We start from the raw sequence: 135,000 nt of genomic DNA on the forward strand, positions 1-135,000 counted from the left end.
ACGAGATGATGAATTTGACCTTGCACTAAATGGCAAGGAAAAGAGGCATGGAAAGCCTTCCAGTTAGTGGCAACAACTTTTCTCGGAAACAACAAAGCAGACAACTACAGAGAGTTGGTGGAAAACCTACTCAAAGCATACAAAGGCCTTGGTTGCAACATGTTACTAAAGATACATTTTTTTTTCACTCTCATCTAGATTTGTTGCCAACGAACAACAGTGAGCGATGAGCTCGGCGAACGATTTCACCAGGACATTGCAATCATGGAAAAAAGCTATTAGGGCAAATGGAGCCCATCAATGCTTGCAGACATTTCCTAGACAGTGACAAGAGATGCTCCATTTAATGAATACAATAAACAAGACAGGAACCGCCGAGTGAACACTGAATAAGGAATAAACTATATATACAGGACAGGTGAAATATTATCATGTAAAGCAACCATAAACACATGAAAAGACCTAGGGTCACAATCTATGATTAAAACTTTATTATCTACACAATATACATAGACATAAAATGTAAAAACTTGGAAACTGTAGCCAATCAGTTGTTTAATTGTCATATTTCAATTTAGCACATCAAAATCCATAGTAAATAACACATTTTTTCTCTGAAGCAGACGACCTTTAAAAAGTTGTAGACCAGTGTTATTCCTCCACTGGATATACTGCTCGTCTTTTGTAGCCTATCATGTGATGAACAATCGCGTTAAGCCCACAAAAGTATTTTTGAAAACATTCCATTGGAAAGAACTATCGGGCTGACCCGGGATCTTTCACTAAGGTGGATGTACTTCAAAAAGGTACTTTATTTTGCATACACTGGCCAATGTCTTTTTTATTTTTATATTGAATAGTTTACTTATTAGAAAAAAACATGTTTTCCGGTCGAATTACACGAGAAACCTCTAAATCCACCCTTAATTGTAGCCAGTGCAAATTGAGGTGCCTGCTAGTCAGATTCCATGTATGTTTAACAGAAAAATCGATCTCTTGGTATGTAATATGTAATTTAAATTAATGCAGATTATTGCTTCATATGCTGTTTGCCTCAGCAACCGTCATAGAAGACCGATTTCGTGTAATGCCGAATTAGTTTCACAGAGCCATTAAATCTTGAAAAATTCAATTTCTTACAATAATATAATATACAATATATATGAGCAACAAGGCTTGCAAATCCACACGCGGCACATAAAAGAAAATATTTCCTCTGATTACAGACATGTAATTTCCAGCTATTCGATGAAATTACTCCTTAGAGATGACAAAAAAAGAGGACTGGCTAAACTGTATTCTATGGTTCATGCCTATCAATGCTAACGAAATGTCTACCAGACCAAACTCTTTTGTAAGGTGATGATCTCAACAAAACACAAATGAAGAAAGTTCCAATCATAGTCCACTCTTGGAAACAGTTTTAAATTGATGACTTAGTATCGTAGGTATAACAAGTTCATTTTCGTTGACATAAAAGGATCCCTGTATCAGTTCGGATGAGAAAAAAAAATGCAAATATGCAAAAGAAGATCATTCCTGATTTCCTGCTGTTTGTTGTTACTTGTTTTCACTACAAGCTTTTATACTGAGAAATGCTTTGCCTATCATCAGTACTGTCCCACTTTCCTGTCTCAGATCAGAGCTTTGACGTACGATTCCAGAATGATAACGACATCAAATGATAATTAACCCGAGTCACAAAACAATTCGGTAACTGTGCTGAGGCTGTGATAATGCGATCGTGGAAGAGCTGACATTGTACAATAGTGAAAAGTCATACCCCTGTATTTGCGATACTTTTTAACGCTAAATTTGATTTATTCTCAAAAGTCTCCACGGTGTAAATTAGTAAATTAGTAAAAATATTATTTCTCATTTTGGATAATGGGGATCTCCGCTGTTTTCTGTTTGTTTCCGTCTCAAATATTTCCAAAATGCATGTCTTAGGCCCTATTAACACATCCTGTCATAAAATACAATGTGTAACCTAAACATGCATCATGTGCGTGATGAAGTTTAGTAATGACGCATGCCATATCGCCAAGGTACTTTATGCATAGATACACCAATATGTCATAATGCGAATTGGCTTAAGACAATAACTCACTTATTTCCACATTGATGCCAGCTTTACATACATGTGTTTCATACGCTTCATTTTATCATCCGCAACACTTCGTGATCAGAAGAATTTCAATTGAAACTCTAGTTACACAGCTCTAAACAGATATAAACTTCGTGAATAGCAAACGTTGGTGCTTTACGCGTGTCTTTTTCAAATCTTGTCTATTTTGTTCATGGAAGTTTAATATTTACAGAATGGAACACTATGAGCAAACTAAAATTATTAATTGATAAATGAATGACAATTAAAGGAACTTCTACCTTTTGTGATTAATTATGACCAGACTTATTTTTGTACAAAAAAAAAACATATATACAAAGTTAATATTATTGGTTCATAATGTCTATATGTAAACATGATTTCTGATGTCTACGTATGAAAAGAAAACTCCTGACATTGACAAAACTGATGCTAGCGAAATAGTTTATATGATTATGCTTGTTCACAAACTGCCATCACAATGATCATCCACCTTATATATTTCAACCTTCTTCAAGATACCTTTCAGAAACTACAGCAGCATCACAAGGAACTGTGCAGCGCCTTTTGGGTTCATTAAACAAAAGAACAAAGAAAAGTTTACGATTGAACGATACTGACATGTATGTCAGACAAAATATGTTTTGTACATGTACAAGATCTTTCTTGTTTATAAAATGTGCAAATGTTCATACAATGTCTATTTCAAAATTCATTTTTACACAACGTTTTTCTGTTATTTAATTTTATTTGCCAGAGTTAGAAACACTAAGGTGTGTATATTTTATTCATATAAATGCATATACAATTACTAATATTACCTGGACAAGAAGTGGTTTGAAACGGGTTACTTAAATTCAAGGAACGTTTGTTCTTCTGATTTAAGATATTGTATCCACGATACAGAAATGTTCAAGAGCTTTAGAGTTCCGCTGATGGCCCCAAAAATAAATTCTTCGGATTTGAAACATTTTATCCACCACATATAAATGTCCAAGAATATTATTTTGGTATCTAAAGAAATCAGTCACAGTGTTATTATTCATTTATATCTACTTAAAAAAGAATATATATATATATATATATATATATATATATATATATATATATATATATATATATATATATTAACAACTGAATATGGTTAGTTTTTAACTATCTGTAGTTTATATATCCGAGTAGTCACAATGTTAGACTGTAATACTGTGTCTACTTTAGGTTTGGTAAGCAAACTTAAACATAATGTAATTGCAGGGAAATGGTTAAAAGCGTATGAAATTCGTTAGGCAGTTTTGAACTAAAAACCCCTTTCAAAAATTAAATCAGTCTCTTCTAATTAGCAGTTACAGATCGTACGGTCATTACGAATACAATCAGCATTCTTATTCAGTGATAAAGAATCACAGTTTCAGAGATCATGTATTTAATCTGCTATTCTTTTTTTGTATCTAAACCGATATTTGTTGTGGTTACACACTTTACTATTATTCTTCAAATACCTACCCCTATCTCATGAATGTTAGTAATAGAATCCTACTACCTCCAGAATCCAGCCTTACTAAAAATACGAAAGTAGCCTTTTTCGTCTATTTCATATAGACAAAGAGCAATAACTCTTGCCCATTTTCTCCACATGCCACCGCCAGTTGTCGCTAGATTTTAATGTTTGCTCCCGTAGAGCAACATCGTACTTGGCACCTGTTGTGAAACCAAATGCAAGTATATGTTAAATTCGAACGATTCATACAGGATTTAAGATTTATTTGGATTAATATTAATTCTTAAGCAGGTGATACATATTACTTTCTGTGTTTCGTGAAAATTTAGCACATTTTCAGACTTTGCAAATTTTAGATAGCATAATACAACATGCTCTCGTTTATGCATGTTGTTATTTACGGGTTCACGAACACTGCCTATTGCTCGCTCAGCCAAGTAACAGGTGTTGCTTTGGCGTCTTATTAACAATCTTCGTTGTTAATTTATATATTTTGTTATGTCTAGTTTTATGTCGTCATTTCAGTAAAACATGTCTATGAAGTGTAATAAATGCAGCAAATTATTGGCTAAAGAGGCCATGCAGTGTATTTGGTATTTGTTAATTTATGGAACTTTCTAATGTTTTGTTTTATCACTTCGTTTCTGTGAAACCTGTAGACGAAGGGTAATAAATGCAACAATTGCAAGGCTAAGGAAGACACTCACGTATCGTTCTTTGATTGAACAAATATGTATTTCGCCAGTACCATGGAGTGTGTACATTATATGGTATTTGTTTGTTGACATATTTTGTGGTGTTTTGTTTTACCTTGTTTCAGTCAACTTGTCAATAAGTGTAAATAATTCAGCAAGTTCAAGGCGGAGGAGGACAAGCAAGAATACCATGCAATAGGTGCGCTTTATGATATTACATAATTATATATTTGTTTTGTGTTTTGTTTTGTCTTGTCGTTTCAATGAAACATGTCGACGAACTTTAATTATGCAACAAGTTCAAGACAAAGAAAGAGAGTGACGACGACGCAACTTTAACAATTCCTACAAGTAATTATGTTACAATGAGGAAGTGAAAGCCCCATTCTTTTGGCAATCTACGTGGCGTAAGTTCCCAACCGTGACCGAGTATGGTCTTAGAGCTTGTAAGTCAGGACGCATGAGGTTTTTACCGGATCGATCAGATCCTATACCGGATATGTCTTCGCCGACCAGCCGTCCAGATCAGACCAACCATCTGTCATCTACGGGGATCTTAGTGATGGATCCGTCCTTCTTGCCGCCCTTTTTATAACATATTCTTCTTTTGTAATGGACATTTCAGTGGAAAATACATCTGTCGTTCCAAGCACTTAGCGATGCCGGTAACATTTAATACAGGGCCGGATTTTATATAGCCGCTATCATACCAACTTTACGCACGGCAAACCAGCCGTCCCTATATGCGAGACACATAACAGACGGACTGAGGCGAATAAGGCAATAAGACCCATTTCGAAAGGATTGCAATGACTATTCGGTGAAAAGATAGAGGAATTAAGTTGATTTCAATGAGCCGAGCCGTCTAGCCACACCTCAGCTTAGATACGTCTCGGCTGCCTACCATACCGTCCAGCCATCCCGATCTCGATCCATACCGTCTAGCCGCACTTCAGATTTGATTCCCTATGAGCTACCAGCCGGATGGTCCAGCAGTTCTTTTCTTGATCCATACTATTCACTATTGTTTACAATGGATCAGTCTCTTTTATCCAAGCGAGTGGGAAGACTTAGACGACGCGAAAACGTTCTCAGACTAGCAAGATAAAACTGATTAATGGCCGTCCGTCGGGTCGCCTTAGTGATCCGGATAAAGCGTATGATTTCTTTATAGAGAGCAGAGTACAAGTGACAATTTTCATGCCATTGGTTCAAGACACAAACGTTATGGCACTATAAGAGTCGACGGTACACGTGTCCCTACCAAAGTTATATAAAGTGGATTAAAATATGCTTGCTATTACTACCAAGCTTGTTAGGAATGCCGTTGCCACTTAATCTATGCTTAAATTAGCATCATAAGCCATTTTTCGATTGGGAGAAAAATCAGGCAATGGCCACCGCTGAGAGGCGAAAGCCAGAATTGCTTGGGTAATCGATATAGAACCCATCGCTCTATGGCAAATGCATTGACGGCTTCCGCCAATATGGGCTTGATCAGACTTGACACGTGTCCACTTTATACGTCTCTTACTCCACACTGTTGTTTACCGTTTGGATCACCTTCACTCTTTGGTGGGCATATTGAAGAAGTTCGGACGCAGGCAGCTCAGGAACTTCCCCTCCAACTTTCCGCCCAAACAGAGCCGACATTTCGGAGCACTCCGTCACAGACACAAAAGAAAGATAATAGACGGTAAAGGAAACAGGGATGTTTACAGTCAAGTTAAGTCAAAATTCCAGCCCAATATCATGAGATAACAGTCTAATCAGACTAGGAGATATAATTACCGTCAAGGCGACAATCCAAGTTTATCTGCCTTCAAGGCTCATAATGACCTCCATTGACATGTTAGAGCTTCGTGTTGACACTAATAATGTAACCCCTTGATAGGGATTTCATTATCCCGGTGTAAACACTAACATTGATTCTATTAGTCTCACAAACCTTAGTCTGGTACGGCTTTTACGCGATCGCTTTAAACGGATCCTAGAACTGGTCGAGTTTGTTTCTGTCAAGACTTGAATTTCTGCACGAGAATTCAGGCAACTCTCCGGATTATTCAATGTGGCAGCGAACTTGATTCATCCAGGCCTTCTTTGTATGTGCCTCTTACAGATGATATTGCTATCTCATTGGCTCCTATTCTACGGTACCTCCGATCAACAAGTCATGACCACACTCGCTGTACTATCATTCCTGGGTCAACTGCGTGGCCAGACTTGGCTTATGGCGGGGGTCTTTCTGGATAAGCTCCAAGCAGAAATGACTGTATTTAGCACAAACAGTTGGGGTACCCACCTGATGCCGGACTTCCCTACTGTCTGCAAAAATAGAGAGGCAGTTGATAGACCCCTCCACATTAACCTCCTAGAAACGAAAGCTACCATCAACGTCTTCCAATTTTGGAAGGATCGTCTCAAGAAAGACGGCCCTCATTATGTCGAATAACTGTATAGTTCTGAACTATCTCCTCAAACAAGGGGGTACCAAATCACTTGACCCATGTATTCTGATCTAGCAATTTCTTCGTTTTAGCTACGAACTGGGCATCAATGTACGTATCCTACATATTCATGTCAGACTTAATATCCTGTCAAACACTGTATCCAGGAGGGGCGAAGTCGTTCACACAGAATGGTCTCTCCACCAATCAGACTTACTTCGGACATTGCACTTTGAGGGCGCCCGATGACAGATTAGTTTGCGACAAGTCCTCTTTCAAAAACCTATTTTATCTGGCGGTAGATCTACCAAGGAAGATTCAGGCCAGGCCAAATCTTATTAAGCAACCACGGTAGCAAGTGTTCTACCCCTAATAGGAACACTTTATTCTTCACTTTTATTATGATAGCGTTGTGGAAGAAACAATTTAAACCCTCCATTGTGGAGAGAATCTCAGGAGCAAAAAGACCCTCCTCTCTGAAAGCTAATGAGAGAAAATGGCGGGTTTTAAGGAATGGTGACAAATCAATATACCTTTTCCATTTATGTGTCACAGTAGCTTAACCGGCCAACATTGCTCGCAGGCGATTAGAAGTAGTAGGCATATATCCATAGCGTTAATATGATCTCATAAATATTCTCGAAGAAACATAGTTTATTTAAAGGTCATTCATTGTTCATTTCAGTATATTGTTTAATACAAAACGCAGTTCATAATGTGCTTGACTGTTTGAAGTGCAACTTTAATTGTATCGTCAAATGTTGCAGGAGAAAGTCGAAGAAAGGTACAAAGAGATTTTCAGTAAGTGGAAACAGAACCATGGAGAAACAAAGTGCGGGGTAAGTTTATTACTAAAGAATAACAAGGTGAAAATGGTTTTATCTAAGAAGTATAAATATTATGTACTTTTGATGAGTATTCAAATAAAAATGATTGATGATATAATGCGTTCAATGTAGTCTGGTTATATGCAACAGTTTTTCCATTCCCCATCTAGAGTATACTTTCTCCAAAAAACAATGTCAACTGTTTATTGTACCCCAGATGCAAGTCTCCACAGGGAAATGTTAGATTATTGACCATTCCAATTATTGATCTTTGATGATTTTCCTTTTCAAATAATCCATACACTCGGGTAAACATAGGTACATCATATAGATCCCTATGTATTTGGATTGTGTGTGGATACCAGTCCTCTTCATCTCCACTACTGATAATACTTTCAACCTTGAAAAACAAATTCTGTTATCGGGTAAATGCATACATCGTTGATACTGTAGAGTTATTTGGAAAACCTCTTGGGTGGTTCTTGGTCAATCACTGTGTATATTTTGCATGTCAACATATGGTTGCTATAAAGGTTTTATCATTGGCTCTAATATCATATACTAGAAAAAAAATGTTATGCTTTGAAACCTTTTGAGAGAAACGGTTTGAGAGGTTGTCAAATATGACATCACATTGCAGAGCAAAGACCAATATCTATCCATATGTCTTTATGTCCATATATATATATATATATATATATATATATATATATATATATATATATATATATATATATATATATATATATACAGAAAGAAAGAGAGATAGAGAGAGAGAGAGAGGGAGAGCGAGATCATATACCAACATCGCACACGAGGAAGGTCTCACATCCTACGAGAAATCAGGTAATATTTGACCTAATTCATCCCCTCCAAAATTATATTTTCCCAAACTTTTAACACATGTTCTCAAGTTTAACAATTTTGTATTCAACATCAAACATTTCATATGCATTGATGGGACTGCAACGGGCACTATAATTGCACCTTTGCATACCATTATTATCATCGGAAGACAAGGGCAAAAGCTTCTTAACGAAGCACCATGTCGATTACTAAGCTTGTGTAGATTCCTTAGAGACACAGAATTGAAATGGGTCGCAACAGGAGAAATCTCAAGATATGTTTTAATTCGCAAGTAACTTTCACCTTACGATTCAATTTACGTCGGAGTCGTCGAACAGGTCCATTATCTTTTTGGATACTGAATGTACTCTTTGTACGGGAACTTAGAAACTGACCTATACTCTAAACATACTGACTTTCACTTCACCAGTATAAATTCCCTACCAGCTGCCGTCCCTAGCACGTAATAAAAAGAAATCTCTTCACGATATGTGCGTTTCAACCACAGGCATAATTTCTAATCCTGCAACCTTTGAAAAGAGATTTGGAGAGCAAAAGGGGCACCTTAAAAAGAGGATACAGAAAGAGCTCCTGAAGTCTTATCAAATTTACAGCCAGTCATCACTTTTGTACTAATATCTACCCAAGTAATCACATTATTTATGATTTTATTGCCTTTATTATTATTATTATTCCTATTATTATTATTAGTAGTAGTAGTAGTAATAGTAGTGGTTCGCCTTGTTATAGAAACATGAACCCACTCGTTAGTCCAAGTTTCCTCTGCCTCTTGCCAACCCATTTATGATATTTGGACATTTATGTTTGGGTGCAGAGTCCACTGCCTATCGAAAAGTTGGTATTCGTCGATACCATTTGGTGTCGGCATAGGGTAGCCGCTTACTAGCCGGCCTACCAAACTTGAATGACTTTTCATCAAGATATACCTGCATGAAATCGATAGGTATATGATTTATTTTCTCAAAATTCGCGAGCAAAGCATTCTTCGTGTCATTAATCCACTGAGAGACGAGACGAAATTTGACCTGGAAAATAAATAAATAAATAGATGAAGAACGTTCCTCTCACCCGCCACAGAACGATAGTACTACGTTATTAAACGGCTGCGAAACCTGGGCAGTGTTCCAGCGCCATCCTAAGAGGTTGAACCACTTCCACTCAACTTGCCTCAGAAAACTCCTTAACATCAAATGACAAGACAAGATCCTGGATACTGGGGTCATTGTCCAAGCAAGCCTGCCCAGTATCTACTCCATCCTGATGCAGTCACAGTTGCGATGGGCAGGCCATGTCGTTCTCATTTTAGAACATCGGCTTCAAAACATTATTTAATGGCAAGCTTGACCAAGGAATACGAGAGAAAGGAGGACAGAGAAAACGACACAAGAACACTCTGAAGAGACCATTGAAGAATTGTGGCATTAGCTATAACACCTGGGGATAGACTGTATAGGACAGTGTGTATGTGTGTGTGTGTGTATGTGTGTGTGTGTGTGTGTGTGTGTGTGTGTGATTTGGATTTTTAACGTGGCTTTAACAATTTTTCAGTCATATCGCTATGCTGTTTTCAGTGTGGCAGTTTATAGTGATGTCTAGCACTGGGACATCATGCCGCAGACATGTAGCATGATGTCCCACCCACTCACATTATTCTGACACCAGGCCGACCAGTACTAACACTACCCTCTTAATGTGGAGCGCAAAGCGAGGCAGCTGTTAGCACCATTTTTATAAGTCTATGGTATGACTCGCTGGGGATCGAACCCATGACCTCCCGCATCCAAGGCGGTTACTCTAACCACTAGGCCACCGGAGCGGCTGACTGCCCAGGACAGAGGCATGTGGCGCTCCTTCATCGGTAAAAGTGGTGACGCTTGTGAGGCCAAGAGGACAGCCACATCAGAACAATGGAGATGGGCCAGGACGTTCCGAGCCAGTAACCCCACGATCTGCGCTGTTGCCATACTCTGTCCACACTGCCACATAATGTTTAGGGTGAACATCGGCCTCTCTAACCACCTTCGCACCCACAGACATATCGTTCCCGCTATAACACTGTTTGACTAAAGTGGTCCTTGTCGAACATCTTGGTTTTCTCTAGCTTTTGTAGTACTCAAGTTATCCAGCGCCAGAGGATTACATGCGATACATTTCTTTTACATTTTAAGTACAGCGAATTTTCAATAATGTATGATTTGTCTAATTTGACATACTTTCCCTCTTTTTAAAAATCGCACTCAGTTTGAATGTTACAGTGCCGCACACCGACATGATGTACACAGAACTTGAGTCACAGCTAAATAAACCTTCCACGTTTCATTTGAGAAACTGTAACTGCCAGATTATTTTCATTGTCTTCAGGATCAGGATACTTGTTCATCTTAAAAATTGTTTCCCATGACATTAGAAGGTTTATTCTTTCTATACAAAAGGATTTCATTAATTAGTGATTGTATGATAAATGAAGGTCCATATCGGTAATATAATGGTGTATTAAATTCATATATTTCATTCATTTTTAAATTATTTTTTAATAATTATTTAATGATATGAAATATTTAATGCAAATATCTATATTCCAAAACTCTATTCAATCATACCCAAAACATCAAAACAACATCGATGGTGTAATTGCAGCCCTCAATGCCGTTCATGATTCAGAGGAGGGGAGACTGTTCACTGATTCATCCAAGATGAGTCTTAAATCTGTTTTGATGCAGTAAGGCAATGTTTGGTCATCTATGCCACTTGGTCATAGAGTCTATATGAAGAAAATTTATGAAAACATGAAACAACTGTTGAGGTGCATAAACTATGACCAACATCAGTGGCAGCTATTTGGCGATTTGAAGATTCTTGATCTCTTGCTTCATCTGCAGACTAGATACACAACTGCTATTTTCTCTGCGAAAGGGATAGTAAAGCGAGAGATTCCCACTATATCAAGAGAGACTGGCCACTCTGACAGTCATTGGAGCCTTGGAGGAAAACTATTTAGCATCCACCACTTGTTGAATCAAGGAAGATTTTGTTACCATTCCTGCACATCAAGCTGGGTCTGATAAAGAACTTTGTCAAGGCCATGGGCAAAACACAAGCAGCTTTCAAGTACTTCCGTGGATCATTTCCAAGGTTAAGTGAAGCTAAGATAAAGGAAAGTGTCTTTCTTGTTCCTCACATGCATGAACGTCTTCGAAATGATGCATTTGAACATGCACTGCGTAGCAGTGAAAATACCGAATGGAAAGCCTTCTAGTTAGTGACAACATATTTTCTCGGAAACATCAAGGCAGACAACTAGAAGGAGTTGCTGGAAAACCTCCTCAATGCATACCAATGCCTTGTTGCAACGTGTTATTAAAGATACATTTTTTGCACTCTCGTCTAGATTTTGTCCACTGTGGAACAGTATGCGACGAAAACGGAGATCAATTTCACCAGGACATTGCAACAATGGAAAAACGCCATCAGAGCAAGTGGAGCCCATCAATGCTTGTAGACTATTACTGGACAGTGTCAGGAGATGCTCCATTTAATGAATACAAGATACAAGCTAAGAAGCGCCGAGTAGACACTGAATAAGGACTAAATTATGTACTTGTATACATAATAGTTTCTTGCCTTTTGTTTTATCATAAACTTAATTTATGTAACCCTTTTGCTGTTTTTTTAAAGTGTTACATAAACAGGACAGGTGAAATATTGTCTACTCAATATACATAGTCTCAAAATGTAAAAACTTACATATCTTGGAAACAGTAGCCAGTCAGTTGTTTTAATTGTCACATTTGAGTTCGGAACATCAAAATGTATAATAAAAAGTACATTTTATATCTGAAGCAGACGATTTCTACTAAATTCTAGACCAGTGTAATGGGAATTACTTAAGATTGCTGATTAGAAAAGAGTTATGCATGCTTTACTTACTATATTACTTTATTATAAGAGAAATACTTAATTTCGATACCTGGTGCACAGAGTCATGTGATATACAATTCTTGACAAGTAATGTACATGTTAAAGCTAGGCCAGCAAACTAGACCTGCATGCGTTTCTACTCCAATGGAATATGATTTGTTTTAGAATGGAGGGCCGGAAAAGGACACAAAACAGTTACTGGCTGAATCCGAGAATTTACAACTGCATAAAAGCAAAATGAAAGACAAAGTTTTAGAAGAGAAAAAGAACAGTATTAAAGAAAAAGAAAGAAGGCTTCAGCAAATAGAAATAGAAAACCACAGACTATGTGACAAAAACATGACTCTACTCGAACAGCAAGAAGTACTAAAGAAAGAAATAGATAAAATGAAAACTGAAATAAAAATGATACAAGAGGTAACTCTCTCTCTCTTTCCCTCACGGTTTGCTCTTTTTTATATAACTCAGAGGATCATAGCTTCCTCAAAATAATGCACGGTTTGGTTATAGAATGAATGTTAAGATTAAGCTGTGCCAGCATTCTGTATGACTTTACGTAGGCCAGCAGCAAGTCAAAGTTCGTTGTACCTTTCGTTTCTTAAGATGGTTTTGATTGTAGTCATGTAACTGCAATTTTCATTGATAAGGTTTTGCTTAAGAATACCCTATTAAGAATTGCATATGCGCATCACTTAGATAGATTAAAAATCCTTTTCATTTATATTAGCTTTATATAGTCTATTAAACATTAATTAGGAAAGCATGCAAGTGAAAATGTAATACAGGAAATAATGAAATTTGTTTATTCAAGAATGGTGGTGTATTTGATATAATACATATAAAGATATGGCAGGCTGCGGATCATTTCTTACGGGGAAAATTAGAGAAATAATATAAGGCATTTAGATATGGTTAGTGGAAGTACCTATTTACAACTGTATTTTGTTACATTCGTTACACTAAATGTATGTGCTTACGCTGTTATTTTCTGTTTTGGCTTTATATTTTTGACTGTCCAGTTCGTGGAATATGTTTCTATAATTTGATGGAGCAACACTTGACCGACCTATATTGAGAATTTATCTGTACCAATTGTTTCAGTTCTGCCATAATGATATTTTCGTGCATCTAATGGACGGATGATAGATATGAGTTGACATCTGATATGTGATGCAAATACATGGTAGAACATCTCATTCGTTTACACCAACTTTGTTAAAAATGTGCCTTGTTCATATGACAAACGCGTTTTCTGATAACTTGTCTTTGAAATAGCAAGATAAGAACAGGATATAGAAACAATAAGGAACGAAAGAAACTAAACTAAATATTCATGAAATATGCCTAGAATTATATTTTTGGCAATTTGTTGTTTGTGAGATACATAATAAATACATAAGTAAAGTTCTAATAAGACACAAATCATAAAGTCACTGAATGCAGGATAAACTATATGAACAAAATATCCACTATAACTAAATATTTAAATGTATCATTAATCCATTCTTTTGAAATAAATATTTGTCTTCAATAACACTATCCAATGGGAACTGTTTTATTTTCTATTCACAGTCAGAACTATTTTATGTGCTCATATGCAAATTATTTCGTATATGTATGTAACGTATATGCGTTATTGCATCATCTTTCCTGATTCAAACTGTTCGCTTTCGTAAATTTTACAGGGAGGCTCCTCGTTCGAGAAGTACCTAAGAGACGGAGGAAGCGCACTTCTCAAAATTATTCAGAGAGGTTTGTAATTTTGGAAGCTTGAATCGTCATCTACACATCAGTCAGTTGTGGCAGTTGTGAATATTATGGATTGTGGGACGGGGCTTGTTTATTCTTTTCTGAACAAGTTTATCTCTCTGCAAAATTATGAGGAATAGCATAATACAATGTTTCCTCTTTGGATTTTTCATATTATCTCAGACAATAAAATAAAATTCTTACAAGGGACTTAAAGAACCCCAAATCTCCAAATTCAGCCTTAATTCTGATTAAAATGTGTGTGTGTGTATGTGATTTGGATTTTTTAACGTAGCTTTATCAATTTTTCAGTCATATCGCTACAATGTCTGCAGTGTGGCAGTATATAGTGATGTCTAGCACTGGGACATCATGCTGCAGACATGTATCATCGTGTCCCACCCCGTCATATTATCCTGACACCTGGCCGACCAGTCCTAACACTAACGTCTTAATGCAGAGCACCTAGCGAGGCAGCTGTTAGTACTATTTTTATGTCTGTGATATGACTCGGCCGGGGTTCGATCCCCTAGGCGGACGCTCTAACCACTAGACCACCAGAGCGGTCTGAGATTCAAACGTCGATAAAAGATTATTTTTTTACCGAAGTCTTAAAATAAAAAAATTCTGTTCTGTCATATGACATTTGACTTGTAGTATTACCCAGTCATTTTCCTGATGAATACCTCTCTGTAATCTATAATAAAAAATATACATTCTTGTGTTCTTCATCCAGTGTTGTGTGATCATTAATGTGTGATCATTAATTATTTCACACTCATGTGCAGTTAATTTGCATACGTTTAAGTTAAGTTAAATTTTAGACACGTAATTCAAACAACGTATTAGAATTTTTCTTTTGCTTTAAAAACTAACCTCTTTATCAAGCCTTCCTAGCATGACTTCAGTCTGGTAAAAATCACATCATGTGACGCAGAAAATTATAAGATAATTACATCAAAACAACTGTAATGAGATACTCTCACTGTTTTTTTTTTCTCGGTTTCTATATTGAGCCAAATAATCACATAACGGTACATATACATTCCTGTTAACGTATAGACTTATATTCATCTCATTCTTTGATTTCGTTTTTATAATTTATACAATATTGTACAGGACTCATTAAGTAACAAAGTTTTCACATCGATTCAACATTGACTCTATTATGAGCTTCACAGAAATTTAATATATTTATATCATATTATTTGTTCACTTCCTTTAACTTAGTTGCAATATATGGATTATCATAACTGTCACTCGCAATGTGTGAATATTATCATGTATAATGATTTATTTGTCTGTATCAGTGTTGTTTGTTGTGATGTTGACTTGCTGTACTGAATTATTATGTTTCTTTGAACAGTTATTCTGCTTATTGAATTAATATCCTCAGTACAGGTAACGTTGCCTGGGGCGGCATTTCGTTCATCCTTGGAAAACATAGCTTGGATGAATTTAAATTAATGACATTGTTTAAATGACCTTTTTTCTGATCTTAAATTGTCTTCACTTTTTAAACTGTCCAATCTATATAGCACTAGTGCAGATAAATTTTCTAGATTGATTTAAATATTTTAAACAATTCAAATGGCGATGTCTTTTCAAAATGTTATCATAAGGTTAATATCAATAATATTGATCAATAATTTGTTGTTGTTATTGTTGTTATTGTAGGGTTTAACGCCATTTTTCAGCCCAAGATAGGCTATACATGGCGGCCAGTATTAATGGTGGAGGAAGAACCCGGGAAATGCCCGGAAAGAACCACCGACACTCGAGAAGCTACTGGCAAGCTTTCTCACATACCCATATTGGCCAAATCCGAGACTCGAACCTACGCTTTAGACCACTCGGCCACTCGGGGCCCCTCAATAATTTGTTGCGGACGATCTATCATCATGTTTAAACATGTGAGCTAATCCCTGATTAGTTAGGAGGATTACCGTATCAGTACTTGTTTTGATCGAACTAGGAGAGGCAACTACTTGAATGGATATTTTGAGTATTTTGGGGGAAAATTTCATCAACGCCTTTTGCTTTGGTGATATCACGTTTATCTAAAATAACAATAACAGTTGTAACACAAACTAACACTGATAATGTGGAACAATTTCTCTGCATAATGAAACATATGTTGCCTCTTTCAGTACTTTATTTATTTACTTCCCTATACAGATATTAATATCATATATCATGGGGTTTGCACCGAGACAATGAAATCCCAAGGGTTACATTATTTGTCTCTCCACGAGGTGAACCTGTTTGTGACATACTGGTGTTGTAATTAATATTGATTGTACAATTACCCCCGTGTATGAAAGACCCTCCAAATACAGCAGCCATCTTGATAATCTTGCTATCAATACTCCTCCTGGTTTTCATGGAATTAGTTTTTCTGATTGGCCAAAAATGAAAACGTCGTTAATTTGATATACAATATATGATAAACATTAATCTTCAAAATGTTATTATTTCTACTCCTCATGAACAAAATAGTCATACTGATATGGGGTTTTCACCAGAAGTCTTTTTATTCATAGTTAGTATAAATTAACATCATACGATTCGCATATCCAATATGACTGCAACTGATGCAAACTTGAGAATATCTTTATTCCTCCTCTTCGTGAATGGATTACCATATTGCCATTGAGAGTGTCAACCATCTTATAATGTTCAGTAAGTCCTAAATGAGCATGGTGCCACTCAGAAGTTCACTATGGATAAAACAAACAGATCACTGCTTTTGCTAAATGAATGGTCATATCAGCGAGGAGTTTTCACTAAAATAATCTTATGAAACCTAGTTGGTTCTTGTGAAAATGGTGCTAATCACACACTGTCTTAACAACTTTTCTGTCACTACTCCCTCTGAATGGGTGGTCATACTGACATGAGATTTTCAGCAAAAGATTTATATAGATGTCTAATTGGCTCTAAATGGAAATGGCACCAATCCGGAATCTAATGTCCACCAAAGAAGTCATTTTGAAACAAATAGTATCGAAAAAGAATATAGATGATGGGATGCTACCGACTGTGCATGCAAAATGTGTAGACATAATATCGGGGATGCTGCGATGTTCCAATTGTCTCTCAAAACTGTGAATCGTTGGCCGCAGAAATCCTTCTCTGGTTCAACAGCCTTTGTGATGAGCGTGCGCCATAAAGACCGATCGTTGTCCGAGGCTTCCAGTCCGATGGGTTTGGTTTCGCTCAATTTCAGGTTACACATAAGGTTTTTTTGTACCTTTTCCCGGTGCGATATTGTTTCTGCTTTCCCTGCTTGAGTTCACCATAGAAGAGCTGTCTCGGTATTCTGGTCTTCTCCATCCGAATGACATGGTCAGACCAACTGAGCTGGGATTTCAGCAGCACTGACTCATTGGTAGGAACACGTGTTCTTTTTGAAGACTTCTAAGTTGGTCACCCTTTATCGGCAAGATGTGCATGATTGACCGTTGTGAGCGCATATGGAATTGCACGAGCTGATTCACATGCCTGCAGTATAAGTCCAGGTTTCACAGATATAGACGAAGGGAGGTAAGGACGACAGCTTAATAAACCTTGATCTTGGTAGGCATCTGAATGTCGTTTTGCTGCTGGACTCTGACACGAACCTTCCTAGGGCTTGGTTTGCTTTCCGGATCCTGGCTGTAATGTTATTGTCCAGCAACCCAGCTGAAGACATTGTGTTTCCCAGGTATGTAAAGCTCTCCGCGTTCCTCGACTGTCTGCTTCGATCGTGATGGTGGGCTGTGGAAGGTTTGTGTCAGAAGCTGGCTGAAGGATTATCTCTGTTTTATCCAGGTTTATTGTCAGACCAAACAGCCTGGATGCCTCAGAGAATTTATTCACAATGGTCTATAGGTGGTTACCCCTGTATGTCACAAGCGCACCATCATCTGCAATCAGAGCTTCGAAACGTAGTATGTCCAGTGTCTTTGTTCTTTCAGAGAGCTATTAAACAGGAATCCTTTAAGGCGATACTTGATGCAGACTCAAATGTCTAGTTCCTTCACTGCATTAAGAATTACTCCGGTGAAGAAGAGGCTGTAAAGCAGAGAGAGCACACAGCCCTGCTTCACTCTAGTCGAAATGAAAACGTGTTCTGAGTATTCACTATTGACCAAGACCTCTCATGTCGTCGTCATGAAACAACTGTATATGTGTGGCCCACTTTTTCTGGCAGTCACGTTTTCCAAGGACGAGCCACAGCATAATTAATATAATATTGGAAACGTATACACCAGAGCCAAGAAAAAGAGTGGTTGGGGAATCCACAGAGTCCAGGACTTGTTCGATTGTTCAGATGACACGTCAATCAAGTACCGCAACTTATATTGCACTGTTTGCAACTCAAGTGTAAGCAGACTGTGACATAAATTTAAATAAAGCATTTTATGCGAATATTAGCAGACGTTGGTATCTCTACTTGATACATCGTTATGGGTACAATAAATTACAAGGGAGAATTACATTCTCGTGCTTGATCATTGCCTTCTAGATACAAAGTTTGAGATCACTGATGATATGGATCGAAAAGCATGGTACTGTATATCAAACATGAGTATCATTGGTAGATAAGACAAGATATGTTTATTTCAACATTGTCCGTTTCTGTCAACAGTGTCCCTAAGTGAATCAGATTTGCGGATTACAGAAGGTATTATGATAGGAGGGCTTTATTGATAACAGCATGTAGGCAGAACCTTTATAAAATGATGTTCAGTCCATTTTTGGAGGGTAACAATTGTGACCATATTGGATAATGATCGGACATCTATTGTATAAATGCAAAAGTTCCCTATTCATGAATATTTCCTTAAATCTGTTACTTGTGATTGTTTCACTAAGTATCACCGTTTCAAATCTTTAAATTTTTAGACAGTATATGTACAAAAAGTAAGTAATAACCAAAATTCAATATACAAGCTTCAATTATGGACAATGTTTCATGGCTGGAGGGACTGGTCTTGACAGCAAGTTGCACATATATTTCTGTTCTGACTTTGGACTCGTAAGCTAGTAAGCGTACGAAGCTGAAATGATATTCTCAGGAATAGGCTATTAAATAGGTTTATTAATGAATATCAAATATATTTTGTTTATTACAACAGTAAAGTCTGCTTTTGATACGATTTATTCGAGAGCGTGGGTCTAGTTTTCATTTTAATTTCGCTGTGGATATAGTTTTTGGAAACCATATATTTCTAATAAGAAGAAATTACTAAGAACGTCTACTTTGCGGAGAGTCAAGATTCAGAAAGGTAAATATATTTTTGCCTTGGCTAATACCATCTATAGATTACATATTTATATTCCCTGTTACTTACATACTCTTTGTTTGAGGGACCCAAGCTTTCCATAGGGTTGTCACCGTAGTTTTCGTTACTGAATAACTGAGTTTTGACCGTTCTGAAGCCAATTCAACCAGAGATCCCAGCTGATTAACTCCTTGTGTTCTAGCTTAAAACCGGAAATTATAAATAATTTATCTGATAAATAAAAAAAGTTTTTCATTTAAATTCGTTTATAGAGTATACTTTTAATTGCCAGATTTGCTTTGTCCTCTACTTTTTCATTTGTAAATTACTTTGCCTTCTTATACGTTTTAACTTTCATTGATTTATTTGATTCTGAAGAAATGTGCTGGTATGTGCAGGTACAAACATTTTTAACAGATTTCTAACGTTATTTTTTACATCCATATATCTTTATTTTCTTCAAATTCATTCAATGATTAATTTATCAAATTTTCCGAAATGTGTTTAAGTTTTCGTTTCTTGATTCATTTATTTATCTTATTTGAAATAGGTTCATTCTTTGAAAATGTATCGCCATCACATTATTGAGGCGGTTGTCATCCACCATTTTGTAAAGTCTCCAGATGCTGTTTCGGTAGAACCTGAACCGGCGGAAAATTGGCTACTTTGTCATATTTTGCTACCATATATCATCTTCTTCAGTCGTATTTGTTTCCAAATTTACTGCTTGCATTGATATTGCTTTTATGTAAATGATATGTAATAATATAGCGCATATTACATTCAGTAGCGCGCTTGGCTCAAAGTTGTTTTTGTGACGAAATGGATTCATTCACATCGTCAGTTCTATCATACATACTTTCAAACGACTCAGTCAGCTCTATTTCGTTGATCTACAAACAAATCTAGTAAATCAAAGGACCCGGCGTCCGCTAAATGAGAGTTCATTGCACGATTCTAAGAATGGAATGTTAATGGAAAACAATTAGTATATATTAAGTAATTTTAACACCTTTACAAGTGAATGGAAAATATTTTGGAAGTCATTATTATCAATATCATCATTAATATTTTATTATTAATATTATTAGCATCATTGAGAAGTAGTAATAGTATTTAACTGAATCGTGAACAACTTCACAATTTTCTCATCTTCGCTATAGAGTGCCCAAATAAAGATAGGCTCGCCTATAGTGTAAAGGGAGATGCAGATTCCACATTTTCTTAGAAAATACACCCATAAAAAACAAATATGGGTCCCAAAATTTTGAACAATAATAAACTCGTAATTGAAAGTAGTAAATGAAAGCTTGATGCATTGTTCGTTTTCCAGTCGAAAACGAAGGTTATTCCCTTGACATGAATGAGTTTCATAAACAATTCGCAACATTTTATAAAGGGTCATACAAGTTTCTAAAGTATGACTTTAGAACAATTCATAGCACATTTAGAACAACTAATAACACACTGTAAAGAACGATATACGAGAACACTTTGATACTGGTTAGTAATATCTTCTACTGGCAGCACGTTAAGATTCCGTTGCCAGGCATAACAATTTTATCAGGTGATATGCACGTTTCAGTCTACAATGAAAGTCGGTTTCTATGTATATATTATAAATTTTGTGTCCCTTCCTTTACTTGTATTCAAACATAAAGCGTGTCAATAGACCCTCATTGCGATGTCGGTGAGCGTTTCTCTCAGAATCAAATTAAGTAACGAGTTTCATTTGGTTGCATTGATACAATCGGGATAAAGAATACCCGCATTGTATTAATATTAATATTATTAATCTTTCATATCATATCAACGTATGTGTTTAAAATAGGTTACAAAGCATGCAGTTCCAGTCTAAATATCATTAGTTAGCAATGATGCTCGTTTGTTAATTCAGCTAATTCATTTGACTAATTGAGAACTGAGATCATTTTAAGTAGTGCATTATACACGCCCACAAATGTAATCAACAGCATAGGAACCAAACAAAATGCGCACTAGGTGCATGAAAAACTTAGCATAGCTGATAGAATTTGCTGTAGAAAAGCGGGCTCCAAAATTTGTAGTGAAATTTAAATTCCCGATTTAACACTCAGAGATATATTAAATGCTAAGCAAAAAATGTTCACATTATATTGCAAAGAAATAATAGCATTGGTATTTTTCTAAGACAGCAACAACATTACTTAATTGGTCTTTAAAAATGGTTTCGAGGTTGTTGTTTAAATAACGGACGCTCTTTTCTCAAATACAAGATCTTCATTAATCTGTATCTACATTAACACTTGAATGAATCTAAAGTTACATGCAAAATATATGATGGTATACACTTTGTTTTCGATTCTTCACAATGGTTGTGTTGAAACCGTCTGAAGTAACGGTTTGAACGATCTTTCACAAATTCGTTATTTTAAAGTAAATGTCATTTGTACAGAAAAATGAATAAGTTAATTAGAAAATGTTCTCTTAATGACCATTATTCCCAATGTTATTATTAAACGACTATTCAAACGCTTAGCCGCCTCCACACTTTCAATTTCCATCCCTTCCTTAACATTTTTCAGATCTTTTTCGGTAACACTCACCCTCGTTTATGAAATGGTAAATAGGTTTAGATCTCTTGTGCGAGCGAGTTATTATCGATGGAGAGGTGTACATGAACTTTTAAATCTGTTTATAGATTTCCATCAGATTATTTATTATCATCTTTCCAATACATTAAGTCAGGTTCAATTGTTTAGATATGATCATTTCGTAACACAATGTCATGTGAGCATTGGTTGGGCTGTTGATTTACTGTGCAAGTTTTCATCTCTAGGTACATACTTAATGCTTTTTACTTTATGTAATTGTTTGCATATATATATATATATATATATATATATATATATATATATATATATATATATATATATATACATCATATCATATCATTCTAATTCCTTGTCTTATTCTTGATTCAATCATATGGAGCAATCAGTTATTAGATTTCGTTTGACAACAGCTAGCTTTAAACTAGTGTAATGTGCTACCCCTATTGCACTGAAATGATGAACAGAGTGTGGTTTACTAATATGGATACAAACATACCGTAATTCCTTAATCGTAACGTATTGCACAATAGGAGTGAATATTTCCATACAAATCGAGTGAATCATTTAAGTACTTATGTTAAAATGTTTGCATCATCATATCTTTAACGTATCGGGAGGTCGGTTCGCTGATTCGAGATCTGAAAGATTTCAAACATTTTTCAATTATATATATATATATATATATATATATATATATATATATATATATATATATATATATATATATATATATATATATATATATATATATATATATGTGTGTGTGTGTGTGTGTGTGTGTGTGTGTGTGCGCGCGCGCTCTCATAATTTAAAAAACTGATCGAAATCTTTCAGATCTGGAATTAGGTTCACAACATATCACTTTAAATACTTTTAGGGTTCTATGAAGTTATCGTCATTAAAACTTCTATCAAGTTTCACTACAGAAATACCGCGAAAGGAAACCTATAGAAACATATTATTGATCTCCTACATGAATCTCATTTACATCTTTTTTAAATTGCCTGCTATATATTATGTCCTAAAGAAATAAACATTTCATCATTGTTGGGTACTACGGTGGACGTCACGATAGGGACCGTTCCTGACTAGCATCTTTTTGAATAGAAATGAATCATACCCAGAACGATTACGGTTAATCAATTAATTTAAGAGATTTACAGTCCCATATATAAACATCCAAAGCCTTTTATCGATTATATTTGTTATAGATGGTGTAATACCATCACAGTATAAACACATATTCAAAGCTGTCTTCATAAACTTTATATTCGTTAAAAACATATTCTGATGGAACCTAAGTGGTGTTCCTTTTCAGTCTTGAAGATAGCAAGCATTAAAAAATGGTTATACTAATTTCCATTTTGTTTTTATTTTGAAATTGTACAGTGTAATAACGTGACCATTTATTCAAGCCATTTCTCTCTTTAATCCTGCTTTTTCCAGAATCATTTCTCAGACTTAATGCCATTTTACAGAATTTATCTTGAACTGATGGTTTTGAAATCGTATTGTCTACATTGTTTGCAACGTTTTAAGTTATTTTCTTTTCTAGACATTACTTTTCAACTACTTTGTCAATGTTGTAATTAGATTTTTTGTGCGTGTAGTGTTATTTCTTCCCAATCTGTTACTGAATTACGTTTATTGAAAATTTTAGGTAAGTTTGTTTCCAAACGTTATGTAATAGATAGGCTATTCATTTCACAACTTTTCAAACATAGATGTCTTAAATTTTCAGTGTTACGTTTTAATGAAATTTATATTTTCTGGTGGCTCCCATATGTCAAAACAATGAATGTCTTTTTCATTTTACCAAAATATATTTTTCACCTTTAAGCTTATTAATTTTCAAACTTGTCACAATATTCACAAATAATATTTCTGTCGTATAAAGATAACGTCTCCTCGGTATTCTCTCCCTTTAAGTATTACAATGTATACCCTACAGGGTGCCCAAATATTAGTTATCCTAGTGCAAGAATCTCTTTCATGAAATTAATATCATAGCCATTGATAAAAATATATTAGTTCTTTAGATCGTAACTATCCTTCTTATTGAATATTTAGACATATCATATTAATCGATTATTAGATAATCCATTACTCAGAACTTCTCTTGAGGTCAATACATTTGATTATTGACATGCATCTTGATTTATGACGTGAATTAATACTGTGATTGGGAAAATTGTAATCGAATACCATTCGCATCAATAAGACTAGGTAATATATCTTTTACCTAGTTTCACTTCCAATAAACTATTTCTAATGCAGATGCCTATTATCTGAGTTAGTGTAAAAGGATTAAGATTAAGAGTTGGCATTCTCTAGGAATAATTTAGTATGTCAAGTCGAATATGTTTCCTTAATCAGTCCGTATCATTTTATTTCTCTCTGTAACAATTTATATAAAGGTATCTAGTATGTCGTCCCCTTTTCTACTTTGTAAGAACAAGTGTTAGTGTCTCCAAATGTATATATTGTTATGTTTGTCATAAGCATGCTTGCCAGTGACACTTGCCTGCAATTTAATATTTACATGCTTTTCATAAACCATTCTATAAGGAAACCGTTTTCCAGCTTGCTTATGTAATGGGGCTGTAGACTGGACGCTTTTACAAGTTTTTACGTTTAGAACATTTGATTAACTTCTTGTAAGTTTAAGATTACTGATATATGATTGAGGACCATCGTAGGCTTTAGGAATAGTAGTAGTAGTAGTAAATGATTGATTGATTGTATTTATACGGCGCACCAACACTGTTAGGCTATTTAGCGCCATACAAAAGGTTATGTGTACGATCATTTAAAAATGATAAAAGGTTTCTTATTGACCAGCGATATTGAAACCAAAATAGTTGAAAGTGAAACAATCAGATAGTAAGGGAAATGTAAATTGTGTATGTTAATAAAGACAGATGAAAAGTTGTTGAAAATCAGGGACGGTATATACATTACCTAAAAATGTTCAATGTGATGGTATACACGTTATAGCTTAGAGTAAATGTTTACTTGTTTTCGGAATTCTATAATACAAGTGACGTTTATTGTATCAAAAGGTTCCTTCATGTCATGCACATTGTAATATTGATCGCGCGTAGGTTGCAGGTCGAAACACTATATCATAAAGTGCTTAACAGCGAATGGTTTATTGCAAGAAAAGCACTCTGGGGGGTCTTTGCCTTTTATTATGTGGAAGTGGGTTATATAAGTATGGCCAATTTTAATTCCTGCAGTTACTACCTCCTCCCTACGGATGGTTCTGTAGGAAAGAGTCCATTCTTCTAGGGTTGGCTTGATGGCGTGGAGGTTATTATTCACTGCATCATTCAACGATGCCTGCCACGTCTGACGTAAAGACTCTTCTTTACTTGGTTTAAAATCGGTATACGGTATTTGAAAATCAGTTGGTTCTTGGTATGGGGCCATTTTAGCAGCGCGATCTACTTTTTCATTACCTTTAATACCAATATGACTGGGTAACCAACAATATACTATATTGTGTGAGGTACTCAACTCAGTATGTTTGTCGAGAATATTAATCAATAATGGATTTTCCGGTTTTCTAGCGTGTAGTAACCGAAGTACTGATAGCGAGTCTGAGAAACGGACGTTGTCTGAATGTTAGAAAGGTTAATTTTGGTGCTGTCAAGGCTGGATGATATTCTAATGGCAAAGGAAGCTATGGCGTTTGGCTTTTTTGTATAAGGTTTTGTATTTGGGATAAAAACAGCAAAAAAGCAGGGTTCAGACGGTTTGATCTTAATTTAAGAGCATACTGTGCGGAAAGCATTTCTCTACAATGTGATAAAGGTGGTTCGTTCGCTTCAGCTAGAAGGCTTTCACATTATGAATATCTTAAATGCTCCCAGAGCGAGTCTTATTCCTTGATGATCAATTGGGTCAAGCATCTTCAAGTATAACTTCCTATCTGAACCATAAACAAGGCACCCATAGTCCAGTTTGGAGTGAATACACTTTCTATATATAACCTAAATATGACTTTTCAGCACCAATGTCAGTGTGCGCTAATACTTTAAGTAGATCTAGAGATTTCAAGTATTTACCTTTCAAGTTCTTTAGGTGTGGAATAAACGTAAATTTTCTGTCGAAGATAATATCTAAAAAAAATTGTTTCCTCAACAAGTGGAATAGGTATTTTGTCCAGCGTGAGTTTAGGTTTATGATGATGTCTTCGTAATTAAGACAAATGCATGCATACCGTTTTTTATTTTGAACCATTAGTACTGGCCCAATTTTTGAATCTTGTTGATATTTTGCTGTAGCTTTTCTTTCAATTGTATGCATATGCTTTGATCAATAGCATACTAGAAAGTCATCAACGTATAGTGAATTGATTTTGATGTTGAAAAACGTCTCAGATAAAATCTGCCCTGGGGCACACCCATCTCTAGCTCGTGCATATCGTAGAATGTGGAGCCCACTCTTACCTTGAATTATCTGTCTGGGAGAAAGTTTGATGTGAAAAAGGTAGGCGGCCTTTTAGACCCAGTTTGCGCTATTAATTTAGTATCTCGTACTTCCATGTCGTGTCATAGGCCTTTTCTATATCAAAGAAAACCGCTACTAAATGTTCCTCATTTATGATAAATGCGTATCGAATAAAGTTTTCCAGTCTAACCGGATGATCATTGATACAACGTCTAAAACGAAAGCCACATTGGAAATGAGATATTAAATTGTTAGTTTCCAAGTACCATTTAGTGCAATGAGGCGATAGTTGGTAGGATCAGTGCTATCATTACCTGGTTTGGGAACTAATATTACTGTTGCTTCTTTCCAAATTTTAAGCACATTACCAGTAATCCGTAAATCATTGAAGAATTTCAAAAAAGATAATGATGATTCTGGACGGTGTTTCAATAACAGGGCGTGTATTTCGTCAGGCCCAAGCGGATGTATCATGGGCTTTGTCTAAAGTCTCCATAAGCTCCAGTAATGAGGACAGTTGGTTATAACTTTCCGAATTGTTGGATGTGAATTTCAAACGTGACTTTTCTGTTTAAGATTTTAATCTTCGGAAGGCGTCTGAATAATTAGATGATGAGGAATTTTTCGAGAAATTGTCAGCAAGAATATTTGCTATGTCACGTTTTGAAGTAAAATTGTTATTGTTCAGTTTTAGATGTCGGAGAGAATCTTGTTTTCCCTTTCGATTTATTTTGCAGATAGTGTCCCAAACATTCTTACTACAAGAACGAGATTTTAAAGAAGAAACATATTTATTCCATGATGCTCGTTTGCTTTCTTTGATCATGCGGCGAGAATACGGTATTTACTTAAATTTTCTGGCGTCGGACGATTGTTAAATTTTCTGAATGCTTCTCGGCATTGTCTAATGACTTCTTTACATTCTTCATAGACCTAAGGTTTTGGGGTTCATTTATAGTTCGGTGAGGATTTGGGAATGGATTCTTCAACAATCACGGTGAAAATAGAAGTAGAATGCTGAATAGCGTCAATACCGTTGAAAAGGGTATCCTCATTCAGCCCAGTTTTACAGAGTGTTTCAAATTTAGCCCAGTCGGCCTTCTTAATATTCCATTGTGAAATTGTGTCATCAATTGTAGAGGCAATATTTTCAAGAGAAATTGGAAAGTGATGTCTGCTGTGAAGGTCAACAGTGACCTTCCAATCATAGTCCAAAACAGCTAAGGAGAACCAATTGTCAAATAGATTCACGTGTATCTACCCGTTCATGGGTGTAAGTAAGTCGGAGATTTGGTGCTATATTGACACAAATCGTGTCTAGAAATAAAGTCTTCTACTTTGTGGCCTCTGTCACTTATGTGATTTGATCCCTATAAAATGTTATGGGCATTACATTCCCCGAGTAAAACATATGGCGCGGGAAGTTGATGAACAAGATTGTCTAATTCGTTTGGTACTAGGTTGGGGTTCGGTGGTATGTAAATATAACAAAAGGTAATCAATCGATTTAGAGTGACGCTTGCAGCAGTGGCTTGCAAATTTGTGTTTAAAGGGATGGCGCTATGTGGGCTCTATTGTTAACAACAACAGAAACACCACATGATGCCCTGTCAAGATTTTGAAAGTAGGTGTTAAGCAGGGAGCAGTTTTTAAGTTTGATGTTATCCGATTCCTTCAAGAATGTTTCCTGAAGGCATAAAACCGCAGGATGATGTTTGCTTAAAAGCAGAAGAATATCACTGTAGTTGGCTTTAGGTCCTCGACAGCTCCTTTGCATGATAGTGTTCTTCTTTATAAGTCCAATGTGGAGATTGTGGAACTAGGTTAGACCTTTCCCGGGGGCAACCTGCGTGATTATTTCTCTGTAGGGAGTACGGGGGTGATTCATTTGGTGATAGGTCTGGAGTCACAACGAGCGCATGGAGCATTTTCTTATGTGTCCATGCTCTCAATGTCAATGTCTTATGTGTCCATGCTCTCAATGTCTCCAAACCTATTCTATAGTTTGATGAGGTCATCTGACCCCTTTTGATACCTATTCCTTGAGATTTGTTTTCATTCCTTGGTGATTTCGGTGGTGGGTTGTTTTTAAACATTGTTTGAATAGATACCGTGTTTTTATGTGCTTGGTAATGGGGGAGTGTTAGAGCTTGATGGTGGATTGGGTGGATCTGTCTGAGTTTGAGCGTCCTTCGTATTTTTGGTATTGTCTTTAGCTACAGTGGAGAAGGTTCAATCAGGGATCGATGTTTTTGCCTGTACACGTAGGGAATGTTAGAAGTGTTCTTTACCCTCTGTATTTCCGTCTCCTGTTTCCAGGTATCACAATTCTTGGAATTGGCGTGGTGCTCCTTTCCAAAGTTGACACAATGAGGAGTTGCTATATATCCAGATTTCTGATGAAAATAGTCTCCGCATCGGCTACATATTTGGCTTTTTGAGCATCGGTCTTCATGTTGGCCATATTTCTAACTCTTATAATATCGAAGGGGTTTCGGTATCTAAATCTCAACCTTGACTTGCAAGAAACAAACTTTGACCACTGTGGGTAATGTTAGCTTGTTCAAGGTTAGTACAATGGTGTTGGTGTCCTGAAGAATATTGTTACGTTTAATACGTATTCTACATACTGCAGTGACACCTTCGTTTTTCATCCCTTCAATCAAATATGTGTCGCGGACTCCAGCCAAATCACGACAGTGAATCACGCATTTGGACGTATTGATTGTTATATGAGCAAATGAGGTCACTGGAATATTGAAGAAAGTTTTCTTTTCTAGATATTTTCTGTTTGACCGCGTCGCTCACATTCAACAAGGAGGCAGCCCGAATTCAACTTTTTAACACTTTTTGGTGCACTGAACGATCCCGTAATTGTCTTTTCAGTCACAAGCGGAGACAGTGCGACATCTTTGAAGCATCTTTAGATTGTATAACCATGAAGCATGGAAATGATTCTACACTACATGGTTCGTCGTCTGACTCAGGTCCAGATTAATGCGTTTGTGTTGATTTTATTTTTCTTTTCCATGTTGGTTTGTTTACAATTCAGCATCCGTGCTCCCCGCCTACCATGGAGTGCATCAAGGGGACACCTTTCAAGTGCCATGGATACATATATGTTATACTCAGTCGGTCAAATTATCTCCAGATTGACCCTTTAAGCCACCGCCTTCTAGGAAGTCTTCTAAGACTTGTGAAAGGAAAAGATAGAGAGACTGTAGGGGCAACGCTGGTATCAAGAGAGACACAAGGAAAAAGACAAAGAAAGTGCGCGAGTAAATAAAGACTTCCCAGGGCTCGGCGTGACCAGCCGATTTGTCGAGACCGAGCCCATCCCGACCACCCGTGTAGAAGAAGCAGAGGCCAAAGCAGTGTATTGCATTGGAAGGCCTCTGCTAAACTACCAGGATCCTTTCCTCCCCCGACACAGGATGCAACCCACGGCAAGCACGTTGCCTCTACTTAGTCGCCTCTTACGACACGTAGTGAGGACAGGTCGGGCCAATTCTACAACCCCAGACCGGCAGAGGAAAATAGTAGTATTCGCAATACTACTACTACTACTACTAATAATAATAATAATAATAATAATCATAATAATAATAATTATTATTATTATAATAACCGTAATAATAATGAAATTATGTCCATATTAGTGAATGACACTGATCAAAGTTACAGGAAATATACTAGCGCATTTTTGTTGAAACATAAAACTGTTTTATTTTCCTTGAAGCTACATTCTTCGTGTATTGGCATCTGCAGTATAAAATATTGTCTGGCATAGATTAAATGGTTGAAGTATTTCGTCTTGACCTTTTTCTGATATTGTTCCAATGATTCTTCATTCTCATTCTGCATTCAACTGTTTCGCCATACTGGATGGCACAACTATATACTATTGTCATGATATCATCTAACACTAACAGACGGGCATAACTCTGAGATAGCTGCTCTAATACAACCGCATACATCGTAGCGGATCAAAAACTATTTCGAGTTTGCTGCTAAGGAATTTATAAACAAAACCTACTGCGTAATTAATTTCGTCATATTGAACACAAAACATTAGAAATAATACTAGTGTTAGTAGCATTAAAAAAAGAGTTCAGATTATTGACATATTTCCAAGTAATGTCCTTTCACTCATTTATGGATTGTTGAGATTATCTCTATTATGTTCGAATTCTGAACTGTAAATGCCGCCGAAGCAGAGATAGGTCAATGTTGTTTTGTTTTTTTAATTTCTTTTAATTACAGTGTGGGTTGAATCCTACCATCGAATTTGCCTATGTCGGTCACCATGGTCTCCTTGGGCAAGGATATTTGTTCCAGTTGCCTCGGAACAAAATGGCCTACATGTGTTTGTTTGCCGTAAAACAATAAACTTGACCAAGCCAAAACATTTTAAACCGATTAGGTCACAAGGAAACGTTACGTATAGAAACTATAAACAAAACACAAAAATGGAAAATACATTTACATTTATTTACATTATTGCAGATCCTGACTGGAGAAAGGAAATACATGAGATACTTTTGGATGGATTCTGTAAAGAAAAACTTGGGATGTTTTTGTCCGTAAAGAGAACTGATTCTGTCTTAACCAATATACTGCAAGTCATAATTGCGAAGAACAACAAGGAAGCATTGTGCATCATGATGGTCTACATAAGTAAGAAATGGAAGGAAGATTTCGGCGACAATACCATCTCTGTGTGGCTGGGTAATGATCACAGGGGTGATAAGACAGGAGAAATGGTATTAGTTTGCTTCCATTCGGTTGTGGCTTTGTCAAAGTTCTCTCATTACCTTGGTTTGCCGATGATTTACAGACGCCTTGATGAAACTCAGATGGAGCCTTTGGAAAATCGATTGCAAGAGAAATACCGAACAGTGCCATTTAAAAAGATAGATGCCTACAACATAAAACGTCTGATCAATGAACATGGAGAAGATCTTTTCAAATGCCATAGTAATCTTGAAGCAATTACAGCAAGCTCTGTTAAATCAACTAAAAATGGAATCGAGAAGAAAACGTCAATATTACTTTACTGTAGACTTAAAGGTGTCATTCCTTTTGGAGAGGAATTCTTTCCTAAGCAACTGAAAGTAGATGACAAAGAATATCTTACAGATATTCGCGAAGGTTTCTTCTCTCTAGGAATGAACCCTGCTCAAAGGCTACCATCCAACCCTCATCCTCATTTTTTAAACAAACCCCTCAGAATGGGTTGCAGCATAGGATCACGGGGGTCTCCTTTTTATGGAACCCTTGGACCATTCGTCAGAATTGGTGCCAATGAAATAGGTTTTCTGACTTGTGCTCATGTCTTAGGAATAAACTGTAGCAAAACCAAGACGCAAGTAGTACAACCCGCTGATAACGAATCCGATCTGCCGGATGGCACTAGGCTATGTGGAACATTTGTCAGAGAAAAATTTGATCCTTTGGCGATGATTGGTGTCGATGCAGCTCTGGTATGCATAGACCAGACAAAGCGAGAAGTTGACCTAGGTGGTTTTGTATGGATGGGCTCCCACCAGCCCAAAAAGTTAGGTATGATATTGTGTTTGAATATTGAGTGCACATTTTCCTCGTAGCAAATATATTGAAAATAAAATGAAAACATTTGCCCATATTGTCACGTTGACATGGATCATAACTGAATAAGTTTCCAATTAACATTTCTCTGAAATGACAATATCGACAAGGATTATTTGACATAATTCTTATCTACACTGTAAAGACTTCAAAGTAAAATTATATGCAATGCATCTGCTGTATTACACTCTTCGAGGAGAAAACGCCATATCTACCTCAACATTTCTTATGTATTCACATGTTTTGTCACGAAAAGATAAGTACGGAATAGAAACAATTTCCAAGGGTTAGGAGCATTGCTGTTTCATAATAATGCTTAAACAGTCATATCTCATACTCTTATAAATAATTGAAAACAAGAAGACGAAAAAGATTAAATTGCAATTTTTTTTTTTGACATTTACAAGTTCTATCGTTTTTACTTTTGCCTAATATAAAATTCCATATGATGCCAATTAAATGTCATCTTTGATCGCCAAACATGCATCAAACATTATCTTTGCAGGCATGTTTGAAGTGAATTCGCCGTCTTTTGAGGATGGATTAGTGATAGGAAACCCAGATCTTCAAAACCTTGGTGGAAGGAGAGACGTCTTTAAGTTCGGCAGGTCAACAGGACTGACACAAGGATTACTTGTACTTGAAAACACAATGTTAAAAGTTCACAGCGCTACTCTTGCACTTCCCGACGGAATGCCTCTTCCGCATGGCTACCCTAATAATACCTTTATAATGAAGGGACAGTTTTTAATACAAAACGTTGGAAATGATCCATTTTTTTCTCCTGGTGATTCAGGTGCAGGTGTTTACACTGTAAAGAGAAACCATTCAGGGGAATATAAATTGGCTTTAATTGGACTTGCCATAGGATCAATTACATCAGGAGAATGTGCTATGACACCTATTGGAAGAGTGCTGGGGGCTCTGGGCTTAAAGGAATCCGACGTAATTACAGAAGGAGCCATGGAAACTAATCCATAATCCCAAAAAGTAAAACGTAATGGCGTTGAATTCATCCAACTGTCGGGTACTACTATATGATTTTATGCTCTTATCATCGTTTGTTCAGAATTATGTTTGACAATTTTCACGTTCTTGTGTTTTCGTATAACTTTGTAATGATACAATTTACAATGCATAAAAATGGACAAGATATTCTATGTTAGCACCATTCGTTTTCCATGATATGCTTTCAGTCATACCTGTACCTGAACCATACATGTGCAAGTATTGCAACTTTGGTAATAACATATTAAGAAAAATAGGATTGTATAATAACCTCGATAACCGTTGATGATCGTTTCTTGCTGATAGTTGCGTTGCGGTCATATTGCACAGAGCAAGTCTAATTATAAAAATTACATATAGTCTTGTTTTTAAACACAGTGAATCGAACTTTTACAAATCTCAATTCGTTTTCAATTTCATTCATACTTTGCAGCTAAAACATTTTTTCAAAAATTATATTATTCTATACGTACAAAACATAATTCGTGTCTGTTCTGAGAAAGAGAAATAACTCGTTTGATATGCTTGATGAAAATCTTACCTCCAGATCATAACATCAAACGTACGTGGGTTTATATATGTAATGAATATGTTTATGAGCATATGAATTAGATGAATTGAATACAACCAGTATGCATTCTACGTGAGACTTCGTCTTTAATGCTGAATAAAGTAATTCTTGACGCATGAACAATATACTGCAGACGGTCACTCCAGGATTACTGAAAGCCTTTGACCTTCTCCAAGTAAGAGAGGTCTTTTGGGATGGACGACTATTAAAACCTTATAAGCAGGTTTTAGGAACAATGATCTTAAAACAATTTATTTTAATGCAAAATGCTACATTTATCTGTTTGTATCAAATTATTTCATCTATTTTGATAATGATGTAACCAAGGAAGGTTTCTCATTGTTTGTGTGCCCTGGCAGAGTATGTAGGTGGGTGGGTTGGTAGGGAGGTAGGTGGTATCCCAGAGTGTCAACATAATATTGGCTATGTAGTGACACTTATTAGTTAAAATTTCAAATTTTAAAATAATTAAAGTTCCAAATGTAAATACAAATTAATGCGCAATATCGTGGGTTACAAAAGCAATCAAGATCGCTGAATTTGTTTTCTGCATGTTTAAATGGCCACTGGAGACTAGAGGAAGTAGATTAAAGCTACGTAATCTCTGAATACATTATAATTACGCGGGTGCATATGTGTGAGTCTATTTAAGTCCTAAAGCAAAGAGTTTATATAAAAATATATTTTGTAGTCCCATCCACCCGACCCCCATCTGTGTTGCATATTGCTGTTTTCGTTCCTTCCAGAAACTGATAATTATATTTCGGAAAACAAATTTAAATTTGAGTTCATCTTTTGACTTTGAAATGAATGAACTAGTACAATCGTTCAATCCTTATGGACCAAACATATTTTATTATTTTTAATCTGAATTTGCGTTTGTAATACCGTCCAATTAAGCAATTAAACTCGAATTCACCACCTTGTGGCATGTATTTTTATATTATTAGTGAGTATCGCCAGAAGAGATTGTTACATTTCGCCCTTTTAATCTTAGTTTATTATATACGCTTACTTTGCTTTTTATATCCCTTACGTGTGTATTTGCAAAGGACTAGCTTTTTTTGTTACAAAGTAAAATAAAGTGACCATATAATCATTGGTAATCCATTGTGATTATGCATAATAGTTACGTTTGTACCTTCCATTGAGCTCCATATTTGTTTGGCATTATCGTACCCAATTGTGTTTGTAGTTATTAGCTCTAACTTTTATTTTTCTTATCTAGAAGGTATTCCTAATTTCTTTTGCTCTTTGCAGATAGCTAAATATCGTAGAGTAATTCCATTAAAGAAAGTTACATATAGTATTGTCGGATAGCTTAAGTTATAAATATATTTCACCCATATAAATGTCATTTTGTTCTAAGCCATTTCATTATTGCTTGTTTGTTTTGTATTATGCAAACTTATATTTGTCGATGCATGTATATTATATCTTATACTAATTAATAAATATAGTTTCATGAGTGCATTCCATATATTTGTATTCACTATTTTCCAACACAGTTGGTCATTTGTTAAAATCTGTATTATTCAGTTTCAGAACTGGAATTGTCTGTACTTAGATTATTTTAATTTGCCGGTTTATTCATATTTTTATCAAATGTACAGTTCCACAATAGTGATGACAATATGGTGAGCATTACAACTCAGTCTAACATTTCCTAAATTATTCCAATAAAATTTGAATTGAGTAAAGTATCTAAATCTTTGAAATTTAAAGAAAACAGTCAATTCCACTTATGTTATCTTGTGATCGTCAATTCCATGTCGTATATCATAAGCGTTAGATATTGATACATGTAAAACGATATAAGAGGTCAAAAGTTTGCGGTTTTGAAATGACTATTGTTTTTTTTTTAACACAAGCGTAATACAAGCCTGAAATAGTATTAATTATGAAATAATGACACAGAGGCGAATTGTGGGATTGGTGACGTAGTTCAATGAAACCTGACAGCTTCATTACATAAATCAAGGGAGATGAATTGAGCATACACTAAGGTAACCGGGAATGACAATGTCCCTTTGGTATTAACGTCAAATATTAGGTTCTACAGCTCACATGCCTTTATAACATGTCAATCATTCTTACATAAAATATAGTATCTAATATCATACGGCCAATAGAAGTGATATTATTATGGATTAGGAGTTATTAGCATCATATTGCATAATACATGTAGTCAACACTTGGGAGTCCAACCCAACCTGGTCTAATATATTTGAAATATATTGTAACACTGAGGAAAAATATGTTAGAAAAATAAAGATTTGATTTTGCTCAAATTTTGAAATTCTCTTTCTCATTTTGCTCTTAATAAGTATGCACATTTTTGTGTATTTGATGCAATAGGAAATATTTTATGAAATAAATGCACATATGTTTTTCTTAAACCAACTTTCCTAAAGGTCCATTAGCAATATAAGCTAATCTGCCTACATTCTAGGTTACTTCCCCTAGGCTGTAGTATGTGTATATAGGTAAATCTTTCCTGGGTACAAGAAGTATATTTGATGACAATAGTAAACTTTCATATATCTCCAATTCCCTTCATTAGATAGGGATGCTTGCAGACCTGAGGCAGCCGGCCCCACTATCCATAGTTGTTCTATTGGTTATATTGGATTTACCAAACTTAACTATCTGCCTTTCCCAAGAGCGTGAAAAATAATTTATGATTTATCATTATTATTATCAACTATGCATGCTATGATGATACATTTTCTAACTTAAAACAAATGTTACGAGTCTATGCTCTTTAAATAAGTAACAGATATGACTGAATACAACAAGCTTTGTATACTTTAAGAAATAATATATTTTCCTAAGCTGCAAAGTAAACAATTAATAAAAAGGAACTTACGGTATTGCGAATTAAATCCAAAGTGTAATCCAAGAATTAAAAAAACACAGGTCATATCAATGAATAGTTCTAAATGAATCACAGTTCTAATCTCGATGAACATCCAATACGATAGGCGGTGACGTATGCAATATTCAGCGCTGTTGGGTAATATGGTCAAATGAGTCATCTTATGGTATTACTGAGTGAACGTTACATTACAATCGTAGTCCGTCTCTCATTTTCCCTCAACCTCTGCCATATCTCTATATCTTTATCTCTTAAAAGAGAGTTAAAGATGAGCCTCACTTCTATTTATTTCAAAAGTCTCTCTCTCAGTTTCTCTCAACCCATGACTCTTTCACACTTTAAAGATAGTTAAAACTGAGCCTCACGTATGTTTATTTTAAAGCAAATATGGATGCATTGCCGATATAGATATATATTTCATATTCCTCATATCTGAATAATATTTGTCGGCAAATATAGAGACAAGGATCTAACAAGGAGATCTCATATTGTTTAATTAGAAGAAATGACAAGGAGAAGAAAATTTGTCATCTTTGACATGAATAAGACACAAATCACCAATTTAGAATTTTGTTGGTTCTGTCATTTTGTTAAGTAAGTTGGGCAAACGGGTCGGACCAACGTTGCCACAACGGTGATCATTATTAAGCCAACGTCGACCCCAACCAACGTAACAATAGCATTAATATCCGTCAAGACAACGCTAACCCAACAACTCGGCCAACAGAGGGTCTAGGAGCCAAATGACTTACGGTCAACGTCAGTAGCAGAGATAGACCGACGTTTGATAACAGTTGGTATAAAATGAGTGAAATTTGGCCAAACATAGGGCCCGGTAGTACAATGATGTTTGACAGTCATGTGCGATGTCACACGACATTTTGCATTAATCTACGGGTTAAATGTTCTAAACTATAAAAATTATTTTATAACAGCCGATTTAAACCTAAAGAGAAACAACAATTAATTTAAGAAAATGTTTGATATAATTACGGAAATATTTCATAGTCTGTCAAGCGTACCGATTCCGGGCATTCCACTTGAACAAAAACCAGACCATCTGGTTTTCACGAATCTGGTTGTAATGCATGTGACTAATAAATGTAAAAGTCATAAATCCACAAAAAGAAGAAGAAGAAGAAGAAGAAGAAGAATAAAGACAGTAAAATCACAGATATGTGATTACTTGGGTAGATATAAGCGCAGTATTTGCAAAACTGATAACTGGCTGTAATTGTGACAAGGGTGCATCGTGAATGTTGGTTTTTGTCATTAAGGGCAAATTCCCCATAGATTTTCAATTGTAGCATCCAGTATCGTTCCTTACTTGTGCGTTCCATGTGTATCCATCCCATATTGAATGGTGCAGATCTTGCATGTCAGAAGATAGATTGCATTATTGGCTCGACATCGTAACTTCTTCCTGATTGTCTACTTAACATGTATAATATAAATATATAATATTTGTTTAAACGCTTTTCGCAATGTAAAATATCTCTTACATAAACTGTTATTATTCCTGACCTGACCTGAAGGATGATTCTGTATTGTATTGAACTATTACATGATATCAAATGGTTAAGTACAGTTTCAATCCTGTTTTGTTCTGTATATCCTCTTGTCAATATTATTTACAAAATCTGAATTATGTAATTATTGATTAATTCCTCTTTGTTTCACACTTAATAGACTCATAAAATTAACATTTACGTGGATAAATAAATATATTGACGAATTAATGAAAGGTTAACAGAGGAATTGACGACCATCCACTATTAAAAAAAAGTATTACCGAATGACCATTCAAAATCGTACAGTTGAATGCCACTTTAAAACACCAACATTAAATGTTTACTTATAAGTACTAATCAAATAATCACACCATAACGGTGACCGCATTTGTAAATATAACATGCCAATGTTTGACCGGCTGCTTTTCTCCTGCAGGGCTTGGATGATACTAGCAAATATGGATTGTCAAATGAACCTCCACCCATGTGTCGTACGTAATGAATTGTTCTTATCCTAAAACAAAGACTACGAAGTCAGCATTTCTTTCTTCTTTCCCCTTTGCGCGTCATTTTTGTTAGGAGCAATCCCATTTCAGATCAGCATTATTTGTCATTTAAGTTTCAATACTCTGGAATTCAGCAGCTTGATAGAAGTAATTCTAGACTATTAGAAACAAAGATGGAATCCGAAAAACCTATGATGATAGGTAAAGAGGATGTGTAAGAGCCAGAACAAAACAAAAACACTACAGAAGAAAATGAGAAAGATACATTCTTGATGTCGAGTTGGCCAGACCAAGGACAACCTTTATTCTCCTGTTCTGCTACTGGCCCGAATGAATTACAGGTCCGTACCCTAAACACTGAGCTGAATGTCAAAACGATCATCCAGGTCAGATTCAATACGAGAAATGTACCCTGTTGAGACAAGAAGAAAATTTGGAATAGTATCTGGATGATGTCGGGGTCTCATCACCGAAGAGAATGTTCAGGAAAAGTGGTATAAAGATTTGCTAGATCAATATTTACCTCCATTGATTTCTCTCTAGACTTTCTAGCAACATAATATGGAAACGAGTCCTGCCGCATGGTCTTCTTGCCAGATATGTTCAAGGCCAAAGGCTGGTATTAAATGAGCACTTATCGTTACATGTGAAAAATGGTTACCTGGGAGCTTCGTTACATTCTGACGCACAGTTTGTACACCGGTTTTTGAAATCATGTGTTGTGTGCTAAGACTGAGCTTCCCCATCCCTAACATAAAGACATTTGAACCTATAATATTAACACAGATGACAATCATCGACCAGGAATCCACTGGGTAGCAATCTGCTTTCCCAACGACCAAAGTGTGCTCTATTTTGAATCATTTGGATGACCTGTGAAAGACGATATCATTGACTTTATGAGAAGGAATACCAAGTTGATTCACCTACGAATACATTACAGAGTTACTTGTCTACGTTCAAAGCAAATGATATACTCTTTAAACATAGCTTAAAATGTGACTTTTACATTTATCAGGTTTTAGGTTAAAACTGCTACCAAGACTGAGCAGCGTAAGCAGGTTACCTCTTTTGGAATTGAGATTGCTCTGTATGCATCAAGCCTAAAGTTTGAATTCCATTTTAGATACTGTTTACCTCTTTTACTACCTGAAAGAATTAATAATAGCAGTGTTACTTTTTAATCTAGATAAACAATCCACTCCTAGCTTTGCTGTATACTGCTTATCAATTGTTTCAAAAATATGCATACGAATGTGGTTGATGTATAGGAGCATTTTTGCATTGCCGTCTGATACTACAATATGTGGAGTTTTCTTTTAATACGTTCGCTGGTAATAGCTTGCCTAGGCAGCTGAGCTATAAAAAGTTAATATATTTTTCAATTTATGTCAGCATTCATGAAACGTGTTCTGCAATATCCCTTTTAAAATCATACGTTTTCTGCACAATATTAGAAACTGTAACTGGCAATATCTTCTTGCTGTCTTCATAATACTCGTTCAAATTAGGAATAGTTTTCCATGATGTGAGAATGTCCATACATTATATGTGAAAAGATGTCAAAATGAAGCGAACCATATTTGAAACGTTTAAGATATATGATCGTATATTAACTGAAGTTTAAAACGTGTTCATAACATGTTATATTCCATGAATATCGTTCATTCGTTATAAATAAACATTTGATGTAGGTGATCAATGATATCAAATATAATTGAAAATCCTTGGTTGTAACATTGTATTTAATAATACCAAACTGTTCATGGCAAACATGTCAAACTTTCACAATGAAAGAATTCCACTTTCTCTTTAAATTTCACAGAAAAAACATATCCCGTCCAAGTAAATATACGGTTTTGAATGTTGGAATGACAATAATTTTCCTTTATTACTTATATTTATACGATGAACTGAATAGGATTGTCTCCAGTATATGTTTCCACGACAAGTACTAGACTTTCCTAATGTCAATTTCTTCAGTTTATTGATATGAATTAAAACCGGGCATATACCTTTCTGATCATGACTAGCTGTATTAAGTGCATCATTGGATGCTCAATGAATCTTGGATGCTGAAAATTTCTGTTTTTGAGGAGAGGTTAACACTAGTCCTGAAGCAGAACGTGGACAGTATTATGCACATGAATCACTAATCTCCGCCTAAGATTGTCCACGTTCTCGTACTGAATTTCGGTGACCGCTGTAGAAAATATGCAATTAGCTTAACGGTCGCTTAAGAATGTGACTGATATAGTTGTAAGGGCGAAACTGCTCACTCTTGGACGCAAAAACTAATTTGTTCCAATAATTAAAGCGTATGACAGATTTCTATATCAACAACAACCTTCAACATAGTGCATTTGAAAATAGTATTACTTAGTATCGAAATGGCAGATACGATAGTATTTGTATTTAGGTACGTGAGCCTTAAAATTAAAAGTGTTTAAAACAATTTAATTCTTTTCAAACAGTTAGTAGTAATGATGTATTTTTTATTCAGTCAAATATAGGTAGGGGTAAAGCAAGGTTTTGATTAACACTAGAAGTTTTAATTATAACTAGAGGAAGATTTTGATGGAGATATATTTGTTTTTAGTTTGGACCTTCCTCGCCTTTCGCATAATGTCACATAGTTTGAATAAGCAATATCTGACACATATATGCCGAAACATTTGCTAATTGAATTTAAAAGTGATGTGTTTTTTATTCTACAAATGCACAAGTAATTATTCTTTACTTAATACAGCTACATTGATATTAGCCTGTTTTAGATGCAGGTGAACAGAACATCTTGGAAGGAAATCTTCACATCAAAGCCTTTTTTACGCTGCCTTATCGCCCATTTCTGCTTCAACTGGATGTTTTACTCTGTTATCACTATTCTTCCGACGTACGTGAAGAATGTACTTAAATATGTAAAACACGTAACTCATTTCTTCTTATACATTCAATTTTCGAATGTGTACGTTAAAGTAAATTGAATAATGCAATCCGTATTGCTCACATGTAAGGGTGATGCGTCTTTGAAACCAAAGAAACCCAAAAATCTGGTGAACATTTGCCATCATTGACCAGCGGTCGCTTTTCTATGCACACAGATAAATCTGAACTCGAACCAAGGAGTAGTAAACTCCAAAGCAAACGCATTACCACTGCACTATTGAGGACCAAATGGTGATATAGTGTCTGAGCGATTAATGTACTAAGATCATTAACAATGGCATGCAGGTCCCAATCACGACCAACTCGTGTCATTAAAGTCGTTGTGGTTCGTCTCTTGCAAACGTTTAACCCATTCCTTCCAATGTCAATCCACATCAGCTCGTGAGTTACCATTCAGTCCAGACCAGCTCAGTTATGCCCATTTTGTGTGTCTCTGTGGAAGACAGGCTACACATATTCCTCTCAAGATCTTCAAAACAGCAGTGTGTTCGCTCCAATTCTGTTCATCTCAGTCGGTAGAGGCCGTCGTGTACTGTCTATGACAAGTGTCTTTTTCAGCCATTCCTTTGCAGGTCAAAATACAGCAGCTTGCTTGTTCCCATCATGTATAAACAAACCCGAGTAGGCCAAGGTGTATATATTGGCAAGGCTGTTTGCTGCAATCCCTAGCCAAATCAGAATATAGCAGGACAGTTCTAATGCACCACCTCTGTTTGCTGTTGATAAATTGTTTATGTTCCGCTATATGACAAATCCTGGACAAGAATAGTATGTACGATCTTAAGTTTGTATCGTCTTATAATATTTGTATCGTTCTCAGCAAATCTACTGTAAAATGTCCACTAAAGAGTTGTTTAATTCTCAGTGAATTCCTGTTTTATTGCTAATACGCATAAAAGTTATGCCGTGATGCTACTCATTCGCAGCTAACGTTCCCACTAATTGCCTTTACTTTTCATTAGTACAGAGATATGTAACCATTTCTGATAGTCAGTTGCAAAACATTTCATCTTACAATCTGCTCAATGACGGTTTTATTACTGCTAAATGTTTCCATGGTTTGCACAATAGTCATTCGTCAATAGACGTAGCGTTAAACACCAACCAATCAACTGATCATTCAACCAAATAAATATTTGCAGTAGTATTTTCAGTCTTTACGACATTGTGATTGAATAGGGTATACATTGTCTTAATTGCACATAAAGTACATAATGTCATTACAATATGCAGTGGATGGGTTCTCCATAAATATAAAAATCTTAATCAATTTAGCATCTTCTGCATAAAACTGAGCTTAAAGGTCATCAGATGAGTTTTTTCTGAGCAATATGCAAAGTTATAAGAGCATGAATAGCATCGATGGATATTCAATGGAGACAGTAAATGGCTGCTAACAGCTTTTCGAGCCTTTATCTAAAATGTTTTTTGTAACAGCATTATGTTATGAACGTGGCTTAGGCTATTGCATACTTTTGAGATGCATAGTTGGAGGTAGGGAGTGTCCTATGTAACCGCTTCCAGCTGCGACCTCTGCGCGTTATGTATTCAAACATCGACTAATTGTCCAAGCAGAATGAAGCCTTAATTTAAAGCTATCCTCATGACGTATCCTTGGAAGTGAACAGTGTATCGTTTCTGAACGAACGGTACATTTGTTTTGTTACTGTTAAGAGCGCTGTTAACACATTATTGGCCATATCATAAATGGGAGCTAAATTCCTTTCCAAGAACATTCAGCTATCCCGGATGGTCATAAATTCGTAACCATCTCGATTGCGACGCTTAACCAACTGAGCTACGTTGGTTCCCATGAAGTATTTTAAGCTAATTCATGTTATTAACTCCTCAAAATATAATAACTCTATACGTATAAAACATTTTAATCGTTATATCAAATTGTTAATAGTTTGAGCCAGAACCCCTGATCTGTCCTTGTGGATATTATAGTATGCTATTTGGAAGGATTCGGATTATGATCAATAGTCCGACTATGTGGTCTTAAATACGTAATATAAAAGAGTGAGAAGCAGCAAAGGTTGTAAAATTCAACAGATAATTTAGTTTACTAGAATACAACGTGAAAATGAAAAAAGAACTTACGACATCGCGAACTGAATACCATCTAATTCTAGAATTACTAACACAATTTCTAATGAATAAAGCTCTGAACAAACTTTAGTGGTATTCCAAATAATTTCCAACGTTGAAGGTGTCGATATGCTGGTAGTGGCCTATAATTTCTAATGTACTAATTAATATACCGATTACCTGAATTAAATTGATGAACTAACAGTATTTTGTTGAATCACAGGAATCCTTGTCTGAGTTCATTATAATTCTGACTTAGTGTTTCTTTCCAAGACTATTATGGAGCATTATTTTTTCCAGAGAAGAATAATTTGAATTAAATAATTTCCAGCCCAAATCAAAAACTGAACACTACAAATGACTATTTAAAGCTCTTATAGTACGCATCAATAATGTTCTCAAGAAACAAGATTATAAAGCCCTCTAAATGACCTAGGTCACAGTTAACAATTTCCAACTGAAACTATTATTTAATGGAATCGTCCATTCAAAAAGGTCATGTTACTAAAATTCAATAAAACATGGTAAATACAATAACCTTGACTCAGGTCCGATAAATATGATTACTTCTATTGATAATGATCATAATATTAAACTCACACCAACCTACAAAATAGTATCTATGTATCAGCTCTTTTCAGAATAAAACAAATCAATCATTTTGGTCAGGTCGAGAATGAACTTAATTGTGGACAAGTTCAACTACAAGAAACAAGTTTGCATAACCCACAACATTTAATGAATAAAACAGCCTTAATTGACACCTCCAATGAAATATACATAACAACAGAATGTGCGTGTAAAAGTATTTTGATGAAATATTAGATGCTGCTACGTCAACACGTGCTGCTTATGAGGATGACATGCTTAAAAAATAAAATGGGCAAACATAATGCAGCTGTAATAACTCTATAATTTAAACGAATCAGATATTTTAGATTTTAACAAAATAAGGCAATATATAATTTCAACACGTGTTTATCCTCAAAATGGTGCATTTTCATTACTGCTCTTTATATCAATGGCTTTGTCGTTCAACAATCCTTGGCACTTGGCAGACTTCATGATTACCAAGATATGTTTTGTCATAACTCCTGTGCGACGTATTCTGCAAACTATTTGTAAGTCATATAGCATGAATAAATATACATTTACATGATGCTTCCGAAGAGCAAATAAGGAAATTGATCATCGAAAATAGCGAACAAAACTAGGTAAATTGTATCTTACTGCCTGGACCGCATTTGATTGCAAGTGATACATATTTATTTTGATTAAACCAACATATATGCCTTCGAGTATTTCAGGCAAAATCATGTGATTCAGTTTTCGGCGATATTAGATTTATTCTGTCAATGTAAGATGTTCGAATGTTCAGTATCACTAATTCATAAGAATTAATTAATTTATTAACGAGCATGAATCTTATTTTCAAGTTTGGAATTTTTCTTTCTCCTAGCAAAAGAAATGTATAATGCTGTTTATGTGTCACGTCTTGAAATGATCGCCAGACTCGATCATGGAAATTGCATTTGCTATTAAATATGTAATATGTTTGTTTCTACAAAGGATTCGGGAGTTTTTCTTTATCTAGAGTTGTTGCATTGCACTCGCCATTGTTATAAAATTTGCTGTTGCTACTGAGGTATTCTGATACTTTCCGTATGATCTTATCCTGTCGCCAGGGATGTATTTTCGGATAATTTTAATGGGATCTTGAATCGTTGATAATGAAGTATTCACTGATAGTCTCCATAGGATTTTACAGTTTTTAAGTATTCTTTTATATTTTCCATTTGACTTTATGTTGTTGTTCAACGATATGCTGGTACGTTTTATATGACTTTGCAGTATTGCTTTTTTAAGGTATTTTGGTAGCATAAGGTGCTGTTGTCATTGAGTATTTTCTGATACTTTCCATATGGCACCGCACTGTTCTTGAAAGATTCTCTGAAACGTTTTTGAAGTAATCAATGATATATTTTAAAGGACCTTGCGCACTTGTTATTGAAGTTTTTTCAGTTAATTTTGTTATTATTTTTGAATGTGCCTTACCTTTTACTCGTGTGAGGTATTCTATGATACTTTTCATTGGAGTTACGCTGTTGTTGAAGTATTATCTGTAATTCATTCTTTGATATTTGACATAGTACCACGCCCTATTGCTGATGTTGTAACCAACATCTTGTGCATTTTAATGTATCTCAGGTCAGAGAAATCATTATTATTAGTGTCATTGTGATCCTTCAAAGACTTTAGTTACATCAACATATGCAAGGCTATTGGTATATGAGCATATTCAAAATTGGAATTCATTTAGAATTCGTTATCGAGCATTTAGAATTATTTGCGATTTAATTCACAATAATGTAAGTTAATCATAAATTTTAACTTTGTAACTTAAATTATTTGTTAACGGTACATATTTTGTCGTTTTATCTTCTTGCTGTTGCCTAGTTTAAGACGTTGGAGTCGTAAAATATTTCAGAGATATTAAAAACTGTCTTTAAAATTTAAATTGAATCTTTCTTGGAATTGTCATTGTCCATGGTAAAGATTTTGAATCACACATTTAAAAGACTTCATTGAAACCAACAAGCTTTCACAATGTCATCTAAAGTGAAGAACTTTGTTTTCAATACTACCCAGGAAAAGGTTGGCTTCTTTGAAAAAGGATGAGTTGCCTGATCTTGCCAGACAGTATGATCTTACTGAAGCGAAATTATCTTTCACAGAAAAGGAAATAAAGAATATTTTGGTTCATTGTTTGGAGGCAGCGAAATTATGGACGAGAGTGTTTTGAGTTTCATCAATAAGTCTTTTTTGATATAAAAGTAAAGTACTTACAGTTTAAAATCGCCCAGATGGGATTGGAATTAACAATGCTTCATCTTCAGAAGAAAATGATGAAAATAAAAATTCCTGAAGAAAATGAGAGGCAACTACATGCGCAGAGAGACGAAAAGGATAAGAAGAGACAAAAGACGAGAATGAAATAAAAAGGCCGAGAGAAAAAGCAGAGAAATGCAGGTAAAAAGAAAAGAGATATAAATGCAGAAAGAGGGGGAAGGGGAGGGAGCGAGGGAGAGAGAAATACAAATTCAGAGAGAGGAATAGGAGAGGGCGATGCAGATACCGAGAGATAAATAACGAATAGAGAGATATGCAAAACAGATTACAAGAAGTAAAACTGTCGGGCGGAGCACTCCCCACCCCCTTTAGATACAAGTGCAGGTTTGGATATTACCAGAAATATTAGGTGAGTACCTTCTTTTAAATAACAGAAGCAGATGAATACTTTCCTAACTTTAACAAAATTGCTGAAAACTTGAAATGGACAAGAGAACACTGGATTTTGTTAATATGAAATGTACTTAATTCACAAAGCCTGTTAATATGAAGTGGACGTATTCACAAAGCCCGTGAAGTCTACAATTTACTGTCAGTACAACACAATGCTGATTATGATGTGGTTAAGGAATGTATCTTAAAAGTTTATGAGTTGGTACCTGATGCATATCGCAAATGTGTCGGAATTGTAAAAGAAAACTGGACAAATCCATGTCAAATTTACGAGGGAAAAAGAAGAACTATTTGATAGGAGGTGCTCAGCCAAGAAGGTTCATCAGTATTACTAAATCCTCAGACAGCTGATATCAGTGAGGAATTCAGAAATTTCGTCCATATTGATGGCAAGACATATCCTCATGAGCAAAATCTTGACATTTTTGAAAACTGGTGCCCGCACGTTTGATGATTATTCCTTTACTCACACATTTCAGTTTTCAATACGTCTTCCTCTCAGCAACATTTTGGTAAGATATCGTCTGTCTCATACGAGTTCATCCAAATCTCAATTTGGCACAAGAACTATTAGATCAACGTTTGATAAAACTGATCGGATATCCTTATCTCTTCCGATGTACGCTTATAGACACAAGGCACGTCATTTCGGATTCATACAGATTGATAACAACAACATAGTATACTCAAAATTATTTTATTTAGAATAGGTCAAGGTCACAGTTTTGTATTAAAGGTTATAGTTCTGTATTGAAAGCAATACATTGATTGGGTTAAAGGACCCCAAGCCTGATTATATTATGGATTGTTTTGAACCATTCATATCGGAAGATTCTATATCACTTATTGGTGCCAAGTCAATCTCTATTAAAATAATAAAGGACACAGAAGCTTCTCAGAGTCTTTTATCATATTGCATGTTCCCTTTGTCTGAAATGTATTCTTCCCGAGAAAACGTTCTTATTCAGCAAATAGAGTGCGGCTTTGTTAATGTTTCTCTCCGTTGTGACCATTTGTCATCATGCATAGTCTCAGAGCCAGTGACTGTCTGAGGAAAGACGATTTTACCAATCGAGGATATTCAGTTTATTACTAGGCAATACTGAACCTGGAGATAAGGTCATGGTTAATCAGCTTGTAAATGAAGGCCATTGTTTGGATCAGAACCTTGCTCCTCTTGATTTATATCCTGCTCGTGCAGTTACCAGAGCTATTGCAAAACGAGCTATTGAGAATGATGTTAATCTGAAACTTATTCTTTTAGCTGACACATATCGGTCACAAACGTTCTTAACACCATGTTGGTTATTTTATAAAATCACGTATTTAACGATATCCGACTTAAAATATAGTTAGCGCACTTTCTGGCACTTGCAGTAATGGTATAAACACGTGCTCTCTCTCTCTCTCTCTCTCTCTCTCTCTCTTGCATGCTCGCACACACACACACACAAACGATAATCGTGTCTAGTGCAATGCATACAGCTCTATCACGTCAAAATTCGGAACTGCCATTTACAAGTCACAATTAGAACTCCTTGTCTGATAAGATCGTATACATTCTGTGTCGGAACGATAGAGAAATTAATGGCTTATTTTATATATAAAAAGTACTAAAATTAGTACATGTATTAAATAAACTGGGCTATATCAACCGAGCACAATAAAATGCTAGCTCGAACTTTCCCAATTAAACATCAAACATAAGTGCAACATACTGAAACATCGTTCTTCTACGCTGCGAAAGGTTGTAACATGAACGATGCATACATTTCTAATGCACAGCTGTCTTTGATATTTACTAGTATCATCTTGTTCATATGCTTTATTTCATATAATAATACAGACAAAAGACTTGCAGGAAACTACGTACCTTCTAGAAATATTTTACCTACTTTACAACAGTTTTTTTAAAACAGAAAACTATTAGTCAAAGTTTCTTTTCCCTACTTTTATCATCAGAAGAACATGTATCATAGATTTAGGTGAAAATCAACCTTGTGTTCTTCTCGTACATGTATCATTTCATTTCCTGGTCATATCCTGTGCATACAATATATACATAGCTTTAGCCAGCTTTACTCGCATGCACGCACCATTGTACGTTGGACGATGGAATTCCATGTATTTTTCAAACGTGTTGACAAACTACCAAATGTAAAGATGTGGATTAGATTTTTTATGGCACAATCTTGTTTATAAAGTTTATAAAACTGCAATTAAGATCATACACAATAGCTCGTGATCAAAACATTTTCTTACTCAAGGTATTATTCTTTACACATTGATGTCTTCGAGTTCATAATGCATGCATATCCATCAATCAACCTAATGTAAAACACTGAACTAATTAATCCTGGCATTTAGAATAAAACCCATCCCATAAATCAATCTACAATCCCTACGTTGTTTCGACCGACTGGAAAACTAATTGATTAAATGCTTGGAACTGACATGAAAGAGTTAATATTCTATTTTTTTAAATAAAAAATGTGTTGTCCTGTTTCTTTCCTGAAGTTCTACACGCTACAAAAGTCTGTAATTCCCAACTGTTCTATTCAAAGTCACTGTTGTCCACTTTAACACTGTAGCACTGTAGGTAGCTCTGCTCAGAGTCACTTTTGTCCACTTTAACACCATAGGACCATAGCTCAATCCAAAGTCACTGTTGTCCACGTTAACACCATACGACTGTAGCTCTATTCAAAGTCACTGTTGTCCACTTTAATACCACAGGACTGTAGCTGTATTCAAAGTCACTGCTGTCCACTTTAATACCATAGGACTGTAGCTCTATTCAAAGTCACTGTTGTCCACTTTAACACCATAAGACTGTAGTTCTATTTTTAATTTGGAAATTTCTAGATTCAGCTTATTTTTTTCCATATGTAGTTTCTCTTTCTCAACTTCAAGCTTTTCCATTTCCAATTTTAATTTTTCTTTCTCCAATTGTAAAACCTCTCTTTTGAGAGATATAATAGACGGACCTGGCGTCCGTAAAAGTGCAGTTGGCCCTTCGGTCGTAGACGGGTTCAAATATCGCCTTTCTATAGTGTGCGGCCTACTGTAGGGATGAACACTTGTAACATTTTTTGATGCGATCAGCACCGGTGTCTGTTTTGGTGCAATCGGAATCAGTCTCTTCCTAGTCTGGAATGATCTAGAATGTTCAACGGTGGGACTAGTGCTCGATTCTTGCTTGTTTTCAGAGGTGCATGGGATTGGGTTATATGTTGCATTACTGTCTATAGATGCTATAGTCTGAGGATTTGAGTGAGGTTGCAGACTCTCCTTTTTAAACACTTGAAATTGTTGAAATTGTTCTGCAATTTGTCCTTTGATTAATGGACTCTTTCTCTCAAGGTACATATCGCCCTCTTTGTTTGTAACATGAACACTTTCCTCTTCGTCAGACGTATGTGAACGTTTTCCAGAATTACATACACTTATTGGATCTACGTCTACGTAAACGGAAGGCTGCCTATAATAATAATAATAATAATAATAATAATAACAATAATAATAATAATAATAATAATAATAATAATAATTTCCCCTAAGGTAGATGCTACGCAAAGCTAAAATTTTAATCTTGGAAAATACAGCTTGAAATTTCAATTGTCATTTCTAGGTTACAAACATTTCCCCAACTTGTACAAAATATAACAGCTCGGCCTTTTTAGTAAGGTAATCAACAATACGAAAGTTGACACGACCATGAGAGGACAAAAGTCGACGTTTAAGAGTACGAACGGGGATCGATCGGAGTAAATACGGTATCGGAAGATATAAAGCTAGCTGAAACGTCGCCAAAACTTGGAACCAAGGAATTATGAACTACGGCTTGGACAAGAAGTAGAACGTGTACAATGGAACTTTTAAATGTCAAGGAACACAACTCTCCAAATAGGTGAGATTAAAAGATAAGACCATCCATCGGCCATAAAGAAATATGTAAATGAGTTAAAATACCTACTGACATAAATTTGAATTTGCAGTGTTTAAAACTTACAAGTAATTTGCTGTCTGCAAGAAATCTTGGTTGTCCAATTACAAGGTTTGTGATCAAGGGGGCTTAACTCTAAAGATTAGTACAGTTAACTAACACACCTGAACGTTTATATGTCATTCATTAAAAGTTGTTGTGTTTTAACCATCAATCTAAATGTGCACTGAATACAAAGAGTTATAAATCTAACTCAGAAAAAACTCTGAACTTCTGGTTAAAAGATTTCTGTCTTTGCTTACCCTGGTGGATCTAAATCGATCACGTCCGGATGATTGGTATCTCTTGATTGGTCCAAACCGCTTAGCGAAGTTGGGTCCTCACACATTATGGTAAAGACTTTCATTGAGATATCCGAAAGGTGTAATGAGTTCTGTATCCCTTCACCTGAAAAAAAGGTACATGGTTACGTCTGAAGTGACAAATTTTGTTCTTTATCCCAAAACTTATTTCCACAACGTCTAAAGACAACGAAATATGCCATAACTGGTGATATTTTATTATAAACTCTGGTCTGGTCACTTGCTCCTTCTTCCAAAGTAACAAGCTGAAAACAAATTAATGAACTAATATACGCCCAAGTTTATGTGGAATTGAACGCCCCAGTTAAAGTGGCACTTTAACACCCAAAGTTATGGGGCACTGAACACCCAGATTTAACTGGCACTGAACGCACACGCGTATGTGGCATTGAACGCCCAAGTTTATGTGGCACTGGACGCTCGAGTTTATGAAGGGAATCTTACGGAACATAAAGTTCAGTATTTTATACCCTACCAGCAATGTGGACGGTGTATAAAAATGATCCGTCAGTTCGTCTTTCTGTCTATTCGTTTAGTTTTATGTATGCCAGTAGTTTTACTGCCTGGTATGTGCGATAAATCTCATGTAAAAAAAATGTAACTGTGACATACGTTTAGAACCCATAGCAAAAGGTGAGAAGTGTTTTGTGGAAATTGCATGTCGATACGACCATCCCTTCAAGAGAAGAAGTGATAAGAATATTTTTCAAGAAGACCACCATAACCATCGTGTTGGAGGAATGACCATCGCCATTTTTAGTTGGACCAACACGTTATCATAAGTAGTCGTTTAGTGACTATGTCTATATGACCTTCTGCTTAAAAAAATGGAGCTATACCAAGTTATTAAAAGGTGGTACCAAGGCAACAGTATTGTAGGTCCAATCCACACCACTTTAATCAGTTCAAATGCACTTTTTATAAGAAGCGTTTTAATGAAAAGATATGACTTTATGTTGAGAAAACGTTGCGATAAAAGGAATTTAAAGATGTTCACTATGACCGTCACACTGGAGGTCTGAGTCGCGTCATTTCCTGTCTGGGCTAGTCTCGTTCAACCAGATTCTCGCGGACCTCCGTAAGATCTCCGCGCTATGTGGGTCCTCTGTGTGTGTGTGTGTGTGTGTGTGTGTGATTGCAATTTTTAACGTAGGTTTAACAATTTTTCAGTAATATCGTTATGATATATGCAGTGTGGCAGTTTATAGTGATGTCTACCATTTGTGCATCGTGCCGCAGACATGATGCATGATGTCCCACCCAGTGACATTATCCTGTCACCAGCTCGACCAGCCCTAACACTAACCCCTTCATATTGAACGCTGTTAGTACCATACTGGTAAGTCTTTGATATGACTCGGCCGGAGTTCAAACCCGCGACCTTCCGCATCCGAGGACGCTCTAAACCACTAGGCCACCATTGGTCCGATAGCATGCCTAATTTATTGCTGTTACATGTAGAAGGCGCTTCGTTCAAAGTTTGTACAAGCGTTACTACAACGGCATTTCTCACAAATTCAGAATTTATATAAATATACTTTCTCCTATCATTCAAGCCAAAATTATATAGCAAACTTAAAGATATACCATTAAATATGCTGTTTTTATCAGACACCAATGCAAATGGCATGTTTCAATATGTCAAAGAAACTGCCGATATCATCTCATCATCATGGTAACATATTAAGTCAACTCACCTTTTCAGCCAAATAATTTAAAACGTTGGGGAAATCTCGTTCAGACGTTACAGAGAAAACTTTCAGTATATTATCAGACACTCTTTTGACGGAGTTCTCACGAAGCCACGCGAACGATCTGATTGAACGAGACTAACTTTGGACTAAATAGATATCACAAATATAAAAAATTTATTTGAAAGCCCTATGTTCATATGACTATCTGTAAAGGAGAAATAGCTATAAATAATATTCTAGGGGATACAAATTCGGCCTTATTGGAGGACTGACCAGCACCATTTTAACTACATCTCCTAAGATTTCTTTTAAAGAAAACATCATGTCGATACAACCATACTTATAAAATAATTGCTGATAGCAAGATTATCAAGCCAGATATTATGGCGGGTGTTATAAAACAATTGCTGATAGCTAGATTATCAACCCATATATTATGGTGGGTGTTTTAAAACAATTGCTGATAGCGAGATTATCAAGCCAGATATTATGGCGGGTGTTATAAAACAACTGCTAATAGCAAGATTATCAAGCCAGATATTATGGCGGGTGTTATAAAACAATTGCTGATAGCGAGATTATCAAGCCAGATATTATGGCGGGTGTTATAAAACAACTGCTGATAGCAAGATTATCAAGCCAGCTAATATGGCGGGTGTTCTGGATGCCTGATCCGGACGATTTTCATTAATGATGGCCAAAATGTCATGAGAATTCGTTCAGTTAATACTTCGTGTCATTGGAAACATCCCTTCAGACGAAGTAGCGATTTTCAAAATGGTCACCATAACGGCCATATTGGATGTCAGATCGCCACAGTGTTAATGTATGACCAAATCGACATGGTGGCCGTGCTGGATGTCTAATCAGAATCATTTTCATCAATGATCAGTCACATATGAAAATAAGTATTTCCGTTCAAACCTATTGGTTTTTACGGCCTTCTGTTCTTGATAACAAGATATCAAAGATGGCTGACATGTCAGCCATATTGTATGTCCGGTGGGCATCATTCTCATTAAAAAACAACACAGTAAAAATTCTTCCAGCGAATAAACCGTGTTGATATGTGTATCCGTTCAGGATAAGTAGCGATATATTGTCAAGATGACGACCATGTGGCTGGTTGATTTGCAATGTGCTTTTCAGTTAAAACCAACCGGACATAAAAAGAAATCTTTCAGTGAAAATGACATGTCGATGCAACTATCAATTTAAGACAAGGTTTCAGGCTGGCTGATTTTGCTGCCATATTAGACGCCATCTCGGACGCATTCTCACTTAGGACCAATCAGACATTATAAGAATTCTTTTTTAATTTTGTTTTCTTTTGTGTGAAAACCTTTTGTCGATATGACCGTCTTGTAAGTAACTACTATTTCGTAATGGCTTGAAATGAATACTCCGTCTCTACGGTTATGGTTACCGGAACAGCTTGCTGATTTGCTCTGGAGCGTATAGTAAAAACTCGGATTGAAGAAAAGCAAATGAAATCCGTTATCATAGAAAGGCAAAAGGAACCCTAGGTGGGTCAGATATTGCTCACATGGGCAGCTGACATACGTCACCTTGTGATTGCAAATTCACTCGCAATGAAACTGCAGAGGAGAAATAAAGGTTTGGTTTGGTTTGGTGGGTTTATCGCCATTTTTCAGTACATGATAGGTTATACATTGTGGCCATTATATGTATTGGAGAAAGAGCCCGGGAAACCCCAGAAATAACCATTGACCCACGAAAAGCTATTGATGGGCTTCCTCGCGTACCCATGCTGGCATAGCCAAGACTCGAACCAACGTCGAGAGAGGTGAGCTGTCTGATCTGTAAAGGTGAGCGCGTCAGAATGTTTTGGCCATCCATGGAAAATCAAGCCTTGAAGCACATAGTTAAATTTTCTATTAATGTTGGTGAAATGTATCTTCTATTCGACTATATAATTACTTTCTCACTAAAACAATGACAAGTATGTATAAATCCAGCGTTGTCCCCTGGATATCTACACGTCCGCAAAGAAAAGTCCCTGACGCAAATCTTAGAATCTGTTCATAATCCCAATCTTAAACTATATACGCTTATAACTACCAGGAGAGTTAATCTGTGTACTCCGCATAGATTCCTGGCTATGTCCTTAACCACATATGACCTCATTAATGACGTGTTAATTTTTTGAAAGCACTGCTATTCCCACGCTTATAAAGCAAATGTGCTCAAAATCTGTTCAGAAATATGATCTCTCACGAGTGTTCAAAGGTTCAACGAAACTAATACAAGACCACCTCGTTAATATATGTGGCTGTAGTTCATAATGGAACACATTCGTATCTTGCTGATGCAATCTTATATGCCAAGAATGGTTCAAAATCGACCAGAAATATGACCTGAAGACATTTTACAAGCTCAACCAATCAGATGCAACATAACCTAATTTAAAAAGGCAGAAGTCACTCATATCCGAACTTGTGTGAAATCGTACGTACCAAATGTGATCACAATCTGATTAGAAATATGGGCCAAGAGTATCCACACGTTTAGCCAATCAGATGCAAAATAACCTTTATTGATATGTATCGATGTAGTTCTTAAACTAAATTGTCCGAGTCTTGATCCGGCAGAAATTAAGGCTATAGTGTATTCAAAACAAATTTGATAGACAGCCTGACGACGGACGAATGACGATGGTCGACGCACAACAAACGTAAGGCCAAATCATGGTCTTCGAAATGTAAGCTAAAAAGACACACGCACGAGCACACAAGCAGAATTTAAAACATAATTATCAGTGTTATAGATAAAAGCCTGGGTATTTACTTCCGTGTTTAATGGTGAGGAAAATGAGGATAAAAAGTTTCATATTAGTCAATGGATACAGTTGCAACGTAGTGAAACTTGTACTTCACCGTTACGTTTACGTGCTTCGAAGATTTAAGAATTTGCAAAAGCCGCCATATATGTATACATATATATGAAATATAATTTGTTGTATCCCCCTCCCATATTTATTGCAGCCGGTTGTCTTTTGCTTGCCATCAAATGTTTTATCTAATCCTGGCTGGCGTACAGGGAATGTATCTAATTCTAATTTTTGAATATTACTTGTACTTTATGCCTGAAGCCTCGTCAGTTCCAACGCTACAATGGCTTCTGAAAGCATCTCCAATCGGTGCGTGTTTGTGTGCATGTTTGTGTGTTTCTTTTAACAAAGTAACAAACTAACCGACTGACACAATTCAAATGTTCTGTAAGAATCCTGCAGACGACACAGTTTTCGCACTTATCTGTCTGCAACTCTTGGAAAACTGCCATAACGAATATTACTACGCATGTCGCTTCAGACACCGAATATGCCTCGACTTCCGTCGATATCCGATCGTCAAATAGTCTCGGTCAACGTGTCTTTCACGTTCTTCCCAATGACCTGTGTCGGGCGAGCGTCTGGCAAAAGGCTGTGAATCTATTACCGACAGATTTCTCAAGTATTTAGAACATTTGCAACATTTTGGTACCGAAGTGAAATTAATATCTTCTATCTGTTGGGCATACTCTGTAACAGATAATAAAAAGTGCGAGTGTGTAATTGTACATATTTCTATTCAACGTACCAAGGATAACCATTTATTATGTTGTGCGAAAATTGAACATAAGACTTGCAAATGAATTATCTCGGTTGCGTAAAAAGGAAGTCGCATGAAGAGTCTGATACTCCACTGTCCGAAAATAATTTACAGGAATCCAAATAAGACCAATTCTTCCGTTTAACTGCTCATTGTTGAAGTCATCTTTGATATTCTTGAGCCATAATATTTTAAAATTAGCCACTGTAGCAGCCATATTGGATGTATTATCGGCACCATTTTCATTTAGGACAAACTAGACACCTTTCACTGCTATTTTGATGAAAATGACTTGTTGATATGACCATCTTTTCTGGAAAATTAGTGGCAATAGCATTTTTACTGCAACTATCATATTGGAGGTCAGAACGACACCGTTTTTACTCAGGATTAACCAGATATCATAGTCAGTCTTCTGGTGAAACCCCCATGTCATTACTACTTTCTATCAATAATAAAAAGGTTTTCAAAATGGCTGCTGTAGTTGCCAAACTGGACTTCAGATCGGCGTTATTTTCGTTAGTCTTAACTAAACGATCGTAAGAAGTCATCTGGTGAAAACCCAAAGTTGATAGAACTTTCCATTTTAGGAGGAGTTGCTAGTTTTCAAGATGGCCGCTGTGACGGATATATTGGAAAAGAGATCAGCACAATTTTTATTTAACACCAATACGACACCATAACACATTATCCGGAGAATATTCCATACGAATATGATCTTTATCAAGACCGTAGCTGTGGGGACCATACGAGATGTCAGATCTGCACCTAATTTCACTTAGGACCAACTAGATATCATCAGAATCTTTGAGTGGACACTGAATTTATTTGACCATCTATTCAAGAGGAGCAACAATAACAAGAATTTTAACATAGCTACTGTGACGGCCAAATTGGATGTCTGAGCGGAGCCATTTTCATAGAGTATCAACTTGACATCATAGAAAGTCTTTGGCTGAAAATCACATGTCGACGTACTGTTCCATTCAGGGGTTGTGGCGAAAACAAGACTTTCAAGATGACTACCGTGCGCCCATGTTGGACATCAGACAGGCAACCTTTTTTGTAGTAATAACTAACCATCATAAGAATTATTTTCAGTTAAAAAGCTCAAAAGAAATAACAAGCTATCAATTCCGCAGATGTACCGATAACAAGATTTTCAAGATGACTGCTATGGCGGCCATACTGAATGTCTGAAGAGCACCATTTAAATTTAGGACCAACCAGATAAATGCATGTGTGTGTAGAGTTTCAGAGCAATCCTGAGAAGTTTATAAGGAATAGCAACAATAAACTCGTGCTAACGCACGGACGGACGCTTAGCTTACGAGACTAATACATCATGTTGTCTGGCAAGCTTCGTTTTTAACGTTACAATAAATGTATAAACCTTTATATGACTCTTGCTTAGCGTAGATCCTTCTAAAAGTCACGCGAAAGTCTTTGTTGAACAAAATGACTCGGAAATGTTCAACCAGACGATCGCGTGACTCGGGGAGATCTACCCCAACCACGAGTTTATTAAATATCCATACAACGATTGTAACATTTAAAATATAGACTGACTGAAAATCATTTGGTAAAATCGTTATCAGTTTGGCTATCTGCTTATCGTTATTAACGAAAACTTTGGATAAGTAATTTCGCAGTTGGCGTATTGAGCTCTATTGGTCAAAGACAAGAGCATGTTTGCTAACTAAAACTAAACTACTAAAAGGATTGTTATGAAACTTTACATACACATTTTTAATCGCAACCTCAATTTGTTCCTGAATGAAAAAGATTTCCCAAGGACATCCAATATGGTGACCACGGCGCCAAGGCACCCATAATTAAAATATCGGTAATACTTATGAACGGTTACTTGTTTCGAAGTGGTACTTTCTTTCGAATATTCCATTTTGATACGTTGATACGTTTTTGACCGTAACTGAAAATTGTACCCATTATACCGCCAACGCGGAAATTTTAAAATAATTTATTATTAATAACTCTCATAAAGAGAAAGTCATATCTCCATGACTGCATGTTGGGGGGTGGGGTGGGAGTCACTAAAATATTGTTACACGCAAGGAGTCTCTCTACAGAACGAATCAGAGATCTACGCTAAAGTCCTAATAACGCGCCAAGACTATAAATAATTTTCCTTAAATCTATCAATGACTACCAAAATCACAACTGCATATTTGCATCACAACCATACAACTTCGCAATTTGCATGGTTTCCTCTCATTAGGATTCCGTAGAGTAAATACTATAAAATACAAATCATAACTCAAACACCCAATGCAGGGAACTATTTTCCTGATTCCAACACCGAGTCAGTCGAAGCAAAGTTCTGAACCACAGCTCAGCTGTTTCCTTCCACTACATTTACCTTCATAGCAGCAATAAAATGCGTCTCCATATCATGGAACAATCCCATATCTATGATTCCATTGTGCAAAATGTAAGTCCCTATCACAAATATTCCACATGGTAATACACAACCAATCAGCACATTTAAACTGGCATAGGAACTACTTGGCTCATACCCATTTGCTTGGCTCTGACCTGAACTCAACTACGAAACTGAACCATGCCATCATAAAATATCATTAATAGTGCCCTCTGTGACGCTTACCCCTAGCAATTGGCTAATTACTCGGGCTGAGAAACATTTCCTCAAGACCAACTTCCCACAATCTAACAAATAACCACAAAAACCTAGCGAAGCTCAAAATGGAGATATAAATATAAATGGCAAATACCCAAAATTTATTACAATATTCACAAGCTTCGGGTATGAAGTTGGTCATAAACGAAACTGAGGACTCCAATATTGCCGCCATGGCGGCCATTTTGACAATCTTAGTATCGCTAAGTCTATTGAACAGTAGTTACATGGTCGTGGAGACGTCATATTTTCATAAAGACTTCAGATGACGACTATTTGATCCTAAAGCAAGATGGTGCTAATCTGATATCCATCTTGAAAATCTTGTTATCACGACCTCTTCTGGTCGGGTAAACAAGGTGTTTTCATGTAAAGACCTTTTCTGCTGTGTTATTTATACTCAGTAAAGAATATGTTGTCATATCGACACTATCAGACTTAGTATGATTTCTAATAAATCTTAAAGGTAAATGGCACTGAACAAGCTTTCAACGCTGAGACTATGGTAGCTATTTATAGAATCTTGTTCTCGCTATTCTTCATGAAGGAATGGACGTATAGCTATGGGATTCCACTAAAACACTTCTTACTATAAGCCGTTAGTCCTTAATGACATTGATGCAGGTATAACCTCCAAAAATGGCCACCGCAGTCACAATGGTTACAGCTACGAATCCAGAACGGAAGACCGTACCGAGATTCTGTCTTTAATTAGACAACAAATGTTTGTTTTTTTTCCAACATGAATTTGTTCTTTATTAAAATGATGTTGATCCAGCTACAGAAATGGCAGCCTTGATATCTTTATTGAGTACATATCCTATACCGACTGTCTTATCGACACTGGATGTTTGCTCAAACCAAAGAGCAATGTGTTGTACGTAGCAGTTTCTGAATCAATACGTTGCTCAGCAGGTCTTCAACGTGACCCCAAAGAGGCCATTCCAAAAATAAAGTCCTTTTGCGCGAAAAGGTGTCAATGGCATTTGGTTGTGACTAAAACACTTACTGCAGTGTGCAATTGGTTCGGAATATCCTCAGGACTTTGAAAATCAGCTTGATATTCCGGTCAAGTCCAATGTCACTGCTTGCAATTTTGTTATCCTACAGATTGAGCTGTACTTGCTTGTGACCATGATTAAAAAAAAAAAAAAAAACATGTAAAAATGAATGGCCATGAAACACAATTTCTAGATACGTCAAAAGAATACACTGAATGATGCAGTTTGGATAACTTAAAAAAACAGTTAACAAAATTTCACAAAGGGAGACTATTCGCGACCGGACCCTGATACAAACCCAGGACATTCATAACTCTAGGTGGGCGCTCTACCACTTGTAACAATCAAAGTTGATGACCTTGACCCGTTCTTTAGCATGTGTGCATATATTTAACGGTGTATGCGCCGAGTTTAGTGACCCTCTATGATATTACGTTAGAGGTCAAAGGTCATGATGGAGAACTTGTACTGCGCTGAAATGTATCTTGTGAATATGTCAACACAAATATGTCAGCTCAAACATATACGGATATATTTTTCTTTCCAAACTTGATATGTTGATGTTTTACAAAAAATATCCGAGATGATTTCATTACTCGGCAGGTAAAAATGAATATAAAAGGCACAGAAGAAACATACATACTGTGGATTCGTGGAAATTCTTTTCAGCCTATAGAGTGTGAATCCTTTCAAGAAACTAGTATTATCTATGTTTTCGACCGACAACACAGTATATGTACTGATAATATTGAAAATCATACAAAATCGTTCGACTATTTCAATTTTCATGCGCACGTACTGATCATGCAAAAGGTGTAAGCATTGTTTAATTCTGTGGCAACATATATCCTACCGCCTCTACAGTATATAACAGGCACGGTTACATTTATCGAAATTCACAGTGTCGATGGGCTTGACGATATACATAGCTGATATTGTTGATTACTTGTTTCTTTTTTAACACATGGTGATCTTGCTGTGTATTTGTTTCTTTTTTAACAGAAAAACAAATCAGAAATGAGTGGCACGTACTGCACTGCTAGCACCCTGTTGTAACGCGGCGTATGTTTATATGATACACACCAGACTAACTGAACGAGACAATTCGGCAACAATGGAGATGCCTCCGCAAAGAAAAATCAATAACTTATTTCTGCATAATCCACGCTGTGATGAACTCGCTGCATAACGCGTTAAACGATGCCCAACCGCGTGTCACTGTGAAGAGCATATAAATGTTGTAGTCAGTGTCGGTCCAAGGGTTTTCGGTGCCGAAAGTGAACTATGACTTAAACGCCACCTACTCACCCCTACCCCACTGAGAACAAAATTAATTTCCGTCTAATATGGCACCCTATTCGATCGCCTATTTCGGCCTCTGTATATTTAGATGTCTACATATCATACTGTATTTTAATATTGTTCAGTTATGAATCTTGCTCATAGCCATTAGTAACAAGGAAACAATTCCAATTTGAAATCCATACCTGAAGTGGAAGAGCGAGGTCTGACTTTACCGGACAACTCATGTTTTGCTGTATTGCACAAGTTTTCCCATTTTTTCTGTACATCCTTAACGCTTCTGGGTACGTTAGGGTTGGCGGTGTTTATGATGTCACAAATTTCCTCCCACGCCTTCTTCTTCATTGCAGTTGTGACGTTGCGGCTGTACTTGGCTTTTAAAATGTCCTTCCGTTTCCGGTATTCCTCAACCAACAAGGCCCTCTCCTCGTCCAACCAATTAGGTTTCCTTTTGAGGGCCATTCTGAGTAATTCTTGAGTCTAAAAAATTACATCAATGCACATTAACAGAAGATTTGTATACCCCGAAAGCACACAAGCGATCAATACAAAACTATCCTTTATTAATGCAGCTGATTTATTATCTGTGTCATGTTCTTTAACCAATATTTAATTTAAGCACTAGTATTATTCAAACCTGGACACTTCTTCGTTATTTATTTCTAAGGCTCGAGATCATTCATCCGGCTTTGACATTTGTACGACCAATAATAATAATAATAATAATAATAATTGTATACTAATAATTGTATCATTATTATTATTATTATTATTATTATTATTATTATTATTATTATTATTTCCCATAAAAGTGTCCTATCTTACCTTGAACAGGAGAGTTCTTCTGACCTCCATTTTAATTACTTCATGCTCCGCCACGACTTTAGATGGTGAAATTATTATTTTTTTTCATTAATAAATTAACTTGGCGACATGAATGATCTAATGTGTGATGGGATCAGGAAAACTACAGTAACATCAATCCCTTGTTACAGCGTACATGTAGAGTAAATACGTGTCATTCATTGTAGTGAGAGAAACTTCGGAGTCTCTCTTAGATCAAGACCCATAGTGGGTACTAGTGTAAAAAAGGAGGATTTATTTGGACTCCAAACAAACCCCTTCCATCCTGATATTTTCACCCCTATTACTTACAGAGTGTATGCTTGAATTTGAATACGTCAAGCTAATGAGAACACCTAGGAATGTTAATAAGGGCGATTGATTTTGTCACAGTAGTTAATGTCTCGTCTCATTTTTCTAATCTCTCGAATCCCTAGTTTGTATTGTAATACATTTGGAGTATAAGCATTTGTTTCTAGTATTTCATTTATAGGATTTCTTAGATTTTTGTGATTACTTGTTTGATTATGTGAGGTCGGTGCTGGGAATAAGTCCTCAGACCGAACAATTAACTAATTACTAGGAGCAAACGACATAGAGTGAAGTGTTAGTGAGACTTCATAATATCATGGTTTACTTTCACTGAATTCAGGCCACAGCCGCATGAGTGTCCCTGAGTTCAGTAGTCCCTATTAAAATCTAATTGTGTAAATTGAATGTGTGACTCCAGGTGCAGTATTTATAATTGGAGACTGATAAACTATACAATGGAATAAACGAGAGGGGACTGTTCCGTCATCGGCAGGTGCCGGTTATTGCTGCTATGGTGGTAAATACGGTGTAGAGTTACAGGCGAAATGTGACTTAAAATAATGATTTGACTGGCCTAAGGTGGCGTAGAAAAATAGTTCCCTGTACTGGTTGGTTGAGTTGTACAGCTGCACGGTACGTTACAGAAAGTTAATGTTGTTGTTGTTGTTTTGGGGTTTAACGCCATATTTCAGCACACGATAGACTATGCATGGCGGCCAGTATTAATGGTGGAGGAAGAACCCGGAAAAACCCCAGCAAGAACCACCGACCCACGAGAAGCTACTGGCGAGCTTTCTCACATACCCACGTTAGCCGAATCCTAGACTCGAACCCACGCAGACAGAGGTGAGATGGCAGTGATCCGTAACTCGGGGCCCCCAGAAAGTTAATGAAGAGAAGCCATACAGCTGTGAGGTTGACAGGCAATTGGGAAGTTGTGAGATATGTGGTCAGGTATTAATTAGAGTAAAATTATTCATAGTTTGGACGCGTTTGTATTTCCAGTTTACAACAGTATGGGAGTCTTTGAAAGCAGCGAAAACATGGCTTCATGCGGGATTCGCGCCAGGGTTCTAAAATCGCTCAGTAAAGAAACCCATCTGACGTGTTACAGTATTATCTACTTTTTGTTATACAGGTGCGGTGAAAATTCTAAAACAGAATATTCACACTGGGATTAATGTGCTATTAAGAACTCTGCCTAACTCCTTTGCTCTCAATTTTTCTAGATCAGTATAATAATATCCAATTTTTACTAACACATTTTTCCTTACTAATCTTTATTTTTTCTGAGCTGAACAGGAAGTTTATATGATCATTAGATGGAGCGAGCAATATACTTCAAATTACGATACCAGTAACCACAATCATGATCGAACCATGTTTTATATGAATGGTTGTTGTTACTGTTGTTGTTTTTGTTATTATATTGGTTTTGTTTTGGTTCAGGCTGAGGACTATGGGTTTGTATTATATATTTTAATACAAACTGAAGAAACGAATTAATAATCTGAAATATGTAACTGGTGTCTCAATGCTACACTTATATCAAGATTTATAAGTTTCCTTTTCCTACATACACAAATCTTGTAATTATCTTTCAAACTGGTCAAACGATACCAGCTCCCGAAAATATGCAGCAATTTACTTAGATCATTTTATACCATTGAAAGCCGGTCTGCATATTAAAATTATGCTCAAACATGCTTGCTTTGGCAATGATCCGAGTTTACATTCGAAAACTAAAAAGTTAACTTCAATGAGCAATTTATCAATTTAGAACTGAGCAAGCTCACACGTTTTCGTACCTGCTTTAAAATAAGTTACATTCCAATGTACTTAACTCAGCACCTAACACAAAGGTAAATGAATTCTACAACATAAGACAGATAATTGAATTCTACTACATCTGACAGAGGCAATTGAACTCAGCACATAAAACACTGGTAACTGAATTCTGCAACATAAAATACAGGCAATTGAATTCTGAAAAAAGACACGGGTAACTGAATTCTGCAATAAATGATACAAGTAATTGAATTCTAAAACAAAAGACAGGTAAATGAAATTGCAACAAAAGACAAAGTGATGTGAAGTCTACAAAATAAGACACAGGAAACTTAATTCTGCAACGAAAGACAAAGGTAACCAAATTCTGCATGAAAAGACACGGGTAACTGAATTCAACAACAAAAGACATGGGTTAATATATCTGCATTTGTAAAATACGCCCGCCTCCGCAGCAGAATAAATCTCCAAGTCCCCCAAAAATCAGACTTAATAGAATTATTAGAACGTTCTGTAATGGTATGAAAATCTAACCAGATCATTTATGTATGCGTACACATGATTTGTCTTAACTATGTGCATTGTAGTTTTGTTAACAAACTCCAGAGAGTTCGAAAATATAATTAAAAAAATTAAAAGACCATATTGCTGTAATGGTCTGAAATCTAGCCTGGTCAAACTAGATAAGATATAAAAATGACTGACAGATTTCACTGTCTATCAAAATATTGTTTTTTAATTATGCTTGCAGGCGTTTTGTCAAAAAGATGTTCATGACCAACAAGTTTTACAATGGATTAAAAAAATTACAAACTGATTTAATAACCTGAAAATCGCATCCCATTACCTATAGACCAATACAAATGGGTTCATGTAAATTCATCTGCATACCTCCAGTGTTTTTAGCTTAACTTTGTGAAAAGAAAACAGTACCAGCTGAATAAAAATGTTCAGGTTAACCCAGTGCTGTCTAACCAGCGGCCCGCGGGCTGATTTTAAATGGCCCGCCAGAGCTCGAGCAGCTATACAGTCGTTGCTTTTTAGTTTTCTGCTGCGGCCCGCGGCTTCAAGAAAAACATTTTTCAGTGGCCCATGGTGTCAAAAAGGTTGGAGAGCACTGGGTTAACCGGTTGGTTGTTTTAAGACATTACAGGGTATATATTTCCCAGAAAATCAGAGCTAAGTGTCTTTCTGTAGGCCATACCAAGAATGCATATCCAGACTGGCCTAGACGAGTATCGAACCTGCAGTCACTGGATTACGAGTCCGGCTCTCCACCAATTGATGTATGGCGGATATCTTTCAAAAAGTAAAACAAAAATTAAAATTGTTGCGACCACCTGAAATTAAGTCAGGTGAGACTATTCATAACCATGACAAAGTGCGAAAAATGTAGTAGAGTCATGTACTCGTAACCAAGACAAAGTGTATAAAATGCAGTCGGGTCATGTACTCATGACCATGATAGTGCGTAAAATGCAGTCGGGTCATCTTCTCATTCCCAAGATAAAGTTTGTAAAATGTCGTAGGGTCATGTACTCATGACCATGATAAAGCGTGTAAAATATGCTCTTGCGGTTTTTTTTTGGTTTTTTTTGGTGGGGGGGGGGGGCGGGTTAACGCCATTATATATGGTGGCCTGTATATGTGGGCGATGAAGAACCGAAAAGTTGAAGGCAAGCTTTGTCACATACCCACGTAGATCTATCCATAACTATTGCGGACAGATTTGAGATGGCAGTAATTGGTAAGACAATCACCTTAACACTATTCGACCACCCGAGCGCCTTTTGTAACTATCTCCTCATGGCCATGATTACCTACATGGCTCAAAGTCCACTAGTAGTTTTGCGTCGAACAACTAAAATGGATTGTACATAAAAAGCAATATGCTCCACTCTGCTATCGCAGAGGAGACATGCAAAAATCATATAAACTAGTTTATACTTCATTTCCATTGCAAATCTAAAGAAAATACTTCTGGCATGCGCAATAAAACCAACAGTAAGGACAGGCCCAATGTGGGAAATTAAGACATGCCTCTTCGAATTATTCAAGAGATGATGCGAGATTATTTCGCCTCCAATTATGTAAGTGCCCGTGATTATAATTAGATGTGCACAGCTCGTCGAAGGGCTCCTCGAAAGGGGAAAACACCCAAAGTGACCATTGCTTAACATTGCTCACTCACCTACTCTGCTTTGCACATTAATATTATTGGAGTCCTGTGCCAAACGTATAACATTTTCTTTACCATTATTTATATTTCTAATTTAATTTGCAATTATTTGTTTTGTATTTTTTTTAAATGATCGATTATTAGAACGCTCAAGTTTTATAACCTGAGGGGAGCTAGTATTTGTTTTGAAATTTTGCTTTTTCAAAGTTTAACGTGACTCTACCCAGAGAATGGAAACAAAAGAAAAAACAAATAAGACCTGGTCGTCAGGTTTTGGATCTCTCCGCAATCCCTGAATCTGACCTTCCAATATCAGCAGAGATGCTGCATCAATCACCTCATAATCCGGGGGACAAAAGTTGGCGATATTCAAGGTCTACAGAATGGAGGGATGGGACAATATTTCTCGTTTGCTCGGGGTGACATCCCGCTGTTTAGAAATGGTATTTTCATTATAATAAAGGGTAAAAAATAATCGTGCAGCCTATTGTGAAAGTGCTTGGGGGGGGGGGGGGACTCCATAGATATTCATTTGCCTGGACTTCCGCTGGAAGTGCTTATATAAGAACTCAAAATGTAGTTGGAGCATACGAATATGATGAAAGTCATCCAAGACAAAATGCCGACGTTCTGGGGTCTTCCCACCTTTTTCCGCAGGTATAAGAATGTTGTACATGACAGAGGATGATCCTAAGCAAGTTCCCCCTATTTTGTATATAATGGGTTTTCTGAAAAATTCATGTTACCGGCTGTCCTACTAATACCGCACATTGAACAGATGTGGTACCATAGGACATCCGCCAAACGAGTGTACAAATCCAGAACCGCATCCAAGATAGGAAAGATAGATGATGCTACTAAATCCAAGCTCCAGGAAATACCTGATCCTGTACAGGAAAAGGAGTTAGTTCAAACTAAACTTGAATAGGAGAGTTACGAGCAAACAAGTGCATGAGAGAAAAAGAAAATGGAAACGAATGCTCAAGAGAGAAAAAAGCAGCAAAAGAAAAAAGAAAAAGCATCCTCGTGGAGAATACGAAGGCTCCGTAATACGTACTTGAGTAACCTAAATTTGAGGACACCTTGGTCTCACAAACAGCGGCAGTGACTGTGGTGAGCGAGAGTGTAGATTCAGAGAACTTGAAACAGAAACAAGATACGGAACCGACCAACGTGACGGAAACAAATCTAATAAATGATTCGGTTCCGGAAGAGGGAGAAATACACACATACAAAACATTGATTCAGAAACTATTGAAGAAGGTATACAAAACACACAATTAAAACATCATGCCAAAAATAGGTGTGAATATTACATCACCTATGAAGAAGTCGTTAAAGCTATATATGACCTAACAAGAGGGAAATTCCCCATGGTTATCTGGCCTAACAACTGATTCTCACATAAAATTCCAAAACCAAGTTGCTTATATTCTTAGAGTGTTTTCAATTACATGCTTTTTTAATTGGGAAATGACAAAAAACATGAGGGAGGGGATCATTACACTAAAATTAAGCGAATCGGGGAGCGTGACAACATAAAAGAATTGGCGTCCAAACACCCCTTTTAAACACGGATTATACAATTTTAAGTAAAGTCATGACATACAGGCTAAAATCATGTAGAGGCTCTAGTGTTGATATTATTCAAAGCTGTGGGGAGGGAGGGAGAAAGATTTTAAACAATACTCTTTCAATAAATTCAATAACAGATCTAAGAGAGCCATGCTACTTTTCAATCAATAAAAGGCTTTTGATCGAATTGAGCATGGCTTCATTGAAAATTCTTTATATATATATATATATATATATATATATATATATATATATATATATATATATATATATATATATATATATATATATATATATATATATATATATCTGTGTGTGTGTGTGTGTGTGTGTGTGCGTGTGAGTGAGTTTGGGGGAAACTTTGGTAAATGAATTACAACTATTTATAATAAAATCATGTCAAAAATTTATATTACTGGAGCACTGACGCGGGACATCCCAATAGAGGGATCAGTCAGACAGAGATGTCCACTTTCAATGTTCCTAAATTTTATATCGATAGACACATTAAGCACAAACATAAACACTAGTAATGATATACAGGAGATTAAAATCCCAAACCTAATAAAGACTCCAAATATGACTACATGCATATGACTGAATTGATTTCAGTCGAGATTACTCCTCATTTGATTTCGGAAAGCATTGGGGTCCGCTATAGACCATGACAAGACTGAAATAATCCTAACAGATAACTAGCGCAGAAATCACCGTGTTCTCCCCCAACACTTAATTAAAAACACGAAAACACTAGGTAGTATCTACGGCACAGATTATGTCCAGATTAACTATAAACAGCTATCAGAGCAGTGCTGTCCAACACGCAGCCCGCGGGCTGATTTTAAATGGGCCGCTAGAGCTCGAGCAAGTATATAGTCGCTGCTTTTCAGTTTTCAGGTTGGACAGTACTGTATTAGAGAAAGTAGATGATTTTGTTGTTATAGGGTTTAACGCCATTTTTTAGCACAAGACAGGCTATACATGGCTGCCAGTATTAATGGTGGAGGAAGAACCCGGGAAAACCCCGGAAAGAACCACCGACCCACGAGAAGCCACTGGCAAGCTTTCTCACATACCCACATTAGCCGAATCCGAGACTCGAACCCACGCAGTAAGAGGTGAGATGGCAGTGATCGGTAACGGAGAGCGCTTTAGACCACTCGGCCTCCCCCTCAGTAATGTATAGGAGGCGTGTGTGTGTGTGATTTGGATTTTTAACGTAGCTTTAACAATTTTTCAGTCATATCGCTACGATGTCTGCATTGTGGCAGTTTATAGTGATGTCTAGCACTGGGGCATCATGCCGCAGACATGCCCACCCAGTCACATTATCTTGACACCAGGCCGACCAGTCCTAACACTAACCTCTTAATGCTGAGCGCCGAGCGAGGCAGCTGTAAGTACCATTTTTGTAAGTCTTTGGTATGACTGGGTCGGGGATCGAACCCACGACCTCCCGCATCCGAGGCGGACGCTCTAACCACTAGGCCACCGGAGCGGTCAAGAGGCGTGGAAAAGAAGGGACCTACCTCTGAGGTTACTCGTAGAACGATTTGATCCTTTACAAAGCCAGTCCTTACAGATGTACATGAGATAATGTACAATACATGATAGCACCACGCATATAGCACATACTGGACGCACACTGATCCCCGGCGAGGATAGCTAAATAAAGTAAAAGGCTTGGAAACCATTCAGAGAAGGACGAGCCTTATGAAGCTGATTTGTGTTAGGGCAGCTTACAGAACCCTAATTCCAAATTAAATTAATTTGTTCACAAATTTCTATTTTGATTATTTTCTCTCAATAAAACACACAACAACAGACTATGGACGGAAACACATACAGACATAAAAACTTATAAACTTTCGGACCAAGCGGGTCCCCTCAAGGCTAGCCACCTCAATTATAGGTGGAGGGCGGAGAGGGGTCCTCACCAACAAACGCCTCCAGTTGTATATGGAATACTTTGGTGAGTTATCTACATATAAAAGACAATATGAAACCTATAATAAAAGAAAAATTGTTCCTTGTTATCTACAGATATTCAACACTATTTCTGTTTGAATCCGGTGAGCCTTTTACATTACTACGTTTCGCATAATGAACAAGACCACTAGTCATTCAGTTTCTACTTCTACAAACATGTTTGATATTACTATACTCTCTGATAACAATATTATCATGGTTAACAGATTCAGTTTCTAATAACACAGAATGGCTCATGAATCTGTTTATGAGAATCAACATCCTCGAGGTTATAACTCATCTTGGTGAACTGTTTGCTAACAAGCCATGCATATGTCATGCACTAACAATGAGCTTTGTCTTCAACAAGACGTACCTAAGACTCAACAGAAAACGTAACATTAAGAGATTGTAAATTGTATTGACGCTACGTAATAACTAAACAGACTCTTTATATCACTAAATTCACACTTATTCTTTACTGGTTAGTAAAATACTGAGACAACATCAATTGTCCACGGGATGGATGGGTTTGGGCGCAAGTTTTGCTCTAAATAAAAAAATAACAATATAAGTATATTCTTTATAAAAAAAAATATTACTTGCACATGCCTAATGATTTGAATATGTTATCTTAAATTTGGTACAATAACTGGCCATTAACACGCCTTTTCTCGTGATATAATGTAATACGGTACATATTAATTACCTATTGTACTCGATGAACCGTACACCGTGCTTCAGCTAAAAAAAGATCGATTGATGAAATGCCAATCGTGTGTACATGAAGAATCATAAGCCACACAAAGCTGCCTCAGAAGTCTTATCTTTGTACTGCGTGCATGTTTTATCTCTTTACGGTTGGTACTTAGATTCAAAACTGCATTTACCTCAGGCTTCGTGTAGCTACCTGCAGAGGAATATATATATATATATATATATATATATATATATATATATATATATATATATATATATATATATATATACCCAAAAAAATGGTCACTAGCTAAATTGGCTTGTTATACTGAAACCTAGGCGGCTTTTGTTTAAGGAATAATCTAGTCTCAAAAATAAATGAGAATGAATATTCTATGAATTCTTATTTAATACTGTAAGTATAGGTCCCGTGTCCCAACAATGAATAATTCTTCATCCTTTGAACATTACTCTTAGTATTTGTTCACAACCCAAATGAGCCGTAAGCAATATAAATATCCCCACTGACCCTCATATTGATTTATCTCACTGACGCCAGCTATACACAGGTCTAAGTGCAGTACAGACTACACAAAACCATAAACTATACATGTACTATTAAATATTCCACTTACCACGTGGAAACGTACGTGAGCCTCTTGTTCATTCTGTGCTAAGAATAGCCGAGACCTTGGTTCAGTAACAAAATATAGGCCCAGCGTTAAAGGTACTATAAACGTCATGGATTCTTATTTCAGACCGTAAGTATGGCGTATGTCATACAGTAGAATAATAATCCTTCATTTGTAGGTCACTTCTAAATATTTGTTGACATCCTTATTGAGCCCATAGCAATCACAATATGTCAACTTACCCTCATATTTATTCCACTAACGCTAGGTGTGATGCATAAGTCTAAGTACAAAACAGACTACATACATTGTACATGTACTATTAAATATTCCACTTACCATGCGGATAAGGGCGTAAACCTCTCTCCTCAGTTTTTAGTAAAATGTTAGGCCACGACGTTTCAATCTTCCTGTCTGTTGACACCATCTGCAACTACTAGAATGGCTTGACCTTTATGCTGGTGTTGTCAGCGCTGAGGAAGCACTTAGCAATAAATTATTCAGACCCAGTTCTAAGTGGTCGTGATATGCCACACTGCACTTAAGGAACACTAAGCTTGAGTTAGAGGCGCTCACGGGGAAATGGATATAAATCGGTCTCGTGTATGTTGCCATTGGACCTGGCTTAAAGGTAATCCTTCAAGTAATCGTATAGATTTAATAATAACAGTCAGTGTTATAAAATCGCATTAGAAAATCAGTGGCAAACATTAGATCTTTTTGATAACAACTCAGCTCTCTCTCTCTCTCTCTCTCTCTCTCTCTCTCTCTCTCTCTCTTACACACACACACACACTTAAGCTGGTTAGGGATATTTTCTCAACTTTTGCGAATTTCTTTTATAAAATGTATTTTGGATTTTTAACGTAGTTTCAAAAAATTTCAATCATATCGCTACGATGTCTGCAGTGTGCCAGTTTACAGTGATGTCTAGCACCGGGGCAATTTGTCCCACCCAATCACATTCTCCTAACACCAAGGCGACTAATCCTAACACTAACCTCGTAATGCTGAGCGCCAAAACGAGGCAACTGCTAGTGCCATTTTAATAAGTCTTTGTTATGACTCAGACGGGGTTTGTACCCGCGACCTACCGCATCAGAGGCGGACGCTTTTAAAGATTACCCGACAACTAAGCATAATATCTGCTTGCAAGGGATACAGTGATATATACGTGTCGCTGTCCGAATGTACATACGTCTGGACGTTTCTTTTGATTGTCTCGTTATTAAATGAACAGTACATTCTTTAGGAAATACAAACAAAAATAATGTCCCTCGCACAAAAGTTATGACTGTATGTATTTAATGTATTGCAGAATATTTATAAAATTGTAATTTATCTACAGTGTTGACAGGGCCGTCGTACTGTGCGGGCGTTACAAGCGACCGTCCGGGGCTCCAAGACCCAAGAGAGAGAGGTACATTAATCTCATTATTGGCAAAACAGTCTTCACACACATGGGGCTAGCTTGGTCACGTGGGATAATGCCCGAACTATTATATTTTTTTACTCATAACAAAAGCTGTATTGTACCAGCCTAGTATCGACCAATCGGAAATGTCGTGCTCGTCTACTCAACGAATTATACAAAATTATGCCAATGTACATATTGTTTTGGACTTTTTTGAAATTTATTATATTACGATCATATTTGCTGATAACCATTCAACATATTATGTGGTGACAACAGGAAAAGTTGAAGTATTTGCAAAGTGCACGGCCAACGCCGTGGTGCCAGAAAATAGATGATGACAAGAGAGGACGCAATCGCAAATATGATCAAGGGAAGAAACTAAGATAGTACCTAAACAAATGCAGAGGAAATGAATACAAATAGCTGAAATACGACCCAAGAAGGGCTGTGAGTTTGTGCACTTTCTGCACAGAGTATTCTGAGAAATTCGAAAGTACTCGGGATACTTCATGTGTTGATGGGTGTACTAATTTTGATAAATCGTCCGTGGAATCATGCAATGTAAGCTCTTTTGATTTAATGGCAGAGGGATAAATAAAATCAAAATAGAAATTTGGTTCCTATGAAGGAAAGTAAAATGTGTCATCTTGGAACAAGAGCGCGTGAAGAAGCTTGAATATATCTTCCAGACTTTGAGATGTTAATGAATAATAATGTTAAAGTATAGACTGAACTGGCTTCTGTTTGATTTATGGCATATCAGTAAAAACAAAATTTTTTGGTAAACATATTTCTTATGTCACTTGTTTAGTCCCGAATAAACAGTAACACAAGAATGAGTGAAAATCAACAGACTCTGCAAAAAAAATTCTGTAAAAAAGAAAAAAATATGAACTAACGGTTATATAGAATCAAATCCAAGAAATAATCCAAAAGTAATCCGAGAATAAAATTTTGGTAGTCCTAATAACAAAATGTTCGACTGATTTCACGTTCGACTCCCGACGAAGAAAAATCCAAGGTGGAAGACGGTGACGTATACTGCAATCTGTATTGTTAAAGTCTAAGTTTCCTGGTAGAAATAAAAAAATATCACTCCGGTTTCTGATAGCTGTATAAATATTTATTTTAAAAAAAACTGTCCTTATTCCACAATATTACATGAGTACAATGGAATTAATCCTTTTAAATCCAAGTAATTTGAAATAACTCCAAACAGCACAACATACAACTAACAGCTTAACAGCTCAGCTTCTACGGAGATTAATTCTCCAAAATATGGGTTATATGGGCTTTCTAAAACGTAAACAAGTGTCACGTGATCATCTTCTGACAGTTTATAGAAGCAAGTACTTGTTACAAATCACGTTTACACAGTGTGACCCTGACGAAAGACCATCATTTTTACTCTAAGAAATAAATATTTTAAAAAAATGGAAATTCTGAAACAAGGTCAGGATTTAGATCAACACCTGGTGTTTATAAATGTAAGCGACCCACGGTCCACTCTGTAGAAACCTTACACAAAGTCCCCTCTTCTTGTAAGAGGTTTGTGGGTTGGCAGATTGTACCTTCTTTCAAGGTGTCCGCTTAATTTGGTTCTCGTTATCTAGAGGTTGACCACCCTCGATGTTATTGCCCGGTTCGACTAAATATAAATATAACTAGTGAAACTTATGGGTGGAATATATAGAGATCTGAGCAGAGATATAAAATAAACCAACACGAGCCCCCGTACATGTAAACAACAGTTTAATCAATTACATAAAACAACTGTGAGAATTCTTTACACCAGGAATATATTCTGCTTCTAGGAATAAAACTTTCACCGATTTGCATAAACACAAATATATTTAAATAAAGTAGCATATCTGTTGTACCGATAGATTTAGTTCATCAAAGGATCGAGTGAACAATTGAAGTCAGTGCCTTGTATTGCATAACCTGCTTCTCCGGTTCAATCCACTTCCACTGTAGCTGTTCCTTCGACTCCCCTCTGTCTTGTCTCTTTCGGTCCTCAACTCGGTGCGTAGCACGTAGATTCACATATGGATCTCAGAATAATACGTCTCAGAATACGTCTCAGAGATAATACGTCACAGGGGCTATTTTCTCCCTTTTAAAAAAATATAAATCGAGACAACCTAAATTTTTTGTTGTGTTCGATAACAGGGGCTTGCATTATTCCCCTCTCGTTATCAGATGTTTATGTCGGTGCTAAACAGATGTTAAGGCTAAGAATTCTATTTTTAATGAAATAACAGATAGGAACTTCAGTAGCTTCAGTTTCATTAATGGCCAATTGAAACAAACAGGAGAACTCAGGATCTTTTTCCTGTTTGACGACAAGTGATTGTCGTTTATCACACTGATTAGAATACAGAGAAGGATTCGTTAAAAGAGGATCAATGTGACCAATACCTTCTGATTGATCCAAACAATGAGTGAAAGTGACCTCATCAAAAGCCTGACCAATACACGTGTGAGCTAATGGAATACTTTCCTTATCAACACCATTCTCAAGAGCATTCTTTGTCATAGCTCTGGTAACTGCACAAGCTGGAAATACATCAGGGAATTCTTTTTCAATTGGATCGACTTTCTGATCCAAGCAAGGCTTGTCAGTTACAAGTGGATTAACCACAACCTTGTCTCCAGCTAGGACGTTGCCTAGTAATAAATGAATGCCCTCGGCGGGTAAAACAGCAACTGTTGCGACTGTCAAGGGTCCTTGACTAAATCTGATGACAAATTTACACAATGGAAAGGAACATTAACAAAGTCGCACTCTACGTCCTGAATAAGAACAGTCTCTTTGGAAGAAGACTTCTCAGAAAAAGGCAAAGTACCTGACTATAAAAGACTCTGAGAAGCTCCTTTGTCCCGTACAATTTTAATAGGGATATGATTGGCCGAATCATCCGAGTGATATAGAACCCTTCGATATGAATGGTTCATAATTCTCCATAATCAAATCAGACTGGGGTTTATTAGACCCAATAAATGTATTGCTTTCAACACATGACCGTGACCTTGACCTCTTAGAAATAAGAGAATTTGGAATAGGTCTGTCTTTATTCTGATGCCTATTTTTCGATTTGTAGCTATCAGAAATAACGCGTCCTTTCTTCTTGCAATAGGTACACGTAGGAGGAGACAAGAATCATGAATCAAGCTTCTCTGAAGTTTGATTTTTAGAAGTTGTGCCAGTTTGAGTTTTTAGAAGGGCTTGTATTAGGCTGAAATACTTTTCTGCCAAAAAGACTGTTGAGGTGAAATTTTATTTACAAAAAGAACTTTTATGAGTTAAAGAATACTCATCCGCAGCTCGAGTAGCATTTTACAAGGTTTTCAATCTGATGCTCGTCACGACAAGACTTAATGTCACTAATGGACACAGTTTTTTTTTAACTCTTCGAGTAATAGAAGTTGTTTGAGACTTTCATGATCTCGTTCAACTTTCTTGGCTAAGCACCATCTATCAAATAATTGCTCTTTTTCTCTAGCAAATTCGACATGAGTTTGTCCAGCTTCTTTTCTCTAGTTCCTGAATTTTTGCCGTTAAGCATCAGGGACTAACTCATAACCCCTTAGGATGCATTCTTTAACCACTTCATAGTTACCACTTTGGTGAACTGACAGTGAATTGTAAATATCACTAGCCTTGCCAGTGAGTACACATTGTATAATTGAGTCCAATGCTCCCTTGGCCATTTCAAAATTTCAGCAAATTTTTCAAAACGAGTGAAATATTTGTCTACTTCTTTTTCTCTGAAAGGTGGCACTAATCTAATATTCTTTGCACGATCAAAATCTAAATTTGGATTTGAAGTATGAATGTGCTTTCCACTTGCCAGTTACATTTCTTTCATTCTACATCGATATTCCCTCTCCTTCTCTCTTTCCTCCTTATCTAATTTCATTTGTTTTTCTTGTAACTACATTTGTTTTTCTTTTCTCATTTTCTTCTGCTTGCAAATACATTTGTGTTTCTTCCTCTCTTTTCTCTCTTTCTCTCAAATTGTAACTTTATTTGTTCTTTTTGTAATAAGATTTGTTCTCTTCTTTCTCCAATTTCATTTGTTCTTTTCCTTTTTCCAATTGTAACTGCATTTTCATTTGTTTTTCTTCTTTACCTTTCTGGAATTCCAGCTTCCTCAACTCCAATTCCATCTTGTATTTTAATTCTAATTCCTTCTTTTTTGTGTCAGAGTCTGATACAGATTTACTGACTGAAACCAAAGCACGTTTATCCAAAACATTTCTTTCTACCAAATACTGAACCAAAATATTTCTTATTTCCTGTTTCGTTAAGGAAGCCTTTACTTCAGAAAGCTAGGCGCCCAGCATTAAGAGGTTAGTGTTAGGACTGGTCGGCCTGGTGTCAGGATAATGTGACTGGGCGGGACATCATGCTACATGTCTGCGGCATGATGCCCCAGTGTTAGACATCACTATAAAAGCTGCCACACTGCAGATATCGTAGCGATATGACTGAAAAATTGTTAAAGCTGCGTTAAAAATCATAATCACATACAAATACACACATACTTTAGAAAGATCATATTTTCTGGCAAGTTGAATCAAATCATCTTTTTTGAAAAGATCTAATTGTTCCTAGGTAGGATTTAAAAGAAAGATTTCTACTTTTGATGACATTTTAGAAAAAGCTTGTCGATTTCAATAAGATTTCAAAAACTAGGGGAATAAAGTTTTCTCAAATATTCTATCAAATATTCAAAATTATCCCTAGGAGGAGCGCCCAATTTATTATGTCACTTGGGTAGGCTCGAATACACAGAAACACAAGAGTGAAAGCATCAAGCTTTGAAAAATACAATAATTTATATCCCTGGAAAAATTCTGTAAAAATGAAGAAAAAAATATGAACTTACGGTTTTATAGAATCAAATCCAAAAATAATCCAAAAATAATCCGAGAATAAAATTTTAGTAGACCTAATAACAAAATGTTCGACTGATTTCACGTTCGACTCCCGACGAAGAAAACTCCAAGGTGGAAGACGGTGACGTATGCTGCAATCTGTATTGTTAAAGTCTAAGGTTCCTTGTAGAAATAAAAAATATCACTCCGGTTTCTGATAGCTGTATAAATATTTATTTTTTTAAAAAACTGTCCTTATTCTACAATATTATATGAGCACACGTATTTTCAAGAAAAATAATGGAATTAATCCTTTTAAATCCAAGTAATTTGAAATAACTCCAAACAGCACAACATACAACTAACAGCTTAACAGCCTAACTTCTACGGAGATTAATTCTCCAAAATATGGGTTATATGGGCTTTCTAAAACGTAAACAAGTGTCACGTGATCAACTTCTGGAAGTATAGAAGCAAGTACTTATTACAGATCACGTTTACCCAGTGTGACCCTGACGAAAGTCAATCATTTTTACTCAAAGAAATAAAAAATAAAGAAAATGTTTATATCTTAAGGACAAAGTCCCATCATGACCTTGGAAGCAACCAACCACTTTTAAAGAAAATAAAACTTGTTTATGAAGGTTCTACAAATTCTGAAACAAGGTCATGATTCAGATCAACACCTGGTGTTTATAAACTAACAGTCAAGGTCAAACTATTTTCTAGAAAAAAAGTATCTCTAGTGAATATATTTGCATTACAATATCATGTAATAAAATATAATTGTATTTAAACTGACAATTAAATTGAAATAAATATATATTAAATCAGATATAATTAAATCAAATATACATAACATATGGGTCTGTGGAAACAAAAGTCCCCATTTCGAACCTCAGTAAGTAGGAGTGGATGTTGATAGGGTGTGAGGGATGCATAGATAATAAGTGCGAGAGATCATGTGAATCTTTGTGAGTCGTACTTTTGTACAATATAAAGCAAGTATGTTAAATAAGCAACGCAAAAAGTGTCTTTAACAATACCAGAGCCAAGATATGTATATATTCGTTATCATTAGATGGAAACGTGTGTGGAGGCAATTTTACCCACACGAAGACGGCTATGGTTACTTCCCTTTGTTCATATGCGCATTTCCAAAGCCGCTAACGGCCTCAGTAGAAGACAGGACTGTCAAATTATCGTGTGATTTAAGATAAGGTAATTTGTCCTAATAAAACCTTACGATAATGTACATTGCGTTTCACTAGGCAAGTCTAAGTGTTTAAGGATACAAGAGAATCAGCTTTGCCAACCAAGGCCAAAAAAAAATCAGGTGGGTTGGGCAATTTTATATTGTTTATCTTTAGCCCTATAGTTTGACTATGTATCCATATTGGAAAAGGTTATCATAATATATCACCCAATATGTGGGTGCAGGAACGATCTTATCAAACGCTGGGCCCTATTTAGATCATTTTGGCGGAGCTTCCCTAGATTTACGAGCGGGGCCCACTATGGGCACGGCATTTGGAAAGAAACTTCGAAACCAGTTTTATATGATATTGAGCTTAACATTTTCTTCACTCACCTGAAAATCACTTTCTCTCTTTAGATGTATTTTTAAAAATTACTGACGCTCGCGGCCCCTGTGAGCGCGAAGCCATATTGGGCCAAATCGGTCCAATCGGCCCAATGCCGGCCCTGTGTGTGTCGGTGGGTGTGGGTGTGCCATACATTGTATTATTAAATGTTCATTTTTTTCCGTTAACTTTACATTGTCAGAATCGTTTGGTTGATTAAATTTGTTTCTGAATGAACTAAAGCAGACGTTTCGTGGACTGCCACATACCAACTGCTTTGCAACATTCCACGTTAACTTTTTTGAGACAGTGTTTCGGATTTTAGCGATAGACGCTAGATTTCATAAAAGAGATTGGTACCTACAAATATTATACAAGTTATAAAGGCACAAACTGTCTCCTTTAGCTGGTAATAAGAATGGTAACAAATTTACGTACCGTTTTACATTCTGAATTTCCTCAAAATGTACTTCCTTAGTTCTGCAAATCCGAATTAAATGAGCCATGTCACTAGTTCTCAAGCTTGATTACACATTTCGAAATTGTACTGTAATTTCGACTATATTCCAAATGCAGTTACATCCTCCTTACTGCACTCAAAATGAAATAAGTATTAACTTCAATTGCGTATTTATGATAATTGCAATTGAAACACTTCATATTTTCCCATATTATGATTTCAAATAGTCAATCACAGAACAAACACACTTGCACATGTAAACACGCTTCTCCCGCGCTGCTTCAATCCGATCTATTTCATGTACAATCTGCACTGATGAATCCAGTCCATAATCACGAAATTTCGTAGAATCAACAAAAATACAAAACTTTATTCATTCCAGATCAGATGGAAAACTTGTTGCAATGCGCATTCATACAAAATATGACTCCAAATTTCAATTTTAAGTAGACAAAATTGCCATTTTTTTTCGAACATGTCTAGCGCGCGAAAAGTTCAAAATTTTCTGGGCGGAGTTATGTGTGCATTACTAATGTTGTTGTGTAATGATGAATCTGCACTTGTGTATTTAGTTTGGAATACGGCATAAATTCATTTACGTTGTTTCTTGTAGTGTATTTTGTTTATATAATTACGCCTTAAGTAGAATAAAAATATGAGCATATAATAAAAAGGTTCCAGCATTGGTATGAGAAAATACGAACTCGTTTAGTCGGATGGATATACTGCACTCTTAATGTCGTGCAGTATTCCATCCAAAAACACTCGTTCATATTTTCCCATATAAATGCAGTAACCTATAATTACAGCATGCCTCTGTGTTTTAGCCCAGGGATGATATTCAGTTAAGCACAATGTAAACGCAAGTTATCGAATTGGCGGTATTATAGACACATTATAATCGTTACCTATGTGGAATAAATAAAGAAAGAAAATATGTACTTTCCAAAAGCATGTATGTGTTTGTCAGATATTTTCTCATACCCTTTGGAGTGCATTTTTCCAAACCACGATTGTTATCATTGTATCTCATAGCCGCTTCCGTCTGGAATAATGAACAAGATGACAATTTTCCTCGAAGAATTTTGGTACAGCTGTTCCTAGGTCCACACAGCTAATCAAATGAAGCGGTATTTGTTAAGCTCCCAACTTCATGACCTTGGGGATACACCTAATGAATCCGCATGCTCATAATTTGGTGTGAGGACAGAGAGCATGGGATGTAGTGTAGTGATAACAATGCACGGTTTAAAAAACTATACTATATGATATCAGTTTTACATTACATGCGCTTCGTCCATGTTAGCTAAACCAATTTTATTAATTTTTTCTCATGAAAGAAGCACGAAACGCAGACGAGACGCCCATTTGTGTGTTACGTATTCTCCTGGACTAAAACGTACGCTGCGGTAAAGAATGGACAACTTCGATAAAGAAAACATTGGTTCTCTCATTGTGGAAGACAATATAGCAGTGACCCAGGATATACTAATCTCTAAAGACGTATCTTCAAGGACAACAGGTAAACGTACTTTCTTTGAAATACTTAAGAGCGAGTGTGAAATAACTCCGACTAGAAATATGAAGTAAATTAGTATGTATCCACCAGAAATACGATAAGTAAATCTTTGTACACCAACCAGAAATACGAGCAATAAATCAGCAGGTACCAACTAGAAATACGTGCAGTAAATCAATATGGTTTATTTTGAATACACAACTATATCGACTCACTCTTGTATTTGTAAAACAATTATGAGATGTTTTACATTGATTCCTTGTGAGTTATGATGCACGTATTGTTAGAAAATCGTGTTAAACAGAATATAAAACGTTTTTGGGAAACAGGTTCTGTTTTGTGAAGCCACTACTTTGGTTATAATATTATCTTTCATTTTTTTTACTGTTTTTGTTTTAAGAAAGTAAATATATTCTCTGAACCTTCCTTATGCACGCGTCCTAATATACTCTTATATATTTATCAGCAACAACGTCATTGGCAAATTGAACATTTATTATTATTATTATTATTATTATTATTATTATTATTATTATTATTATTAAAATTGTCTCTCTTTCAGAGGATAAAGATGAAGATAAGGTCCCATGCTTCTCATCTCAGCGTTGGATTCTTTGTTACATGCTGTTTTTTGCAAATTTTATTGCGTACGCTCACAGGGTCAACCTGAGCCTGGCCATTGTGTGCATGGTCAGACTACCACCACCCGACAATAGAAGTATGCACGGACAAATGGACAACATTACGCTGATGTTACCAAAAAATGTCATGAAATCGAATTATTCGTTGTCTCAGCCCCCAAGTGCAGGCGAAAGTGAAAGCAGTCGATGTACTGAGAGTATATCAGAGGCGGAAAAAGAGTACGCGGTAAACCAAACAATTGTAGCGCGGTCCTTTTCCTCCCGCACTACAGGAAGTTGTATTTATATCCAACACATATTGATTTTTGGTTATGATGTTTTCTTTCTTTCCAAAATGCACACCAATGTAACGCCAAAGATTTGATTTAAAATACAAGGGTTTGGTTCTGATCAAGTACCTTACAGGTGTCTGAACTAAAACTCACCTGGAAAATTGGTCTAAACCTAGCCTGGAAATATTTCTCCATAAAGTGTATGTATGTATGTATGTATGTATGTATGTATCCAGGGCCGGCGCTACCATATAGGCAAACTAGGCAGCCGCCTAGGGTGCTGATTTCAAGGGGGCGCATTTTTTTAAAAAAAAAATGTATTGTTTGTAAATTTTGAAATTGATAATACTGGGGGCGGGGGGCGCCAGAATCTAACCTTGCCTAGGGCGCCAGATAGTCTGGCCGGGTCTGGCGCCGGCCCTGTATGTATGTATGTATGTATGAGGTGCACTAGAATGATTTTTATTTGTCAGGATTCCCATCCCTTCATTCAGTGCTTGTAACATATTTTGTATTTCCTCTGTAAAGATATAATTCTAACAGGAAGCTAACAAATGATTACTTTCAAAGATTTAGAATATTTGTTTTTTAATTAATGTCTGTAGCAAGCATATTAACTTGTACTAGACCTTTACTCATAGAGAGCAGAATTTGACTGGAGCAAATCGTTACAATCGTCCCTACTTTCATCCTATTTCTACGGCGTGATTCTAACCCAAATCCCAGGAGCATGGTTCGCCGGCCGGTACGGAGGCAAACGTATAATCACCATCTTCATGGTCATCACTGCTGCCTGCAGCTTACTAATTCCAGTAGCCACCAGAACAAATGTCTACCTTACGTTTGTACTCAGAATCCTCACAGGACTAGCTAGTGTAAGAGCAAACGTTTTATATATATTTATATTATTTCCTCACAACGTTATTACGTTTAACATCGCAAAGTGGTCAGCAATAAACATACAGTGTTATTTCCCTAATTATACTCATAACTATTACACGACTTGCAAGACTAAGAAAATGTTGTCGCTGTCCATGAACAGTAAATATTCCTGGACTGGTGGAAGTCTTCAAACACCATTAAGTCGATCATAATGTTGGAGTTTTTCCCAAAATAAAATGCGTGAAGCGACTGCAAGTGTAAGAATCTTCCGAGTCCAGATTTAGTAGCCAGTCCTTTGAATGTCAAAGCTAACAGATGGTGGTACCCATCAACGGTTGTACCAAAGGGACTAAGTACCGTAATCAAGGGAGCAGGAGCAAAATATGGTTATTAAAAGTCTCGGGTTGAACCAAATAGCCAATTCTGTGATTTTACCATTAGGAAGAAACTACTGAGCGGACCACCAACAATAATTAATCAGAAGTCGTCCATGAACAAAATAGTTTCGATATTCTTCAAATGGCCCATCGTACGCCAATGATTTGTTTTGCAAACTGTCATTCCAGGGCCCTGTTGCGCCAGTCTCGGTTTCCATGGCAAACCGATGGGCTAGTCCAGCAGAAAGAGGCCGATTCTTGTCCGTTTTTATGATGGGTATGCTTTTCACGTTAATTATATATTAGTTTAAATATAAAACGCTATTTGATTATATATAGGAATTTCGGATGGCATGATCTCTTCATAAATAGGCATCCAGGATCGACATGGTATTTAATATGCTACAAATCGTTTTACTATAATTAACTGCTTGTTATAAATAAATAAATAAATAAATAAATAAAAAAATAAATAAATAAATAAATGAGCAACTTGTTATCCATAATAAAACGAATGCTTTATTCGCTTTGTTTGATTATTACTGTACAGATCATCAGAAGCAATCAAACAGTGCATATTTTGCAATAAAAGAGCAGTTTCGGTCGACGCTATTTTTGTTAACATGAGTACAGTTTTATAATCACGTGGTGTCGACGTGAACTTTTACCATAAAGGCTCCTTCAACAACTCTTGTCCGGAACGTTGGTGAGGGTTATTAATTGAAATCCAAATTAGTCTGCCACTTTGTATGAAACTCTACATAATTTACATGACACTACAATAAATAAATATATTAATCAATACATACAGTCTGACAAAACTATTTCCGTTATGTCACCTCACCGCCAATCAATGCCAATTTAAAAAGTAGACCGCATTTAGACAGAAGAACACAACTAACCTTAATATGAATTATTTTTGGTCAGTGGTCAGTGAAAAAACAACAACATATACGACAGGCTATCAACCCAATATTATTTTTTGCACTGGAATTCGGTTAACCTATGACATTAATACCACAGATAGTTTTCCTGATAAATCAGGGTACATGATATACTCAAAGATACGAGCTCAATTGCGGTATCTAAATAATTAGTAGTTCGGTCAATTTCCTTACAAGTCGCGCAAGTATGTGATACCAATCGTTTGGCACAAAGTGAAGTAAGTATTCCCAGGGTGAATTCATCTACAGACTGACAGATCTTCAGTTTTGTCATTTGACGTCATAATTCAACATGGCCTCTTTAGCATATTTTTAACATATAAATTTTTCAGAGAGTGACCCAACATTTGTAATTAGACATGTTTTTCTTGTCAATTATATTTGATTTAATTGATATTTGATTTCATTTAATTGTCTTTTTGTAAGTTTTAAATATTTTTTAAATTTCATTACATGTAATAGTAATGTAACTTTGTTTACTACGAATTTTATATTTTCCATAAATTAGTTTGACCTGACTGTTTTGTCGAAAATACTTAAAAATCGAACTTAGTATCCTTATGCTGACCTAGTTCCTAACCTTGATTGAGAATCAAGTAAACAACTTCTTTTTTTTATTTATTTGTATTGTGGGATACATAGAGTGAGATTGAGGCTGTACCGGAATATGTGACCTTAGACATGTAAATAGCTTCTAAATTGTTGTGGAAGGTGATCACGTAACCATAATACGGGTATCTATTTTGCGTCTTACTTGATTGTATAACCTTTGTCCATGGAGAAATTAGTCAGTTGGGATTTTACACTGTAAAGTGTTTGTTTGTAACCAGTTTTGAGTCGAACTTTTATTTATGGAATTATTAATTCTTTTTCCTGGAATAATTTGAGTGCTCATACAGAATTCTTGGACAAAAACATTTCTTGAAATTTTATTCGGAAATTCAAACACCTGAATATTGTTTGTGATTCAACAAAGAACTGTAGACACATGTGTACTATAAATGCTACATTATACGTCATCGCCTTCCATTTTGGAATTTTCGTCGGGACTCGAACTTGAATTCATAAGAACATTTCATTACTAGGACTTCTAAAATTTAATTTGTGGATTGTTCTTGGTTTATTTCTAGATTTGATTTCTGAAACCGTAAGTTCTTATTGTTTTCATTTTTACATTGTTTTCCAGGGAAATAAATTATTTGTTAAATTTTTCAAAGCTTGTTGTTTTCACCTTTTTTGTTACTGTTTATTAGAGCCTAAGCACGTAACATAAGATTCTTATCAGAATACTTCCTGATCCTGATCCTGATCCTGATTTGCCTTACTAATAAATATATGAATCGGCTGATCTATAGCGCATGCGTGGTCTTAACAGCAGTTTCCCCATGATAAATATTTTGTTTCCAAAGATGAATGGGACAGAAGACTAGGTATTGAAATATTTAGATTACATCAAGCAATCAGAAGGTAATAAAAGTATTTTTTTTAAATAAAAATAAAAAAATCACATTGAACTTGCAGAAAATAATTCAAGTAAAAAGAAACATGTTGCTATATGTGACCTGGTGAATAGTTATAAGGTGAAATTCATCTGATTTAAGAATTCATATAATATTCATGAAATATATTCTCGCTGTTTGTTTCTTCATCTGTATTTAACTTATTGACAGGCTTCGATGTGTTATTTCTGGTACACATTTTATCATAAGCACATTAGGTGTTGCATTTTCCATTCACATTGATATTAAGATATTTGCAGATATTTTCATATTGCACACTGCACTCCGCAATTGCAGAGACATGCTCAGGGTGAAAACGATTTCTTTAATCTGGACATCAATTAACAGAGGCATAGTTGTGTTCAGTTTTTGGGTGCCCAATTTTCTTATTCTCTATTACTAGTCATGCCGGAAATACCCAAAATTTGGTTTCCAGAAGATTGTGCATCATGTTGTAGGTATACCATTTAACCCAAATCTATGTTCTTAGGTAATCGTTAAAATAATAGATTACGTGATGTTAAGCTTCCTGACAAGGTCTTCTACCAAAATATTAGATTGTGTGATGTCAAGCTTTCTGACAAGGTCTTCGGTATTGACCAAGACTTATCTGGAAAGTGTTCTCCAAAACACATGACATGTGCCATTTTACTTTGAGATATAAGCAGTTTCACATCTTGCCTTCTTCAGTTAAACGTCTGTTTATCAACATCTAGATTACTATCATCACTCCCAACCCTTCCAGTTATTAATAAAATGTTTTCACTTATTTTAACATGGCTTGCTTCCATTTAGAACGAATTCATTGAATCGTCAAATTGACGGATTCGTCATGTACAATTAGCGGAATCACACGACAATATCGTCGAATTGAAGGGTCCGTCCTGTACTATCAGCGGAATCACACTAAACAGTCATTGAAGGGGGCACTCACTAGTTATTATGTACTTTTGAGAGACTGACGCATGTAAGGTGAAGTTGTTTGCATTTTAAACATACACAGTGGAGAGAATGTTGGCATACATCTATGCTACTTTGATGTAATGTGGCTGACATTTCTGTGGATATTGTACTTAGGGAAATTGTACATGATCTAAGCACACTGCTGACTAAAAATGATTGCTCCCTTATGCTAAAACAAATCAGCCTGAATTAGTCTAAAGTACACTATCTTTGGCACCTATTAAAATAGGGGAAATGAATTTGGCCCAATTAGACAATACCAGCTTCTGAAAGTGCAATGGATGAATTGCTACATATATAAAATGTAAAAAAAAAAACGTTATCAGCTCATTTGTTACAATTTACCTCTGAAGTTCAGGAAGTGAACATGACCAAGCGGAGCTAGCAGTGTGTGAAAGATGCACACCTGAAGTAAGGCTAAGCTGTTTACTCTATAACTCATATTACACCCATCAATCATACACCAAAATAAAGGGAATTAAAGCTTAAGATGTACAAGGTCTTTTTAAATAGCCAGTATAACCAGTGAGGAAACCCGAGGAAATACTTTTTCTTTAAGATTCTAACCCATGCAAAGTACGAAACTATAGAACGCCACCTGAATTAACGGGCCCGTCCTGTACATTAAGCGGAATCACGCGAAAACGAGCTTCGAACTGACGGGTCCGCCATGTACAATCAGCGGAATCATAAGCGACAGGCGTTGTGTTGATGGTACGTCATGCAGCTGGTGGAATCACATGAAATGATCGGTGTGCTACTTCTTCTATTTAGTGCGGCAGCTAATCTGTTAAGCCAGATGGGCCACATAATTCTTATAGTAAGCAGTTGAAATGTATTCTTACGTTGATAGGTAGATCATAATTTTCCATTTGGCAGGAATGCCTATGAACCCCACTCCACCCAGATATAGTGGTATTTCTACACCAGTGTAGATCCAGCTATTGCATATTTGTCTACATACAGCGATACGTTAATTCCACAGCACATGAGAGACTTCAACATATAGATGAGCTTAAAATGTAGGGTATAGCAAATTAATTTCAGTTGCTTTTGTTCAAAATTATGCTGAATATTTTACTTGGCAAATACTTTCTACTTTTGTTGGGCAATATTTAAGTTGTCAAATAACTCAGTAATCAAGGAGTACAAAATCACCAAACCGCTGTCCTTTGCTTTTGAAAACTCTCCGTTGTTCGTTGGTGCTCCTTCGCCAACTCATGTTGCAAGTCCGGCACATACTTAAGGTTAGCGGATTTCTAGTCATGACAGAGGCCACTTAGTAGGAAGACTGGTATTTCAATCGTTCTGTCTTTCAACAGATATCTGCCCTTTTATGCCGTCTGATGACAGCTTTGTACGCAGTAAGTGGAATTATGCCCATAGCCACCACTATCGGATTCACGAGCTTGGCTCGTGCATTTCTTGTCGAGCAGCTGCTAAGACATTAATGGCTCCGCTTATCCTCTCTCATTTCTGATTTGTAACGTTCTATAGAAATTGTAGAATTACATTTGATAAATAATTCTAAAAGCATGTTTAATAATTTACAATAATTGGACAACGATAATCACACCTTGGTAATATATGTACCTGAGAAAATTTCGGCCACGTTTGAACTTTTCAAAACTGTGGCTGAGCATTTTTCATCCTCTTCAGGACAGATACACATTCTGCATAAAGTAACTTTCGAGATAGCCTGGACAGAAACCCACTCCGCAACCAAGCGAAAAGAAATATTTCCATCCATAGCTTTTAGAGAGAAGCTAGATAATAGACCTCCCATGACAATGTTGAAGGCTTTTGTACGCTAATGCAAAAGCAATGGCATTTCCCCATTGCATACACTGGGTCTTCAATAAGCCTACATTTTCTCTACCTTATTTTGGAGAAAGTCCAGCGCACATATTTATGAAACATTTAAAGGCATCATGGCAAAGCAAATCACAGCAACATAAAAGTCTCTCAGATATTTATAACTTTATTTGAACAGGCCTATCTGAATTATTCATCGTAACAGGATATGTTGTGTGTTTTCTGTCTAGCTTGATTGATGCTAGACTGATCCCCTGTCCAATGTTTCGTAGTTATTCTATGAAATATGGTTCTTATACGCACTGGCATCTACCTTTAGAGTCGGAAAAGTTCTGCGTCCTTCCTGTCGGTGCTAATTAAATGCCTCGTCCATTTATGGTTCAGTCGTACTGATGATTCAAACACAATTTATAACATTGAGCCGCTTGCGGTAAACAGAAAGTGGTCATTTGTCGATATTGTGTTCAAAAACACTCTCCAGTGAGGCAAAATTTTAAGACACTGTCTGGAGGTTAATTTCCTAATTAAAGCAAGATGAAAACAGAAGGCTTTACATTCGAAATGTTGAAGACAATATCTACTTGACTCAAGCAGTCGATGAGTTTGACACATAAGGATATATTGGGAAAGCATATATTCCTCTTGATAATTATCGCATAACAATTTTAAACAATCCCTCTTGTATTTGTCATTGGCAACCTTTCATGTGCATATCATTTGGGCAGTAAACACCAATCAATCAATAAATGAGAAATTCAATATTAATTCATTCATTCATTCATTTTGCCTATCCTACTTAGCTTATTCATTCGCTTATATATTCTTTGCTTTCCTTCCCCCTTTTCTTTCCTGTTTTTTTCGCCTTGTTTTTGTTTTCGCACAGTAATGTCCCAGACAACATTCATCATATTTCGATACGACACTTTGTCTCAGTTTCAATATACATTTTAAGTTGTCAGTAATATTTTCTCAAAATGATCGGAGGTAAGAATTCTCCAAAATAAGGGAGATCGGAACAATTAGTACCAAACTGGCGCGTCAAGAACTTTCAGTCCACCACAGCTTTTTTAATGAGTCCAATAAACCACGAGACATCAGCTGTTAGACATCAGTAATGCGCAAGTCACCTTTTAAAATATTACATATTTACCTCGTTACTTCTTGTTTGTTTGACTGCTCCGATGGCCTATTGGTTAGATCATCCGCCTTGGATTCGGAAGGTCGCGGGTTAAACCCCGGTCGAGTCATACCAAAGACTTACAATAATGGTACTAACAGCTGCCTCGCTAGGCGCTCAGCATTAGTTTGTGTTATGACTGGTCGGCCTGGTGTCAGGATAATGTGATTGGGTGGGACATCATGCTTCACGTCTGTGGTATGATGCCCCAGTGCTAGACAGCAGTGCCACACTGCAGACATCGTAGCGATATGACGAAAAAATTGTTAAAGCTACGTTAAAAATCCAAATCACACACACAAACACTTGTTTGTTTGAGCTCTCCTGTGTGTGACTCAGACATCTATTTTAATTTCACTAAATAACCTTTATTTATTCATATCTTTATATCCAGAAATACATTTAATAATTTTCAGCAATAGTGTTGCTAATACTGCTGCAAGTTTTTAAACGAAAATCGTCGACTTTAAATAAGTTATATGCAAACTTGTAGGATGTCGATATATCAGATAAAGTGCTAGATCTGTACAATTCTGCTCCGAATCTTCGAAACTACCACTAGCTGCCAGTGAGAATCTGGGATAAAATGTAAATTTTACAGATTGGATGTGGCATGCAATACATCTCGTATCTTCATTAATCTTTGTTTTATGAATGGCGTTCATATGGAACAATACGGCAGAACAGTCCTTCGAACAGCTACGGTCCGTAGATACACGAGTATTCCCTCCATCCGGTGATGTAATCCGCTAGCAGAGGAATCAGTGCTATAAACCTTTTTTTTCTAAACAACCGTCCACCATTTGCCCATCAAGCAAGACTTAACCTGCTCTTGGAAATTCTATTATGGCATAATTGTTCGTTATATAGATATCAGAGGTGCGCGTTATTATCGGTATTACGGTTTACCGCGATATTTCTTACTGGTGGTACTTACCACGGTACTTTATCACTGAACCGGTACGTCGGTAGTTTCGATCTGTAGGGAATGTACGGAAATTCCAGATGAAACTTGTCACGACTTCAATGATATGAACATTGAGTTTCATTCGTCGTGACAAAATAGTTCAACAAATTAACTTTCGTTTTTATAAAATGGTTGTCTGTCACAAATTGAAATTGAATATCACAAATATAATTTTCTTATATACCCTTTAATCTTAATTGGCTGATCTGGCGTGCGATACAAATGTTCAATCTGTGATTCCGTATCGAGCACCTAAAAAAAATATTCGTAGCTAGTAAATTCTCGTCATCAGCATCAATGCTTTCAATTTTTATCATTTGGCTTCGGAATGTCGTCAGCACGACATCTTTAGCAATATCAAATAAAGTATAATCCTAACCATCCCAATTAAGTTACAGCACTGAAATTGCAACTTATACAACAGTTAACATACACGTAGCAAATTCATCTACTATAAGGTGTTGGTCATTTGTGCTTCGAGGTCGGGGTAGGACCGTGCTTTTCACTCGAGCTGAAGTATTTTCCTACGGGTACCCAGCTCTAACAGATATCAAATGGGGCAAACTTAAACAACAAGTTAGAGACATAAGACTTCCAAACAAAACTGAGACATAAGACTCCCAAACAAAACTTACTGAGACATGACACTGCCAAACAAAACTGACTGACATATAACACTCCCACACAAAACTGAGACATGACACTCCCAAACAAAACTGACAGATATAATGCTCCCAAGCAAAACTGACTGAGATATAACACTCCCAAACAAAACCGACTGGGAAAACTTTCAACAGGATATAGACCATTTTGCCATAGAGTTTATCTCTGACTATGCAGTAAACATAAATCCCGACAAACAGTGTCAAAATAGTCAACCTTATTTAGTTCTTATACAGATACTGATACACTTCTGAACAACTTCCAAAATTTTGAAAAATAGAAAATGAGTTCCTATTCTAGTTCAGCGCTGATAAATGTGAGATAATCAGCATGTCTCTGAAGCAACAAATAAACTTCCTTTGAAAACTACACGGCTAGGTGTTAAATGCTGTTGATAATGCAAAATGCCATGGTGTCACAGTGAATCACGATCTTTACTAGAAGCCATACACGAACAGTATCACAAACGGGGCAAACATCTCAAATGAAATTTACATCTTCTCGTAGCTTTAGGCTTCATGATCTGGATAATTTGCTAAATATCACCATAACGTCTTATTCTTTGGGACCAGCAAACTATGAAGCAGCCTTTCCTCTGAAATAAAATCATACTCCAGCATAGATACTTTAAAGAATGTACTTTCGGTTCTTAGGTTTAAAATGTATCTAACACTCTTTTGTCATTTTTAGATTTTTTTTATTTACTGTCCATACATGTGCCTCCTTTTCATCTTCGTTTTCTTGAAGAATACGAATATCAATTAATAATATTTTAAGGACATAAAATAAATATTTAGACTTAAAGTCGCATCTCAGTTTTTAAAACAAACGTTATGGCTGATCTCAAGGTAAAACTTTGACAACTTTCAGGAATTTTCAATTGGAAAATGTACGATTAAGTCGGGATGCTTTTGTCATGCTTAACATCAGTGCCATAAATTTATAATTTCAAGTCTGAAGCAAATTCAATGCTTTAAACTTGGAATGTTTGTAAATTTGAGGCAAATTATTGTCTCTTCCAGTTCCGTAAGACTAGTGTTTTACCCAAAAAAAAATGTAAGAATGACAAGTTATATTACATTTCTGATTGACTTTTCAATACGTTTATTTTGGTCTTCATTGCTAAAACGTTTGTTTCGTCTTTGAGTCCCCCCAACTATATATTACGTACATAAACCGTCAGAATAATAGTTTATGTTGACTTTGTGCCATTGCATTTGTTGCAGGTTTTACATCTGGAACGATTGTGACCTTTTTGACCTCTGGATATCTCTGTGCCTATGGATTCGACAATGGATGGGCTTCAATCTTTTATATATACGGTATATCTGGGACGTGAAGTAATTGTCATTCTAAATGGCCAACGCATGTATTTGTAATCGTTTAAGATCTGTTAAAGTGATTCTGATAATTCTTTTTCATTCTTACTAACATCAATGTTCAGTAGCTCAGATTAAAACAAAGTCGGGTTATCGTCTGTGATCATTTTATTCATTTAAGCCATTTAGTGTGTGTGTGTGTGTGTGTGTGTGTGTGTGTGTTTGTGTGTGTGATTTGAACCTTTTAATGTAGCTTTAACAATTTTTCAGTCATATCGCTACGATGTCTGCAGTGTTGCAGCTTATAGTGATGTCTAGCACTGGGACATCATGCCGCAGACATGTAGCATGGTATCCCACCCAGTCACATTATCCTGACACCATTCTGACCAGTCCTAACACTAACCTCTTAATGCTGAGCGCCAAGCGAGCCAGCTGTTAGTACGATTTTTGTAATTCTTTGGTATGACTCAGCCAGGGATCGAACCCACGACCTCCCGAATCCGAGGCGAAGCCATTTAATACCAAAACGACTTGTAGAATGTATATAACGGTCATCAACAAACGCGGCTACAAAAAGAGTGCATTTGGCCTCGATTAGTGTGAGAGCCTTTGGCCAAGTGGTTTTAAAATATTATTTATGGTGATTAGTTTTTATTCTGGTGGCCGCGGGTTCCATCCAACTCTATAGTAAATGTTTATCTAACTTTGGCGGCGATCTACAGTTTGATATTTTGCATTAGAAATTTAAAGATAAAACTTTCCCAAGTCTTCCTCACTGGTTAGACTATGTATTCAAAAAGGACATTGCATATGATATACATTGTTAAACTAAATCGTAATTCCCTATATTTTGATGTAGAATTGATGTGTGTAACTTGGGTTGGCCTTACATAAAGATAAGCATTTATCAAACGATTCTATGTCTTCTTTTTCATTTTCACTTCCTGGACTTAAAAAGTTAATCCTAACACAAAAAAACGAGCCACTTCCTTGTTTTTTTTTAACGTTATGTTTTATTTTGTAATTCATTCATTCATTGTACGTTCAATAACTGGTATTATCTAGTCTGGCAAGATTCGTTTTACCTGTTATAAAAAGCTGATAAAGATTGTGTAATTGACTAATTCAGGATGATTTTTAAGCACATAGAAGCAGCCATTTTGGTTTGATGTGTGCTTAGATCATGAGCAATTTCCACAAGAAATTTCATCCACAGTAAATGAAGGTAACATATAGGTGTACCAACATTCTTTACACTGCATGATGCAAATGAAAGCAACTTCGCCTTACACCCTGTTACTCTGTCAGAAGTACGTAGTATATGTAGAACACCCCTATAATAAATTGTAAAATGGACTTCTGTGCAGTATTACTTTCATCTCCAGTGACCACCATTGACCCTCAAATATTGCCCTCCAGAGCTACAAGTAAAATTTTAATGTATACATCTGGTTAGTTATATACATGAACAAATCTTCTTAAATGAAAAATCTATCCTTTTTGTTGAACAGGTCTACTCACTATTGTTTTTCTGTTGCTATGGATTTATCTTGTTGCTGATTCCCCCGATGAACATCCAAGGATTACTTCAGCAGAGAAATTATTTCTTCAAAGAAAAGCAATTCATTCTAAAAATATCGTAGGTACTCCAAACTTACTCAGCTGTTGATTTCAACGTTAAGCAATCGCGGACTTGGGTTTTCAATGTTATTTTGATACAGAGTTGATCTTAAAGATGGTTCGGAGTTCATTTTGCAATATCTATCCAAGAAGCCTCAGAGTTCCAGAAGAAAAAAAGCTTTTTAAATAGTCTCCATGTGTATTTATGATTTCCTTAATGACCAAGTTTTGACCATAAGTACTATTCACTTTATTAATAGCCCATACAAAATGTATATTTTTATTCCGTGCAAATTTAAACAAACTTGAATGTATAATAAAATAATTCATCGATGCACCATCTTGTATATTAAAGAGATTTCGTTTGATTTAGAATTAAATAGGTTCCCCATATTGAGTTTCATACAATCATTCTGTGGTGGGGCTCAATGAATTACAAAATTAACATTTTCGTGTATTTATTTGGGGGTAGCGATTAACTTTAGCGTTCCGGAATCAATATAAAAGTTCGAGTGTAATAATTATATTGTCTTTAAACTCTGTAAGTAGCATCAGATCAAACTGATACAAATATAGGTTCAGATTACAAGTACATTCAGTAATTTAACTTGTATTATACACACTTTTTCTATTTTTTTAGTATCTATAGCATATTTATCGGCTTGTATTGCAGGCATTCTAGCAAAGTGAATAGCGTATATGCTTTATTTTGTAGACATATCCCACACCTTGGAGAAAACTCTTCACATCTAAACCGGTGTTGGCCTGTATGGTGACCCATTTTGTCCACAACTGGTCATTCTTTACTATTCTCATTACTCTGCCGCTCTTCATGAAAGAAGTGCTGAGGTTTAATATTAAACAGGTACGTGTACTCAGCAGAATGCCCACAAAAGATCTATTATATAACTTGGGGGAGGGGCGGGGATTATTTACATTATTTCCTTCATTTTTTAAAGTTAAATCTTTTCTAGAGTGATGCAATATTATTAAAACAGATTCATATAAAACTATTTAGTTTGTGCATTGCTTGGTCAGAAATAATTAAAATACTAATTAGAAGAAATAATTAAATACTAATTAGAAGACACAGAAGAATATTAATAAGTTTTAAATAGCTTGTATATAACATGCTTGTACTTAAAATGTATACGAGAAGGAAGCTTTATATACAAAATTTTTTTTTTAAATTTGTTAGAAAAAAGCTCTTAATTTACTTAAGTAAATATAGTATTTTTACATACAAAAGCCTACATATATACATATTAAGATCATCCCGGTTACATCTTAATCATGACTAGCAGTATAGCCTTTTTTCTAGACTGTTTGCCTTATTTTCACACCTTGAAGTAGCTTCAAAATTTGTATTCAGGCTACCTAATTTCAATTATTTTACAAGAATGGCGTCCTTACCTCACTGCCGTACGTGACAATGACTGTTTCAATGTATGCTACCGGCCAGATAGCTGACTGCTTGCCAAGGAAAGGAATTTTCAGTATATTGACCACTAGAAGAGCACTCCAAATTTCAGGTGCGTGATTATAAACCTAGAAAAACTTACTGCGCAAAACTTAATAAATAACGTTCAAATTCACGAATCTTCAGATTTAGTAGCGTGCGTATAATAATAATAATAATAATAATAATAAATATTCCGTCATAGATTTATTTTTCATTCGAGCAGCAGCAAATCAAACCTGTGTGATAACGTGTATCGATATTTATATTCATCATTTTGTATTCTTTGAAAAGTTTTTTATGGCTGAGGACGCAAGGCTAGAGTCTTCAATCCATTTCGTTCTACATCGACCCTAGGCACATGTACATGTGGATAACCTAACAGTCAGTATCTACAGCTCTGGTAGCTGATTGGATGCCTCTTGAAGAAATTCAGATTATTCATTCTATATATCGAGGAAATTATTTGCGAATAATGGATAAGGCCAATGCTGATAATGACACATGCCCCATATCAGTTTCTTCAATTCAAAATTTGCACGGATGTTTTATTTTAGACTCAATAGTAGTGAATGGGACCACCCTAGGGACAATGGGAATTACCATTAAAAACACCCCTGGGCCACTCTGGGGACTATGTAAATTTAACATGGGGAAAATTGCTGGGCCACTCTAGGGACAAGGGGAATTGAACATGGGGAATAGAGTTTGGGCTTGTCTAGGGACTATGTAAATTTAACATGGGCGATATTGTCGTGCCACTCTAGGGACAAGGGGAATTGAACAGGGGAATAGAGTTTGGGCTTGTCTAGGGACAAGGGGAATTTAACTTGGGAGAAAAAAAACTACTTTAGGGACAAGGGGAATTTAACATGGGAATTTTTTTTAAAAAAATATTTTAAAAAATGGGCTAGGCAATTGAAAGTCAAGATCTTTTCGAGACCTATGAGTGGCCCTGAAAAGGGCCTTTGTGTTTCTTCTTCTAATTTCTTCTATTTCTCCATCAACTTCTTATTTTCTGTCCTACACTTTTTCTATTCTTTTCTTTCTTTTTTCCTCCTTTTTCTTCTTTTTCTCTTCTTTCTGCTTTTTCTCCTCTTCTTTCTTCCTCTTCTTATTTTCTTCTTCTTTTTCAATTTTTTCGTTCCATGCTCTCATCCTTATCCTTTCCTCTTCATCCTCCTTCTCCTCCTTTATTTCTTTCAACAGATCACTGACGATTTCCTTTAGTTTTCGTAAGTTGTTAATCTCCATCTTCACTCGATGGGGACTATAAGAATAGTGATCCTCGTTTAGCCTAATTAACATTTGCTCCATCATGCCCAAATTGTCCAGGACGTCTTGCAATTTTTTCATTTTATCAATGTGGTTCGAAGCCATCTTCTTTTTTATTCTTTGCAGAATGGTGTGAATGACGAACTTTGTGGGTTCTTATAGTTAAAGTGCGGACGTGAAGGAAAACATCCCCATAAGACACAAAATTTATATTACCTAGATCATTACTTAAAACGCGCGGACGTGAAGGAAAACATCCCCTACTTTTCTCATCTCATATTATCTACTATTCACATACGTGAAGCAGCAATAAACAAACCCAAAATCTACCATTCACACACGCAAAGCATTAAAATCAAACCCAAATCTACTATCCACACAAACCATCTTAAGCTCTTACAAAACCCAATAATCTACTATCCACACAAACGTACGTGAGCGCTTACAAACACAAACACATACACTCAAGTAGGAAAAAAAGAGTCAGTGTTTATATTCACACTACTCTACATACACACATTGGCAAATAGATTACTATATCTTTTCTAAAGGTTTGGGTAGCCCTGAAAAGGGCTGTTTTTTTCAAGAACTCCAGGGCACCTGGCTAATGATTGCACCTTCCAGGCCTGGCACCACACACACATCTCCGACTCCAATCTCCTTTCACTCTTCTTTTGACTGGGAGCGCAGAGGGAGGATGACTGGCTTCAGCACCCCAATCCTCTGTCTCTGGAATTTTATAAAACATCCTCTCTCCTATTTTCTTTTCCTCCTCTTCCCTCTGTCTTCTCTCCTCCTCTTCTTTCTTTATCCTTGCCTCTTCTACTATGGCCTCTGCAGCCAGCTCATTCACTATACGCCTAGCATATTCCAGGTGCATCTGGAGTTCTAGAAGCCTTACAATTCTTGTATTCATTGTCTTGCTGTTAACAGGTCGACGATGGGTAGCCCAACTGACGATTAGTTTTTAATTTATACTAAAAGCGCGGACGTGAAGGAAAACATCCCCTAAAACAAAATTTATTTTATCTAGATCATAACCAAACAACGCGCGGACCTAAAAGAAACACTCACTCACTTTTTCTTACTAGCCATTACTATTTTAAAAATTTTCATTAATAATATACTATCCACATACGCGGAGCAGCAATAAACAAACCCCAAATCTACTATTCCCACACGTCAAATATCAAAAAACATTATCTACCATAGACACAAACGTACTTGAGTGCTTACAAACACTAACACATACAATTACACCAGAAAAGAGTCAGTGTTTATATTCACACTACTCTTCATACACACATTAGCAAATCGATTGTTATTTCTTTTCTAGAGATTGGGGTAGCCCTGAAAAGGGCTGTTTTTTGTGTGCGAAGTTGAAGCTAGGACGATCTTTTATATTCTAAGAATGCGACGTCCTCTGACGATAGACTTTCTGACGATAGACCTGCTTCTTCGGAAAGAGAAGAAGAACTCTTTGGTGTCGATACGACAATCGACAAAGCCTCTGTCAGGTTCAGGTTGCTGCTGCTGCTGCTGCTGTTGTTGCTGTTGCTGCTCTCTCTCTCTGCTGTTTCTGAAGTCTGTACTTCTCTGTCCATTCTTCTTTCTCCCTGTTCACTTCTTCTCTGAAGAGCTCTTCTATCAGGTCTTCAGTGACTTTTAACATTCTCACATTCTCTATCTCTTCTGGCTTCGGTATCAGACTGTGTCTGACCCTATGCAAATTCACGTAGGCTTCGTTTAGCTTAGCTAGTTTGGAGCACATCTTCGTAGGAGGATGAGTCGGCAATGGATGGTTAGACTGGAAACTACCCCGGTTTTTAAAGTCAAAGCGCGGACGTGAAGGAAAACATCCCTACACGGTTTTAGAGTCGGAACGTTCAATGAGTGTCATGAGAGGGATAGTAAGAAGTCAAAGAGCATGAATCAAAATTCTTATAGCCAAACAAAAAGACAAAGGCATTTTTTTTAAAACAACATTTTTTATTCAAAATCACTTAACACTAACAAACAACTCTAACATTTTTAACAATAATCCAACGATATAACATCAAACATTTTTTTTCAAATGACAAACATTTTTTTCCAACTAACACATTATTTTGGACAAGGCTGACAACGTTGTGAATGAAATTGTGATTTCCACTGTTGGAAGTCATTAGGCCATTGATGGACACTACGTTTCCTAGCTTGAGACAAAAGATTAGCATAATGGTCACAAAACCATTGATTTACTTTCACATCGTTTCTAGAAGAAGAACGAGGATCAAAATGAGTCACTAAATGTTCTAAGGAATAGCCCAGGCTGCGATGATGCAGAAAATACACACAATATTGTCCACACACCAAGGAATCTGTGCCTTGTAATTTCACATTATTGAATCGGGTGGTCTGAGCATTTCTTCTCATAAAGTCAATGATATCGTCTTCCAAAGGAGGCAATCCATACGAATCGAAATATTCCACACATCCTTCTTGAGGAAAGTAGACGGCTACCCAGTGGGTTCCTGGGAGATGACTGTCGTCCGTGTTGATCACATAAGCTAGATGGTCTTGAGGTTTACGATAAGGGAGTTCATCTTTAGCACAGACGACAGGATTCCAAGAAGCCGTGTACGAACTGTGGTTCAAAAGGTAATAAAGTTCCCAGGTATCCATTGATTTGTGTGTTTTTTTCTTCACAGGTAATGATAAGTGATCAATTCGATTTTTGCTTGAAAATGTCTGACAAGTAAAAGGCGTTTAGCTCCGACTTCTTACTCTGGTCCAAGAGAGATTCGATGCGACGGCACTCCAGAGACGTTAATGGAAGAGAAGAATGTTTATCCAGGCCTTTATACCATTCATTCAACACGAATTCTATCTCGATGAGACCCCAAGCTTTGTCCAGATATTCGTCCAACTTTTCTTCCTGACTCAACCTCAGACATTTGTCGTGTTGAATTTGACTGGGATGATCGTTGTGACATCCATAACACTCTTCCTTGATCAATTCTTTCATTATATCTGCCAGGAATGTAGCAAAACAGGAGACTAAATGGGCTTTTTTGTTCTGGCCATCTCGACTTCATCATGATGACTTCTTCGTCTTTGTCTTGAGATTCTTCTTCCCCGGTCTCCTCACATTCCATCTCCAAAGTTTCTCCACTAGGTAAAGAGGGATAACAGTCTTCCATGGCTTCTAATAGTCTAGAATGACTTCTCTCAAACTGTTGATTTCTATGGTATTGTCAAATTCTGCATACAGGAGGACGTTCACTGTGTGATCTGGAGGTGTATTTGCAAACTGAAGTTCCACACGAATCTGACCGGATTTTATAGGTTTGAAATGTCCCTCGTCGCTGCCTTGGTCTGGAGTGAAATCAAAACCCCACAAAGCATAGCCTCCTGCATAATCGTCGTACGTAATACCGTGACTGGTGTTGGTTCCTAACTGTCCCGTGGCTTCGTACAGGGACAAGTACGATCTCAAATAATTCCTCGCGACACCAAAGTTAGGCTCAAAGGGTCGGGTACACAAGGTCTTGCCGTCGCGACTGACTTCGATCTTGGACACATTGTAATGTTGAAACTCAAAAGGATTTTGATCGTGGGTTCCGTTGAAGGCTGAATTCCTGACGATACCAACAATCAAAAGCTTGGGTAACTGTCCTTGGAACAGATGATCTTCGATCATAGATCGCTGTCCAGCGGGAATGGTGAACGTTTTCACTTCTACTCGTCGTATCGGATACTTGGCGGTCGTTCTGCTCAACGTGTTACTGTCGTCGTTTCCCACTTTAGGCAACACTTCCACACGACGCACGTAAAGTCGGGCTTCTTGAACGATAGTTTTGTATTCATTGGCATGGGCCATCAAATGGAAAGCGGCACTGCTACGATTCATTCTCAGATGGATATCCACCCCGTTGAGCAAATACTTTTCTTGTAACCACATGTCCAAATGCAAACGATCCATCAGTTCTAAACTTCGCCCTTGCAGAATTTTCTTACGACGGTCGTTAAACCCCACATTGTGAGGATTGTCATCTTCTGTTAGGACTGTGTCGTTAAACGTGGATACACCTGCCGTGTCAGGTTTCCATACCACGCAAGCATCCAGATGAGTATTCTTGGCTTCTTTTCCGTACGTCAAGAGATTTTCCAGGTAGGCACGATATGGGTAAGTATCCATGCTGCTGCTGACCAGTTTGTTATTCAAGTACAAGTCCACTTTGCTGAACAAGGAATGCATGAAATTGTTGACAGGAGCTACTCTAGCATCGCCTCCTGGATTGGTGTTGTCCGTTTTGATCACTTTCACTTTCAAGTACAGGTAACTGCTATTCAGATCGATGTAATCTTCGGGCTGTCCTTTGATTTCAAACTCGATGGGAGCGGAATCCGTCAAAGAGGAGACGGGATGAAATTCCACCCACTGGATTCTTGCATGATCATCATGGTGGGGGGCATGGCAAACAGATCCAGTTCCGACTTGGAACAGGCGCAAGACTCTCGGTGCATCATTTTTTCTGTTTTTTCAACAATCGAAAACGTCTAAGTCTCGAACGGTTCTTCTTTTCTTGCCTTTCTAGCTTTAGACGTGTGAAGTCTGGTGAAAGGGTGTTTTCTTAGTCGTCTCTTTCTGCCTTGTCCTTGCTGAATGCCTGACTCGGTAGCGTGCAGGGCATTTATAGGTGTTTCTCATCGGTCCAAAAGGTCTTTGCCCGTTTGCAACAAGACATTTTTGCCTGCCCTGATAAAGACTTCTTTGGGGTTTTGTTTGTCGATGATGACATTTTGGAGAAATTCTTTGCCTTGCGTCAATGCCGCGTCTTTCAAGGCGTGCAATCCGCGTGTCACCATGGTTTCAACACCGGGGCCACCGAACGAAAGGCCGATTTTAACATATCTCCTAAACCGTGTCCTCGCTGTCGAGCAACCCCTCGGTACACTGGATACATGACTTACGAGTCGTGAGAGAACCGTTTTCGAAAATGGAGTTTCACCGTGACTTTTCCTTTGGTGAATGGAATATTTTGTCCCAGATTTCCTTTTATAGCAATGTTGACCGTGTCCAAATACGACTTACTGACAGGTAAATAGTGAGGATGTACAAATTCGCGGTGAACGTGGTAAGTGTTTCCACCTTCCTCGTCAGCGGTCGTGGCAGAATCCACTTTGAAAGGAATGACACGCAGTAACGGCACAGAGGTGTGTCCAACCACGTTATACTCCACCACATCGGAGTACACAAACATCAAATTCAGTCCTTGGTTCAGTTCTACCGGGGCACGAAATAACTTGGTAAAAGACTCGTTGTCGTAAATGATTGGTAATTCCTTTTTCTTGATCATGACCATTCTCATGTCCATGTCTCCGCCCAACATGTCAAACAATTAAGGACAAAATAAAATGGACACGATTTTACTCCCGTCAAATTTCATCAAGAAGCGACGAGCTGCTTTGTGGTATTCCATGGTGACACTTTTTATGACACTTTCCAAAGCTTTCATAAACACGAATTAAACCTGGAGGCTATGGTGCTGACCAAATGTTGACCACTAAAATCATAGCCTGGGGGAATGAACAAGTGATAGGTGGTGTACTTTTGATTTTGTGTCCCAGGGGTTTTCTTGTCATATTTGCCATAGGTATCCAAGTACTGTTGCAATGGTTCGTCATGAACTTCCACATCAAAAAAAATTTTGATTGGGAAGGACATTGAGGACTTGGGTCGGGTGAATCATTTCTACTAAAGCCACTTCCCAATGGGCTTCGTGATCTAAGGGGATGGCCTGAGGTAATTTGGCCGTGTAACAGCACAACGTGTTGTGGGGAAACACCTCCATGGAACTGTCACTGGGTAAGGTTAAGTAAAATTGGTTGTTATTGTTCATAATTCCGAGTTCTGTGGCTGTCCGAGGGGTTACTGGACGTCAGAGGAGTGTCTCCGCCCAAAATGGGGTTGTTATTGTTGTTGGAGTGGTGACTGACACTGGCACTGGACACAAGGTTCCCGTTGTTCCCGTTCGAGGTGAATTTCAGGGATGGATTAGGAAGCAGGTAACCGATGCGACTGCTCAATAAAATGGTCCACAATTGTTTGTCTCCTTGTTGCAAACTCAAATTGGCAATGGCTGCCCCGATGACACAATACACCACAAAGATTTGGCAGAAAAAGAAAATTTGTGTTTTAGGCACACGTTCTCCACACCACACCCACAAGGGTTGTTTCTGTAAATCTTGCAGAGAAGAACTGGGTGAAGGAGTGGTCGACGTAGCTGCGTCTGTGTGAAAGGGCATGACGGTCACTTCTTTATATAGTCGATGACTTGCGAAGCGTCGATCCAAAAATCAAAACTGGGCGGATATCCTTTCCAACGTACTTTGACTTCTTTGACACGTCGTTTGCCCACTTTACGGGTTCTGCGTTCGAGAATGCTTTCGATGTCGTACACGTGGTCTTCTTTTTTGGTGACACGTTGTAACTAGGGCAAATAAAACGTTCCTTTGAGCACTTCTCCTTTCATGTCTTCCAATTTATAGACGGCAGGATGACGACCATGCACTCGTCCAGTGACACGAAACAATTCGGTGGTCCAGTTAGGTAAGTAACCTTTGTCGAAAGTACGTTTGGTTTTGCCAATGCGTACCCAATCTCCTACGTCCAACACTCCACTTTTCTTGGGGACAGCCCTCGTCGGGGACGCACCAAACAGGCGCTCAAACACCAGCACTTCGTTTTCCAGAGACACTTCTTGCGGGGCACGTCCAATGCTTCGATGGTAAGATTGGTTGTACGCTTGCACCAGGTGTGGTAAGATGTCGATGTACTTCAGAGTGTGGTGATGCGTAAAATATTTCCACATGCGTTCTTTCAAAGTACGTTGAAAACGTTCCACGATGCTGGCTTTGGTTTCAGGATTCTCGGTGGTAAAAAAATGAATGTCACGTTTCTTTAATTCTTTTTGGAAAGCTTGGTTCAGAAATTCGGTGCCTTTGTCCGTTTTCCATCGAAGAGGGTGACGACCGCTTTGTTTCAACAACCATTGCAGGGCTCGCACTAACTCGCTGCTCGATTTGGAAGTCAAGGGCACGACCCAGGCAAATTTGGAAAAGACGTCGATGACACAAAACAAATATTTGTACCCGCGATTGTAGTTGGCCAAATGAGAGACATCGGCTGAATCGGCTTGCCATTGATGATCGATGCCTTCCACTCGGGTGCGACTTCTGGAAAACTTGCGTCGAATGGGTTTGTGTAAAGTGTGTGTAGCTTGTTCTTGTAACCATCGTTGCACTTGAGGTAAACGGAGACTTTTCAGTCGAGTTTTGGCAGCACGATACAATTTTTGAACTCCTGCGTAACTTGCAGGATGGGAGGGATCGTAGTAAATGCTGGCTAAGACTTTTTCCATTTGTTGGTTTGTGTGTTAATAAGGCACCCAATCTTGGAAGATGCTACTCTTTTTCTCTTGGGGTACTTTCTTGGATTGTAATGCTTTGCGTGTGTGGCCGGCAATAGGTGTCGAGGAGGAGGAGGAGGATGTCTAAACAGGGGATATTTTTTCTTGTTTCACTTCTGTCTTCACCTTCTTTTTCTCTTCTGATGAAGAAGGGGTGGTCATCATCTTTTTAATCCATCCAATTCTGGAGGTAGGTGGTGTTGTTAACTTGCGTACTGTTTCTGGTGGAGTTTGAAACCGTTCCTCTTCTTCTCCTTTTTCTGTCTTGGTCACTGGTAGTGGTGGTAGTGGTACTGGTGATGGTGCTGGACTTTTCATCAAGGTCTTAAAATCTTTCAGAGTGGGTAGAGCTGTTTCGTCTAAAGCTTTCTGGTGAAAGAGTTGCAGTCGTTGCAGGAGTTGACCGTACTTTTGCGATTTTTCTGTTTCGGACAAATCTTGGCGATCCATCAATTACTGCAGTTCGTGTTGTAACTGGGACATTTCGCTCAAATTGGGATTGGGAGGTAAATGTGGGGTGCGTTGTTCTTGCCAACGATGGTATTCCATCCATCGTTTGTAAGGTACTAAAACTAGTTTTCGTCCTTCCATGGGATGTCAGGGGTCGATTCTGAGATCTTGGGACTTCAGAGGGCCTTTTTATTTCCTCCCACCAGTCCTCCCAACATGGTTCCCAGGACTCCTTTGAGCAATAGGCCTAGCAAGAGGGGTAAAATTCCTCCACGTTGGACCAACATCTTCTTTTTATGACGAAGGGGAATTTTTTTTTAACCATTTGGCGAAGAATGTGACGATGTTTGCCTAAGCATTTTTTCTGGTGTTTGGACAAAGGGATCGTGCCTTTCAACACGTTCAAACAACATTCGCACACGGTATCGATGACCTCTTTGGAGGCTGATTGAATGAGTTTTTTTCGTAGGGGTGGAGAAGCTTTGGAAAGGACAGATAACATGTCCCATGTTTGACTAAACGAGGAGGCAGTCCTTTCTTTGTCTTTCCTTGGGTTTTAGAAGAGGGATGTTTTCTGGAGGGTGACATCTTGGAGTCTTCAGCACCAAAAAAACTGATACCCCTACTTAGTCACAGACCTTTTTTATACTGGAACGCGTCTCCACTGATTGTCTTTACGTCGTATCAACTTGAGGATAGGCATGACACGTCGTGCAGGGGTACGCAACGGACTAAATCGAGCCAGTTTTTGCTTGGACAAATCCAGTAAACTTTGTAACATGCCCGATCTCTCTTGGACTTTGATTTTGGGAGAAGGTACTTTGTGAGCAGCGGCCACTGCCGCTAAATTGGAGGGTCCTGCCACTGGGGAAGTTCTTGGGGTCATCAACGGAGACGTTCTTGGTGTGATCAACGTCTCCAAGTACTTTTCAGTTCTTGGTGTCATCAACGGAGAAGTGACTGAACCTGAGGCTACCGGAGACGCGGTCACCGTCGTGACAGGTCGTGGTTTGCGAGTGTAAGGTTGCGTCCTGGTTGAAGTGCCTCTCTTGCGACTAGTTTTCTTCTGTGGGCTTGTCTTTCTCTGGGGACTTCTTCTCTGTTTCTTTCTCTGGGGGCTTTTCTTTTTGCAGGGTGGTGTCTGGTAAGAGGAGGGTCCCGCCACTGGAGAAGTTCTTGGAGACACGTTTCTCCTTGGGGACCTGGTCTTGCCACCGTGGCTCTTTTTCTTCTTCTTCGAGCTTCGTTTGACTTCTTTTTTCTTGGGAAGAACTTTGGGAGCATTAGGATCCCATCTTAAGAGAGAGCGAATGATGACCCCTCCTAGAGTACTGCTCCCTCCAGGTTTCAAAATTATTTCTTTTTTGGTTTGAGTGTCGATGCGGGGATCAGCCAGTTGGGTCAAAGCGACTTTGTTTCCATCAAAAAGCGTTTGGTTTGATGAGGAATCTGAATGATCCCTTGGAGTAATTGACGTGCTGTCACCGTGAACCATCGTAAGACTTCTTTGAGACTAGCTTCTAAGACACGAGCTCGTATTTGTGGATTTTTTTCTCGACTGATGCCATACAAGGCACGAATCAATTTGACGGGAAGATGTGACTGAAGGGACGTCATGTTCAAACTGTGTGAGACAGACGAAAAGTGTCTGAGGTTTTTATAGATTTTTCTTTTTTGGAGTGAAATTAAGTCGAGGACGAAGACGTGTACAGGACAGGCCCTCCGTCTTGGCACCAGTGGTGAAACAAGTGGGTACGAAATGGCAAATCATCGGGGGTCGTAGGTTTCAAATCGACGAGTAAATAGGCGTGTGGTGTTTGGGTGGCATCGTCGTACGCCTGAGTCAGCCAAGGCGTCCCTAACTGTTTGGCTAAGACTTGCACTTGCGATTTATCTCGATGGCTTTTAAACAAGACCACGTAATGCGCATTGAGACTGATGGTGCGATGGGCTTTACTTTGTTGAAACAAATTTTGGGTGATGTAAAGGACACTGGCATTACGGTGATGCCCTTTGCGCGTGAACCACAGTTTAATTTCTTCTTCGTCTTCTCCTAACATGTCGTCGAAAATGACCAAATGGGTTTGACGGGAGTCAGAGACGATGCCGTCGTCTTCTTTAGGAATGCCTTCCACAAACACGATGGAATCGCCCTGACTTTCTCGCAAGAGGCTGTACGACGATTGCCACTCTTTGTAACACCACACGATGCGTTGAGGTGGACGATCGATCAAATGATGTTTATGTTCGATCAAACGTTTGACGAATTCGGTTTTGCTTGAACCGCTAGGTCCAGCAATGAGCATGTTAAAGGGATGGCGAAGATACAAAGCCTCCCAACTGGCACGATCTAAGTGTTCGTCGATGACTTTGACAGTGGAGGAAGAGGGAGCAGAGAGAGCAGAGGTAGCCATAGTGTCTGGAATGTCACTTGTGACACGAAAACAAACAAGACAAGAGTTTATATACTTGTTTCAGGACACGTTTATTGAATGTTTTAAACATGAACACGAAAGACAAAAATACATAAAGGCCAAAGGCTTAAGTACAAGAATAAAAGGCACATGATAACCATCAACGTGGAATAAACACAAGTGTCTGTACAACATGTTTTGGGTAATGTTCTGACCAGTTCTATAGGGGGTAAGGTCACACAAGTGTCCTCCCGAAAGGGTCTTTCAGGCATGTCCACGACAGTCCTGTCCTGGGTGACGGGTTCTTCTTCTGGCACCGTCACTAACACAGGTTGAAAAGTAACATTTTTCTTTGGACGTTGAAAGGAAGGATCACAACTCTCGTGCATACTGGGCCACTTCTTGGGTCCAAGCCTCAAAATCCCATTTTTTCCAGGCACGGACATCTGTCCAGTGGGGGTGTAAGTCACAAGCTACACACACATCGTCATACACGTCTTGGGTAGCTTAAAGTTGATGAATCTTTTTTTCCCGTAGAGGTCGAGAAGTATCCAGATGAAAACGCAAGGCTTTGAGCAAAAGGAGTCTCTCGTGAACATTTAAAGGCACCACTTTCATGTTGAATGGGGTGGTAAATACTGTTCGTAAAGGGTCCACAAGGAATCGGCTGGTAAATGAAATCCCAGAAAACAAGTCACTAAGACACACACTATGCGTCGTCCCAAATTGAACGGATACAGTTCTCGTAATAATTGATGGTAATGATCCACGGTTTGAACATGGTCATTGAGTTCCTTCCACGGAATCTGTTCAATCACTTGTGACATAAGCCGTGGCATGGATTCCTGATTTTATAGTCTCTTTATTTCGGAAGCAATAAAGGTACTTTCTAACTAGACATCTTCATTCTCCAGTGGGGAATCTAAATCTTGCATACTGTAACCTACACTTCAGAGTTTGTTTAGATGTTTCATCTTCCGCTAAGCAGATTCCACGTAAAATATGTTGGTAATCCTTTAACTCGTCTTCTTCAATGCGTTGCTCTAGGTGAATCTCGAAGTAACCAAAATGATGAATATTTAATTCATTCACTAACTGAAAGTGTTGAACACGGTCTGACCACTGAAACAATTTCTGACGAATCATTCCTCTTATACCATTCAGATACCAGTGGTTAAAGATCTGGTGACGTAACGGATGCAATTGTTCTTTACGTTTGACTTGTATTTTGACCAGCTCTCGGTAAATGCGTTCTCTCAACTCCACAGGCAAAGCACGAATGTTCTCTTGAAAAGCATCCATGAATAGGTCAGTCCGTACAATTCACAATCTTCTCCTAGAGCAAAAGTAATCCACAAAGTGAGTAATTTCTGACACTGCCATTCAGGGTAACGTCCAAGAATCGCATTGAACTCTTTTGATGTAAACGGTTTAGAGTAATATAACAGGATGAATGCACCCTTGACCCAGAGAAATCTAACACATTGATTGACTTTTTTCACTTTCCTCTTGTGAATTTCTCGGCACAAAAGTTCTACAGTCACCCATTGAGATTTCACTCTGGCAAGCCCCTGCCAAACTTCCTTGTAAATCTTCTATTGCAGTTCTTTAGGTAATGATTCAATATCGTTTTTCAAATGGAGTTTAAATACTGGTCTCGGTGATGTCCAACATTTGACTCCTAGCCAATCTGGTTTCTTCATCTTCGACGACATGGTAAGTTACTTCAATGTCTCGGTCCCACTAAGGGTAAGTAATGACAATTCGGTGACCAACGAGCATGTTCTAGGTAGGCCGAATATTGTGGTTCCCAGTGGTGAAGTGACACACCGCAACTGAAGCACTTGACTTTATCCCCTTCGCCCAAGTAGAAAAATCCGGCTCTGGCTAATTCTTCAGGGGTCGGTCCTCACAGATACTTAGGCCATTTTCCTTTGAACGATTGAAGACGATTTTCAAAGTCGCAGTATTCCGACAAACGCACAGGAAACGAATATTCGTCTTTCACAGGTTCGTTTCGATGAGGGTTGAGTGACATGGACAGGAGTTTGCTCAGGGCTGGATGACATCCGTAGGGGGGTAGACGTGAAGGTGGACATTCACCTTTAAAACGAAACCCAGTAAAGCGTCCAAGAGGACGAATGGCATCGCTTTCGCATCCCTCAGGTTTGACACGCACAGCATCACTTTCCATGATAGGGCTAGTGAGAACAAAGTTCCCATGATGCTTTACGGCATCGCTAAGGTCACAACGTACAGCATCGTTCCCATCGCAAGGCTCACAATCGCATTCCACTTCAGAAGCCCCAAACTTGAATTGTGCTTTTCTGAACTTGTTTTGTGTTTCTCTGAAAGTATTCATCTTGTTCGCTTGGTCTTGGTAGTCAAAATGAACTATCGATCTTGCCTAGGGTTCCTTTCTATATACAGACCAATACCGACGTGTCCATACGGTAAGGTGAAATGATTGGGAAGTCGCACTCGCTTCTGGTACACGATTTGATAGACTTTTTCCAAGGGTCGACTGACGATGTGGTGAGTGGGTAAACGTACAATCTTGTTGGGTTGATAGGTGGTCACTTTAAAGTGTTCATCTTCTCTAGACTGCAAGGCTTCTTTCAAAACCCCAAAGTTCACCACTCGACTGGTACGATAATTCAGAGTCAATCCTTTCACTTTGCACTTCGTGTGCACTTCTCCTTGTTTGTCCCGGTATTCGTAGCCGTAATTTTTAGGACCGCCACTGACGAAACTTAGAATCTTGTCGTCGGGGTGCTCATCTGTCCAGGCTCCTAAACGGTCTCCTTCGATGTCAGGGTGCTGTTGACTCGGGTGATGGATGTAAATGCAACTGTCCGTGTCAAAGTACAGGACACGTTCCCCTAACAGTTCTAAAGCTTCGTACAGTTTTAAGGGAGCATGAGCTGTCACGTAAGCCGCAATCATGACATTTCCAAAGGGGTCGTCTTCTACAAAGTCCAGATCTTCTTCGCAATTGACCAAGATCAAATTCTCGCGAACGACGTCCACCTGTTTGATGAATCTGGTTTTGTCGTGAATCATCTGGAAGTAGCGGGAAGGTTCCGTCAAATACTCCGTCTTGGGTAAACACGGCCGTTGTGCCATTTTACCCCACAAGCAATTTAACATCACTTTGGCAAACGATCGCCTGCCTTCGTTTTTCTCGATGTGATCTAAAGTGATACCTTCTTGTGCCCAGTATTTCTCTTTGAATGTATTTTGGTCTTCGGGAGTGTGACACCAGGAAGGATAGCCACTGGCTTCTTGCTTCAGTTTCAAAAAGGCATCCACGTAGTCTGCGAAAATACCCTTGTGGTATTGTTGTGTCTTGGGAAAGTGGCAAATTTCGTACACTTCTAACAGTTGGTATCCCATGTCCAGAGCTTTGACCAATTCTAAGCTGACCCACGTCCCCGTCAAGGCGCGTTCTTCCTGGGTGTGCTGACAAGGCTGGTCTTGGTTGCACGTTTCGGCACAAGTACGGCACAAAGGAAACATCAGTTTGCCTTGACAATGGTGAGGTAACACGGGATGGTACAAGTCGGTGGGAGGCAAAACTTTGCACTTGATCAAACTTTCGTATTGTCGAATGTTTTTCAGGTCGATGTGTTCCGTTAACAATTGTGGGTGCCCTGCAGGAAAGCGACAATATTTGCATACGTAGGGATACAGCGAACACACGTCCAAGTATTTGATTTCTTCTCCTTTCTCTTCGTCGGCTTGGTACAGCAAACAGGTGGCATTGGTCCCTCCTCCGTACAAACTATCCCTTGGGTTCAGGGGGTCCATGAACTGGTAACTTTCCACGAGGCGTTTAAATTCGGGATCAGTTTTCAAACGGTGATCGTACTTGTGTTCCCACATTTCCACCACTTGGTATCCTTCATGTTCTAACTTTAGGCGTCGCTGACAAGTGACCTGGTACAAGTCTTCCATGGTTCGTTGTAAAAACTGATTTTTAGTGCCACGGTCAGGGTAACAGTAAGGACATCCGTGAAATAAGCAACCGTTAAACTCGTACACAATCTTGGGGTTTTCTAAGTCCCAGCCATCCACCGAATGCGTTCCAATGGTCTTTTCGCCCCCTCCGTTGCGGGCATGCTGAATCCATTTGTCTTCCTTGTCGCACAGGTAATGTAACCAGCGTAGGGCTTCGACCGAGTATTGACGTTTGACATAGTTGGTCGTTTGAGGACTGATGACAGCCACGGTGTTTTCAGGCATGAATCGTTGTCGGTAGACTAAAGAACACGCTTTGGCAATGGTGCAAGCTTCTTTCAAAGGATCCACCCCTCCGTGTTCCATGAACAGTTCTCGAAATTTTCCACAGCATCGTCGTAAAATGTCCACGTCGGAACGACAATACTTTAACATTTCTTCCTGAAAGTCGAAAGGGTCGGAGGCATGGACCTGGTACCAAGCTTAGAAAGCTTCTCGTTGTTCGGTACGCATGTTGTCAGGGTCGTAATAGTGAGCCTCAGGTAAATGGGGTAGAACGGCGTGTTGATTGGCTTCCGCATTGAAAAAGTGAGGAAAATACCCTTTAGCCATTTCTGTCATTCCAAATGTTTTAGGCATTCGGCTCAAAGGCATGGCCAAGTAACTCATCGAATCTTTAAACTGTACTTGTCCCACTTGCATGAAAATGATTTTGGCTCCGTTCAAAGTGACTTTAGGACACGGTGCCTTGTTCCGTATAGTATCTCAAAAGAAACTGTCCATCGTATCCGGAGAAAGTGTGAGCCATCACCGTGGCATGACGATGACAATCTCCGTAACGTTCGATGTCCTCTTGGCTCCACGTCTTGTCGATGGGGTCAAAGACCCATCGGGCGAAATCGGCTAGCGTGTTCGGTCACCGAAAGATTTTTTCACGCCCTCCGGGAATCTTACTGCAGTGAGGGCAATGACTGAAGATAGGTTCTTGAATGTACTTCTCGCACGCTCGATGAGCCACGCAAAAATTAGGAGTGTGAATACCGGTCTCTTGCATGCATTCGAAATCGAAAAAGATGAAATTGCCTTTCTTCTTATGTCCATCCTCTTTCTCTGGTTGGGATTGGTATTTTTGCACGTAGCATTGGTTTTCCAAGTCCACGATGTGGTGACAAATGTGACATTTTTTCTTTCCTGAACATACGTGTGCCTTGGCACTGTTGGTACGTATGCCTTGGCCACACGTAGGGCACAATCTTAGCAGTTGACAAGCACATTTCTTCTGTGAACCTTGTATCTTCAAATGTTGTTGGTAACACGCAGGGCTGACAAACGTCCGCTGACAAGTTGAACAATGCACTGGTTCTTGCCCTTCGCTCAGACAGGGTGGAGAGGCCAAACATCCTGAGCATTTCGATCCACAATGCTTGTGTTGCTCTCGATTGTTATAACCATAGTCACATTTCTCACAATAATATCTGTATCCCAGGAATCCAGTGATACTGGTAATGGTATAGAAATGTTCATCGTGATAATAGACATGAATGTATTTTCCGTCCTTAAAGTCTTGGCCTCGAAACAACAGAGGTCCGCGCACTTCTTGAGGGTGCACTTTCAAGGTGTAGCGTGGAGCTAGGGCATCTTGCAATTTTTGCATCAGGAATGCCACAGGGCTTGTTTTTGGGCAAGTCGGCTTGTTGCAACAGGAGTTCTGCTTCGTTTCGTTGTTTGGCTCGGTCCGATTTTCGAATGTTCTCCCAGGCTCTTTTCCATTCTACCGTGTCGTTTTTGTCGACATAGGTTCGTCCCACCACGATAGCCCTGGCTAAACACTTCTGGTCTTGAGGGTTGTTAATTCGGACGAGGCTTGTTTGGTGCTGCGAAGCTCATCCACCAATAACATCTTTTTGCGTCCAGTCCCTTGAGGAGGAGAGACGTGGGTCATGTCCAGTGTGGCTTTTCCATCGGTGATGTCAAACTGGTCATTGGATTGTTGCACGTGTTGAATTTTGTCCATGACTTTGGAAGCGGTCAATTCTGCAGGGCTACTAAACTCGATCCAAACAGGGGATTTCAAACCGTCGTGTTGTATGGAAAGTCTCAAGCGATCGTCTTCTTTGGGTTGACATTGTCGCTTGAGTGTGGTGAGCAAAGAATCCCACATGTCGGTGATGAACCCTTCTGCTTTCTCTAACGGTACTTCGGACTTGAAATCTTTAAACTTCACCGTGTATTTGTAAGCCGTCGTTCTAAATTTTCTAGAGGGTCGCTTTTCCGTCTCTTGAATGGAATAGTAGTTTTCAGGGTTGACTAAGGGTGGTGAACTTTGTTTAGAGGGTTTGTATTCTGGTTCACTCATGTCCTCTTCAAAATCACTGGCATGAATTTGTGCCAAGACTTCAGCCCTGGTACGAGGCGATAGATTACGTTTATGCCTCTTACTTTCTTCTTCTTTCTTCTTGAATGAATTGGATCGTTTCATCTTGATAGCAAAACGTCTAATGACTAACGTTTAAACACCATGGACTAATTTATAGTCATGGCAGACCAGCGTATATAAAAGGGTGTGTGTCTTGTCCTTTCACTATTCATTTCACTCTCAAACCGAGGACAACGATGGAAGAGACTACACAAATCGAACGTTTCATCAGAGCTTTGCGAGGGGTCATTAGAAAATTCTCTTCAGACCAGCCGACAGACAACTCTCCTTCCTTGCGAGATAAAAGTCAAGATACTTGCTATATCTGTCAGAAGAAATGGCATTGGTCTTCAGAGTGTCCAGACCATCAAAAAAGAAAAAAAGGGGTTAGAAAAGACAAAAGTCAAGATACCTGTTATAATTGTCAAGAAAAAGGACATTGGTCTCCAGATTGCCCAAAAAAGAAAAAAGAGCAGTCAGAAGAAGAGAGGGATTCTTCAGAGGAAGAAGAGGAAGAAGAAAAGGAGAAAGAAAGCAGACAGGTGAAGAAAAAGAAACAGGAGAAGAAAAGAAGAAGGGAAGAAAGTGAGGAGGAAGAGGAGGAAAAGACTGTGAGGGTGAAGAAATTCAAAAAACAGAGAGACTAAACAATGAGACAGAAGAAGTCTATGAACTTTTTAAAGTGCTCTGTTGTGAATTGTGAATTGGATTGTAAATATTTATATAAGAATAAATTAGGTATAAAAAGGTATGTGTCTTTGGGTTTTGATTTTAAAATAAGAACGTACACTCACACACTCATACACAAGTACTATAGGGGTAAAATGGGTTGTTTTTTTGAGTTTGAATGGATGTTGGCAATTGAAAGTCTATCTCTTTTCGAGAGACGTGGGTGGCCCTGAAAAGGGCCTTTATGGTGTAGGGGTGAGTTTAAGCAATCAACTTTAACTGTCTTAAGCCTTTGCCACGGCCAAGGCCTACTTCTGGACTGCGTACTGTTGATGATGATGATGATTTGGTTGAAATCACTAAGGGTGGCACGGTAGGCTTAGTCACAGGGTTGGAGTGTTTAGCTCGGGAAGGTCGTATTCTCTTCGGTCGTAATAAAGAAGTCTGATACATTTGTTTCAGACTTCTTAACTCCGCTAAAATGTCTAACAGTACCGTGACCGTTTGATTTTCACACCCTTGTTTCTTTGCTGCTGCTTCTTCTTCTTGTTTTTTCTTACCTCTTCTTCTTGCTGTTGTTGCTGTAGGAGAAAAGCTTGTTCCGCTTCCTTTTGCTGTTGTATAAATTTCTCCAATTCTTCTTTCTGTCTCTGTCCAAAATTCTCCACGTGCGGTAATGAAGGAGACGAAAGTTCCGGAACAAATTCTTGCGAGGTAAGAAAATCCATAAAATCCCAATTCACCTCTTCTGAAGGTAAGTCCGGGTTCCCTTGGGCGGTCTCCAATGCTGGTGCACCCCAATTTATCGTTTTCTGAGTTTCCGTCATGTTTAAAAACTGTCACATGGATTGACTACACACAGGCGCTAGCGAATGTATATAGACCACGTGACGTCACAGACTGCTCTCTTCCGATTGGACGTGGGCTGACTGAATTTTGTAACGCGTGTTTGGATTGGTCAATGAACTCAATCCGTTTCAATCCTTCCTCTACCTATAAATAAACGCAGTTCTCTGTATTGATTCACCTGTTCTCGGCGCCTCAACATGTGGACCGACGTTCAATCTTCAACCCTTGTATCTTCGATGATGTTCAGAATGGACATACCGATGTATGCCCGATCCAAGTGAACAGTTGTCCACAGGACAGACACCAGTCTGTGGATGCGAAGAGTATATGTGGAGCGTCAAGGATGCCTCAAAAGAGTCCTGATTTACGGTCCTGCAGTCAGGCGCAGCCTAAGGACAAGAAGAAGACCAATGCGGTGCCCTTTATGTTAATATATCTTAATATTAACATAAAACCCAAAGGCCCTTTTCAGGGCCACTCATAGGTCTCGAAAAGATCTTGACTTTCAATTGCCTAGCCCTTTTTTTTTTTTTAAAATCCCATGTTAAATTCCCCTTGTCCCTAAAGTAATTTTTTTTCTCCCATGTTAAATTCCCCTTGTCCCTAGGCAAGCCCAAACTCTATTCCCCTGTTCAATTCCCCTTGTCCCTAGAGTGGCACGACAATATCGCCCATGTTAAATTTACATAGTCCCTAGACAGGCCCAGACTCTATTCCCCATGTTAAATTCCCATTGTCCCTAGACAAGCCCAAACTCTATTCCCCATGTTCAGTTCCCCTTGTCCCTAGAGTGGCCCAGCAATTTTCCCCATGTTAAATTTACATAGTCCCCAGAGTGGCCCAGGGGTGTTTTTAATGGTAATTCCCATTGTCCCTTGGGTGGCCCCATTCACTACTCTCAATTGACAACACGGATGTCGTCATATTTCAATACCTAAAGTGGATAACGTTTCCCTCATCGGTCAACTAACTTAACTTGTGACGAGTAGTAATTATCTCATCTGCAAGACGGATCATGCTCAGAGTTCTGTTTTTGACATTTAGATCTGCCAACGAGTGGTGTAGATGGGGCTTTGCATTAAAATGAACTCGGAAAAGAGCTGAGTGGTACAAAATCCACATGACTTCACAACTTAAGTTTTCTACGAAAGAGGATCAGTCCTTATGGAATAAATTACATGATTTGTATATCTACCCTATAATAAAGAAAAGTGTTTATTTATTCCCCAACCAGTCTTGTAACTTGGAATGCCAGAAATACCTTTGCAAACAAAAATGCTTTAAAAACAATAAAAATGAAAACAGTGCGATAGATCTGCATGTTGTCGCCGCTTGTTCAAAATGAGAACATATATTACGTTGACCTAGTTAATATTATTTACCATTTCAGTAATGATCCTCCTCTACGTTGTTTGTTTGCTTTTCGTTTCTTTTGTTTAGTTTTCTTTGCAGCTGCACTCGAAGGACTTGTCAGAAGGCATAAAGACGGTTTAAAGAAAAGATTTTTTAAAAATATTTTTGTGAACAAGTCACATTTTGATTTGTTTCTTCGCTATATACAAAACAATGATGATATTATTTCTTCTCTTTTTTCTATTAGTTCGACAATAAATCTCATAAACACTGAATATTTTATTTGCTGTTTGGATCAAGTATGTTTTGTCCTTTGTTTCTCTAAGCATTCGTGGGAATGAGCATCTGCCTCCTTGTAGTGGGGTTTGTCACTTGTGAGTTACGGGCCCTATCTGTCGTCATAGTATGTATCTGTACCATATTTGCCGCTTTTACCTTCGGAGGACTTTGTCTCAGCCACATGGACTTCGCTGGGCCGTAAGTATGAACGTAACGGACTGGATTTTGTGTGTATCACGATCAGTCATCAATTCCCAATAAATGTGACTCATATGAGTATAGGGGTTGGTAAGACAGAGTTCCAAAGTTTGTGCTGTATATCTATAGATTTGTTTGAAAAATTCAATATGCTACGTTTATAAATTATTTGACATATTTCTAAATCGAAAATACGTGACATACTTGCTTGGAATATTTATTTCCTTTCTGCAATTTCTTTTCTGGGGTAATCAAGAGTGTAAATTTCCAAACAGAAAGGAAGTTGTACGAATTTCAAATTGAAAAAATATGCCACTTTGTTTTAACCATTTCTTCTGCTTTTCTAAATATTTTATTTTAATTGTTTTGTGGTAAAGGTAGACGATAACAAGTTCTGGAACAGTTTCTGAACTTGTGCTTACAGCAAACAATAGTCCCCCAACAATTAGAAGTTGTTATATTAATCTTTCTAAAAGAGACCAGTGCCCATTCATTTAAAAAGAGCAAACTGCATATTTTAGTGTGAATAACTAAGAATATTTAGAATGATATAATAAATATTTGACAATATCTTTTTCTCCTTGACACTATCAAAATGCTAGTAATTCGATTATGACTGAACATTAACAATACTCCTCGTGAATTAATACATGTAAAGAATAATAGAAACATTCATCACCTATTCTTAAATTAGTATGTGTTTCTTGACACATCACTATGAATTATATATATTTATATATTGCATGCATTTTGCATTATCAGATTTGCTGGAACAGCATTTGCAATTACCAACGCAGTCGGACACACACCGGGCATGATAGCACCACAAGTTGCGGGATTTCTGACACCTAAGGTACGTATTTCTGAACCACAAACACATCATCGTCATCGTCGTTGCCATCACCCTTAGTAACACCCACATTAATATCGTTTGGCGTCTTGGTCCAATTTAAGATATTTCTAATTGAGTTTTTGTTGTGAAAATTAACATTTTAGACCACTTGGAAATAAACGGCGTAATTATAAATTGCTTCTTTTGTTAGCACCAGAATTTTGTTTTGCGAGCAAAATTATTTCTTGGTTAATCAAAAGCAATATAAAAATTGCTAAACAGATCATATTCCGATATATTTAGCAAAACCAATGTTCGGCTTTCTACGCTAATGCTTTACGAACCTAAAGTTGCGCCTCATGGAATCAATTACATAAAACGTCACAGCACAATCTGTCACGGGCTATAGTTAATAGTTCTTTTCGAAAAGGAAATAGAAAAAAATGTAATAATATATTTGATTTAACTTGGAGGTGAAGTTCGGACATTTCTTTATATTTTTCGACAGGGCTCGCCTGAGGAGTGGAGGAACGTGTTTTACGTTGCCGTAGCTTTGCTATTGATTGGAGCGTTAATTTTCGGACTCTTTTCATCTGCAACAACGCAAAGCTGGGCAAGAATTAAACTAAATGACCCTATAGTTATTGTGGAACTGGTGGAACAAAACAAAGCCGGGGGAAAAAATGATAGCTGTGAGAATATTGGCTGAACTAAAAAATATATTTCAGCTTTTCATTTAAATAAAGAAAAACAAAGAACACCATTAGTTGTATTGCATATTCTGATCAGCATCTTCCTCCTTCTTTCTGCTGTGTGGATAGAGCGTCCGCCTCGGATCCGGGGGGTCATGGGTTCGATCCCAGGCCGAGTCATACCAAAGACTTACAAAAATGGTACTAACAGATGCCTCGCTTGGCGCTCAGAATTAAGAGGATAGTGTTAGGACTGGTCGGCCTGGTGTCAGTATAATGTGACTGGGTGGGACATCATGCTACATGTCTGCGGCATGATGCCCCAGTTGCTAGACATCACTATAAACTGCCACACTGCAGACATCGTAGCGATATGACTGAAACATTGTTAAAGCTACGTTAGAAATCCAAATTACACAACACAAACTTTATGCTGTGGTAGGATCTATTCCAAAATTTTAACTTGCCCAAAACATTGTATAGGTTTTTATATAAATACAAGGCGACCTATTTGTTTTTTGTTTACACAGAAGGGAATAGAATCTCTAGTACTTCGTACTGGAAGGTATGGAGCTCCTCAGTCGTTTAAGTCAGTTTCGTTCATAAATGGTTATCAAAAAGAAGGTCTGTTTGAATTTGTCCAGTTTCAAGTCATTTATTTTAACAGTAATATTGATTTAACTCCGTTTTCTACAAGAATTATATGGTTTTGAATGCATCTGTTTCGGTTGTAAACGTTCTAAAAAATATAAATATTTTCTCAGAAGTTTAATCGTGTTTGCTTAATGCATCAATAATAGCTTAAATCAGAACTACATAGTTAACGCTTAACCGTCGGCATACTCTTCTGCATCTGTCTGAAGTTGTGTAACCTTAGCAAGTAATTTCTTGTAAAAGTCAGTAAATGTAACGTCTTTTATCGTTTGATGATCTCACTGAAATCTGTAATAGATAAATCGTGGGTCATTTTCATCGATCTAATTATGGTGCCATTCACGTTCGTTTCGTGTTTGATGTCCTCTGTCTTTCTTGTTACCTCTGTTAAGTAGTTCCTTTTTCTGCAGCTCTGACAAAGTATTTGTGTAAACTGTTACCTTATTCTTTAGGTCAGTACATTTTGTAATAAAATTATTTATTAAGTTTTTACATTCTCTATCGTATTGTTAGATTTCATTTGAAGTATTCTTGTAATTGTTCTAAATGAGAATATAAAGTAACAGTCTTCCAGTAGCAACCATTTCCTGTAACTTTGCTAGGTATCCATTTCACTGTTTTCCTGTCTTTGATTATTTAAATGATGTTTAATGCTTGATCATATGCTCTTTCTTGTCTTTACTCTCTCTCTCTCTCTCTCTCTCTCTCTCTCTGTGTGTGTGTGTGTGTGTCAGCACAGCTCCTGCAGATGTCAAATCCGTTTTCTGTTCTGATCAATCTGTATGTTTAGCTTTGAGATTGGAGCGCTCCGGTGGCCTAAGTGGTTAGAGCGTCCGCCTCGGATGCGAGAGTTCGAGGGTTCGAACCCAGACCGAGTCATGAATAAGGTTTATAAAAATGGTACTGCAGCTGCATCGCAAGGCGCTCAGCATTAAGAGGTTAGTGTTAGGACTGGTCGGACTGGTGTCAGGATAATGTGACTGGGTGGGACATGATGTTACATGTGTGCGGTTTGATGCCTCAGTGCTAGACATCGTTATAAAGTGTGACACTGTAGACATCGTAGCGATATGACTGAAAACTTGTAAAGGTTAAAAATCCGAATCACACACAGATAGAGCTCAGAAAATGGGTTAGCTCTTTCATAACCACTCCGTTCAATAGAAATTAATTTATTGTCTAAAATGTCTCCTCATGCCAAGATATCCTTCAAACAATTTTCTCTCAGTATCAATACGATTTGAACATAGTCTATATTTTCTGCATCACAAAGTCTATATTATCTGTATCACAAAGTCTGTATTAGCTGCATCATATAGTCCATATTACCTGCAGCACATGGTCTGTAATACCTGCATCATATAGTCCAAATTACCTGCAGCATATGGTCTGTATTACCTGCATCATATAATCCAAATTACCTGCAGCACATGGTATGTATTACCTGCATCATATAGTCCATATTACCTGCAGCACATGGTCTGTAATACCTGCATCATATAGTCCAAATTACCTGCAGCACATGGTCTGTATTACCTGCATCATATAATCCAAATTACCTGCAGCACATGGTATGTATTACCTGCATCATATAGTCCAAATTACCTGCAGCACATGGTATGTAATACCTGCATCATATAGTCCAAATTACCTGCAGCACATGGTCTGTATTACCTGCATCATATAATCCAAATTACCTGCAGCACATGGTATGTATTACCTGCATCATATAGTCCATATTACCTGCAGCACATGGTCTGTAATACCTGCATCATATAGTCCAAATTACCTGCAGCACATGGTCTGTATTACCTGCATCATATAGTCCAAATTAACTAAATACCATGGTCTGTAATACCTGCATCATATAGTCCAAATTACCTGCAGCACATGGTCTGTATTACCTGCATCATATAATCCAAATTACCTGCAGCACATGGTATGTATTACCTGCATCATATAGTCCATATTACCTGCAGCACATGGTCTGTAATACCTGCATCATATAGTCCAAATTACCTGCAGCACATGGTCTGTAATACCTGCATCATATAGTCCAAATTACCTTCAGCACATGGTCTGTAATACCTGCATCATATAGTCCAAATTACCTTCAGCACATGGTCTGTATTGCCTGCATCATATAGTCTAAATTACCTGCAGCACATGGTCTGTATTACCTGCATCATATAGTCCAAATTACCTGCAGCACATGGTCTGTAATACATGCATCATATAGTCCAAATTACCTTCAGCACATGGTCTGTATTGCCTGCATCATATAGCCTAAATTACCTGCAGCACATGGTCTGTATTACCTGCATCATATAGTCCAAATTACCTGCAGCACATGATCTGTAATACCTGCATCATATAGTCCAAATTACCTGCAGCACATGGTCTGTATTACCTGCATCACATAGTCCAAATTAACTAAATACCATGGTCTGTATTAGCTGCATCATATAGTCCATATTACCTGCAGCACATGGTCTGTATTAGCTGCATCATATAGTCCATATTACCTGCATCATATAGTCCATATTACCTGCACCACATTATAGTATTTAACTTCTCGATGTTTGTGCATTATACAACTGAATATATCTCAAATATTGATTGTAATATTTTTGTGCTGTTTAATTTCATTTTCTGCTAGCATTTAATCAATTCGAAATCTACACATCTCTATACCGTGAAACATGTACTTAATTTCATCCTATTCCAACTGATTCTGGTTAATTTTTGGTAATTCTGTTCTAATTGAAGGTTTTATGGACGTTTAAATGTACGTGGTTAAAGATTTTGGTCAGAAGATATAAATAAACAGAATGTGTAATTTCTCACATGATGTTAGCACGAGTTATCATTCCTCTTATTTTAAATGTGATCAAGTATGTAGACCTTAACATTGCAGTGTATATCTGCTTTTCATGTTTTGCCCATGTAGTCTGAATCAACCCCGTAAGTATTTGTAAATTTTAATGCAGCCATCCTTCTTTTTTTCTGGACTGTATGATTTCTGATCCTTGCAATGGTCCATCGTATCGTTCCATCTTAGTACGGTTTCTAATATTCCATCAGTATTGTGTTCGTTTATGTAGCGCTTAGTACCGTGTTATTACTGACTCATGATAGTCTTCCAGTCTCTAATCACTTGAAGTTATTGAAGTTCAGTTTTCTAATTTAATTCAACTTTAGCAAATTTATTTCATGATAAATTCTATCAAAATTAGTTTTAAGTTCTAAACATTGAAAACAACCATTCAAATCGTTTATATGTCACGTGGTCAGCAAACCGTTACGAATCGTATCGCGCCGTTCTAAAAAGTCTCTGTAATTATAACATCAACTATTTGTACCTTTCTATTTTCGTACTGTACGTTCCATGCTTTGTCAAAGACGTTCCAAGTACTGTACTTTCTTTTCTTGATCTCTTTTCATTTCCCATGTGATGTAATTTATTACCCTCTTCGGACATTGTCTACATTGCAGTATTTTTATCAAGCTTTTCCTGAGTGCCATTTTGTTATTTACCAGTGATGTTTTGAACGGACATTTTCTTTTTCTTCTTCTCTTGTACTATAAACACAAATTTGCATACCATGTACGTTTTAACACATTCATTTTCTGATGGGATGTTCCTCCACACACTTGGAACTCATTTATGTCAATGTCATAACACTGTCATCGCGTTCCCAACTTTGAAACGATTCATCATATCCAGGCCCGGCCCTATGATGTGCGGCACCAAAGGCATCAAACGATGAGCGTGGGGCCCCAAGCAAACAAAATTGCATGCGGAGTTGGTTCCCTGAAAGCGCGGGGCCCAAGGCGGTTGCCTTATTCGCCTTGCCCAAGGCCGTGCCTGATCATAGTTTACATTTAAATAGTATAAACGTGTTTGCTCTTCATCCGTGTTCTTTTGAAAATCGGTTTAGTTTTATATAAACCATCTTGTCGGATACAGATTCTGTAAAATCGTAAATAGTCGTGGGATAGAAAGTCGTGGGGTTTCAAGGCTTACCGTATTGTTGTTAAACAACGCTGTATTTCGAGTTGGATTAAATTTGCAGATGTGTTACCCACTATCCATCCATCCATCCATCTATCTATCTATCTATCTATCTATCTATCTCATCTTAAAATTAAAATTCCTACGATGTATACCGAGGCCTTAATAAGGACAGAAATTTAGAGACAACAGTGTATACTTGTTGCTTTTCCACATGGTGGGCTTATATGCGGACCAGTAAGGTTAACACATTATCTTGCTATAGTTTTTTCGTGATTTGAGAAGTTCAGCAATTTTTGTCTTGCAGTTTCCAATTGATAATCGTCAACGCTTTTGTAAACTACATGCAAATAATATGTTAACACATATTACATTTGAATCTGTGGTCATTTTAATGCATTCTGGCAAATCATGAAAAATGGTTATCACAATTTTAATGTTTACATTGTATAAAATAGTGACGTTTGTTAGGCCTGCATGTCCGACAGGCTGCCAATATGTCTGTAAATCAAGCTATATTCAAACCTTTGTCCACAATATTATTGCTTGAGTGTCTATATCTATCGGCACGTTTTAGAGTGTGAGTGACATCAGCGATATGTTAAATGAAAGATGTGCATCTTGTGCACATATTTTAGTGACCTTAACATTACCATACACGCATATATCAGTGATGTAACATTACCATACACGCATATATCAGTGATGTAACATTACCATACACGCATATATCAGTGATGTACATGCATATATCAGTGATGTAATATTACCGTACACGCATATATCAGTAATGCCATATTATCATACACGCATATATCAGTGATGTAACATTATCATACACGCATATATCAGTGATGTAACATTACCGTACACACATATATCATTGATGTAATATTACTGTACGCACATATATCAGTGATGTAAATTACCATACACACATATATCAGTGATGTAACATTACCATGCACGCATATATCAGTGATGTAATATTACCACATACGCATATATCAGTGATGTAATATTACCATACACGCATATATCAGTGATGTAATATTACCATATACGCATATATCAGTGATGTAATATTACCATACACGCATATATCAGTGATGTAACATTACCGTACACACATATATCAGTGATGTAACATTACCATACACGCATATATCAGTGATGTAATATTACCATACACGCATATATCAGTGATGTATTATTACCGTACACGCATATATCAGTGATGTAATATTACCGTACAGGCATATATCAGTTGTGCCATATTATCATACACACATATATCAGTGATGTAATATTACCGTACACACATATATCAGTGATGTAACATTACCATACACGCATATATCAGTGATGTAATATTACCATACACGCATATATCAGTGATGTAATATTACCGTACAGGCATATATCAGTGATGTAATATTACCGTACAGGCATATATCAGTTGTGCCATATTATCATACACACATATATCAGTGATGTAATATTACCGTACACACATATATCAGTGTCCGTAATATTACTGTACACAAATATATCAGTGACTTTCACATTATCATACATACAAATTTCAGTGACTTTTACATTACCGTACACAGATACATTAGTGACCAAAGCATTAAGGTACACGCATATCTCAGTGACTTAATATTACTATACACACATATATCAGTGACCTTAACTTGACCGTACACAGACATATCAGTGACCTTAACGTTACCGCACACACACTTATCAGTGACCTTAAAATTACCGTACACGCTTTGGGATAAACATAGTGTCATCAACTCTTTGTGTGTTGAGTTCCAATTTTAAGAATATATTCACACTGATGAGGATGATGTAATTTAGAATCTGATGCCATGAGAGCCTAAAAGAACGTATATTCCTCATAGTGAACGAAATTAATGACATCAGTGAATGAATTATCATAGTTCTCTGTGTCATTTTGAGAGAACAATTCAAACTCTTTCCCACAGAGAAAGATACCGAATTTTATGAGTTCGTAATTTTTGTCAAGGTGGACTAAGCATTTTTGTATTTGTCTTGTCATTTCTTGAAATAAAGATACTATGATCTCATAAATTGGAACAAAGAAACTAACCGCATGCATCCTATGTCCTCACTCCACTAGTACCCCAATGGTGAAGAAAACACATTTACACTTTAACAATTATTCAATCAGGTATTTTTGCGTCCAAATGAAGTTTCAAACAAATATAATGTTGTTCAAAAATGCGTAGTGCGTGCATTTGTTAGAAAGAAATATTGTCTAAATCTTATGCGTCCTACCTTTCAAAGAAAAAGTTGTATTTTTTTAAATTGCATTGTTCAAACATGCACCAAATAATTCCTTTATTTACTTATATCACCTGTATGCATAAAGTAATTACTTACGAATGCCGCAAGGATGATTAATTACCAAAAAGTTATATGTAATGTGGTTTTTTTTTTGTCTTTATACTATTCAAAATACTCCTGAACCAATTAAGTTCCTTATACATTTCTTTCATTTTTTTCTATATGCATCAGGTATAAGTACATATGCACCAAAATCATCTAACTTACGTTAGGCACTATCATAGACACCAAATATAAAATGTAGCATAGATTATGTTGTATTCGTTTATATTAAAAAAATAGCATTTGAATGAAATCGTGGGGGGGGGGATGTGCAAAAATACTGTCAACAAGATTTTGATCGATTAAATAAACACAGTTGAAAAAAAATGTATCTGATGTTGCCAGTCCGCTTGTGACAAACTTGTAAAGGCATTCTGCTTGCTGTCTAACAACGTGATTGTTCTTGTTCTCGTAAAAGAAAAAAAAGAAAACATGTTTTAATGGACTAACTCTTTGAAGTAACTAAAATAGTTGTTGGTCGTGAATTTGTTCAAATGTTCCAAGCGCAGCTGAGAGACATGGGCTTAACTGACACAACGGTTGATATCGTGTATACTTTTATAGTAACGGGGGGTGATAACATAGGGCGCAGGTTCCCGACGTACGGGGGTGGGGAATTAGTTACCATATAGGGTAGAACTCTGTTGCAAGGTCAGGTGCAAAACGTGAACCAGATTCGATTCTCTGCACCGACATTCTACTTCTCAACATACCTCAGTGGCTCCCGGTGGCCCAGTGCCCTAAGGCGCTCGCATTTACCGATCACTGCCATTTCACCTCTGTCCTCGTGGGTTCGAGATTTACGCTCGATCAATGTGGTTACATGTGAAAGCTTGCCAGTAGGTTCCCGTGGGTGGTGGTTCTTACCAGGATTTTCCCGGGTTCTTCCTCCACCAGATATACTGGCCGCCATGTATAGCCCCACATGTGCTGAAAATGGCGTTAAACCCCTAAATATACAACGCACGTTTTACCTTTATTTAGCTTCATATGAATGCTTGTAATATGAATCATTGATACCTGGAAATAATCTAAATGTAAATAATCCAAATCTATGCAAAAATGGCTTATGAGATAAGTAAACAAATAAGAACAGTTTATCAAGGTTTATTATATAAATACTATGGGTCGCACGTATGAGTGCTATGTCTTAGAGATGACAGATTGTACATACGCGATTTAACATTATTGAATACTGTATTTGTACAATAGAATAGGCCTAGAAATTACATCATGAAATTGCCCTGCACATACATTGATGAAGGTTTGTCAACTATGGTTGACTTACTGTGGAAATAAAACGATTCTTTTAGAAAAGTTTATAAATTTGTCGTTAATTATCAAAATCATTTAAATGAACCTTCATCTGTGCACGCTTGCAACAGCTTTTTTCTCTGGATACTGTCAAAAGATTAATTTATAGTCAAAACTATTTTACGAGGTGTGCGATTTTGCAACGACAGCTGTACTAAAACCGGAATGGTGCGTGTTAGTTAAGTCCCGCGTTTTCTTGTTTAAGAAACCACTTTTTGGAGTATTCGATATATAATGTATGTACTTATTGAATGACCATGTAAGAACAACAAGCGTACACAATTTTTCTATGAAAACGTATGACGCAACATTCGATAAAGACTTCGATTCCACTGGCTCAGTCTCTTTCTTTTGTCCTCTTGGAAGCTGTTCAACACAGTAAACTTTTATTAATACCCATATTTACAAGCGTTTATCTTTATATCTTAAGAATAGAAGTCATGTCCGCCGATCAATAGACAAAACCACATCAGTACTTCGTTAAAAGTCGGTAGCAATAACAAGGATGATACGGCGAAGGGCCGTACACGCTGTATCCGAAGAGTTCTTTCCCTAGACTCAGAATGCAACACGAAGATGGTTTCGTACGCACCACATACAACCTCTTTTACTCTTTCTATATATAATGTTGCATTACAAAGTGGATAAAATTACACACAAAAATCGGATTTATAACAGTCCTACACGGTGAGCCTAAGAATATCGACGCGCGGACCTCAAACAAAATATCTAAATAGTCTCAATCTGGGTTTGTGATAGAGAAATACAGATCGAACATCTGTTTCCAAAGCCAAATCAACCATGCATAATTAAATACGCATGTAATACGAAATAGTCTTAAAATCTTTCTTCTATATCTATATATAAACCAAGATATACAGTTAAGGTCTTCGCTGTTCACTTCAAATAGGTAATAGAAATAAAAGGGTAGACTCTAAGCTGCTGTCAACATAAGAGTCTGCACTCAATATTCATAAAAGCCTCTAAAGACTTAAAAGCAGGTAACGTAGGTAGACACTGAAAGCCGAAAATCCTAGCCCGGATGTGTGAGACAGGCAACCATCTGGAATAAAAAAATAAACATGATTGCAGATAGGGCAACGTTGTGCTTTTGTTTTTTGGCATTAAAATTAATACATATGGAGCTATATTTTCTCAAGGAAATTTTTTCTTTTAATACCGTCGAATTGTCTCCATTTTAATGAATTATCTTCCTCGATCGTATAAACTTTAATCTTGTGTACCGACATCTCAGCGATTACACGTACAAGTCACAACAGAAGCTTGTTATTCAAACCTATATCATATTAATTGTTCATCCTAACTGCATGCTTTGTCACATAAGCGTGCAAATTTGGTATAATCCATAATCGTTCATTAGTTCTGTTGTTTACTTGAATGAGCTATGTCCCGCGAAGAGGTCGGGTAAACGAGCTTATACTGTACCTAGCTACGTTGGTCCATCACTATTCGGGAACATGAGCAGTTTAACACGTTCCAGTTACAACACTGGTACGGTAATGGATCCCGTTATAATAGTTGCACTTTTTTGTCTATGGAATGTACCCCTGTACAAGGCGGCCTCGCTTATATCAGTATATACTTTTCTGGCTACTGTGATCAGCGTTATAGTGAGGAAGCCACTGTATCATTTTATGCAAGCTTTTTTATAGATGCCCATTGGACACCTTAAAAGAAATAAAGGGAATAAACCCTCTCTAATCGTGTTCTTTTACAGAAGGTAACGGTTGTCTCTGGTTTTAACACTGGATTAATGTCAATGCCCATGAAGAGCTCATTGTGGCTGTGACACTCGATGGAATACATTATTGGAGCATTAACATAATAATATCATAATTAAAGTTAGGGTTAAAAACAACGGATGAAAGATATTACCTGTCATGGCCTTTTCTCTTAGCAATTTTCTCATGGATCTTCTATTTCCCCTAAAAGGTACAAAGATATAAATATACAAATAAATAAATATATAGATGAACGACTCAATGAAATAAATAAATAAATAGCCAAATGTAAGACACATGTCTATTCAGAACACGTGATTGTCTCGCGTATCTCAATCTTTTCAATCTTCTACAATAGTAATTTTTACAAGAGTGCCCATTTCAAATGAAATTTTTGAACGAGTTGAATACATCAATCAGAGACGAAACACACACACATACACAAACACAAACACACACAAACAAGAATGATGTCAATCAATCTCCTTCATGAGGTTCATTTGAAATGAGAGCCAATGTTGATTTCTTCACAAAAATCAGTAATTTTATCAAGAGTAAAAGCTAAGTACAGTAATGAAATGATTCAAGTGTCTTTGTATGCTTTAGACAGGACTCCTCCCTCTTATGTCATATTGATTGTTTGTATAGAGATACTTCAGACTTGACTCCTCTTGTCTTTACAGATTATAGTGTTTATATTGGGATACTTCAGACATGACTCCCCTTATGTCCTTACCGATTATAGCGTTTGTATAAGGATACTTCAGACATGACTCCTTATGTCAGTACAAATTATAGTGTTTGTATAGGGATACTTCAGACACGACTCCCCTTATGTCTTTACAGATTATAGTGTTCGTATGAGGATACTTAAGTCATGACTCCTTATGTAAATACAGATTATAGTGTTTGCATAGGGATAATTCAGACATGACTCCTTATATCCTTAAAATTTATAGTGTTTTTATCGGGATGCTTCAGACATAACTCCTCTTTGTGTCATTACAGATTATAGCGTTTTATTGGGATACTTCAGACATTACTCCTGTTGTCTTTACAGATTAGGGTGTTTATATAGGGATACTTCAGACATGACTGCTCTTGTCTTCACAGATTAGAGTGTTTATATAGGGATACTCCAGACATGACTCCTCTTGTCTTTACAGATTGGAGTGTTTATGTAGGGATACTTCAGACATGACTCCTCTTGTCTTTACAGATTATAGTGTTTATATAGGGATACTTCCGACATGACTCCTCTTGTCTTTACAGATTAGAGTGTTTATATTGGGATACTTCAGACACGACTCCCTTTATGTCCTTACAGATTATAGCGTTTGTATAAGGATACTTCAGACATGACTCCTTATGTCAGTACAGATTATAGTGTTTGTATAGGGATACTTCAGACACGACTCCCCTTATGTCCTTACAGATTATAGTGTTTGTATAAGGATACTTAAGACATGACTCCTTATGTCCTACAGATTATAGTGTTTATATAGGGATACATCAGACACGACTCCCCTTATGTCCTTACAGATTATAGTGTTTGTATAAGGATACTTAAGACATGACTCCTTATGTCCTTACAGATTATAGTGTTTGTATAGGGATACATCAGACACGACTCCCCTTATGTCATTACAGATTATAGTGTTTGTATAAGGATACTTAAGACATGACTCCTTATGTCAGTACAGATTATAGTGTTTGTATAAAGATACTTGAGACATGACTACTCTTGTCTTTACAGATTAGAGTGTTTATATAGGGATATTTCAGACACGACTCCCCTCATGTCCTACAGATTATAGTGTTTGTGTAAGGATACATAAGACGTGACTCCTTATGTCAGTACAGATTATAGTGTTCATATGATGATACTTCAGACACGACTTCCCTTATGTCCTTACAGATTATAGTGTTTGTATAAGGATACTTAAGACATGACTCCTTATGTCAGTACAGATTATAGTCTTTATATAGGGATACATCAGACACGACTCCCCTTATGTCCTTACAGGTTAGAGTGTTTGTATAAGGATACTAAGACATGACTCCTTATGTCAGTACAGATTATAGTGTTTGCATAGGGTACTTCAGACATGACTCCTTATATCCTTACAGTTTATTGTGTTTTTATTGGGATACTTCAGATATAACTCCTCTTGTGTCATTACAGATTGTAGCGTTTTATTGAGATACTTCAGACATGACTCTTATGTCAGTACAGATTATAGCGTTTGCATCAGGATACATCATATATTTCATTGTTATCCTATATAGATTATAGTAATTGTATTGGATGCTACAGACATTACTCATCATGAGTCATGTGTGATAGGTATATTAAACATCGTATTTAAAAGAACAAAGGCCGTTGCTCAGCTCAAAGTAATTTTCGGAAAAATGTAAGGTAATTTTCAGAAGATGCCTGCATATGTGTAAATTGTACGAATTAGTAGGCTTGAACCTAGGACCATTTTTTGTTCTCGCTGTGGACGTACATGTACTACAGTACCAAATTTAGAGATCTTAGAATAAGCCTTATTTTTAAAGTGGTTGCTACAAGGATATTTTTGTCAAAAAAGGCCGGTAGCATCAATTTTCAATGCTTTAAAAGTTTTCTCTTTGATAATTAATTCAAAACATGCAAGCGCGATTTGCCAATCATATCTAAGAACGATTTGTAATTTGACCCAATATTATCATTACTGTCTTTGGAATTCACCAGTTTATATGTGCCCTTGTGGTGTGTGACATGAGTGTGTGACAACAGAACCATCCATCCACACCAGCTGAATGACTGCTTTCCTGGAGACACTGACACTATTCGGATACATTTTCATTTAAAATATAAGGTATACACAAATAATGACGTCGCAATGGAGAATTTAACAAAACATGACAAGCGATGTCGGATAGGACATGAGGTTGTAAAAGCCAGGAAATGCTTTTAGAGAGCACGTAATGCCTCTCTAAGCAAGACGTTGACAGGCTTTTGAAACAAATCAAACGGGGTTTAGAACTTAAAAAGTACCGCAATGCGAATTTTTGCGTTAGTCTGGAAAGTTGTTTATATTAAAGGATAGATAGAAGCATCGCACATGTTGCATTTTGGAAGTATAAAACTGCAATTAACATGTGTTATTGAAGAACTAGAGTAGACATTATTAAAACAAAACCATGGATGGGAGCAGCAAGGAAAGCTTCAAAGCCATGGTGCCAAGAATTTGTTTCCACTGGCGGACCTTATAAAAAGATCATCTAGCAGGAACGAGGATGAGATCCAGTCACCCTGTTCTAACAATTCTTCTGCTTACGCCCACCAAAGGAGTTGCATATTTTGCCTGACACTGGCCAGTGCTGGAGAATCGAAAAATAATAAACTTCTGAATACATTCAAAGGCTTCACTTGTCGCCCCATCCCAACCTACCCCTCGCCATTTTCTTTAAAACTTGCCCGAGAAAAAACGTGATCACTAAAGAGAGAGAGAGAGAGAGAGTCAACCTAACCTTCTCTTTTATATTGACATTGCACTGTTCTCTGCTCTGAAGTACCATGTTCTCATCTAAACGATCAATAATTATTCTGTATTATGATCTTCATGTATTATATACAAGACAGTCAGCCCACAATACCCTGGGTTTGCTGATCAAGGTTGCAGGTAAAAATGTGCGCATTCAGTGAGAATCACGAATCCGTAAAACAACAGTTATGACACTCACCAAATCCGGCATTTTCCTCAGCCTACATTTTGCAGCCAAATGATTCGATCCTAACCGACTGTGGGCTCAGAAAGGTAGAATAGACCTGATTCACTCTCCTGCGGAGACAGCGGCTGCGGTGACTGAAAAGGCGCGAGCTTGGACCACCGGATTAGCCAGTGTTGACTACCGTGGTGTTTCATTGGGTAAGGTACGGTACTCATATTGTATCGGCACTAAATAACTAACTTCTGTTGCTGTGCCGTAGAACGCCAAGCCAAACCAAATCCAAATGTACCAGCCACAATTATCACATTTACCATAACAGCAACAACGAATCTGGACCAAACCAAACAAAAAAAAACAGTTTTGAAGATGCAGCTTTTCATATTTCAGTCCATAAATCAATCCCCCAAATCTGTGTTGATACTGATGAACGATATGTGGGTATGATGTCACATGTTCATTAAAATGTGCAATTTTGCTGCAAACAAATCTATCCGGAACAAACGTGATTACATATTAGACACATACCGGTCATTGGTAACAGCCATATCTAGAACGAAATTCAAAATGGCCATAGGGTAGAGGGCTGTGCTATCCCACGTGGATTTAGAAGTCACCAAGCATAGGATTGGCTCCGGAAATATAATGTACATGCCAACAAAAGAATCCCTCGGCCGACGATAGCTCCCCAGCCGCAAGAAATACGGTGTATAAATAAGTTTATACGGTGTATAAATAAGTGTATAAAATGTACACCGATGTGTGCAGCCATAACTTGCTGCAGATTTTTGCATGTTTTAATTGCAAATTTCAACAACGACGTGCTTTCGTTTCATCTGTTAGCAGATTAAAGACATAATGAACGCTATGCTCACGATTTTTGAGAAAATAAATCATATTCCTATTGATTTCATGCAGGTATATCTCGAAGAAAGGTCGTTCAAATTTGCTAGGCAGGCTAGTATACGGCTATCCCATGCCGACAACAACTGGTGTCGGCGAATTCCAACTTTTCGATAGGGAATGGACTCTGACACTACACCCCAACATAAATGTCCAAAGATCAAAAATTGGGTTACAAGGGTCAGAGGAAACTCGGACTAAACAGAGACCACTTATTCCGTGAGAAAACCACTGTAATGCATTACAATATGATTAGATAAAAACATATAAATGCACATTTTTCTTAACAAACAACTAAAGAAAAATTTAAAACCACGTAATACATCGCTGTACCTAACAGAGTGAATATGAAAATCATATCTAATCATATAATATATTTTTGCAAACCTTCCTTTGATTCTGGAAACATACATATCTTTTCCAAGATAACTGACTGAAATTCAAAGAGCACACATATGTCTTTTTCTGTGAAATTTATTTGTGCTCCTTGTCGGAAAATCATAAGAAAACGGCTCACCTAAACGTTGACTTGTTTTCTTTTTCAAATTCGACCTCTGCCTCTTTTAGAAACTCCTTTATGTCACTGGGCGACAAGGTATGACCTTCGACCTTTTGCAATTCATCGACCATTTCATTAACCATTTCGTCCACCTGATTTAGGCTCCACTTGAAACAGCCCTCCCTCCTGTCTGGCCATCTCAATACCATTCTGATCCAATCGGTGTTCATAAAGTTCTCAAAACCCAAACTGCCACACAAGTCAACTGAAATATATATATATATATACATATATATATATATATATATATATATATATATATATATATATATATATATATATATATATATATATATATATATATATATATATATATATATCTTTGACTTTCGAAAGTCGTGACCATTACCATGACAACGTCGAGACTTTCTGCAGAAAGCAAAACATCTTGCATCACATACAATTATCTCCATTTTCAACTACTTGAATTTAGCATAACTCAATCATAGCCCTGAAATATTACAATTACCAGTATGTGATTGTATGGCCATAGTTCCAGGGAATTTGCAAAATATGAATATTTTAATCCACCATATTTTGTTCCAGATTTCTTCCGCTGATGGAAAGGCTTAAGATGTTGCATCTGATTGTCATGCTTATATAAAATCTGATCATTGTTAGCGTTCGGATAGTTACATGCATTTAACAGATTACTAAGGTTTACGTTGGTTCCATGCATTTAACAGATTACTAAGGTTTACGTTGGTTTCATGCATTTAACAGATTACTAAGGTTTATGTTGGTTCCATGCATTTAACAGATTACTAAGGTTTACGTTGGTTTCATGCATTTAACAGATTACTAAGGTTTACGTTGGTTCCATGCATTTAACAGATTACTAAGGTTTACGTTGGTTTCATGCATTTAACATATTACTAAGGTTTATATTGGTTCCATGCATTTAACAGATTACTAAGGTTTATATTGGTTCCATGCATTTAACAGATTACTAAG

The 135,000-nt window shown here is 37.2% G+C and overlaps 4 protein-coding genes across 6 annotated transcripts in view; 2 read left to right on the top strand and 2 right to left on the bottom strand.

Moving 5' to 3' along the window:
• The window catches only part of LOC149776812 (uncharacterized), a 37,818-nt gene extending 1,914 nt beyond the window's left edge, over window positions 1-35,904 (top strand). Inside the window, exons 2-6 of the mRNA XM_089941518.1 lie at window positions 7,515-7,586; window positions 12,525-12,776; window positions 14,045-14,111; window positions 30,934-31,989; window positions 32,540-35,904. Of these exons, the coding sequence (XP_089797644.1) occupies window positions 7,515-7,586; window positions 12,525-12,776; window positions 14,045-14,111; window positions 30,934-31,989; window positions 32,540-33,015 (1,923 nt within the window). The 3' untranslated portion in view covers window positions 33,016-35,904. The remainder of the gene's footprint in view (window positions 1-7,514; window positions 7,587-12,524; window positions 12,777-14,044; window positions 14,112-30,933; window positions 31,990-32,539) is intronic.
• Window positions 35,905-48,658: 12,754 nt separating this feature from the next.
• LOC149776813 (uncharacterized) lies at window positions 48,659-71,948 on the bottom strand. 3 transcript variants are annotated; one of them, XM_089941520.1, is made up of 5 exons: window positions 71,759-71,948; window positions 65,571-65,665; window positions 61,609-61,903; window positions 51,097-51,241; window positions 48,659-50,329 (listed from the first exon to the last, which is right to left on the bottom strand). In XM_089941520.1, the coding sequence occupies exons 3-5, from the start codon at window positions 61,883-61,885 to the stop codon at window positions 49,642-49,644; spliced, it is 1,110 nt and encodes a 369-aa protein (XP_089797646.1). In that variant the 5' UTR covers window positions 61,886-61,903; window positions 65,571-65,665; window positions 71,759-71,948; the 3' UTR covers window positions 48,659-49,641. The 3 variants fall into 3 exon arrangements, with proteins under 3 accessions (XP_089797646.1, XP_089797647.1, XP_089797645.1); XM_089941521.1 differs by lacking the exon at window positions 65,571-65,665 and adding an exon at window positions 70,798-70,998; XM_089941519.1 differs by lacking the exon at window positions 65,571-65,665 and having other exon boundaries at window positions 71,759-71,947.
• On the top strand, window positions 71,919-118,741 carry LOC149776814 (putative transporter slc-17.2). The gene is made up of 13 exons (XM_089941356.1): window positions 71,919-72,050; window positions 72,768-72,839; window positions 81,104-81,285; window positions 81,845-82,149; window positions 82,837-83,278; window positions 83,627-83,731; window positions 92,709-92,804; window positions 94,316-94,443; window positions 95,140-95,289; window positions 95,824-95,956; window positions 117,050-117,200; window positions 117,963-118,053; window positions 118,541-118,741. Exons 3-13 carry the CDS (start codon window positions 81,180-81,182, stop codon window positions 118,739-118,741), a joined length of 1,908 nt encoding a protein of 635 aa, XP_089797482.1. The 5' UTR covers window positions 71,919-72,050; window positions 72,768-72,839; window positions 81,104-81,179.
• Window positions 118,742-126,902: 8,161 nt separating this feature from the next.
• Window positions 126,903-135,000, bottom strand: part of LOC149776815 (UPF0764 protein C16orf89 homolog) — a 78,812-nt gene continuing 70,714 nt past the window's right edge. Inside the window, exons 6-8 of the mRNA XM_089941523.1 lie at window positions 134,005-134,251; window positions 129,022-129,071; window positions 126,903-128,188 (exon numbers count right to left, since the gene is read on the bottom strand). Coding sequence (XP_089797649.1) covers window positions 128,109-128,188; window positions 129,022-129,071; window positions 134,005-134,251 — 377 coding nt within the window. The 3' untranslated portion in view covers window positions 126,903-128,108. The remainder of the gene's footprint in view (window positions 128,189-129,021; window positions 129,072-134,004; window positions 134,252-135,000) is intronic.

The sequence above is a fragment of the Sinohyriopsis cumingii genome, chromosome 18 (assembly GCF_028554795.1).
Source record: "Sinohyriopsis cumingii isolate HCF-2022 chromosome 18, ASM2855479v2, whole genome shotgun sequence".
Lineage (NCBI taxonomy): Eukaryota > Metazoa > Mollusca > Bivalvia > Unionida > Unionidae > Sinohyriopsis > Sinohyriopsis cumingii.

Excerpts from the sequence above, each read along its gene's own strand:
- LOC149776813 (XM_089941519.1), bottom strand. Across the intron at positions 51,242-61,608 it reads ACCTCGCTCTTCCACTTCAG|GTGAAGGGATACAGAACTCA; the intron begins GTATGGATTTCA and ends CCTTTTTTTCAG. Across the intron at positions 50,330-51,096 it reads ATCGATTTAGATCCACCAGG|GCAGCCTTCCGTTTACGTAG; the intron begins GTAAGCAAAGAC and ends TTATTATTATAG.
- LOC149776814 (XM_089941356.1), top strand. The coding sequence starts at position 81,180 with ATGGACAACTTCGATAAAGAAAACATTGGTTCTCTCATTGTGGAAGAC. Across the intron at positions 83,732-92,708 it reads CTTGTCCGTTTTTATGATGG|GTTTTACATCTGGAACGATT; the intron begins GTATGCTTTTCA and ends CATTTGTTGCAG. Across the intron at positions 117,201-117,962 it reads CACATGGACTTCGCTGGGCC|ATTTGCTGGAACAGCATTTG; the intron begins GTAAGTATGAAC and ends TTGCATTATCAG.